At 42.7% G+C, this 121,644-nt stretch overlaps 9 protein-coding genes across 10 annotated transcripts; 5 read left to right on the forward strand and 4 right to left on the reverse strand.

The window, feature by feature from the left end:
• Window positions 1–7,122: 7,122 nt before the first annotated feature.
• On the reverse strand, window positions 7,123–12,043 carry tm4sf5 (transmembrane 4 L six family member 5). The gene is made up of 5 exons (XM_053860167.1): window positions 11,740–12,043; window positions 10,173–10,253; window positions 9,153–9,295; window positions 8,244–8,436; window positions 7,123–7,277 (listed from the first exon to the last, which is right to left on the reverse strand). The coding sequence occupies exons 1-5, from the start codon at window positions 11,911–11,913 to the stop codon at window positions 7,260–7,262; spliced, it is 609 nt and encodes a 202-aa protein (XP_053716142.1). The 5' UTR covers window positions 11,914–12,043; the 3' UTR covers window positions 7,123–7,259.
• A 2,140-nt stretch (window positions 12,044–14,183) lies between these two features.
• zgc:103586 lies at window positions 14,184–16,711 on the forward strand. The gene is made up of 5 exons (XM_053860269.1): window positions 14,184–14,307; window positions 15,590–15,706; window positions 15,955–16,066; window positions 16,149–16,206; window positions 16,281–16,711. The coding sequence occupies exons 1-5, from the start codon at window positions 14,220–14,222 to the stop codon at window positions 16,401–16,403; spliced, it is 498 nt and encodes a 165-aa protein (XP_053716244.1). The 5' UTR covers window positions 14,184–14,219; the 3' UTR covers window positions 16,404–16,711.
• A 669-nt stretch (window positions 16,712–17,380) lies between these two features.
• Window positions 17,381–20,782, forward strand: fis1 (fission, mitochondrial 1). The gene is made up of 5 exons (XM_053859611.1): window positions 17,381–17,535; window positions 18,044–18,176; window positions 18,255–18,331; window positions 20,055–20,160; window positions 20,228–20,782. Exons 1-5 carry the CDS (start codon window positions 17,434–17,436, stop codon window positions 20,329–20,331), a joined length of 522 nt encoding a protein of 173 aa, XP_053715586.1. The 5' UTR covers window positions 17,381–17,433; the 3' UTR covers window positions 20,332–20,782.
• Window positions 20,783–28,547: 7,765 nt separating this feature from the next.
• Window positions 28,548–31,444, forward strand: cldn15a (claudin 15a). The gene is made up of 5 exons (XM_053860002.1): window positions 28,548–29,433; window positions 29,558–29,722; window positions 30,473–30,554; window positions 30,621–30,728; window positions 31,085–31,444. Exons 1-5 carry the CDS (start codon window positions 29,217–29,219, stop codon window positions 31,179–31,181), a joined length of 669 nt encoding a protein of 222 aa, XP_053715977.1. The 5' UTR covers window positions 28,548–29,216; the 3' UTR covers window positions 31,182–31,444.
• Window positions 31,445–32,242: 798 nt separating this feature from the next.
• Window positions 32,243–39,812, forward strand: dnajc3b (DnaJ (Hsp40) homolog, subfamily C, member 3b). The gene is made up of 12 exons (XM_053859594.1): window positions 32,243–32,699; window positions 33,139–33,249; window positions 33,334–33,458; window positions 33,578–33,652; window positions 33,726–33,869; window positions 33,955–34,136; window positions 35,688–35,807; window positions 36,198–36,303; window positions 36,426–36,546; window positions 36,622–36,754; window positions 37,724–37,872; window positions 38,557–39,812. The coding sequence occupies exons 1-12, from the start codon at window positions 32,615–32,617 to the stop codon at window positions 38,694–38,696; spliced, it is 1,491 nt and encodes a 496-aa protein (XP_053715569.1). The 5' UTR covers window positions 32,243–32,614; the 3' UTR covers window positions 38,697–39,812.
• Window positions 39,813–40,232: 420 nt separating this feature from the next.
• naa38 (N-alpha-acetyltransferase 38, NatC auxiliary subunit) lies at window positions 40,233–41,751 on the reverse strand. The gene is made up of 3 exons (XM_053860274.1): window positions 41,590–41,751; window positions 40,604–40,775; window positions 40,233–40,537 (listed from the first exon to the last, which is right to left on the reverse strand). The coding sequence occupies exons 1-3, from the start codon at window positions 41,626–41,628 to the stop codon at window positions 40,413–40,415; spliced, it is 336 nt and encodes a 111-aa protein (XP_053716249.1). The 5' UTR covers window positions 41,629–41,751; the 3' UTR covers window positions 40,233–40,412.
• Window positions 41,752–45,315: 3,564 nt separating this feature from the next.
• Window positions 45,316–88,850, forward strand: chd3 (chromodomain helicase DNA binding protein 3). 2 transcript variants are annotated; one of them, XM_053858565.1, is made up of 39 exons: window positions 45,316–45,700; window positions 48,506–48,633; window positions 48,709–48,903; window positions 48,978–49,102; window positions 50,972–51,210; window positions 51,297–51,436; window positions 51,522–51,651; window positions 51,716–51,891; window positions 52,087–52,356; window positions 53,026–53,229; window positions 54,382–54,605; window positions 54,674–54,805; window positions 55,523–55,619; window positions 55,775–55,966; window positions 56,042–56,242; window positions 56,320–56,457; window positions 56,834–56,955; window positions 57,118–57,291; window positions 57,767–57,908; window positions 58,650–58,781; window positions 58,843–58,960; window positions 59,079–59,435; window positions 59,505–59,689; window positions 60,172–60,349; window positions 60,430–60,516; window positions 60,881–60,966; window positions 61,683–61,816; window positions 62,916–63,060; window positions 63,129–63,288; window positions 63,359–63,507; window positions 65,162–65,351; window positions 65,866–65,964; window positions 66,043–66,177; window positions 68,227–68,335; window positions 69,450–69,582; window positions 71,672–71,867; window positions 73,401–73,564; window positions 73,683–73,809; window positions 81,598–88,850. In XM_053858565.1, the coding sequence occupies exons 1-39, from the start codon at window positions 45,538–45,540 to the stop codon at window positions 81,852–81,854; spliced, it is 6,333 nt and encodes a 2,110-aa protein (XP_053714540.1). In that variant the 5' UTR covers window positions 45,316–45,537; the 3' UTR covers window positions 81,855–88,850. The 2 variants fall into 2 exon arrangements, with proteins under 2 accessions (XP_053714540.1, XP_053714539.1); XM_053858564.1 differs by having other exon boundaries at window positions 48,975–49,102; window positions 81,598–88,849.
• Window positions 88,851–96,124: 7,274 nt separating this feature from the next.
• tnfsf12 (TNF superfamily member 12) lies at window positions 96,125–104,774 on the reverse strand. The gene is made up of 6 exons (XM_053859670.1): window positions 104,160–104,774; window positions 103,058–103,139; window positions 100,864–100,920; window positions 100,695–100,718; window positions 100,451–100,578; window positions 96,125–97,899 (listed from the first exon to the last, which is right to left on the reverse strand). The coding sequence occupies exons 1-6, from the start codon at window positions 104,331–104,333 to the stop codon at window positions 97,624–97,626; spliced, it is 741 nt and encodes a 246-aa protein (XP_053715645.1). The 5' UTR covers window positions 104,334–104,774; the 3' UTR covers window positions 96,125–97,623.
• A 1,034-nt stretch (window positions 104,775–105,808) lies between these two features.
• Window positions 105,809–113,285, reverse strand: LOC128755680 (thialysine N-epsilon-acetyltransferase-like). Its single transcript, XM_053859587.1, has 6 exons — window positions 113,177–113,285; window positions 113,016–113,067; window positions 112,835–112,918; window positions 109,709–109,810; window positions 109,587–109,627; window positions 105,809–109,529 (listed from the first exon to the last, which is right to left on the reverse strand). Exons 1-6 carry the CDS (start codon window positions 113,237–113,239, stop codon window positions 109,362–109,364), a joined length of 510 nt encoding a protein of 169 aa, XP_053715562.1. The 5' UTR covers window positions 113,240–113,285; the 3' UTR covers window positions 105,809–109,361.
• Between the last annotated feature and the right edge of the window lie 8,359 nt (window positions 113,286–121,644).

Below are 121,644 nucleotides of genomic sequence, written 5' to 3' on the forward strand. Positions count from 1 at the left end.
AGGGTAGCTATTTTGAAACAGACAGCTTGGAGATCATCGAGATGCAGGACCTCACTTCTTCACACTCCACTGCAAGAAGATCAACTCAAAGCGTCTGGGTGAATTCAGTGACATGCAGTAGCGGAAGCCCCAGTAAGGCAATGCCATAAAAGAAATTAAAACCAATTGCAAAGTCCGTTAGAGGTCTCTGCATGGACTCATAGCACTGGGGTTACATCCAGCTAAGAACACTGTACGCTTTAATGAAGGCTAGTGATCTGATATGTTTTTCTGTTTTTGGACACATGTTTAGACCGAAACTCAGGTTACACTTTGATAAAGGTATAAGACACCCTCATAGAAGATGTTATGGATGGCTTTAACTATGAACGACACCTTATAACAAGGTGTCTAAAGCAATACGTGGTGCATTATTTGAGAGACCAGTGTTTTTGTAATGACACTATATTGTGTGGTTAGGTCCAGGGTTAGGATTGGGTCAGGGTTATGGACACGGATTCTTCAGCCTTTATAAAGGTTAAGGTGAGTCCAGAAGTTTACAAACCATATCAAGGGTTAGCATACATGAGTATGAACTGTCAAAATATGTTCTACATATAAAGTATTTAAAATCGATTATGATTTGATTTGATAGTAATGCATTATAGATGAGAAGTGGAATGCTATTGACCTCAAACCAATTACTAAAATGCAGTGGCAGTAGAAGGTTCTTTATCATCATTTCGAATAATTGAGCAACACTTACAAACCTCATGGGAACTTTTTTCATATACTGTATTCTCATATAGTTAAGGTGTGTTCCACGGAATGGCAAGATGATTTTTGGCAGGTTTATACTTGCATAGAGGCCTCTTTACAGAAGTTGTATAATGCCTTGGTTTCGTTTCTGCTCCATTCGAATCATGTAAAGTTTTTTCACAGCTACTATGTTTATGGGAGTGATCGCTGCAATTGTCTGGCAAGGAGATCAAACTGTCAATCATCCCAACTCGCAACTTTCCTTGAGATTTTGTCACAATTCATCCTCAGTTCACTTTGGGCCCAGAGTCAGAGCCTCATAACTAAACATGAGTCTATTTTCTTTCTGACATAGAAAATAAGACTCTGCTTCACGACGGCTCTCGCTAGTCGCGCTGTCTAGACTCAAAGTGAATTTTTTTCAGACTTCTAATTATGGTCTGTGGCCCATTTGTTTGAACGCTATTTAATCACAACCTGTCCCAGTTTATAAACCTGGCTCACTTGGTCTGAGGGATTTGTGCAGATGGGAATTTACAAGGATGAAAGATTCTGAAAGGCGCCCTGCGGTCCAGCAACTCCCAGGAAACAGTTTGGAAAGTGATCCCGTGCTCTGAACCAATGTACACACCACCAGCCAAACGGAACGGATCACTTTCAGTTGAGTGACAAGACTCTTCCTCCATTCACTGATGATTCAAAAACATTTGAATTATTCAAATTAAATGAAATTATTCTGCACTTGAAAATGATGAAACTAGAGCGAAAGCAAGGGGGTGACGGTCAGGTCAACTTATGAAAATACTTCTATGCCTCATGCAGCCTCTCAAACCTCTCAACCGAAATATCATAGATATAATAGGACAAACTGCCAACCAGTATGTGTGGATTGTGATAAACATCACAAGTATGTATTGGATATGCTCCTTAATATCCCACTGTGGTCTATAATTACTGCAACCCTAAATCACATGATAGGCTGTATTTCTCAACTGATTTTTCATGAGGAAAAATGCCTCAGATTTCCGACACACTGTTCTGTGTCTGCAATATTGTTGGTCCTCAATGGATAACATTACTCCTCTGTTTAATGCTTTAGATTCTGTGCAGCTTCTTGTCCAGGTTGTTTCTAAATGGCAAAATGGCTCATTGCCTCTTCTCTTGTTGACACAGATAATGAGGTTGCGCGACTGAGTAAAGATGAAATCAGGACAGAAGTTTGAGTCACTACCATGTGATTGTGCGGTCAACTGAGGTGGCTTCTTTCATTTCCGCTTTGGTACAGAAAGAATCCTTGACTAAGAGACAAGACTCCTGGCGGACAACAGTGTGTGTCACTTCCTGCACTCCTTCAGTGTGTGCATGTACACAGTCACGTAGAGATTTAGCTTCACAGAGGAATGTCAAGGACGTCTAGGTCCATAGAGCACAGCTGGTTGTTATCACATTCGTGCTGACATCAAAACTCTATTCACTTTAAACAGAAATCCCTTCAATTGTAGGAGTGAAACCGCCCAGCATCAATAACTTCACCTGCGCTGCAGTGGCACAGTCGTTGCAGTTACAGGAGCTTTTGAAAAGTATTTCTACAATGTTGACGCTCCGAGCTCCGAGCAATATCCTTGCAAGCACAGACCTGCCAATTAAAGCATAGCATCAAACTGGATCTGCTCCTCGTTGACTCCATGTGCCAGGTGAAACAGAGGCGTTTGCAGATTAAAATGAAGGTCATCATTACCCAGTGGAGGGGTTCCGATGGAACGGAAGGCTAGTTGGACACAAAGTGAGTGACGGTACCACACAGACCTGCTCAAGCGTTCATTACATGAGGGGGGCGGGGCACAGTACAGGCACATCTGAACGACTGTCAACAAGCCTTCTTTGATGTCAAAGTTTAACTTCACCCACAGCAAGCATTGTGGCAGAAATAAATAATCCACAGACAGCAGAACAGACATGGTAAAATTGAAGTGTGACTAGTGCAAAATATTTAACTGAGGAAGAGCAGTGAACACACCCCAGTTGGCCAGCGCTCCTGTGTAGAGGAGGCACTGCTGCTGTGATTCATTTAAACTTTCTCTCAAACCCATAAAAAAAAAACCTGTAACGCGGCAAGACATCTGTTCTGTGCCATGATAATAATCTTATCTGCTGAGCCATGATAGTGTCTTACAACCAAAATGACACTTTTCTTGTTCAATATGCTGTTTTGAAGTTATTATTCATGTAACTGAAACATGTTCTTTGCTCCAAAATTGTGTTTTTATAGTCAGTAAACTCATGAGGGGCTCCATGTATCATCCTCATCCTATTGGGGAACCCACCTGAGGGGTCACCCTGATTTCTTGGTCACAAATCCATCCATCCTGAGACAGGCTCATAAAACTGTCAGTAATTTTATCTGTTTATCTGCCCCTCAGGTCGAGACAAAAATAGCAGGAGGTCATGGATGTCGGCGGTGGCCTATTTAGGAGCTGAACTCAAAGTTCTATCTCAAAATATTGAACTGATCATCCACTCAGAAACGACAAGTTCCACATGAGTGTGTAAGAGGTTCAGACGAATGTTTGTTGCTTTCATAAATGGAGAATTAAGTTGGCCGGGTTCTGGCCTCTTGCTGTGGCCGGTGGAAGCAGTTCATAAACCAAGGCACCCTGATCTTCTTTATCTTATTCATGCCTTCACGGCAGCATGCACTTTGGTTATGGGTCTGTGACATTTGGTGATAATAATGGGCGAATGAACGGTCGACCTCCCTAATATCACCCTCCAGCATCGGTTGTTCCCATGAAACAATTAGCTGTGTTACTTTATCTGCTACTGTTTTCAGTACTTGCCACTGATGCTTCAGCATGAGGATCCTTGTCTCTCAGTTCGCTTCATTTTCTGACAGATTTGAAATGTTGAATGGCATATGAAGTTATTAAGAAGCAGTCCACAATAGCAGACCAATCTTATTTTCTCAGCAGTAATTCTGGGTAGCTGTCTAGTTATCTGAGGTGAAATGATCAACCGCCCGGTCCGGATATGGTGTCCTCGAGTGCAAACAAAAGGCGGTGTTTGCACAGCATGTTTGCTGTGTGTGTGTGGCTTGATCATTCATAAATGCAGCTATTGTGGGGTTGTAAGATATTCTTGATGGACTGGCTGCAACAGTGCCATTATTGAAGCTGACGTTTCGTCACTTCAGGCTCAGTGTGCATCAATATAGTTCTGAATGTAACTAGAATAAGGAATAAGGTAATGATGCCAAAGTGTTAAATAACTCTGTCTGTTGCACAATTTTCAATATAGTTCACATAAACTGGGATCAAGTTCTAGCAGGAGGGAACCAGTTTGGAACTTTTCAAGACCTGAGTCTGTGCCCCACATTCACCCCTCCTCTCTGAGCCCTGCAGGCGTATCCACTTGTTGTTGTTGGTGTTGCATACATGGAACCTTCTGGGAGTCTGTAAAAGCTGAGAGCAGCTTCCGCCACACCTCTCTCTCGCCTCATAAGTGTCCAGCGTCTTATCTCGTGCCCATAAACACATGGCTGTGGAATGTGACATTGTAAGAGTAGCAATTGAGTCGTGCCATCAGTCCTCAGGGAGCTGACACACCAAGAACTGACTCACATTTGGTGAAAATCATGTCAGGCATCCAATAGCCTGGGGCACAGATTCCACATGAGAACTTGATAATGAGACTGAAGCAGCTCGGAGCCAAATGAGAGTGCCCTGAGCATTCAGAACCGTTCAACCAGATTTGTCTTCATTGTGTTGTTTCCATTGTGCTTTCAGGCAACACTGCAATCACATTCGCACACTGACTGTTGGAACATTTGACAAGTCCAGTCCTACCTCTCGAAGAGTGACTGTGGCAAAAACATTTTCAGGTGTCACGGGGTTTTCTGGCAGGGCTGTCACCTTCCACTTTCCACCCAGCTGTGGTAAAGATACAGGTGCCATTTAGACACTGCCCATATAAGCAGGTTAAACGTCTCAGTCAACGAAAAACATCAAAAGAATCTTGTTAGGGCACTTGCCCATGTGACAAAAGAAAAGCCGTCATTTCATCTGAGGCACCAGTCATCCACATTTGAATCTTGGCTTTTCACTGAGAACTAACACAAGTGAGGTGAAATAAATGACTTGAAGAGACACCCAGGATGGAGTGGAATGCCAACAGGCTTGATGCAATGATGTGCTCATTGAGCTGTGATCACGGAGCACTGTTTTCAATTGTAAGCACGATCTACATTTTCACTCGACCTTTATGACCTGTGACTGATATGAAGCTGTGTTTTCATCAAAGACACAAGCCCCTCACCTAAACGCCATTCCTCTGGGACCTGAAACCAGGCTGTTCTTCCCCTCCAATATAAAGCAGAGCCACAAATAACTGGCTTCCCTCATATGGCTCCTCCATCAGCAAATAATGGTGCATGGAGTCCATTCTCACCTCTGTCATCACTGTCTGTAACTGGATGGCAGCAGTCCCATCCCGTCTATTCTCTCACCTCCTGGTCATCATCTCAGACAAACTTAGACTACCGTTTCAGATATGGAGACATTTCAGTTTTTCACAGCCAGAGTTTTCTGGAGTTGGAACTGAGCTACATATCGGAGATTTGTGAGCTGTAAATACATTTAGCTCATTTTCGTTTTAAGAGGATGGATGCACCTTGACCTCAGCAAGATGGCTTATGATGGGTTTGTTGAACATATAATCTTTCTCTGCACTTATTTTCTCCTTCGACAGAAGTGCTGAGTCAGCCCAACGGTGTTTGGAAGATAATTGCTGGGCGGTGAGCACCGTGCTGACAGATCACTTTGTTATGGATGAGTGGAGGTCGGTGTCTGACCGCTGGGTGGTGTCATGGCTCATCCTCTACATCACCGTGACGACCCAAGCAGATGAACCTTCAGATCGCACCTGCTCGAGAGACTGCACTGTCTCTGTAGGCCTGTGAGTTCAGTGTTGCAGAAGTAGTAACAATTCTAACCAATACTGTAGAGAACATTTTAACACCCTACCTAACTTCTCCATTTGGGTATGAGTCGCCTCACATACCTTGTGATATCAACCTGACAAGCTCTACATTTAGGTCATTATGTATGTACATGTTTAGACTTTCAGGCTTCATCATGATGCCTCTTGTTTCATCTGCTCACGCTATGTTCGCAGTTCTAAGAGAGTCCTACACCCAGATTCCCCACTCTGGTCTACGCCAGCTTGTTTTGCTTGGTCCTGCTCTCAGTCAGTCTTGAGGAGATGAGGAAAAGAAGGGCTTTGTTTTGGAGAAGGGTTGCGCGTCTGAACAAGCATGCTGACTTTCCTCCAGGGTCCATACTCCTCTGTGACTCTGGCAATCTGGCTTCATCCAGACTGGATTTACATGACAAGTGGCGGGGACCCTTCCCCATGTCCCCCTTTTTGTCCACTCTTCTTTTATTCTCAGCTCTTTTCTCACTTTGTTCCAGGAAGTGGACCACTCGGGTTGTTTCCCTCAGTCTTCACACGGACATTAGTTCCTCACCGTGAAACTTTTTTTTGTTGTGATGCAAAACTTGAATTCTGAAAAATCAACTTATTTTTGTTGAACTCTTTACTCTCCATACTTGAAAGAGTAGCGAAAGTGGCCATCCATCACGCCAAAGCTGTCTTACTGCATTCTTTCAGACTGACATTTAGCATTTGATTTTCTGCATTGACAGTGCAGATTCAGTCTTGAAAAATTCAAATTCAATTATGATGGTGCCGGGCAGAGTGGGTTTTAATCTGACTGGGTTCAGACTCTCGACTGGACTACTTGGTTCTTTTCCAGCTCAACTGCCTAAATTTAACAGATTGCAGGGCCGTAAAAGGTGTCTTACTTAAAAGTTAGGTAACAATTCCTGTGAATACTCTCGGTGGCAGCAGCAGATTAAGAGCTTAACCAACGACTGCCGGTCCAGGTTTGCTCTGTGTGCTGTTGAGGCAGCTGCAATGTTCTCAGACTCCACGGGGGGCGCTATGACCATCAGAATCATCAGATGTCATTGTTTCTATTCTTTTGCAGCTTCGATTGCCATCAGGTAAATGAAACACATACACACACAAAAATCACCATTGGGATATACAGTATAGGAAAAAAACACTGTCCAATCATTTTCATTGAGCCAGTCCTCGCTATAGTCGCTAGTCCACTATACCGTACCTACAAAATACTGGACGATGATAGTATCATTGTCCTGTATCAGTATATGTTACTACATGTTTTCTATATCTGTAATTGCCTCAAATTTAAGCAATGCTTTTGCTTGGTAGACATTATGACCTGCGGGGGCTTTGATAATGGACTCCAAGTTATATTAACAGCTCACCTAAAAAACACACCACTTATTGTTGTTATTATTATTATTATTTTATTGATAAGAAAACAACATGTTAATGTGCACACAGTATCAGTCAGACACATTTTTTTGCGATAGTCCAAAACCTCAAAGTGTGGAGGAAGGTTTCTTCCACAGGCTTCATGTGACAGCGAAGCTCCACTTTCACAGCCCACTGTCATCCTGTCAGAGGTCAGAGGACAGGAGTTATTTTGGTGTTTGAGCATGAGGTTCTGTTAATGCATTTGTGCCTCGTGTTAATGTGTGGAGACTTGTTTTCGGAACAGTGTGGGTGACCTGTGGACTCCCTCCTAAAAGGTCCAGCATCCAAAAAACTGAAGAAAGACAACACAATCACCTAGTTGTTTTTTCTGCTCGGTCTGGCTGACTCTTTGAAAGCAAAGATTTACATTCGCCACTTCCATGTCTGTTGTTTTACATGCCTAATATGTAGACTCCTGGATTACCCTCCCTTCATGATCCTGTACCATTTTGTTAGGGGGTTTGAGGGACAAAAAAGCGACATCAAATCAGAGCCATAAAGGATGGACACATTTCTTCCCTGACATGTAGGATGTCAGTGTGCTCAGGTAGCCACTGTTCAAAAATGCTGTGCTGTAGTTGTCTCTGGTGTCCTGCTGAGTCACTGTTGGCATCTGGTGCTACCAAACAATAATCACACTGAAACCCAGCAAAGAATTCTTCCTATGACACCACCTGACTAAGCCCATTATGGAATGAACAGCCGAAGTTTGGACCCTTCAGATCAGACCACTGCATCACCATGACCACACTTTGAACACAGTGTCTTCAGTAGTTCTGGGTGTTTCCATCCACAGTGACTGTCCCATCAGATTGTGCCTCTGGAAACTAAACACCAGACCACCACCAAGACATTTCAGTTGTAAATCAAATACCAACTAAGAAGACCAAGAGCTTGACGAACAGCACACAGAGTCAACAGCCACCCTGAGCAGCCGTCTAAATTCTCTGCATGTGACAGTCTTTGAGCGACCAAATCTTAGTGGTCCTCTGAGGCAGCTTCACCTATAGGAACTTGCCTGGGTGAGCCTCGACCGCACACCTTCTAGTTCAGTAGCTCGTTCTTAGATGTCATAATTCATATCGGGCATCTGTGAGTATTCTTACGTCCTTTCTCTCCCGGCAGTCTCCCAGGATGCAGCCCATACAGCCGTTGATGACCTGGATGGCACAGAGCAGGAACTGCAGCAACGCCATGATCAGCAGGATGAAGAAGAGGACCACATGCCACATGACTGCGTCATTGGGGAACTCACAAATGCCCCAGATAGTCTGGTTGAACAGGTAGCCATTTTCCCCTCTGGAGGGTGGGACACAAGCACAACACAGTGTTTAAATGGCGGTTTATGGAAATACTATTGTCCGTATTGATCTTTGATTCATCATTATGCTGACACAGCTTCATCGCTTGCTGGGACCGAGGCTCTTTGGAAGGGACTGACACCTGAACCTTGGTTTTTCCCTTTTGGAAGGAGTACACAATTTCTAAATGACATTTTATTAGCTTGCCTATAACAGCCAATACAAATTTGACTCAACTGTATTAGCACACACAATGGGAAGCCGTCATGTCAAGTGAAAGATAGTGATATAAACAATAAAATACAAAAAAGAAGATGAGAATCTCATCTGTTCTGGAACAGCAGAATCGAGCCAGAATATCAAAATAACAGAAAATCCAACACAACCTATTGCATGGAGTCATGTAGTTAAATTACATTACACGTTGGCGAGGGACTCTTGTATTTAGACCAAAAACTCATGGTGGCGACAGGTGAGGTCCGCAAACGTTTACGTTTATCACTCTCTTTTATCATTCCTCTGCTGCCCCCGTGTGGTCTTTCGATAACCCTACAGTGCCAGAGGCCATTTAAGCAATCGTCGCGCACATTCGTTCATTTTCTTGCTTTATGGGGTCACAATGGATGGAGCCTATCGCAGCCACCTCGCGGTAGAGGCGGCATCATTCATGGCAGGCCGTCCATAGAGCCATCCCAAGCTGGAAATGACACTTACTCGCCAAGATTTTCAAAAGGATATTCCCACTCGCCGCCTGCCACCCTGCACTTCGGCCCGATAGCCAGTCCAGCTGAGGCAACGCTCGTGCAGTAGATGGCTCCGATCAGACCGAAGGCAGAAGAAAATACTGAATTCAACATCTGGAACAGAAACAAGGACGCACATCAAACGTTTACAATTCAAACAAGCGTATGTTTCCGGGGTGAATTGTAAAAATTAATGACGAATGCTTCTGTGAATGCCGTCTGCTAATATCCTCTTCTATTTCATGTTAATGTTTTATGATATGGCTAATGAAATGTATGTTTTTGAGACCAATCAAAATGTACACTTCAATTATGAGGAATTTATTCTACTGAAACATATCGCGTATCAACATAGAAACAATAAACATAGGGCCGTTCTCTCACATGATGCCACACGTTGGCACCGCTTCATTAGAAAAAAAGGGCTAAGTACTGCTTAGATAGTGCATGAAAGTAACACAGAGAACAATAGGGTGACGGATGGTCACGGAATTGTGGCAAATACACAAACCTGCAAATACAGCTACATTATGGAGGCGATAGGCTCATACAAGTCAGAGTTACGGCTCTGTTCTGTGACTATTTTAGGGTTTTACAACCCGAAAAGAGAAATTGACTTTTGTTGTATTTCCTCTTCGGACGGTGGACAGTCAATAGATTCCAAATGTCCCAAGAGACAGATATTGTGATGTATCGTGAATAAGTGCACAGATAATCGCAGAACTGCTCAAAGATAATATTATTGTTATTGTGAGCAAAAAGATTGTGAGGGACCTGATGATAGCCAGCCCTAGAATTTGGAAATTGACATCATGTGTGTCTGACCCTGGAGTTCTGAACAGGAACTGGTGCGGATGACAAGTAAATGAACCAATCCTCTCCTCACCTGCAACGATGAGTCACCCCAGAAACACAGAGAATGAGGAAGTTACTGATAATAAGGCAAAATCTGAACCGCCCTGTTAACCTTTCCTCAGATGACTTCACTCACCCGGCAACGGTTCCCACAGCAACCCGCTCCACAGCAACCCTTGCCCCCAGCCCTGATAGCCGAGCAGCTCGGGCACAGCATCTGAAAAACAATCGCATGATTTCAAGAGATATTCCAACTTGTGTAACCCCAAGCATTTTTATTGAACCCCAGTGCTATGATTCGTTCATGACTTCTGTACAGCAACTGTATCAAGCAGCACCACTTGTGATGTTCTCAACGTCACATGGCTACAGACACTGTAAGTACTGGTACAGCGGCTATCACTTTGACTTCTTCATCAATTATAGATAGATAGATGGATAGATAATTTACTTCTGATACTAGTACTGCAGTGCTATGAATATACTAGCAACGAGTGGAGGAAAACCTCTAATACAATGACTTTACTTCACAGAAAAAGCTTTAACCTCATAGTGACAATCTACCTCCAATATTACTTATGACACAAATATTACCATACATATACGATTCTGACTGCTGCCATTTTTACGACAACTACTATTTGGACAACTATCAGTGCAAATATTTCCTTTTAGCAACATTTTCTAATACTCATGTTCCCCAAACATATGTATTTGATACTACTTATTATACTACTACTTTTACTATTACCACCCTTACTACCTGCTAACTACTACAAACTGGTGCTACTTTCTCGACAATGTTGGTAAGTTCTATAACTACTACTACGACCTCTGTTGAGAATAAAACAAGCATAGTGTGTCGATCATTGAGTAACACTTTTCACATTTGTCAAAGGTGCGGTGTGTCTACGTCAATAAGTGAGTCACTTTTTTTTCTTTTTATGACTTTTCATATTTATAATATACAGCTGTTTTTATAGCCTTTTAGCCACTTTTCTATACCTTTATAGCCTCATTGTTTATTTGACATTTATTTTAACATCTTATAGGCACTCAGTACGTGTGATCTTCTGCAGACTGATTTCATTTCCATTGATTTTGGTTGATTTAAATTAATATCTTAACATTAACAATCAATAGCATGTGATTTTCCCTATATTTTTTTATTTATATATTTCCCTATATACTGTGTATATAGTTTTTATCATGCTTATCATTTTTGTTCTTTAACCTGTCTCTTTTATGGCATTTCAAGACCAATAAAGGATCTGCTTATCTTATCGTCTCAACCACGTTGAATTCCACTTTTATCTTCATAGAAGTAATTCTAAATAGCAGTCATGAAAAACAAAGGCGGAGTGTACAAGCAGGCAAAGTTAAAACCAGTGATCAGTTTTAGTTAGTTTAGTTAGTTTTAAAAAGTTGACCGCTGTGAACACGTCGTGAATTCTGCTTCCGCCCTCAGGTTTAACGCCAGGTAACAATAACTGTCTATAGGCATTTCCAAGTTTCATCAAACCTCCCCCAGTTGGCCTGTCTTGCTATTCTCCCTGATAGATAATTAAAGGCAAAACAATTTACATTAGCTTCAGCTTTTATCCTCAGTCCTTCATCTGAGATGTGCCTTGCATCCTAGACAGTATATCAAATATCATATCCTATCAAGTCATGTGAACCTATTTCATGGATACGAAACTTACAAAAAGGCCTCCTCCAATAAGCCCTCCCATCAGCCAGACTTGCAATGAGATCTGGTCGGTTTCCAGTTGCTGACCATTGGGGAAGAAGAGCAGCAGGTTGGCGATTATGCAGATGAAGGCGGTGGGCAGCAGAATCAGGCCCACCAGCCGGGCACACTTTCCCGTACAGCACATGCTTCTTGCCTTGCTCTTAGGTCCTGAGTCTCCAGTCAGTCGGATCTGAGAGTTAATGAAACGTGAACACAAGGTGCTTGAAAGCAGGAACACACCTCTGCCTGCCCTTACGCACAGTGAAAGTCAAACACAACGACAGTTGGTCGACGGAGAGGGAAGGAGCAAAGGCCGACTATTGATCCAGCATGCAATCTCATTTCACGTGTGTGTTCTCTAATTGGTTCCAGGGACGAGGAACAAGGTGCTCCTGTTACGTGTGTGTCACCTTTTGATTTAATATGAGCTCATTGTTGACAGTGTGTTTTCTTGTTTCATGGATGTGTGGATGTGCATCAGCTGGCCACTATCTAATGTCTGTGTTTGAGCTCCACAGTTGAATGATCATGTCAGTGTTAAGAAAGAAGATGATGACTGAATGAATTTCTTTACTGCTGTCTTTGTGTGAGTTCCTTTGTTCCACCCCAAAATCAATACATGATTTGTATTTAAACTAAATAAAACTGACATGCGTCTTAAAGCGGCAACGTGTATTATTTGGACATAAATAGATTATTTTCAGATTTCCTGAGATGACAGGTTTCATTTTGAACAGTCCAAAGTCCCGGAGTCAGACCCTCCAGCTCTCTGTTAAACGCTCCTTTGGAGTATGTAACTTTCCCCTGGCGGGTTGCCTGAGACGTGTTCTGAGAGTGGCGTCACAGCCCCAACTCCACCCCCAACACAACACTTTATGGCAAAGAGGCAGGGCTACCTCGGGCAGCGAGGTGACTTCAATTTACACCGTGGCAGAAGTTCGTAGTGAGGAGTCCAAGAAGAGAAAGCGTGAAACCCACGGAGCAAGATCTCTGACAAGAGTCAACATAGATGCATTCAGAGCCTGGCCGCTAGCGGCTAACGTCCGCTAGCATTTATCAGACAGAGAAATAGTCGATTCACTGTCATTTGCAGTGTTTATTATCCATCCGGTTTGGACAAGTAACATGTTATATCTCATGTTCTATCTGTAGCTGCTGCCGTTGAGTCCTCTGATCTGCTGACTTGCTCGGAGGTGCTGAGAGATGCGACCAGCGCCACATTTCCTCATCCCTGACGGTTGTTCTGGAAGTGATTGAAGAAGAATATTTTCTAACTCTGACGTCTGTATCCACAGTCAACTCGAAATAAACGCGTGAATGAACGTTTTGATGCTCACGCTCAGATCGCTGTTTGTGTGCTGCTTGTTGAAACACTTGACAGTCACGATGTAATAAAGCCAGAGGAAAACCGCTGCTCCTTCGTCTTTATTATTCTACAGCGCTGTAAATAGATGAGAGCCGATAATGTTTTCAGCAGGTTATCACGGAAGAATCCCGTAAGAAACACATCACAACGATGGATGTCCTTCTCCACACCTCCGAGGCTGGAGCGCGCACTCCAGGGTTTGATGTCCTGTTGTCGGCTGGAGCTGGGACAGGGATGAGGCGAGTCTGGGACAGAGCGTTACCTGGTTTATTTGTCACAACCAAACTGCACAGAAGCGCACATTCAGAGCTGGACATGCACCGGGTGCTTCTTCCCTTCTTCTTCCGATAGAGACGTCTCACTCCCCCGGCAACCCCTCCCACATGCAGCGGCCACACACACACATGCACAAACAGCACGCCTGCAGCAGACACTCTACATTCATTCCTACAACACTCATAACTAAAAGATACCGGTCAGTAAATGTTCAAACTGCCCCCTTTGCTTCATTCTGAAACGTGCAGTCAAACTATAATTTTATAATCTGGGTCCGTCGGTCTTGCAGCTGTTTCCGCCTCTCGCTGGCTCCTGCCTCTCCTCACTCACATGACGGAGCTACAGCTCTGATTTTGAATGACAGATGCTTCTAGCATCAGGCCCTGAGTGGTTAAATGGCTTCCAATGGGGGACAAATGGAAGGTTATTAGTTTTACTTTGGATTTGGGTGGTCTTTCAGTCTGGCTGGTGATTCAGCACAGAATGAGCATCCTGGTTCTGATGGTCCTCAGTGTGTTTCTACACCACGGTGGCGGCCAATGTTGACACAGATGAGGAATTAGTGGACTAAAAATGACGTTTCCAATTGCATGTATTTCAAGGTGACGTGAAGCTTTCTCAACAATTCAACATGGTTAAACACCTCACAACAAGTGAAGTGGTAAAGGCGCTGACACACACACTATTGGTATTTATTCATGCTGCTGACCTTTGAGAGCAAACAGAGTACAAGCCTCCCAGTTGGTCAGTGATGCACCATTTGCAAAGAAACAGTGATCTACGGCAGCAGCAGCGGAAGAAGACAGAAAATGAATGACTCAAAGTCTGGTGCGGCTGCTTTCCCTAAGTGTCAAGAGCTTCAGCAAGGGTGTATTGCTGTCAGCAATGTCTGTCCAGGTATGTGAAATTTCCACCATCATTTTTTTGGGATGTGTGCTAAAATATCTGTCCAACTTTAGGTGCTAAAAATCCGAGACTGCTGCAGCATTCAACAATGATCAGTCCATGATCTGCTGGGGAAGACCAGTACATTGTCTTTTATGAGCAATTAACCAAAGGAAAGTACACCAAATTAAAGCTCATGGTCAGCAGTCCATCTGAAAAATGATGTTAATAACTGCTGGCATTTTCAAAGTGAGTATTAAGCAGGACAAATTAATACTTGGTTTGCTGGTGCTACCCAACCTACGACATTAGGTGGACATTTTTAGATCTGAGTCAATTGGATATCCCCCTACAAATGATAACAGCAGACCAACAATTGGACATCATAAATAAAGAAAAACTAAACAGGTAGACAGCATCAATTCTTAGTGTTTGGTTTGAGGAATGTCATAAGTTGCATTTACAGTGTGATATCCAAATAATGAGATGGGTAGCACATGATAGATATTTCATGTTCCAGTTCAAATCCATAGACACTGTACTGCCTCCAAAACTTAAAGTGCAGTATTCACTACAAGAATGTTTGCAGTTAACCTGAAGTTGGACCTCAAAAGATGCAGAGATATAAATTGAAATCAAGCTGAAAACGCATTTCCAGAATTGACTCCTGTCATCAGAGTCTGAAGGATAAATTCAAGTCCCACACTTTTGGTTACGCCGTTCAAAAATTTGTGACCATAAAGAGTATCACATTAAAAGTCTTACAATATCAACACTTTTCATTAAGGTCCGATGTCAGACAGAAGCACACACCATCAAATATAAATAGGACCAACATATCCCACAGGAAAATGACGAAAACTTGTTCTCGTTTTGACCACTGGAGGGCGTTTGCAAGCAAAAACCTAATACGACTCTTTATAACAGCCAAATTGAAGCGCCACAAGGCCAAACAGAAGAAACTGAGTGCAGGAAACTGTGGTGAACTATTAAAAACATGCTCTGAAAAAGGGAGGTATTTTAACTTTCTTCACAATTACTCAAGTAAAACAACATGAATTAACTCCAGATGTGCTAAACATTCAAAACAAAATCAAGATAAGCGTTGTTTGTCAAAGTATTCCATGTTTAATTGACTTCAGTATTCTGCAAACGCATCATTAGTTAAAATTCGATATATGACACGGATTTTTGCGACAATAGTGTACAGTGCAGTAAAGTAGCACAAAGGCCATCTTACCGAAATAATGACCCTCACAGTCTAGCTTAATGTTTTTTTGGTCCTACTTCGCAGAGAAGGTGCGGGAATTGGTTTCTCAGTGCCTGCAGGCACGAGACCGCGCATACTGCCCCTACAGCCACTTCCCCGTCGGTGCCGCTGTCCTGACAGAAGATGGTGCTATAATAACAGGTATGAAAATGGTGCAAATCCTGTGGTCCCAAATGAAAACAAGGGGGAAAATGTATTTACATAACTACCCAAGTAGTACAAAATGCAGTAGCAGCCCCTGATTTGAACGTTGAGGGACGGTACATCAAGCTTTTGTTCAACCTGACTTACTATCAATTATTACCAACATGGGAGACTGAGCATAATGAGAAGGGACATGTTTTGGGGGTTTTCTTTTCTCTCACCACGTGAGCATTGGTCATCTTCAGGCTGCAACGTGGAGAACGCTTCCTATGGACTGACGGTTTGTGCCGAGAGAACTGCGATTCAGAGAGCGGTGGCTGAGGGACACAGGAAGTTCAAAGCGATCGCCGTCACCTGGTTCGACTCTTCAGTGTAATTTCTCCTCAAACTTCATAGAATGTCGTTTTTTATTTTCTATCTACACTCACATTGTGTGCAGCGACATCAAAGACCGGTTTGTTGGGCCATGTGGAGCTTGTCGACAAGTGTTGATGGAGGTGAAGTACCTCAACCTTTGAATCCCTTGTTGTGTTCTACTGTTGAAACGTTCTCTGCCTGTTTCTCTTGCCAGTTTGGATCCAACTGGACTGTCTACTTGACCAAACCAGGGGGGTCCTTCAGAGAAACTAGCCTCACTGACCTTCTGCCTTTGGCCTTTTCTCCAGAACACCTCATTAAACATGACAAATGTTGACTGTGCCTGAAAGACAAAATTTATCTATTGCCTATTCGCCTTCAACCAGTATTAAGTGGAGAAGTTAGTTTGTCTGTACCACATTAAAATAAAGACATCACAGGGCATGATGCTAACTGGGAACAAGTGTTGGTCAGTAGTAATCTAACAATGATGTCATGTTTCCTCTAAAAATGTTTTTTTTTTTTTTTTAATTTTATGAGTATATTTCCAATGACTACACACGTCGACCAGCTGTTGACAATAATCACATCCACAAAAGACAAAACCTCAACCTTCTTTGACCTCAGTTATTTGCATTCAGTCTAGCAAGAGCTTTAGAACACAGATGAAGCTCTTGATTGTTGCTGGTCTCTCATTTATTTTGTTAAATAAAAGTTCCTAAAGACGATTGCCTATGTTGGTACACTATTTGCAGACAATAATTCATTTGTTTAAAAATGTTCCCAGACCAGGATTGTGAAATATTAAATTGCTTCCCGCGACACACTTTATTTTTTAGATATGTTTCTTTAATCTTTTTTTTTTTTGCCCCACTTCTCGAATATCTATCAACTCTGGGCCAGTTATCCTTGCCTTCTTGAAATGTCGACCACTAGGCCAAATATAATTCATCTAAAGCAGCCGGCAGTCCAAGTAAGGAGATGGTTCAACGTCTTTCAGAGCCATTAACTCAAATACTGAGACACAAAGTGGGAAAAAAAGCTGTTAAAATATATGAGAGCAGGGTTTATGTGAAAGATTATACTTTTTATGTGAATTTAAATGATTGAGTGCCGTTTCAGATGGACGTGGGTGTTAAAATACATGCATGATTTTATGCGGTCAAAAGACAATGTCGTGGGGAATCAATTTGAATGCAAACTTCGGATATAAAACAATTATCAGTAAACGCACGTTTATGAAATAAAGCCATCAAAGCCACAGGAGAGCATTAAGGGGGTTTATTTTCGCGATTTATTTGTGGTCTCCTGAAGACTTGTAAGAACCTTAAGAGAAAAATGATAATGACGTTCCCCTGGTGGCGCAAATGAGTAAAGTAAGAGAAGAAGAACAGTGGGCGTGTCCTAGAGTCGTGTCCGGAAACATGGAGGCTGTGTTGAGTGACATAGTTGCTCCCGAAGATCTTATGGTGAGTTGTGACATCTGTGGGCGCTATTGACACTAAACCAACATGTCAGCTCAGTGTTGACTATGACAAGTTTGCGTCTTTTCTGAAGAAAATATCAGAGTTTATGTCTTAGCCGTGCGTAGGCGTATGTTTGTGCCGTGTCACTCTGCGTGCTAATGCTAATGAGAGTGATGAAATGGTCAAGTACGCAACGTAACGTAGTAGCGTTTACACCACTAACTGCTCCTCTTAGGAACGATCCGGAACTAACATCATTCGGTTAATGATTGAATTGAAAAACAGCTTGTTGCTAGAAATCTAGTTCAGCATTGTTGTAGTGTATCATGTACAAATAAAAAAAGAAATTGAAATGAGTATATCAGTTATATAGTAGAAAAATATATTCTGCATTCAATTAAGAATTGTCAAAAATATATATCCGTATAAACATACATATATGTAGATATTTTTTCCTGACGCATTTCTTAATGATAATAATCATTATAATTTTTCTTTCTATCTTTGACAGAAATTTGAGAGGAAATACAACAGCGAGCTGGTGAAGGGGGCCGTGTCCAAGGAGACAAAGTTTGAATATGCCTGGTGTTTGATTCGCAGCAAATACTCTGATGATATCAAGAAAGGAATTGTGCTGCTGGAGGGTGCGTATGTTGAAGTAGATAAAAGGCAACAGCACTATCAGACCAAATTTCTAACTGAATCGCTTCATTTGTACACAGAACTAGCTCAGAAAGCATCCAAAGACGACTCGCGGGACTTTTTGTTCTACCTTGCTGTGGCTCACTACAGGCTAAAGGTCAGTTTCAGTCATTCTGTTGATTTTATTTCAATCTTGCCAGCTGTTTTAGGTATAAAGGGCATGTGGAGTGAAGTCTTAAACAATGTGTTCCCCGTAGGTCTGTCATGATAATGAGTAAATAAATTAATTATCTCTGTCCGCGATATCAGACAGCTCTCTGGTCACATTTGTGCCACAGAGGAATGAACCATGTGAACCCTCTTGTGAGTCCCTCATCCCATCTCATCTAGGAGTCAGTCATCTAGCGAGCACAAGTTCATTTTCGCAAGTTAGCAAGACCCATGAGGAGCATCAAAAGATGCTGTATCTGTATAGAACAAAAAAAGAACATGATCGCAAAGCCAAAAGCCACAGCCCCGTAGGAATGTTTTGGCTTCAAATCTGAGGTGAGCACAGCAACGTGGTAGAGCCAGTTTGTCAAATTTCATCTCTTGTGGTGCCGACAAAAAGTGCAACAGAGCAGACAGCCATGCTCACCAGAACCAGAACCTCCAGAGAGAGGATTTGTATTAAGTTTATGTTTTGTTAACTGAGACTATGAATATGAAAGTTGTTGAAAAGACATTTTGACTACAGTGGTAAAATACTGTTGAGAAATAATGTTCACTTTTATTATTTTTATTCATAATCATTACATCAATGGTTTCAAAACAATATTGGCAATAATATTGACCATTTATCGACCAGCAAAATGTCTTATCGCAACATACCTGATTTCCAGATTGACACAAACATTCCATAAGTAATTTCTTATCTGGTGTGAATATCGTCAGGTAACATTGAGCCGTCCTGTTTTAAATCCCAAGCTTTTATTAATTTAAAATCTATTTCACAAGTATAATCTGGAGTGTCATTGTGAACACATCCGTGTTGATTGAACTAAATAACCTCACCAATAGGGGGCAGTGTCTCTCCCAACATTTACACTTCACTCAAACTCATACGTTTAAAACCATACAACTGCAACAACGTAATTTCCAATTTTATGAATCCGTTCCAGTCCAGTGACAGCTTGATGTTTGTGTTTGTTATTATGGGGAGAGCAGATCCATAGCCCATATGCACTGTTGTGTTTCTTGGGTTACGGCTAACCATGTCATAATGCTCCTAAAAAAATGATTTTTTTTTGATATATGTGTGTGTGGATATCTGCCGATACTGATTTTTCTCCGATCCGATACCAGAGCTCAGTTTCAGATATCTGAAGTCCAGCATCACAATTTAAGGACACACTTGTTTGCGAATCGAAAACATCCAATGCGCCTTACTTAACTGTCTCGTGGTTTCGTTATGTTTTGTCAGCAAACACCACCGCTACACTTTATTTATGTTTTCTTTGGAATCCAACTCACTCATAAATGCCGCACATCCCAGGACTGAAGTAAGGGAGTTTTTGCTCCAGGTGCATCCTACTAAATGGGGTGGGTGCATATTTGGGTGCACTCTGTGGATCGGAAGTTGCGGTAAATAACTAAACCTCATCTCTTGTTTCTCCCAGTCGCCATCAATTGAGTTCTTAATAACATTCAAGAAAGGTTCCCTTTTCCTTTTGACCAAAGCCTTTTTCTGGGAAAAAAAGAGTTACTGGTTTGATAGCTGGTGTTTTTTTTATTATTGGTTGCTCTTTTCACACATAGCTCACCTGCAAACATCAGAGATAACTTGGATGTGAGAGGCATATCTAAAAGCAGAAAGAATTCTTACATCTTTTTTTGAGCAGGAATATGAGAAAGCCCTGAAATCCATCCGAACCCTTCTGAGAAACGAGCCGGGAAACAAGCAGGCTCTGGAGCTAGAGAAGCTCATCGACAAGGCTCTGAAGAAAGGTACTTATCTGCTTTTGAAAAGTGATGTAGCTTCGACCTCGATACCAATTGTTCTTTTGATGTCTAGATGGTCTGGTTGGCATGGCGATCGTTGGAGGCATTGGACTTGGCGTGGCAGGATTAGCTGGCCTCATTGGCTTGGCTGTGTCAAAGGGAGCTTCCAAATCCTAACATGCAGTTGTGTACTGAATACATGCTGGACTCACACACTAACATTTCCCTGCATCACCCAAGAAACGCTTTCTTGTGGGTCTTTCTGAAGTTTTTCAACATTACAGATGGTTTGAAAGTTATTCTGATCTAGTAACTGCCTCCTTGCGCTCTTTAGCATGGCACTTTGTTTTCACATGTGTACATACTGCACACCACCTCTTGTTCTGTAGATTGTCTGCACCTAAATGTTCTGTTTTGTAGCACAAAGTCTGTTTCGCTTGTGTACTCATCAGATGATCTGTGCAGGGTGATGTTTTTGTAGCCTCCAATGCAAGAGATGACGGCTAGTTATTGAAGGGAACACTGATTTGTACACATACAGTCATGTAAATTGGATTTTATCTGATAATAATCTGCATCCAATGCATTTTGTTTTTTGCATCAAGTAAATAAAATTATTTTGAATGGACTGACAAATGTTTTTATTTCCTCATTTTACCACCACTGTGATGCCACAGGAAGTCTTGCAATTTCTGGCCTTAAACTTTTTTCTTGTGTGATGCCTGTCTTGGCAATTGCATCTTTTCTGCTTATCAATGTTTACTGTCTTTCCTTATATATTTTTAAAATGCCTCTTATTGCATAGCTAGGCATTTCTACCTCCGGTGGTGCCCTAACACTGTATACTGTGACAGTTGTGAAGGGCTGGGAAATGACACTGCAAAAACTCAAGCCTTGTTGAGCCTTATTTTGAGTCAAAGTAGCTCATCCCACTAGATAAATTCACTTTATAAAACATTTCCGCAAGATAGGACTTTTTTAAGGCAATATTAAGTATGTTGATTTTTTTTCACTTGTTGGCAGATTTATCTCAAGGTTAACCCATGAAATAAGTGGAAAAAAAAGAACATTACATACAACACTACTTTTTAAAAAGAAAGAAATTTAAAAAGAAGTCCCTTTCCCAAGTTTTGTTTTAATAAAATACATTTTGTAATGTGTGATGGACCTCTGATTGTATACATGGAAAAATGAATGAAATTCAGATGAATGTCAGTTCACTGCCCAGACGATGATTTTGTAAGATTAAATACGTTGTCTGAATATAAATACATAAAAGATTAAGAAATCATAAAAGGCCAACATTTTGACAAAAAAAAAATTCTAAGCTTAGTTTCATATGAGCGTCTATTGGTTGAAATGGCTTTCGCTTTTAAATAGCGGAATAATCGGCTCAGCTGCGTGTGAGTTGGACCTCCACATGCTTGTCTGCTTGCTGGAATCATCTCTTCTACTTCTGTACTGTTGTGTTTGTTGTTAGTGTATTTTGTATCCTTGTTCTCGAGTGTGTGTTGACTGCCATGTGTAGCTGTACCGCTGTCATTTCTTACCTGTCCTGTTTTGATTCTGTACCTTGCCACGGTTTGTGTGTTCCACTCCCTCTGTGACGCCCTCAGTTCTCCTTACTGTCTGTCCATCGTCCATGTATTTCTGTTCATTTAGCTGTATAATTTCAAGTGTCTCTTTGTGCTCTATGTCACCACACACACTTGGGTTCCGCTCTGTATGGTTCCTCAGAATTGACTGTATGATAATTTGGAACTTTATTTTAACAATGAACAATTGTAACATTTAAGTATTAACCCTAAATAAATAAGATTTCTCTCAAAAAGCATGCAAACTCTTTATTCGAATGAGTAGTATTTTGAAAGCAAAGTTCTCTGAATCCCACTGACCAGACACGCTCAGGCGGACCTTGGCTTGAGAAAAACATCAGCTGCCAGCTGTAGTGCTGTGAGCAAGGCATGGTCAGCTGTGAACATAGCATCTACACCGTCACTGACTGATGCCTTTCTCTGCACCCACCCTGACATGAACTGCAACTGTCAGCAGTTACACCAGTGGTGGGGCCGGCGTGGTGCAGGTCTTTGTTCCAACCAGTGGAGCACAAGCAAGTTAACTAATCAGGTCTCAGCTGAAACAAGCAGCACCAGGAAACCTAATGACCATTTATTCTGTGACTGTTGAGAGGGACCTTGAAACCTAAATAAAGAGTCTTGATTTGAACTTTATTTTTGTGACTAATGTATTGCATACATTGATGCCAAAAACATCAAATGCTTATTTCATTTTATTTAAAGATTCTCAATAACACACAAAGTTGATTATTATGTCGATCACAATAATGATAGAGATCATTAGAGGTGTGAGTGCATGTCAGTGCACGTGATCTCATAGATGTCAGTATAAAACTCTATAAGTGAGCTTTGTATGTGATGAATATCTAGGTCACAGAATGATATAATTGTTCGTCATTACAAGGTATTTGCTCACTCTCTTTTATGTATTCATTTTCAGGACAAGAAATACCATAAAAATAACCATTGCTCAAAGAATCCAATTGAATGTAGTATTTCAATATGACTCTCAGCTATAACATGTGCTACTAATGCATTGACCAAGGTTGCACCTCATGCCACTGAAAGAACCTTCCGCAGCGCTGTAAGAACAGTGCCAATGCATCCACCAATGCTCTGTTGACTGTGCTCTATCTTGACTGACGCACGGGTGGCCTAGATCCCTTGCAGCCATCGGCACATTCTTCCACACGAGATGGCCTGCAGGTCTTTATGGCAGGATAGCTTAAGGCTGTGTTTATCAGCCTTGTGCTGTCATTCATTAACCCTCCTGTCGGCACCGAAACCGCATGAGGACAGATCAGCGGGCACGTTAATATTGTCCGGTGTGAATGAGGCGATCGAGTGAGTCTGCGATAAGAGAAGAGCAAACAAACGTCAGAGCGGTGGCTCCGAAAACTCCAAACCAAAAAAAACACCTGTCAGATCAGTGGTAGCAAGCGTTTCTCAGAGTTGTGCTTCAGGTACTTACAGTAATGAATAGTTGTCATTAAGACAGAAAAGTGTAAGCCTGTTGAGTTACAACCTAAGTTTCAGTCGTTACACAGTCATTATAAGTTATTCAATAATCCACAAAGCAGGACTCCTGACGCTTGAGGACGGACATATCCTTGAGATCCTTTTTCAAGTGCTAAAGCTAATGGCTAATTCGTTTTCTCTTGCTCCGTGGACAGTGGTTCCAGAACTGCTGTAATGGCCTTATGGACCTGGCTGACTGGTGACTTCACCATCCAAAAATGGTGTCAATCCCTGAAACAAATGAAAGCGCATTTGGATATTGAACTCAGGAGTGGAGAGTCTGAGCCAAATTAGAAATCAAACACGCGCAATATTTCTATTGACACTGCGAGCCATCTTGGATTGCCAACTGAGAGTGGTGAGAGTTCGCCCACTTTCCGACGGGGAAATCCGACGTGCGGTGACATCATCTGGGGGGACAGTTCCGAGGACAACTGGAACACAGCATTAGTCCTTATGGCATAGAATAAGACCTCAACTTTTGAGCCAGACAAAAGGTTGCATATCGTTTACATATCATTGAAATCAAACAAACAAAAACTTTCAATGTTTTTCCTCTATGGGAAGGAAAGCTTTATTGACAAAGACATTGGCAGGTTATGCTAACACTAGCCCAGCTAGACTGTCATCACAAAAAAAAAATAAAATATTGGCCCGATTTACAGCTGTTCTTACAGCGTTGTGCTCAGGTGTTGTCACTGCCAACTAAAATGTTACTATATAACTTCTTATATTACTTCATTACAACACTGAAATGAGTTGTCATCCTACGTAAATTCTCTGAACCTTGCAACTAGTGCTGGTTAATTCATTTTAGCTTGCCACGTTTCATGTTGCTATCATGCAACATGCTGTTGATGTTTAATCCCTTTGTTCACACTCGTGGAACAGCAGGCTCCCAAACTACTGTGCCGAGGCCTCCGCCAGTCACATGGCCTATAAGACAATGGAGCAACACTTGACAAAATGCGATGAAGACGGCTCAGAATAATACATAATACAACATCAGCAAAAACATCCAGTCATGTGCTCTGGAATTGTAGTATCCAGCGGCTACGCCACAAAGCATTAACAAGAGCAAGTTCTTAGGACATGACTGCTAGTAACATCTTGGAGGATAGGACAGCTAAGTCGAGGTAATGTTGATGGCTGATTGGTCCAAGCAAATGTATTTGAGTTATCAGATATGATACGCTTGCTGCTCTGTTGCTTTAATAATGGAACACATGCTTCTGTTGAAAGTAAAATATTTGACGTACGTATCGGCAGTTTTGATCCTCTCCAATTAGGTGAATAGAATCTTTACAACATTGGGACCTGCCCTCCTACAATGTGCTATTAAGACACATGGGACTATCAACTCTGTCGCTGATAGTTGAGCCCTTTATGATCTGACAGAGAATGGTTATCGTGCTTTTACTGTGGGCTGCAGATTAACTGGCTTCTTCTCACTGTAAACCGTGATTTGCAGAGCAGATTCCCATCCGCACTGACCCTCTGAAAGAGTTGACAAGGCAAATGTAATCTGTGTGTGATGTGTGGGATGGTAACAAACATGACAAGCGCACGTCAAGCTACAAAGAGAAGATGCAGATACATGTGTGTCATCCTGGTCTCATTTGAGTGATGCCTACTGCAAGGACACGTGTGTGGGTGTGTGTGCGTGTGTTTCAGGAGTGAGATTACTTTTGTTGCTGTAGAAGAATCCATGTGCTGCTACTGGAGCCTTATGAAAATGGCATCTGCTGCCATGAAGTTTACCTCTGTTTAATGGATGCAGTTTTCCTGCATCTTGTGACACAACAGTAGAGGATATGAAGACATTCTCACATCATTTTTGAGGAGGGCTTCATCTTAAAGACCCTTATATCTTCACCACATTGCAGGAGAATATTCTGAAAAAGAAAACATCTGCACCGCCATTCACCAATGTGATGCCAATGTTGGAAATACACACAGTTGGTCGTCGTACGTACAATACTTCAACTTACATAAGATAAAATGTGCGTCACTTAAAGAGTGGGATCACGTGCACTGACATGCACTAAAACCTCTCTCATTCTTGGAATCAAGATGATCTCTGTTGTTATCGTGATCAACACAACTAGAAAATCATATAAACTTTATGTGTACACGCTGAGAGTGACTTTAGTGGCCAAAGCTGCGAGAAAATGAGCAGTAAAATCAGCTCTGCAAACACTGTGGCTGTAAAGGGGAGAATTTTATGATGGGCTGGATCCTTTGTGCCAAGTGTCCAGGCCAAGATCAGGCTGATAACTTCTTTATACCACTTTGTGAACAATACTGAATTAGAGGCAGTTATTAATAATTGCTTACCACTTCACGTGACTCTAAGTCTTCCACCGTCATAAAAGCTGTTCACATGTCGACACTCAGTGTCCTTGTTCCATTTGAAAGGGATCATGTGTGATGTGGCAATGCTGTCCTTCATCGTGATGCAATTCAAAACTTGTTTTTCTTTTTTATTAATCTTTATGAGCAGAAAGTTCAGCTTGATGGAGTTGAAATCGTTCAGACACACCTGGTATGATTACTTAAATGACTCAGCTCAAACACAAACAGGGGCTATTTCAAGAAGATCCTTGTAATAAGATGCTTCATCATCCATCCTCCTCACTAAAGCATTTGTCACTGTGTCCATGCCAGGAACGCACAAGGAACATGAGACAGGCCAGGTGCTTCATTGCAGACGGATGCTACATTCCAAATCAAACTTATACAAGAAGCTCAATAAAAAACTGTTTATGGCACAAAACTTTGTCATCTGTTACCTGTGATGGCGGATGCTCACATTATACGGCAACGTGTGGCATTGTCATGAAAAATACTTTGGACTATTGAGGAAAAGCACACCTTTAAGTGATGTCTCTTCACGCCAGCACTGCAGCTATGTATGAAACACTACAAGTTGATATGATTAAGGCATGAATTCAATGCCCTCTCTAGCTTGAAAACTCAGAAATGGTGAACATATCTCCTGCCAGGAACAGCCCAAATTGCGTAACCACTCCGCCAACATTACTGTTTTACACCATTTGAAGACACACAACTATTGTATGATCGCTTACACACTAGTAGCCCAAAATGACTGCTCTCATCAACAGGATAAATACAAAGCAAAATCAAAAGACGGAAATGATAGTAATAACTGAAGCTAGCTCAAGCCATCTGTAGGTATAGAACCCAAGTGCCAGACACAAACTTCAGAGAAACTACACAATTCACAAGTCAATAAATAGCTTGAAAAGTCCACTTGCAAAACTGTCATTTGGACGAAAGTTGGTGGTGAAAACACACTCATGGAAAATACAATATAAATAAACTCATGAGGAAACAGCACACATGTTCCACAAGAACAAAAATCCAAGAGACACAGACCCAGACAGAGGACCTTGTCTGGAACAAAGACGTACAGTACATTGCTGGAGTACAGCGGATTTTAAAACCCCTGCTTCTTGATGGGGCTTGAATCAGTTCCAGCAGTGGGTTGCAATATTTAAACCACAATAAAAGCAGAGCTCAACATTGTTATCAAAAAGCGTAAGTCACTTTCCACCTGTAAACATTGATTACCCTGATGGCATCATTGTCGACTGACAGTTTGTACAGAATGTTTCGATATCCGCCCTGATAATGGCATCCAAGCAAATCTGGGAATTGCGGGCGGCCATGGTCCTGCTTTTTGTGATAGCTCATATTTGAAGACGCTTTTACAAGGCTTTATGGCAGTGGGGTGTGGCTGCCTCTGATTTACAGTCCACAACCTTCACCTCTCACAAGACTCGGCTCCTCCCTGAGTCTGGAGCGCAGCACGGCGCGGAGCCTGATTCTTGATGTTTACGGCCCACTGCTGTTGTCTTGCTCATGAGTTCCCGGGGCGCTGCACTGCAAAGGGCTCAGACACTAATGCAGGTTAGGAATTATCTCAGCGCTATCAGCCAGGTGAACTCCGTGTCCTGTGTTGAGCTTGGCCCGACAATCAGGACTGCCATTAATCAAGAAACACAAACACTGATGACACCATGAACCAGGTCACTCTCCCCGTTATCGGTCAGTGGAATAAGCCACTGAGGCCTGCGTTCATTTCCTAATATATAATACCTTATTCACAGAGACAGCCAAAAATAGAATTCACATATGTACAACACACAAAGAAGCTAAGCAAGGACATGACATGAAGTCTCACACGGCGACAGACGAGAGCATATACTGGCTACGTACACATTCAAGTGAACAGTAAGATTTAGTTTTCTTAAGTGGAGAAGTGCAGGATTTGTATCTCCTTCTGGCCGACTGTCTCTGTGCCCTGATGGAGAAGGCTCCGTCCTTAGAGTTAAGTCTTTCAAGCAAGAAGCAGGGGTGGGGTGAGGTGGGGGTAGAAAGTTTGATACCTCAGTTTTTGGAGTTTTGGAGCCGCTGGATGTGTGGCAGTCATTTCTTGTTCATGCCAACATTGAAAGTATTATTGTTGTCCAGAAAAGAGCAGATGAATACATGAAGATGGTTTTCTGACTGAGAGCATGGGCTTCTCTTTGGTGATAATTGTCAACTAGAGGCAACAGTTAGATATTTTTGTTAGAGTTTAAACTATTGAATTAACATACAAATAAATGCCTTAAATCTACTAATGATAATAATGATTATTATTCTTAACCTGCTTTTGGATTTTAAAAAAAGCATCTCTTAAATAAATGAACTTTTATGTGGCCGTGGTGACGATGTGTGGTGAGTGCATCGATTCATGGACCCATCCTACAAGTCATGGCAGTTTTGTTTCGCACTTGTCTTTTCTTTCAATGTACAGCTAAAAGCAAGCAACCAACCAATGTCATTTTCTGCATCCTGTGATATCATAATGATTTTGCTCTTTTAGAAAAAGAAGGTTTTCACCAAGCCCATAGTCGTACAGTATCATATCGATACAGAGGTATCTGGTATGAATATTGGGATATTTTGTACGCATTATTCAGCTGTAGATTAGAGCACAGTGCTTTGGCCCCCATTCACACAGTACCGAGCAAACGGAAGACACATGACATGATGGAGGTATGTACTGTCTCAGTACTTTTCTGTAATACTACTACTACTACTAATAATAATAATAATAATAATAATATTAATTGACTCACAGAGTGCTTTCAAGCTGAACATATATTTATTACTGTAGTTGTACCTCCCACTACTATTGCCTTATGTAGCATCTATTCTTTTACACAATTCACAAAAACATTCATCGTGACAATTCAGTTTTTATCTTTCTCATATTTGATCATTTTGCTGTTATCTGAAAGTGGATAGTCCATTTGGAATTGTGATGTAACACCTTTCTTCTTTAACACCTGAGGCCTCAGATGGTTATGGTCCCACCTCTGTTTTGGTTTACCACGTTTTCTAAAATCTTTCACAAGTGCTAATGTGCTGAGTTTCTTTACTGAGATAATTGGCTGATTAATTCGGAAAAACACACAGCCAAACATGGAGAGTGCCATTTCATTACAGGCGTCCGGTGACCATTGGACCCTGAGTGAGCCGATAAACACCTGTTCAGTTTCAAGGGTGTAAAAAAGTGTGTGAGGGAAAAGTAGGAGGAGAGAGCCGTGAACCATCCTCATATAAATCATTATACACATCTGAAGAGCGGCTCACTGTCACGAAGACCTGGGTGCTTTAAACAGACTTAGACACTGTAAAGACCCTGACTGTGCAAAGCCCCGGACACTGTTAAGGCCCAGACAGTGTAAAGACTTCAAGGCTGTTAAGACTTGGACACTGTAAAGACCCAGACAGTGTAAAGACCTGGACGTTGTAAAGACCTTCTAGGTCCGAAGACCTGGACACTACGCATTCGAACAGACCGGAAACCACCTCATCCGTCGTCAGGCGACATTCAGGTTCTTCACTCATCTGGACATTTGGATATTAAACAGCTGTTGAACTGAGGGTGCTATGGATCCCATCGTGGAGGTAGTGGCTTTGGTACTGGGCTTCGTTGGCTGGGTGATGGTGGGCATTGCCCTGCCCAACCGCTACTGGAGGACCTCCACTGTGGACGGGAATGTCATCACCACCTCCACCATCTATGAGAACCTGTGGATGTCATGCGCTACAGATTCTACAGGCGTCCACAACTGCAGAGAGTTCCCCTCACTCCTTGCTTTAAATGGTACGTTTCAACAGCCCTGATCATAAGAGTTTGTTCTCAGGCTTTTGTTTGCAACCACAATGCAGCACATGGCATTTCAGACTTTTTCCAAGACTTTCATTTTTTCCTCTCTTGTGAATTCAAGGTTACATCCAGGCGTCTCGTGCCTTGATGATTATATCGATAGTGTGTGGAACCTTTGGACTGGTGTCAGCCTTGATAGGAATCCAGTGCTCCAAAGCTGGTGGGGAAAACTACGTCCTCAAAGGCAGAATTGCTGGCACTGCTGGAGTCTTCTTCCTGCTTCAAGGTGAACTAACATTAACCCAAATGCTTTTCATTATCATCCAGCGACCTTTGTGTGTGTGTGTGTTTTTTTTTAAATACACTAAGAATACAGCTGTTTTGCGTGTATAGATGTATGGTAGCTAGACACTGACACGATTCAGGAGCCAAGTGTGACATGAGAGCAATTTAGTACAGATCAAAGGAATTTCAGCATCATGATAAAGGAAACAAAGGAAGTGGTCTTCGTTTATATTCCTTGATACGGGTGGGTCACATCAAGTGCTGTCACGTAGCAAAAGTTACCTTGCAGTCACATGACTTGACCAATTTCATGACTTCACAGCCGACTTTGAAAAAAATCAATTCCAGGAAGTTTGCCGCTGCAACTGGTCGACAAACACTGTCAGCATTGGTGTCTGACAGTAGCTGATGTGAAGATGGATTAAACATTTAGGCTTTAAGGGCTGCGTGTGGAAGGACAGTGCCACACGCCTTCAACCCTAATGTCATGACAACAACATGAAAACATTGTTGTCATTATATTGTAACAACGGTGTTGACTCATGCTCAATTAAATTTCAGGCAGTATCAATAAAAGCGATAAGAGGGGGATACAGCTTCATTGTATGAACATGAAAACCGATACTTACCATTTACATGGATTAATTATTAAAGATTTCTAGTTACTTCTTCCAAGACTTTGGACTTGGGTCATGTACCTCTGGCTTCTTAATGATTAAGAATATTTGCTTTCTTTTTTTCCCTTCTTAAGGATTGTGCACAATGATCGCAGTTTCTTGGTACGCCTTCAACATCACTCAGGATTTTTTCAACCCCCTCTACGCTGGGACACGGTAAGGAAAGGAGGCTATTGCCAGATGATGTTTGAGGTTTGTGTCTGACAGCGATGTATCCCTCAGGTACGAAATTGGTGAGGGTCTCTATATCGGCTGGTGTTCTGCTATTCTGGCCATCGCTGGGGGAGCCTGTCTCACCTGCTCCTGTAAGATGGCCACGCAGGAAAAATAGTAAGTTGTTCATATTCAGTCTGGAGAAAGCGACCGTTCCCAGGTGTACTCCACTTTTTATGGTCTTATGTGTGACCCTTGTTATTATGCTTTTGTAAGTCACTTCATTCCTATTGTTTGCATTTTTACTTCCACCAAGACAGTTGTGTCTCTGTCTTACTGTACCTTGCCTGTATAGTAGCGCAAACTTGACAGATTTGCAGTTGCTTGATAGGTTCCTACTTGGTTGCACAAGCAACTTCCAGAACACTACTGCCACCTGATGTCCCATATATATATATATATATATATATATATATACACGGAGAGTCCACATTTAGTTCAAAATGTTAATTTGTTTAATTTTTGTTTTGCAGCCCTTTGCCTTACCAGAGCCGAGGTACAGCTTATTCTGGACCTGCACCGACCAGGAGTGTGGCTGCAAGCACTTACGGACGCAATGCTTACGTCTGAGCCTAGAACAAATGAGAAACTGTCTTTTGTCCATTTGGGGCGCCAGTATTTTTACTGCATGTTCTTGAGACCAGTGATGACCATCATACGAACACAGAACACCGCAATATCACTAAAACATAATAATACTATGATTTAAAACATGTATATAGACACGATAATATATGCCGTATTGTATTTTCTGATGTTTTATATATTACATTAAATTGAAACGTGCAAGAAATACGGCTGCCCTAAGTACAATTTTCGACAATTTTCATGAAGGGACCAAAAAATGAAAGTGAGAATCCTGTTGTCTCAATGTGTTGTTTTGTATAGTTGTATAAAAAGTTTTTTCTTTTTTTTCTTCTTTTTTTTTACATTTGCATACAATAAATTTTATGTATTAATCCCGTTTCTTTGGTCAATTATCAACATGCATTAAAGCTTTATTAAGAACTTTGCATATATAGATATAACGACTATTGTTGGACAAGGTGGGACAAAAAAGTACTCGCATCAGGGATGATAGCACTGGTTTCAGTGGTTTGTTTCTGAACATTAAACGTCATTGACGGTTAGTGCTTTAACCCAAAGACTCTTACATAGTTCAGCAAATACAAGTAAAGGGAAACAGCAGAGCTGAGCCGGTGAGCCATGAGGACGCATTCACTAGTCACTACTCATTTCAATCTCAATTCGGTCAGTGACAGTGCTTGTAGCTTTAGTAAAAATACACGAATCTAAAAACAAACGAACAAAAAAATGTAAATATTTGTATATCAAATTCAAATACGCTCATGTATGCGCTAATGAACAGCCTTTCAGCCTCGTCGTAAATCCCACAGTGAACAGTGATGATATTTTCCCAGGCAGTCTAAAAAGAAAAAAACAAAACAACATCCATTTTTAATTATTAGCTGTCACCTATTTTTACAGGGAGCTCGGATCGAGGCTCGGACGAGCAGCGATCTTCAGTGAAAGTGCACGCTGCGCCATCAGACCATTCAGGGCTGTGTGTTAAAATAGTTGCTCCAATGAGAGAGACCCACGTTTGTGCATCAACACGGATGTGAGACGCGTCCACCAACCGCACAAATGTAGGACAGGGCGGGTGGAGTCCCAACACAGCCGGCTTGTACACTACACGCTCTGATACGATTTGTTGTTTGAGTGTTGGTAATGATAAAAGTTCAAACGAAATACGAATTTTAGCAGATCGGATTGGCAGGAGGAACCTTTCTCACCCGACCCCTATTTCCACCCGGATGTACTCACGAACGGGACCGTAAATAGACCATCGTAGCTCAGCTGTCTCAGCTCTTTCCCGTGGGTACTGTAAGAGCGGGTGACATTTAACCATTGAAACATTAGTTTAATTGATTACCAAAATAAATGGTTTAGTAGACGTGAACGCGGAGCCGGTTGCGGAATCGCGGCGTCTATTTCCCAGGATGGATTCGTGCCGGCTGACCGGGCTCAGCGGCGTCCTGTGGTCCGTGTCTTTGCTCTGTGTCCTTCTGGATCTGCAGCTGGACGGTAAGAACAGCAACACAACGCAGACGGGACTTTAATATACCGTAGTCAAGTGAGTCTTTAGTTTGGTTTGAAATGATGCTTTCATAGACTATCTCCGTAAATGCTCAGTATCTAATCAAGCCTCCGGTGTGGTCAGCATCTCGGTAGCTATTTTTTAGTTTTACCATGGAAACCATGTGTTGGTGAGAGACCTTCGTGCCAAAATATTAATATTGGTGTTTAATTATCTCTGTGTTGCCCCGGAATCATCTTAATAACTATGAAACGCAGTGTGTTGGAAATTGTTACAAAAATTAACAAGTCAAATTCCTGCAATTCAGTCCATTCTATTAAGCATTGTCAACTAAAGTCAATCATATAGTGTGGAGCTGCACTTGTCTTGTATCATCATTCAAATGACTTCCTTGAAGAGCCACGTGTTTGTTTTTTTCTGTTCCAGGTGTCTTGGGGGCGACCCAGGCTGAAATTGAGCAGCACTTAGAAATGGGACGCAAACTTCTGGCTGCTGGCCAGCTCGCCGAAGCTCTGTCCCACTACCACTCTGCTGTGGGTACGTTTACATGCAGCACACAGAGACGTGTCTGTTCCAGTCTGTGTGAAAAGGTTCAGTCTAACATTATCCTTGCGTTTCCAGAGGGTGACTCTAAGAATTACCTTACCTATTATAAGCGTGCTGCTGTATTCCTGGCCATGGGAAAGTCCAAATCAGCCCTACCTGACCTCACAAGAGCCATCCAGCTGAAGCCTGACTTCCTGGCTGTAAGTGTGCACATTCACAACCAACGGAAACATATGACAAGACATATAGCTAACACCAAACTGACTTGAAGACGTATACCAATGAATGGATGTGATCAAGCACTCTTCTCTGTGTTTAGGCTCGACTGCAGAGAGGAAACATCCTGCTAAAACAGGGCAATACCCAGGAGGCCAGGGAGGATTTTGAGGCTGTGGTCAGTTCTCTGACATTCTGTCGTCTTGTGTCAACATAGTTTTTGAAGTTGACTGTTTTTTTTTCTCCCTCAGCTTCACAGATCCCCTGACCACAAGGAGGCTCAGGAGCAGCTGATGAAAGCCAATGAGTTGGAGGAGATGCAGGAAGAGGCTCATCTGCTGAACCTTCAGGGAGAGTACAGCGCCACTGTCAGTGTGCTGGAACGAGTTATTGAGGTACCAGATCCCCTTTTGTTTTACTGCTGTAATGGAGCCATCTGTGTGAAAGAAATGTTTTTTTAATGTGGGCATTCAACATCAGATCTCACCCTGGGACCCAGAGTCACGTGAGCTTCGTGCAGAATGCTACATCAGAATGGGGGATCCGCAGAAAGCCATCCAGGACCTGACACCAACCACCCGCTTGCGCAACGACAACCGCGCTGCTTTTCTGAAGCTCAGCTTGCTGCATTACAGCCTGGGGGAACATCATGATTCTCTCAAGTAAGCTGGAACTTGTCTCCTACACTCTTTAGTCCAGTGGAGCACGACAAAACCCTTCAAGCCAAAGATCTTTTTTTCCACTGTATTTTGAGTTCTTCCATTACAATTCCACACACAAAACATTTTTTTCTTCACTTTTGGAAGGACCTGTGCATACAAACACACAAAGATTTGAAGTCAGAACTACAAAAACAGCAAGTATACACTGTAGCTGTGCGACTATTGTTAAGATGATATGAAAATTAAAGGAAGTGAAATCAAATCCCAGCTAACTTACATGTCATGGTGCCTCAATATACTATAAATTAAGTGAAAATCAGAAAAATGCACAAATGTACACAGTACCTTGTGTGTGTTGTGTCGCGAGTGTAACCCTTTTGTTCATTTCTGAATAAGTGAAATAATAGGAATCTGTAATAATTTATCATATGCAGAGATGAAGAAGGTGGGGGATTTTAAGTACTTAGGCTCAACTGTCCAGGGCAATGGAGAGTGTGAGAAAGAGGTAAAGAAGCGGGTGCAGGCAGGATGGAATAATTGGAGAAAAGTATCAGGTGTGAGGTGTGACCAAAGGGTGTCGGCAAGGATGAAAGGGAAAGTGTACAAAACGGTGGTGAGGCCAGCAATATTGTATGGTTTGGAAACAGTGGCACTGAGGAAAAGACAGGAGGCAGAGCTGGAGGTAGCAGAGATGAAGATAGCGAGAGAGATAGTGAGTACATTGGTAGGAAGATGTTGAGGTTGGAACTGCCAGGCAGAAGGTGGAGAGAAAGGCCAAAGAGGAGATTTATGGAGGTGGTGAAGGAGGACATGAGGTTTGTAGGTTTGAGAGAAGAGGAAGCAGAGGACAGGGTGAGATGGAGGAAGATGATCTGCTGTGTCCACCCCTGAAGGGAGAAGCCGAAAGAGATTTTCATACTGCTGGATGGTCATTGTTTTAAACGTGTTTTTACTTTCATTTTAACCAGCTACTACATTTATTTTGAAACTGATGTATGATTGACTGTGACAGGCGTGGAGATCTACCAGCCAGTTGTGATTGACTTGACCACCATTCTAGTCTTGTCTCATGTTAACACAGTTTATGGTTGAGATGTGTGAAAAATAATAGAAGCTTTATGAAGAGTGTGGTGTAAACCAAAGCAGTGGTGGTAGATATTCTGTTGACTTGCTAAGTTAAACAGTTGGATAGTGTGAAAAAATACTTTAAAGAAGTATTCAGTAGTAGCTCAATTACCATCAATATTGTAAACGGTCATCATTATGTTGATATGCACTCGGTTCCCATCATTTATAAAACTGTTAACTTAAGATACACTCCTGACTATGATCCAATCCAATCTGTAATATTGCTATGGTCCTCTGAAATTCGGATCAGTACACTGAAATGCAAAAAGCTGAATGAGAGGCCTTAAATGGGAGGTCGAGAAATCAAGCGAGAAGAAGAAAGAAAAGAAGAGCAACGACATACTACCACTTGGTTACACTCTACCATTGTCGCTCTGTTTTTCGATGCTGTCCATCACAAATCATTCCACTTGCTTTGTACAGTCACATCCGAGAGTGTCTGAAGTTGGACCAGGACGATAAAGACTGTTTCAGTCACTACAAGCAGGTGAAGAAGCTGAGCAAACAACTGGACGCGGCTGAAGAGCTCATCCAGCAAGAGCGGTGAGTGCTTCTCTGTCTTCTAACTACAACTACAACACTTTTTTACAACTTTTTTTTTGTTGTTTTTGTTAAATGTAGTCTCTCTAGTGGGCAGTCAAATGATAATAATTGTAATTGAATCGTGTAATTCAATGAGCTTGATGAGAACTTCATATTTCTCAACAATGTGGTGCATTGCTGTGGGGAAAGAAAGTTATGACCCAACTGGAGTTATTTTTAAATTGTTTAATTATCTCAGTTAATAAATGACCCAAAAACTCTTGTCTCTTGAACTGCATAGGTGAAACAGCTTTCCACTTCTGCTCTGTCTCTGAGTTCAGTGATGATCATTTGGAAGTGTCATTTGCAAGTAAAATCCCTGTGTTTTGCTGCTCTGTCTGGGTCACACAGGTACCAAGACGCCATCCTCAAGTATGAGTCTGTGATGAAGACCGAGCCCAAGGTCCAGTTCTACACTAACTTGGCAAAAGAGCGGATCTGCCACTGTCTGCTGAAGGTGATGGGAATAAATGTGTGACGTACTAGAGCTGTGGTTCCGTTAACATTCACCCCGGCCCAAAACTTCAGTGAGCTTTATGACTAATGTCCTTGGTGTTCACATTTATCTTTTATTTGTAGATGAGGTTGGCCGTGGATGCGATTGATGCCTGTTCAGAAGCCCATCAGAGAGACCCTCGAAACACCAACATACTGAGAGACCGGGCAGAAGCTTACATCCTTAACCAGGACTATGAAAAAGGTGTTTTTTCCTGTTTTACTCCCGCACGTTTTTGCTTTGTTTCTGTTGACACTAATCCTGCTCTCCTGTGTGCAGCGGTGGAGGACTACCAGGAGGCCCGGGAGTTCAACGGTGACAGCAACGATATACGAGAAGGACTGGAACGAGCTCAGAAGCTACTGAAGATCTCTCGCAAGAGGGACTACTACAAGATCCTGGGAGTCAGCAGGTAACCCTCAAATGTTTGAACTCACTGTATATCCTTTTGTAGACAGTGGATACAATTAAAAATTTTCTGTGAGATGTTGGAAGGCATAGAACATTTCTTTTCTAAGAAAAATCAAATATACATATTATATGGAATGATTTATGGCCATGTAAGCTGCAGTGGGAATTTGCAGAAGAGCTTGCAAACAAACAAGAAAATCCAGCTGAATTTCAAATAACAAAAATGAGTGCTGCTGTGCTGACCAAGGGGGAACGGGTGTGTTCGTCAGCTCCTGGTGCAGGAACTGAAATAAAGCAATGAGATTTTCATCAATAAAATGACTGGTTTTAAAGTGCATGCCTTTAAGGTTGTAGTATGTATCGCAGTGTAAATATACAGTCATACACATATGTGGCCCTCTTGAGATCAACAGAACAGAAGGTGAAATTAAATTTGAAATGTATTTTTGAAACATTAAGAATTGTTAAATGAAATTCTATTTTTTTTCAAGTGTCATTATAAAATTACACCTGACTGATGGGTAGGTAGGTATCAATTTTCAGAGGCCACAAAATAGCATCCTTAATTCTTTAGAAATTATGTGAGGAAAGAGTTCTTCAAAGCTGAACATTACATGGCTAAATAAATACATGTGCTTTACTATATCGCAACCTGTACATGTATAATTATTGCTTCTAAAGAAAAGGTGTTTCATCAGTTTTATCATCTATCTATTACTAATAATAATCTTACCGATGCTTTGTGTTTATCCATTTTCTTTTCCCATCACATCCAGGATTTTCTTTTTCTTCAGCGCTTCCGTCTTCTTGCTGATGATGATGTGGTCTTTTAAGTTGTTCCACCCCTGTCATGTACTGCATCCCTACACTCTATTGTTATTTAAGTTAAAGATTGTTCTATATGTGATGTCAGAGATTGCTAATATTTGCTTTAAATATATGATGCATCTTTGTGAAACGTTTCCTTCAGGAGCGCCAACAAGCAGGAGATCATCAAGGCGTACAGGAAGCTGGCGCAGCAGTGGCATCCAGACAACTTCCAGTCAGAGACAGAGAAGAAGGAGGCGGAGAAGAAGTTCATTGACATTGCGTCAGCTAAAGAGGTCCTCACAGATCCAGGTCAGGGGCTCTAATGTATTGATGCAGCCTTGAAAGATGTTTTCCAAAGCTAACTTTGAAAAAAGAAATACAGAATATTGCTGTGATTACCAACCTATTATTGGATTGTATTGGATGCTCTGAGATCCTGCCAAGGCTTAAAATATATATGTTTCATTTGCTTTGGTGGGCTTCGTCTGGCCACTCCGGTTTCCTCCCACCATCCAAAAACACACATAGATGAATTGCGCCTTCTGATGGTAACCTGCCGAGCAGATGTAGGTCCCCTACAAGCCTGTTGAGGGAATAAGTAAGATGGAAATGACTAGCAGTCCAGGTTTTGACTTCACAACTTGCTCTTAGTTTAGAAGGATACATTCAGGTTGATGTTGGTGATGATGTGCACCAAAAACAACAGTCATGACCCCAGAATGTGATGCAAATAATAACTGCTTACAACTTCACTCTTTCAGCTGTGGGGATATGCTATTGCAGACTTCTGTTTTAGTGATTTCATTGTGTTTATCACCAGTGGAGTGCTTAAAGTAGTGTACAAGAATTCTGCGTTGTACCACTGACAAAGATTTTTTTACTGTAATGGATCAATTGTAAAAAAAAAACAAAAAACTTCCACTTAAAGAAAGGGCAGATTGGAATGTTTGTAAGTCTACTGGTCTTGACCTTTTCATCATGTGTCTCCTTCAGAAATGCGGCAGAAGTTTGATGCCGGCGAGGATCCTTTGGACCCAGAGAACCAGCAGGGTGGAGGACAAGGAGGACATGGGTGGCCTTTTCCCTTCAACCCATTTGAATCTGGAGGGAGCTTTCACTTCAAATTTCAATGAGAACTGACAAGAGGACTGTTGACACTCTAATTGACATTGATGGAGTTTGAGGAACCTCTACAGAACTATGACATTGAACTAGCTTTGGCTGCGGCTCCACACATCCTTGTCAAATATTCCAATGACGGTTCGTGTGGGACGTCTCTCTGGAATGTTTTCTAGTTTTACTTTTTCTTTGTGCCATTTCTCTGCCAAGTAATCCTTTCACGTTGGAGCAAGGATTGTGACCTGGGTGTTCTTGGTCGTGTTCGGAGAACAGAAGTGGCATGTCAACTGATATTTGGGGAAATCTCAGCTGTCAAAAGTTTTATATTTATGGTGAAAACTACTGAAGATGTGGTTCTTCTTCAAGGATGTCAAATCAATCTGCATTTAAACTGTAAATCAACATTTCCAGTGACTCAGTCTGACTCAGCTTTATGGTTGGATTGTTACTTACTATTGAATTTACTTTGAAAACCACTCCGTCAGGCATCAACACATTCCCAGGCCTGAGTTAAAAATTCTACATTATTTTGTGTTGAAAATAATGCCAATTGATACAGTCAAAACCATCACATTTTTGTGGGCTGGAATGAGTTGCATTCAAATCTATTCATATTCAAAAACGTATTTATGGACCAGAAATGCAACCTAATTTAATCTGATCTCTGTGGTAAATGCTTTTCCTTCCTCTTACAGGCCCTTCCCGTCGACAAGCCTTTGTTATGTTATTCCATCAAGCCTTCACTCTGAACTATTCTGTCTTTTCAAAATAATCATTTGATGACTCATTAGATTCTCATTGTTCAGGGCAACAAACGTCAGAGGGTAAAAGTACAAGCTGTAATATCCTGGCACCACGGAGAGCGTCTGATTAAATTCAGATTGAAGCCAGATGAGTTGGCAGTCCGCTGTTGAAGGTACAAAGGTACAAACCAATAATCGGCCAGCAGCAGTAATGTACCCTAGAAATGTGGTGCAAATCCAGCTGTCTCGAAAGTCAACTGTGCCTGAACACTCCAGACATGTACAGTATGTAGTCAGGTGTTCTGATGACTGATGCTACTGTCCAAGTTTTGATGTAACCAAACTCAATGAAAGAACAGCTGTATTAAATACTGAGACTGAGGTAAAATGTGTTTCAATCATATATATATATATATATATATATATATATATATATATATATATGGAATAATGTATTCCTATGAAAGTCCTTCTCCACCCCTATATAAAACACCCTCTTCATTCTGCTTTTTTATTCAAAAAGTGTTCTATGTCAAGCATCACAAGAACAAATACATTTTCATGTCAGTCACGGCAAATTCAAATTGTCCGGTGAACTGGACTAGCTTAATTCACATGGAAACTTCAGCCGGTCTGCCGTCAATGTAGTATCACACTAGGCAACCTGGTGGGAGCTTGTGGATTGGGAACTTTTTTGAAGGGAAAGCTCCAGTTCCAGTTCAAATGAAACATCCGAGTAAAAGAACGACTTCAAAAAAACAACAACAAAACAATAGTTCCGTTGAACAGCATACAACAATCAACATGTTTATCACATTATAGTTCAAATTTTTATTTCACGTCATCTGCAAAATATGGGAGGATTTCCAAAAACATCTTGTATGTACACAAACACAGAAATGATGCAAAGGTTTGGGTTTAACGTCAATAGAAATATAGTTGATCCTCAGTCAAGTCTCTTTGAGACGGTTAGATATTTAACCGTCATCAATGGTTCACACCAAAACCTTGCGTGTCCTCTAAACTGTCTGCCTCCACCTCGATCGACACCACATGATGACCAGGGATCATTGCTAAGCCCAGCACTCGGGGTTCACCCTGAGAGAAGGTATCTACGGAGACAAAGATCATCTGTTAATGTCACATCATGTCAATCAGAAACCTTTTTTTTTCCTCACCTGTAGATTTGAGGAATTCCTGAGCAGAGCCGAGGATGACGTTGCAGTCCCGGTCTGTACAAAGGAAAAGTCCCACCAAGGTCCTTCCATCTGTCATGCGGATTCTCATGTTCTTGTTTAGAAGTCCCTCCAATTTATGTCTCACTTGCAATGATGAGATTGCAGACTGTTCCTAAGTGGGCACAAAAATAAAATCACTTTTTTTCTGCTGAAGACAAAGGGATACCACTTTCCAAATAGGATTTCACATTCAATTATCAACCATTATGTGTCGCTTTATCATAAATGTCCAATTTCTCATAGGCTCCTGATCATCAGACAGTAATACCTGTGACTGGTCTTGCAACCAGCATGCGATTGTCTTCCCTATATGAACATTCAGATTGTTTGTAGAAACATGCTGCTGTTCGTCTCGTGCTCATATGTATGTGTAGTGACACAATTAGTAGCAATTCACAAAATCATCAGGACAAATCGCCCAAAGGTTGCAACCACTTGAGAGAGTCCAATTTACAGAAACCTGTATATATTTTTTATACAAATTATACATTCACTTTATACATATTTTGAGTAAATGGCATATCAACACCGTACCATTTCTTCTTAGCTGAGCTCTTAGTCAACACGATTAGATCCTGGGCCATTTCCAGCAGTTGGTACATTTATACATTCAATAAAACCAATGCTTAACAGAGCACAGGTAATTAACCCAACCGCATTTACTGGTTAAAAGGCTCGTTTGGTCTCAGCTGGTTAACAACTGCATGTCCGCTTTATTTGATGAGACACGCGTTGAAAAATAGTATCATGACTGCGATCACAGTGTAAACAAGCTAAACTTGCACGTTAGCTTTTCCTTATGCTAAGCTACGAAACCGACCCCATCTAACCGCGCTAACCAAATTGAATCAGAATTCCACCTTCACAAAGCGAATCGACAAGAACAGGATTGCGTGGTGGCCTGTCATATACAAATAAATACATACACGAGTCGACGGGCCATTTTCCTCGATCATTGTTGCCATTAGCCTCTTTGTGCGGGAGGAAAGATTTCAGGACCGGACCAGAATAACCGGAACTACGTCTTCGAATGAGAAAAAGCACAACCCCCCCACAACATAAAATTCACAGATACGTTCCGCCTGATGTTAAACGTTTTGTTTTTACTAATATTATTCTGGTAAATTTACTTGGTTTTGCTCATCTCATTTCAACACATCTCAAATCGGTTAAGCTTAAAGTCATATCAGAGAACTGTAAATGACATTATGATAATCTAAACAGATGGAGCCTGTTGTTTACAGAGCGCCCGTGTTTCTGCAGTATATGAAGTACGTGTTTTTAATAATTATACAGACTCAACGTTTGCATCTGCATTTCTTCCACGAAGTGAATCTAAACCATTTCAAAGGAAGAAGAGCACACGTGCCAGGCTTGTCTCACTACCTGACGTCTTCTTTCATTCTTGGACCCTTGAATTCTGCTGCTTTTAGCCTGAAACCATATGCTTAGGGTGAATGAGAACTCGACCTGCCGGTCCAACTGGTGAGCCAACTGAACCTGGTTTGACCCTGCTGAAGGCAATCTTAGTATCCTGCAAAATAAACCACTAGACGGAAACACGACTGTCATCAAAACAAGGTCGCAGAATGTTCTGTGGAGTAATTTTAAGAATTAAGAATATTCTATACTAAGATTATAGAGTATCAGGAGGTTATGTTTTCAGCAGCAGTTGTTAATCTGTGAACAAAATAAACGGTTATGGGTGGATTTGAATGACATTTTCAGAAAACATGAAATGGGATGGGGAACAAATGACATAGTTTTTTTTATTTTGTTTGAAGGGTTCTTTAACATTGGGAGATACATTTTCAACATTAGTGCCAGACTGGCATTTGGATCCAGGGATTTCTTTTTTAAAAGGATGCTTTGGGAGATTGTGCTGGGGATGGACTGAAGCTGCTTACCAGGGGTTTGTGCTCTATGAGGGCTTTTCTATTTTTTTTTTACTGTACTTTGTTTCATCTTACTAAGGTCTGTAGCTATTTAATTTTAAATGGTAATAACATTCACTTTGTGCCATCACTTTTGTGTTTCTCCTCTATATTTAGTGGGCCGGTCACTGTGGTTTCACCCAGTGTGACCCTCTGTTGACTGCATGTTGACACCACTGCTGTAAGAGCTGTGAGGTGAGCGAGCCGACATGGACAGAGACACCTGAGTTAAGATGCCGGTATGTAATATTTCCCACGTGTGACTGTTGGGGCTTTGATTGGTGCTGCTCCGAAACCCACAGCTGGTTATCTGTTCTGCTCTCAGCACACTGGCTTTCAGCTCCTCTCCTCCCGCAGACAGCTCAGCGCAAGGGATCACAAGCTTTTTGCTCCTTGTGTGTCACACTGAATAAAATCTGGGTTAGCAGGAGCTCAGCACCCACGGGAGGCGCTTTCCCTCTCACCCTTCTCATGTCTCTGCCAAATGGACATGGGATGTGCATTGTCAGGAGGGGAGGGGAGGGGGCTACCCCTCATCACAGTCTTGGCCTCAGACGTGCGATCATGAGATCTATGGAGAGCGCTTATGATGGCACACATCACACTGACGCCGTCTCGCCTTGTCCAATCTGGCAACCGCCTCTCACACACGCACTTCCTGCTGTGTGACACGGCATTACGCTATGTCTCTCTTGGCAGATGTGACTGCTGGATCATCACAAACACATTCCTCTGTGCTGGCCAGTGGGCCTCTGTCGGGGTCTGCAGGTACCTGTTGCTGTAGAGCATGATGATAAATATGGACCAAAGTCATTGTGTATCAAGTCTCTCTGCGATTCCAACACACAGGTGGCAATGTGATTATTGGTTTTAGTTTATGAAAGAAGCCAACCACCCTGGCTTGCCAGTCCAGATACACCTTCCCAGATGTCCACACAATGTTGCTCAAGCATGTCCAGAAGCTAGCTGGTTCTGGTCAACCTTCAAGTCATTTTTGATCACACCAAGATCTTCTAACACCTGAGGTTTATCCCTGCTGAGCCTGAGCTGCACACAGCTACCTCAAGAGTCTTTCAATAGCACCTGATGGGCCTCCTTCTTCCATTTAGCTCTGTTGGAGAGCAGTTGTGAGGGGTCGAAGGGCTTGGGGCAGGGCCACATCACTTTGTTAACTCTTCCCTTGGGCCACAGCGGTGTGGAAGGGAGTCCAACTTCCATGGACGTCAGAGGGACCAGTGTGGTAGTGAGTCCTCTGTGAACTGTGTATCGCATAACATTATTGTTACGATCACTATGTTACTTACTTGGGGGTGGGTGGAATTATTTGCGCAACCATAATGATGATAGTGTAAAATGGAATTAATTTTATGTCAGGACTCATTTTATTGTATCATTATATTGTCAAACACATGGGCTGGATTTATTGTGAAGTTGATGCTGAGATTGGCCCCGCTGCCCCCGCGACCCACCTGTGGAGGACAAAGCGGAATAGAAGATGTATGTATACATGTAAATTATATGTTTTACATACCTTATGTCCACATTAAAATTGGAATTTTACTTGTTTTTAAATGCTGTTAACCACACTGATTTTAATGCCATTTATAATATGCAGCGACATAATATATTGTATTGTGATCATATTGCAAAAATGTTCTAATTTTGAGTGAATAATCGGTGAGTTGTTGAGAAACAATATTACAATAAAAGACAATATCGTATGTGAAATGCCGCTCTATTTTGAACAGAAATCACAGCATGTTGCATGTTCATATTCTAAGAATTATATATGTTTTTTAATTGCTATGAACAAAAGAATAATTTTACAGGTTTGTACCTTTGGACATTTGTATATTCACGAGGTGTGTAAAACTACCATGACTGATGGACTAGGAGAAAAATGATCACAAACACATCATCCATCATTAGACCTCATTTGACACCCTGCCCATGCGTTTTGACCCAGGTTGTATCCCTTTATCCCCCAGATAGTTCAGGTGTTACAACACAAAGCAGGTTGCTTTACAATTCTTTTTCATCCTCTTGAGGGTGAAAGCTGGAAGCAAAACAAAAGTGCCCCTGAGCAGCCGGTCACCAGGGGCTGACAGGCGTCTGGGGGATTCCCATGGCCTTACTGCCATCCAGTTGACAAGAGCGTCTGGTATCAGCGAGCGGCTAAACGCCTCCTGTCTGAGCTGCGAGACTGACTCAGGCATGGTTTTCTCTCTGTCTGCTGGTTGTTTGGCTCTTTTCTGAGGGGGAGATGTGTATTTAGCATATTGAGAACTGCTTCCATCCTCACCACAAGTAGTTAATTTTTAAGCAATACAATCTGATGTAAGTCTGGGCATGGCTGCGGCAGATTTTCCCAACCCCCCTCTTTCAATCCCTCCCCAGCACACACACCAAAATAATTTTTATAGAAGGGAGGGGGCTCCGGAGAACGTTAGGTGGCCATATTTGATGGATTTGTGTCTAGCTCTGCAATGCAGACAGGAGACTTGTGGAGGAATCGATATGGACTTGTGCAGAAAAAGCAGCGAAGTGAAGGGAGGGGGGCTGACAGCTCACAAACAAACAAGTCGCAATGTAACTTACATGCAGTCACACACACCCCTTTCTCTTTTAACAATGTGTACGTTTTAAGGAGGGAGGGGGCGCGCATAGCAGAGCTGGAGAGAGAAAGAGAACGGAGGAGGGGGGGCGCTCTGTAATAATATAGTCAGCCATTTTTTATGTAAGGGGATTTTTTTTCTTATTGGGGGGGTTGTTAAAAAATAAATATAAGAGGGCGGCCATCTTTGTTGCTCTGCCTGGTGTAAAATATTCCAAAACGCCCCCCACTTTTCCCCGTGCCGATTTGAATATTAAATAAATTTCATATATTCGGACAAGCGCAGCATTTTTGAATACAAGGACGGATCCGATGACGGGAATATAATGTCCTCTCCTCTTCGGTCTTTTGAGGAAGACGAGGGCATGGTGGTTAATTCCGAGGGAGGAGATTTTGATGAAGAAGACGACGACGGAGATCTAGACGAGAACGCAAGCGACATAAACTCGCCGGCGGCGCCTCGAGAAACTGCAACAGCAGCCGCGCCAGGTACAGTAAAGAAAGCTGTCCGGGGTGTCGGGAGCGCGCAAAATTACGCGTTTACTCTCGCTAAAATTATCCGTTAAAATCCAGAGCAATGGCTCGCAAAGAGGCAGACCGAACCGCCCGTGCCAAATACAAGAGCCCGTCCGGGTCCGATACTGTTACAGTAGAGGAGCCGTGGGCTCGGGGGCGCGCTCGAAATACACTCTCCTCTTTATAAAACAACACAAAAAATAAAACACTAGAACGGTGCATCCCTTTACCCACGTTTACACGCTCGAACGTGTGCTGTTCATCCTCATAAGAAAGTAAAAGTCCACCAAAAAGACCCCCTCCACATGTGTCAGGCGGTGTCCAGCGACGTTCGCTCCTATTTCTCAACTTTAAATACAAGTTCCAGTATTGTGTATGACTCCCAGATTGCCGCGACAGGGTCCAGACATGTTTGCGTGCATGCTTAATGTGACAAGTCTCCGTGGCAATCGGGGCTTTTCAGAGGGGAGTAGAGCCCCGAGTGGGGTCGGGGGGAGTCCGGCTGATAAACATGGTCTCCTCCGGCTGGTGGGTCCGTACCCGCGGGGAGACAGCAGGCACTTGTCACCCTTGATCCTGTGGTCACCAGGGCGGGTCACAGTGGGACGCTGGCGTGGTTCCTGCACACTGAGCAGATCATGCGTTTACAGCCTGGTCTCATTCCGCAAAGCGGATGTGTTTTCGACTGCACGATGCTCTCTTTTGTTGCCCTATTATTCGGCGTGTTTCTGGAGCTTTCCGCGAGGGTTGAGGTGCAGCGAGATGCAGGACAAAGTTTCGGAAATATCACATCAATTGTGTCCTTTTAGACGTACATTGCGTGGTTGTGAGTTACAGTATGAATCAGCGTTGCGTTCAATGTCAGACACCTTCGCCCCCGCCAGGACCTGGGCGACATGGCGGGAAATTGTTTTCCACGCAGACCCGCCAGCGGCCTGTCAGTCACCGAGCCCCGCGTGCGTGCCGCTGCCGCCCGCGGCGCGCCTCTCTCGGACGGACTCTGCTCTGTCGCGGGGCATCTCGCTGCTCGGTGGGAGAGCAGTAACAAAGAGAGTCAGACAATAATAAAGTGTAGCCTGTCAGGCGGACCGGTTTCATGGCGGAGAGCGCAGCCCATCATTTGGCTGTGCTTTAATGCTCCGCTGCATCTAGTCTAGAGGCTGCTGCCATTTCTCCCTGCATGTGGGTGTGTTAGCTTCTCCAAGCCAGGTCAGGTTGTAGGTTAAATTATGTCCCCTCTGGCTCTGGTGTCTTTGGGGAATACCGGTTTTTGCTTGTAAAACGGAGTTGGTCTGGGGTTGTGTGGCTAATCCAGTCAGAAAGGTGGATATAGATGTATGCTTAACAAAGAAAAACATCGTAACATACTGTATTTGTTGCCCATGGTGAATAATGTCATGGAATTTGTCTATGTATTTCAGTTTAGTAACCACTGCTGACTCCTGCTCCACTGTGGTGTGATTCAGACATGTCAGCCGCTCGCAGTGAACATCATTCCTATTCGGAGGGCAAGTTGTGCAAACATGTTTTAGTCCCTTTGTAGAATGGAAGTGTCTTTTTAGTGAGAAACAGAGTTTGTTCATACTCTGGCTAAAATGTCAGTATCACTGCTTATTTTCAAAGCAAGTAATGACTAAATCTCAAGCTCGTGAGAACAATCTTAAGGATGAAACGTCATGTGCGACTGGCAGGTAATCCAGCTGTTAACCTATTGCAGCTGATCATCCATCAAAATGACCTGAATAAAGAAGTGCACGATGCTTGATGTTGACATGAATAATAACTGCACAACAATAGTTCCTTTTTACCATCCATTCCCAGCGTCGAGTGAAATTTTGATTTTCCGTTTTCACTGGTGGTGATGAGAATTGGATTAGTGCTGGACAAGATCTGACATGTTTAGACATCCACCACGAATGTATTCTGGAACCTTCTAGTTAGTCGACTTGAAGTAACCTTTCAGAACTGCTCATCTGTGTGTCAGAGCATGCCAGCAGATCTGGCCCTCATGAGGTCAATGACAACTTGTGAAATTCAAAACCTCATTTTGCTTTATTACAAAGTTTCTTCTCAGCTTTCAGTCATTTCCCAGCATTTATTTCCTTTTACTTTTATTCCTAAATAATATTGTCCTGTATGTACTTCAATGCATTTTCTTGTATTTTCATACATTCCATCTATGTGACTGTTCTTCCTTATTTTTTGTTTACTTTGGTTGTTGCTGTTAATTTATTTTGATTCCAAATATGATTGACATTAAAACATGCAAACAAAAAACTACCCCTAAATTAAGAAATATAGTCAAACACATTTCTTGATTCTATAAATTTTTTTTCTTATAATTCCATTATATAATTCTGCTTTGTCCAAAGAAGACTACATGCTTTCTTTTTTTAAAAGACTGTGTGTAGACTCTGTGTAACATTTTACAAATGTATTCCAAAAGCAACCGGGATGCATGATAAAATGTCAAACTCCTTCCTTTGTCACAGGCTTCATAGGGGCTCGTTCCTTTTTGCATAAACCAATTGTCTCCACCATAGAAGCATCAGCTCTGGCTGTCAGTTCGACTTACAGCACACTAACAAACTGTAGCTAATTTAGCATGTGCCACAAATCTGCATCAGGTCAGGGGTCATCTAAGCCACCCATGAGTATCAGTCGACTATTGTTGAGCATAATTAGGCACAGCAGGGTCGGGTCTGATGGCGAGAAGATTATTGTTCACTGGATTCCCATCGCTGTGCATTTTTTCATGTCCGGTGCTGTCTGTCTCAGAAGTCGAGCCGGACGCCTCAGACCAGGAGGTCCCTGTCCGGAAGAAAGGAAGGCCGAAGAAAAACAAGGATGAAAAGAAGAAAATAAAAGAAGGGAAACCACCAAAAGCGAAAAAACGCAAGAAACTTGTACGTCATTTTGATTTTTTTAATTGACCTTAGCTTGTTTGTCTTGCACCTGCCACAACTCATGTTTTGTTTCAGGTGCAGGACAGTGATGTGGAGAGAGACTCAGACAGGGGACGAGACTATGGAGAAAATTCCGACAGCTTTGCCAGTGACTATGGATCTAGTGAGAAAAAGAAGAAGAAGAAACATAAAGAAAAGAAGGAGAAGAAAACCAAAAAGAAGAAAAAAGATGACGGAGACCGGGACAGCAGTCAGGAGGAAACGACAAAGGTAAGAAGAGCGCCGCTGAATGAGGTTTCGCTCTGTCTTGTCTTGAGTCTCTCGTGGTGCTGTGTCTGCAGCAGCCTGTAGAGCAGAAGACCTCAGCCCAGCTGGCTAAGGAGTGGGGTCTGGAGGATGTTGATCATACCTTCACAGAGGAAGACTACAGGGAGCTCACCAACTACAAAGCCTTCAGCCAGTTCATGAGGTAGGAGCTTGTCTTACATGGCAACAATCTGACCTGTTGTGTGCTACAGTCCAGCAGCATGTTCATACATTGGATCAAACTGGTTAGTGTCAGGCAAAGAAAAATGAATGACGTCAAAGACGCAGAGTTGATCTGAGCAACATTTGATTAAAAATAGATGGTGTTCATGATCAATAAAATGGCGACACTTTAGATCAGGGAACATAGATTACCATGAATAAACCTACTGTTTATTGATGAGTGTCTTGTTTAGTTAGTCCAGACTATGTTTGAGTGCGGAGTGGTCATCTTAACTGAACAGACCACAGACCGTCAGTCAGATACACATGGAGAGTTATTTCATTTCCTACCTGAAGTAAACAAACTGGTCTGATTTTCTGTAGGCTTCATAAAATCATGTGTATGCAACGTTAAGACGCAGCCATATTCATATTCACTCTTGTCGTCATCTCAGTGATTAGATTATATAACCTTCATTTTTCCATCTATGGGGAAACTCTGCTTGTTCGCAGCCTAATAACATTAGAGACATTAAAGACAAACATTAGAAATGTGCACCAAACAACAGCACAAACAATGCTGTAAAAACAAAAGCAACAGCAAAGAGCCATTTTAAAGTAACATTTTCAAAACCCAAAAGTAATTTTTCTTGCTTCTGATTTCCAGAAATGTTAAACCTTTTTTTTTACTGTTTTATCTGAAGAAAGGTGACAGAAGACAAGATGTAGCTTCTTGAATGTGCCAGGAGTTTATGAAATTGAAAGACAGAAAGCAGAGAGTTTGAAACCGTTCTGTAGCAAGAATGTTGTTGTCTAAACAGTGCATACATTGTAATACAATCTGGTCATGTTCAGAATAATGACTCTATGTGTATATAATGATTCATGTTGCTGTTGTTAGGGATGTAAGTGGTGTTTTGATACATCTGGTTGAAGAGGACAATATTCTTTGTTCTTTGGCTTTTCCCTTCAGGGGTTGCCACAACAAGTCAGCCTCCTCCGCCTTAACCTATCTTGATTATCCTCCCTAGTCACACTTATCCTGTCAAGACCTCCTTTATCACATCCATGAACCTCACTGGTTGTTTCTTCTTCTTTCAACCAGTATTTTTAGATCTACAGCTGTATTCTCATCATGTTCCCTGTCTCTCGTCTCCACTTGTCCACACAAGTTGGGCCTCCCCAACTTAGCCTCCAAACCTTTCTCCATGAGCCGTCCCTCTGATATACTGGTTTCTAAACTTGTCTTTCCTAGTCTCTCCCAATGAAACCTGTGCATCTCTCTCTATACTGTCTCTGTTTTTCTTAACCATGCATCTTGGCAGGTCTCTCTACTGTCCTATAGTGCCTCCCTTTCACTCTAGCTGCCACTCTTCTGTCATCTCTACCTGTTCCGCGCTGCTGGCACTCTCCTCTTCGCCTGTCTCAATCTCTATGAATCACTCTGTATGACTGATCCCAAATACTGGAACTTGTCAGTGTCTTAGCACTTCCTCCTTGATAAAACGTACCCTCTCTTGTTGTTATTATGCCGCTACACGGCGTGTGCCAACATTGTTTTGCTTTTGAATTGTGTTACACAACTGCCTGCCGCAATGGTTGCACCCTCTCTGTTCGACTGTGATACAGTGGTCACATAGTGAGGCAAGGTGTCTAGCTCAATGAACCTTAATGAAAAAGAGGATGCTGTTATGTACGGGTTGTTATTTGTTTCATTTAGTTTTCCAAAGCGCATTGACCAGTGTTGGCTGTAAGTCCAGCATGCCTGCGAGAGAAAGGCCCTCCATTTTGCTTGTGTAACTTCATGTGTAGACAGTATTTCACATTTAATGTAGTTTATTTGACAGTTTATTATACTAATATCCCCCAGGCCCATGATAGCCAAGAAGAACCCCAAGATCCCAATGTCCAAAATGATGACCATCCTGGGAGCCAAGTGGCGAGAGTTCAGCTCCAACAACCCTTTCAAAGGTAACTCAGCTGCTGTGGCTGCAGCCGCTGCTGCAGCTGCCATCGCTGTCGCGGAGCAGGTCTCTGCAGCTACCGCCTCCCCGGAACCTCCGCCTCAGCCTCCACCAATCAGGAAAGCCAAGACTAAAGAGGGCAAAGGTCAGATGATGAGTATGAGACGACAATTGAGATGTCAAACCAACCCAGCACTGTCTTACCAAAATAAGCCTTTGTGTGCGGTCCAGGTCCTGGTTACAAGAAGCGCAGTAAAAGTCCTCGAGTCTCTGATAAGAAGAAGTTCTTGGCTGCAGCTAAAGCTAAAAAGATGGCGCCAATACGCATAAAACTGTCACCTATGGGTGCTAAAAGAAAGAAGAGTTGCTCGGTGAGTTTGTCTTTGTTTTCTGACCTCTGTAAGGCTACTCTTGCGTCAGCCTCTTACTTCCCTTCATTGTTTGGTTCTGCACCAGAGTGAGGACATGGATGAGGATGAGTCTGAGCAGGAGGACTCCAGTGTTCACAGCTCATCGGTTCGCTCCGACAGCTCAGGCCGTGTGAAGAAGAACAAGCGAGGAAGGCCTGCCAAGAAGAAGAAGAAGAGTGAGTGAATGATGTTTTCTGTTGGCTTTAAGAGGACCTGTTCTACCCCTTGTTTTTCTTTTAGTCGCAGGTGATGAGGAGGGAGACGGCTATGAGACAGATCACCAGGATTACTGTGAGGTGTGTCAGCAGGGAGGGGAGATAATTCTATGTGACACTTGTCCACGAGCCTACCACCTTGTCTGCCTGGAGCCTGAGTTGGACAAGGCTCCCGAGGGCAAGTGGAGCTGTCCACACTGTGTGAGTATACCTGCAGTCAACATTCTGGTTCACATTGTCAAGAGTCTTTTTTCCCCTTCATTGCAGTATTATTTCCAAATATTTTATGAAAAGTAATGTTTTTCACACCAAAAAAAATTATAAAAAAATCATGTCCAAATCCATTGTGTCCTTATGTTTTGCTGATAGTTGATCTCATTTGTCCCTCACCCACAGGAGAAAGAAGGTATCCAGTGGGAGGCTAAAGACGAGGACTTTGAAGACTTTGAGGAGGACAGTGAGGACAGGGTGATCTCTGAGGTTAGCCTGGGGCTGCCCACCGGGGCAGAGGAGGAGGATGACGACCACATGGAGTTCTGCCGGGTGTGTAAAGACGGAGGTGAACTGTTGTGCTGTGACACCTGCACATCCTCCTACCACATCCACTGTCTGAACCCTCCACTGCCAGAGATCCCGAATGGAGAGTGGTTGTGTCCGCGCTGCACGGTCAGTTACTGCCCCCTTCTCTGCCTCTGCTCACTCATCCCTGTCTCATGCTGCATCCACATTATCAGGCCTTCACTCTAGAAGCATATGCTGTGGCCATCAGTCACCGTGTGATGATGTGATTTCTTTTCTAAAAACACGTGTGGTTGGAAAATGTAATGGAAACATATTATACGGCCAATTATGGTCAGTGTGTTTATTTCATTAGTATGTGCTTGACTTTGTGACTGCTGCATGACCTGCTGCATGACCACCTGCTTGTTCATGTCACAGCCTGCTCGTGTAGTGTATTTTTTCCTCAATCCTTTCAGTGACAGGACATTTTGAAACTTATCAGGGAACTATTAAGTATTGGATATCAAATGAAAATGCACTATAATTTAGGTCCTTGTCAATTTTAGTCATGCTATACATTTAGGATCACCGTTAGCAACATGGAAAGGTCTACAAACTACAACTTACGGGGTTGGTGAATGACAACGAGAAGGATGGACAGCAGTAGCTCCAGGAGCATTTAAAATCTGTCCCCCCGCTTTGGGGGACATTCCACATCTCAGAATTTTGTCTCTCGTGTTCAGCGTTTTTTCTGAGGCATTAATGAATGCAGAATTTGTTGTCTTTTAAAGGTTGACTGTCTTATGAGTCTGATCATTGGTGTTGCTCCTCTAGTGTCCACCGATCAAGGGCCGTGTTCAGAAGATCCTTCACTGGCGGTGGGGTGAACCTCCACCTCCTATTCCTGTTCCTCCCCCTCCTGATGCCCCCCCAGATGCTCCTCCACCTCCTCCCATGAAGGGCAGAGCTGAGAGAGAGTTCTTTGTCAAGTTCGTGGGGCAGTCTTACTGGCACTGCTCATGGATCACTGAGCTGCAGGTGAGGCGACAGATCATGTGATTAAAGTCTTTTTATATGTTGAAATATTCTCGCTCTTTTTCCATGAATATAGGAAAGCAGATAAAAAGAATTTCATTTTCATTTTATCCCTCCCACTATCAATTTTCTTTCACTTTGCTGAGGTTGGGTTGTGGTAGGCAAACGTTGAAATAGAGGTCCGTACATTGTGAATAAGACCCTAAGAAGTACAGAATGCGATCAAGATCCAGAGCTCATCCTCATCTTGGCCGCCTCATAGTCAGCCTCTCACTCTACTTGAGTACCTGGCAGGCGCACTCCCACAAGCCTCCAAAGATCCTCTGGAGTACAAAGAGGTCAGCTATGCTTCCTCTCAGCCGTTCAACAGTGTCTGTTGTAAAAAAAAAAATCAACAGATCCGTGGTCTCTCCTGGATACTGTACTTCTCCTCCTGACACACAGCAGGTCTGGCTCAAAAGATATGATCTTTCATATCCCCAGAGCCAGTTAAGGAACTCGTGTTATGGGCTGCCCAGGTCTCCCCACCTGATTCTAACAATCCCTCTGGCAGGTTTTGAGTCCATGATCCGACATATAGTGATGCACTTAATCCATCAGACGCAATTAATTTCGGTTAATTAATTTCAAGTTAATAGCTGTGATCCCTTTTGTGACATTTTTTATACAAGGGTGAATTTACTTTGCATTACTTGGCCAAAGAGATGTTGATTTTGTCGTCTGACTACAAGGACCTGTGTGTGTCTGCACAGTCTCCTGAGTAAATCTCTCTCACATCCAGTTATCACTCGACACCAGGACTCACCAAACTGTTCCAGAAAGACCTGCAGTGTTTGCACAAAGTTTCACCAATCAGATGCCAACTGAACCTAGCAACTGATCACCTGGTTGGTGACGCTGTGTTTCCTTGATAGGTTGGAACAAAAATCTGCATCTCTATCTGGAACAGTTCGGAGATCCCTAAATATTTCGGCACTTTTCCAGTGTTAAATCACTATAGCCCTTAAAATTGTGATGGACACCTGAGTGCACTTTGGGGATGTTGCTGTATATACAGTTCGGGACTAAGAGAAGTGGGAAAATGTATTCCACATGTTTGCACACCAAACCCGTGGATGGTTGACGTACTCCTTTGCCTTTGTCTGGTTGAAACAGCTCGAGATCTTCCACTCAGTGATGTACAGGAATTACCAGAGGAAGACTGACATGGATGAGCCGCCCAGCCTAGACTATGGGTCAGGAGCTGAAGACGAGAATAGTGTAGGAAAGAGTGAGAAGAGGAGGGCCAAAGACCCGCAGTATGCCATCATGGATGACAAGTACTACAAGTATGGCATAAAACCTGAGTGGATGATCATCCATCGCATCATCAACCACAGGTAAACACGACCGCTCTACTGCACTCAAGCTGCTGACGTGACGTCTAACTCTGCATCATAACTTTCAGTGTGGACAAGAAGGGGAACTACCACTACCTGGTTAAGTGGAGGGACTTGACCTACGACCAGTGCACGTGGGAGAGAGATGAAATGAACATCCCCGATTTTGTCATTTACAAGAACAACTACTGGAGGCACAGGTTGGTTCCTTAGTAAACACTAACGTCCAACAATCCAGAGTGATCCATTAGTCACCTGTCTGTGCATAACATCTGCTCATTTTGCAGCTGAAATCTCATTTACACTCTCACAAAATCATTCGATTTTAAAATATATAGTTGCTCCTTGCTATTGTGTTTTATTAAGTCACTAATTGTATTCAACAATTTTGAAAACCAAAGTGAATCGTTTTTACTTTGCTGTGTATATAGTTTTACATGAAACCGTCGCTGACAACGGATGATTCCTTCTCTTTGTCTGTAGCCCCATCTACAGTGATTTTTCCCTTTCATAAAGTCCACACTCAGACCTAATGGTTAGCACTGCTGCCTCTCAGCAAGAAGGTTCAGGGTTGTATGTTCTCCCTGTTCCTCCTCCTCCTCCTTTCCTCTGCCCAAAGACATGCTCACTAGGTTAATTGGACATTCGAAAAAAAAATTAATAAAATTCCTAGGTGTGTGTGTGAGTGGTGTGTGTGCCCTGTGATGAACTGCCGACCTGTCCAGGGTGTATTCCCGCATCTCACCCTGTGACTGCTGGGGTAGGCTCCACCACCCCCCGCAAACCTGATCAGGACTAAGCAGTGGTTACATGACAATGTATGAAGTCCACACTCTGATGAAGTCACCCTTCAAATACTCACTGTATTTTTTCTTGCTCCCTCACTGTACCTCACACTAAATATGCTGTTTTTCCAGAGACACCATCATGAAGGAGGACCCAGATAAACCCAAGAGGATGAGGAGCAAGGACCCAGATGGTGAAGAAGATTCTCCTGCCTCTCCTGTTACTGATGTGAGTTCAATGTAATTCATTGGTGAGGTGAGACTGCAGTAAAGTTCATAGAAACCAGAGGATGACAGAAGAGAGTTTAGTTATTGTGGTTGAATAATTGAGGTTTGCTCTGATCCAATAAGCTGAAACCTTATCGGGCCTCTTTGTTGTTCCAGCCCACCATCAAATACGAGGAGCAGCCAGACTTTGTGACATCGACAGGTGGCACGCTGCATTTGTACCAGATGGAGGGTCTGAACTGGCTGCGGTTCTCCTGGGCTCAGGGCACCGACACCATCCTGGCAGATGAGATGGGCCTGGGCAAAACCATCCAGACTATCGTCTTCCTGTACTCTCTGTTCAAAGAGGTATCTGAGCTGATGCGGTCTCGCCTGTTGCCTTCTTATTGTTGTCAGGCTAACAGGTTCCTCTATGCTCATTAGGGTCACACTAAGGGACCATTCCTGGTCAGCGCCCCACTTTCCACCATCATCAACTGGGAGAGAGAGTTTGAGATGTGGGCGCCTGACTTCTACGTGGTGACGTACACAGGGGACAAGGACAGTCGTGCCATCATCAGGGAGAATGAGTTCTCCTTTGACGACTCGGCTGTGAAAGGAGGGAAGAAGGCTTTTAAACTGAGGGTGAGCCGGGAGCACACACAGACACACACTAACTGAAATTCACACTAGTAATGAATGACCCTGCACATCTTCTGTAGAGAGAAACTCCTATCAAATTCCATGTGCTGTTGACTTCCTACGAGCTGGTGACCATTGACCAGACCGCACTGAAGTCCATTGACTGGGCCTGTCTGGTGGTAGATGAGGCTCATCGCCTGAAAAATAACCAGTCCAAGGTACGGCAGCTGTCATGTGTTCTTTAATTTTGTGAGTGTGATGGACATGTGAGATGTGAAGGGTTAAATATAGATATCAGGTTAAACACAAGCATTATGGACATGGAATAAGCAAGAAAAGGCAAAATAAATAAGATGTATGGACTCTTTAGAAAATATAATGCGGATTGTGCTACGAAAATAATCATAGCGTCAGTTTAGGATTTCAGACCAAGAAAAAATGTTTTACAAGTTCACAAATGTAAATTTTGCTAAATGTTTTTTAATTCACTTTCAACAGATGAAGAGAATATATATTTCACTGACACTGTCTGTGTATTATAGATGCATTTTGAAAAAGTATTTACATATGTGCTCTTTTGTGTGTGACAAAAAGTTTTTCAGGCGATTAAATGACTACAAGATTGACCACAAGCTGTTACTGACTGGAACCCCACTACAGAACAACCTCGAGGAGCTTTTTCATCTGCTCAACTTCCTCACACCCAATCGATTCAAGTAAGATGGTCCTCACTGTAAAACACACGCTGTGTTGGGATGAGGACAGATGGAAGATTTCACTATAACCACCTGACCTTATTCAGCCGAATCACAGCTCAGACAGCATGGACCCACTTATCTGATGTAAGGGAGATGTTCATGCCGCTTCTCTCCCCGCAGCAACCTCGAGGGCTTCCTGGAAGAGTTCGCCGACATTTCCAAAGAAGACCAGATCAAAAAGCTGCATGACCTGCTGGGACCTCACATGCTGAGGAGGCTGAAGGCCGACGTCTTTAAGAACATGCCTGCTAAGACGGAGCTGATTGTCCGAGTGGAGCTGAGCCCCATGCAGAAGTATGACACAGAAATATTGGTTTTAATTGAAAGAGATAGGTCTAACTTTAGGACACAAATGGTAATACGGAGCTCCCATAGTCTGTTTGCCATTAAAAATACATTATATTGTTCATAGACCTTTCATCAACATGCACATGTGTAATCGATTTGATCAGTCACTCAGTCTGGGTTTCATATGCCTTTGTAATAAACGTGTTAAATGGTATATATATATGTATGTCCTCATTTTTCATAAAAGTGGAACAGATCTAATTAGCCTATGCAAATGTTCTCCTCTGTTCTATTTACCATTCCCGTCTATCTGTTGTTTGGAAAAGATTTAACCACTCTTCTGTCAGGTTGGTGCCGGATGGCGTAGGCATGGGCTCCCGTTTGAGGGCAGAATGAAAGCATTGATTCTGCATTGTAGAAGAAAAAAAATGCCCAGTAAAAGCATGTGGCTGATTTTGACAATTTTTATGCTTCTCCCCAGGAAATACTACAAGCTGATTCTCACCAAGAACTTTGAAGCCCTGAACTCTAAAGGGGGAGGAAACCAAGTCTCACTGCTCAACATCATGATGGATCTGAAGAAGTGCTGCAACCACCCCTACCTCTTCCCCGTTGCATCCATGGTGACACATTTTATTCACTTTGTCAGGGGCCTTATGAATATTCTAATTAAGATAACTGGATCAGCATGGATGGCTGTTTACAAGGAGGATGATAACAGCCTCAATAATTCATTCATTCATTTTTGCTTTCCTAATGGGGTGAGGGAGGACTAGAGACTATCCCAGCTACTTGGGGTGAAAGGTGGGCAGCACCCTGAACAGGTCATCGGGCAACTGCAGTGCATTCATAATAACTTGTCCCAAATAAACACGAGCTTTGCAGTCCCAGCGTAAAGGCAGGAAACATCACCGTACTTATTAAGTCATTCAGAGTTCCACTGCACCCACAACATGAACATTTTTGTAAAGGCATTATCTACACTGTCAGTCCTGAATGTTGATGAAAATAGAATATAAGAAATGATTAAGGAATCTGTACCACTATAATACCATGTAAAACCAAAAGTTCACATGTTGTGTCTGAGATGGCTCAATGTTATAAGTGATCAATTATTTCGTGAAAACGTGAAATGATAGTTATAATTAATGGAAATTATTCAGTACTGCAAATCAGGACGAAGCTGTGGTGTTGAACTCTGCGTGAACCCAAAGCACAGAGTTGCACATTGACGACACCTTGTGGGTGTTAAGCGCTATTGCGATGAACACTCAGAAGTCATTTTAGGACATGTTCAAGAAGTCAACAAGTCAGTTATTGAGTAAAACGTGAGTGTTGGTTTGTGTGTGCCTGCCGTTTTGCAGGAAGCTCAGAAATCCCCCAGCGGTGCTTACGAAGGGTCCGCACTCACCAAAGCCTCTGGGAAGCTGATGCTGCTGCAGAAGATGCTGAGGAAACTGAAAGAGCAGGGTCACAGAGTGTTGGTCTTCTCACAGGTAGGAAGTATGTGTTGAAGCACTCCATGAAAAAAGTGCTTTAAATGGTTTCTTTTTCTAGATGACCAAAATGCTTGACCTGCTGGAAGACTTTCTTGACTACGAAGGTTATAAGTACGAGAGAATTGATGGAGGCATCACCGGAGCTTTGAGACAGGAAGCCATCGACCGCTTTAATGGTGAGATATACAACAGTGCTTAATGTTCATTAGAGAACTATGTGACAATAGTGAACTACATGTATATTAGCAACATTATTTATCATTTTGCTGTCTTTATTTTTTTTTCTTTTTGCAGCTCCTGGTGCGTGTCAGTTCTGCTTCCTGCTCTCCACCAGAGCTGGGGGTTTGGGTATCAACTTGGCCACAGCAGACACTGTTGTCATCTTCGACTCGGACTGGAATCCCCACAATGATATTCAGGCATTCAGTCGAGCTCACCGTATCGGTCAGGCCAACAAGGTGATGATATATCGCTTTGTCACGAGAGCCAGCGTGGAGGAGCGCATCACTCAGGTGGCCAAGAGGAAGATGATGCTCACACATCTGGTGGTACGGCCCGGCCTGGGGTCCAAGGCTGGATCTATGACCAAGCAGGAGCTGGATGACATCCTCAAGTTTGGAACAGAGGAGCTCTTCAAAGACGAAGGGGAAGGTGAGATGAAGCTCAGATCAATATAGTGTCAGACTGATGTTTATGATTTATACTTGTGTCCTGTTGCAGGCATGAAGAATTCCTCGGGGGACAAAGTGGAGGATGAGGGCAACGTGATCCACTATGACAGCGTTGCTATCGAGAGGCTACTGGACCGCAGTCAAGATGACACGGATGACTCGGACGTCCAGAACATGAACGAATACCTCAGCTCCTTCAAAGTGGCCCAGTACATGGTCCGTGAGGAGGACAAGGTGAGGGGTGGAAGTACATGATCTAAAATCTAGATGCAGATAGTTGATGATCAACAACTTGGTGCCCAGTTTTTGGACGATTAAAGAACAAACCATGGCTTTTGTTTTCAAGTCTCTCACTCAGTTAACATAATTTCTGTGAAATAGTTAATATGAATGTATAATGGTGAAAATACTGTTTTTAAAGTACATTTCAAAGAGGTTTTGTACATAATTTACAAAGAAATTGCAATAAATAGCTTCAGCGTGCTACCTAACTACAGATGTTTTAACTGCTTTCCTTGAAAAACTTTCAAAGTTGGAGCAACAGAGTTAAAATTTAGTTCAATGGCTGTGTGGTTTGCTGATGACTCTTGATGAGATAATTCCAAAAATTTGCCATGAGAACTGAGAAAAGCTGCGATGCCAGCATTACTGAATGACTGTTTACTCTTCAAGAGGTTCATATCCCTTGGCACTAACTAATGTGTTTCATGCTTGAGATCGAGGAGATAGAGCGGGAGATCATCAAACAGGAGGAGAATGTGGATCCAGATTATTGGGAGAAATTGCTGCGTCATCACTATGAGCAGCAACAAGAAGATCTGGCCAGCAAACTTGGGAAAGGCAAGAGGAACCGCAAGCCAGTGAATTACAACGATGCTGCGCAGGAGGATCAAGGTAGACTCGGCCCTGGTGTGTGGCGGTCGCTCATGTGAAAGGGACGAGGACTGATGAACAACCCCAATGTGCCGTTTCAGAGTGGCACGCTGACATTTCCGATAACCAGTCTGAGTACTCAGTAGGCTCGGAGGAGGAGGACGAGGACTTTGATGACCGGCCAGAAGGTAAGCAGACGCCAAGGTGAGACCTGAAACACTGCAGCTCTTGAACGTAACACACATGCACACGTCTGTGTCAGATTACTGGCCGGAGTTGATCGATTACTGCCTGGAACATGAGAGTACATCCAAGCCTCCGTCCACTGCTCATGTCAGATGTCATTTGCAAAGTATTTAATTCCTGCTTGATGTAGGTCCAACGGCAAAATACAGGAAGATCTTCTCTGTCAGGACCGAGTGCTTCATGTTCCTCTCCTGACTTTAGAAAATCTGGAACGTGCAGTCAAATCAAAACAAGGAATAGATTAATCTTGCTCCCGAAACACATTTTTACTGCTGGTTTTGTTGTGTTGCCTGGTTTTAACTACAGGACGAAGGCAGTCACGCCGCCAGCTGAGGAATGAGAAGGATAAGCCTCTGCCTCCTCTACTGGCCAGGGTGGGAGGGAACCTGGAGGTAAGACAGCTTCCAATAGGACTTCACAGCAGCCTTGAACTATTTTCCTACAGAATGCCAACATTCCATTAATTATTGTAATGATGGTGAATTTTATTCAATTAGTGAGTTCTGGGTTTATTGTTCAGCAGAGAATGGAAAATGATTTCCATCATGAAAAAGAGCGTAGTCTTGAAAGGGCGAGCCACACAGTGACATACAAGCCAGGGGCAGCTGCAGAATGGCCCTGACAAAAACCTATCAGTGTTAGTTCCACTACCACGGTTCACAGAGGATTGAGAAAGCACTGTGAGCAATTGGCTTCTCAAACTGACAAGCAATAATGTTGTTGAGTGACGCACACAATAAGAAAAAAACAACCCAATCTCTGAGACAAAGAGGAAGTTTGCAGCGACAGAAATTCACATTTATTAAATATAGTCATAATTACACAACATTTATCATGTCGTCTTGTGAGATAAAGATTGAATATTCACATTAATACTCAGACAAAAATTAAATAAAAAGTTCAAGTTTCCATGATCCCTTTAGGCATTGTATTTAGATTAGAAGATAATGACCACAATAAATATATTAAGAAAACAAATAACTGGATAATAGTTAAGTATATAGTCACTATTATTCTCTGAAGATTAACCAGAGGAGTCAGAATCTCCATTTTCACTCAGACCACTGCAATGTTTCGTTGATGTTTGTATCAATACATCCACCAACAGGTGCTGGGTTTCAACACACGCCAGAGAAAGGCGTTCCTCAACGCGGTGATGCGCTGGGGTATGCCGTCCCAGGATGCCTTCGCCTCCCAGTGGCTGGTGCGAGACCTCAGGGGCAAGTCTGAGAAAGAATTCAAGTAAGTATTGAGTGAGCATTCAAATTTTCCCCAGGGCTGGTTTCTACAATATATTTTTCAATTGTTTCAGAAGGAACAAAATACAGTGATTTTTTTAAATACCATTAGAGTAGTCTTCATTTCTCCCCATTCCACATTTTTGGGGGAACTAGATGGACAAGGACAATGGATTTGTGGTCATGCGATGGGACTGAAGATTAGGATGCATTTTGGTGTTTTTTTTTTCAATTTGGGTGAAAGCAATGCTGTAGATTGAGATTGAGTCAAGACCAAGCCCAAGACTGAAACAAAACCTGAACATATAATACAGAACACAGGTTCACCTGACTCCACTCTTTGAAAAACAAAAATATTCTCATATATAATGTGGTAAAAGGTTCAATGATGAACACACACAGTGAAATTAAAGAATTTTTTTGGCATGCATCAATGTTTAGAGCGAGCTTGTTACTCACTGTTGGAGCTCTCCTTTTCCATGCATCTCATTGTAACAGTCCGCATATGGTATTAACTGTCACGTGTGTGGCAACCGGATGACAGTTTTGCAAAACAAAAGACTAAATTGGTTGCATTTTTGCTGTGGAATTTCAAGCATTTCTGATTTAAAATATTCACAGCCGCTGTGGTCTCAGCTGTTCCGAACAAAACCTCTTGAGACTGGACCAAGACCAAGTCCTTGAAAATGTGGTCTTGAGTCTGGACTGTGGTGCCAGAGGGAAGCAGACATTTGGTGATTCTTTCAACTTAGTCTGGCAAATTGTTGAAGCAGATCAAATGAAGACAACTTTAATCATTCTGAATACATACAAAAAATAATAATCAGTATGATACTATAAACATTGGATGGAATAAAAATAAAAGTGCTCCAACTGACGTGTGGATTACTTTGTCCCAATTAAACATCCTCCATCTCAAACTGTTTCACACTCACATCAAATCAGACAGTTCCGAATCTTCATTTGTGTTGTTGAACTTCAGTGGGGTCATAGGTCAATAAAGTCCCCACATTGTCATTGTCATCTTTTTCAGGGACAATCAATCATCCAGAAAAGTTTAATACCGAAAAGCAATGATCAAGCCTCATTGCCTCTGTCCTCAGGGCGTACGTGTCTCTCTTCATGCGGCACTTGTGTGAACCGGTTGCTGATGGTGCTGAAACATTCGCGGATGGTGTCCCCAGGGAGGGTTTGTGCCGCCAGCCGGTCCTCACTCGCATTGGGGTGATGTCTCTTGTCAAGAAAAAGGTCAGCCAGTGTTGAGTTGCCAGATGGGTCCTTTCCTGGACAGTTAGTAATCTGAAATGTGCCTCTAGATCCAGGAGTTTGAGCACATAAACGGACGGTGGAGTCTTCCAGAGCTGAAGCCAGAGGTCATCGTAGAGAAACCCAGCTCCAGGGCCTCCTCACCCCTAAAGACAGCGACCCCGACTCCTGACGCCAGCTACAACAACACACCGTGCACCTCCACTCCTGGTAGCAAACCGTTCTGCATTGCCTTTGATCTACTGCAGCACGTATAATAATGGGTCTTTGTTCACTGCAGCGACTCCTGCTCCTGCCGACAAGCCTGAGAAGAATGGCAAGGAAGGCGAGAAAGAAGAGAAGGACGAGGGCGAGGGGGAAAAAGAAAAGGACAAGGGTAGAGATGAGCGGAAGGAAGAGGAAGCCAGCAAAGCTATTGACCCTGAGCAGGTCAGTCTGAGGGTATCATTTAATTTCATTGAAAAAGATGATTTTTATTTATCTATTTTATTTGTTCAAAAAATGATTTCTGTGAAATACTTTTCAAATTCTGCCAGGACCAAAACGGACTTGTTTGTTGCAACTTGACTGAGTTATGGTAGAAAAGAAAGTTTAGAAGTTCATGTGCTGTTGGAATGCTTGAGTACTGCACCAGACAGTTTGAGGTTTATCTGTAGTTGCAGTAACTACAAACTAAATGAACAGGATGTGTTGTGGATGGAACGTGAGTTAAGCACCCAACTCTCAGCTCAACGATGAAGTCAACAAATGCAAATGCAATAAAAGGTCTGCAGGTGAGCGTTCGAGGTGTTTCAATTGATTAAGTCAAAAAGAGTGTGGAATAAGATTCCAGATTGCGTCCCAGTGGAAGTGAAAAAAAACAGGGAAACAATAATAAAGGACTCTTTATAATGGCAAGATAAAAAGTACCTAAAACCCCAAATATATATTATGTAATTAAGTAAAAAATATTCTTAATAAATCCATGATAATATTTAATGTGGTAAAGTGACTGGAATCAATCCAACCGTGACCAGGTGGATTGAGGGCCATGTAGTTCACTGTGTTCTGTGCCAAGACCTTCTAGTTATCTGAGCAAAGGATGATCATGAGATGACCATGATCATGAGCCAGGACAGCTATCGGCCACTGAGTTTTTAAACATCTAAATGTCAAACAGTGGCACCAAGTGCGTTTCTATCCTGATAATATATAGTGGTACCTCGGTTCTCGACCACAATCCGTTCCAGACGGCCGTTTGAGAATCGATTTTTCCCATTACAATTAATGGAAAAAGAAATAATGCGTTCCAAGCTTTAAAATAGGCTTTTGTTGAGTGAATGTAGAGAGTCTGCTGCAGGTGGGAGGGGTTGCCGAGTGAGTGATGTCCCTCGAGAAATTAAGAGGTGCCCAGTGCGTGTCCAGCTCTGAATGTGCGCTTCTGTGCAGTTTGGCTGTGACAAAGTAATAAACCAAGTAACGCTCTGTCTGAGACTCACCTCATCCCTGTCCCAGCTCCAGCCCACAACAGGACATCAAACAGTCAGCAAATATAGCTATTGGGACACATCGGGTTTTAGGTCACCTCTTCACTTCTGGAGAGACGTCACTCACTCTGCAACCCCTCCCACATGCAGCGGCCACACACATAGAGGAACAGCGCACCTGCAGCAGACACTCTACATTCACTCCTACAAAAGCCTATTTTAAGGCTTGGAACGCATTATTTCTTTTTCCATTCATTGTAATGGGAAAAATTGAATCTGATTTCAAACAAATCGCTTCTCGAATGGCCTTCTGGAACGGATTGTGGTCGAGAACCGAGGCCACTGTATATATGTGTTATCTGTTTATTTCTGTTATTACTGTGATGCACTCCTTGGAGATACGGATCCCTCGAAACCTAGGATATTCAAATCCGGAGTTTAAACTTTGTATTGAAACTTCACAAAACGTCATAAATTCTCAAATCATATTTATAGATGAATTCCAGTTCAGCCTTAGTGTAGTAAATGTTGTTTTTTTGTGTATTTGCGTAGTGACATTTTCTCTCATCTGAGTGGGCTTGCTGTTTGTTGTCCTAACGCAGGTCTCTTCTCCACAGCACTCATCATCAAAGGAAGCATCTCCTAGTCAGAAAATGGAGAAAAAAGAAGATGGTAACTTGAAGGAAGAAGAGAAGAAAGACGTGGCATCCTCAGCATCCCCACATGAGGAGAAGAAAGTGGAGGAGGAGAAAACCGAGGACTCACCTTCCACAAAGGGAGACTCAGAGGTCAAAGGAGTGAAGTCAGGTAACTACTGCAGCCAGCAGCTACATTCTCACTGAAACCTGATGGCCATGAGACATGTGCACACAGTAGGCTGGCTTCACATCTACTCTGATTGAAGTCAATTCTTTCACCTGCTTTGTATGGGTTTATTAATGATGTTGCTTTGGCTTGTTAATTGTTGATTCATTCAAATATCTTTGTGTCTTTAGTCTCATTCAACCATATGAGTAAATGCCAGGTTTCTTCACTCAATCCATGGCCACGATAACGTAGTGTCTGATCAAGCTACAGATCAGTCTTGAACTTTTGAATTTCATCTTCATAGTTTCTTTTGTTTTTTTGTTGAATTTCAGTTCCAACTTGTCAATCTCATGATCATGATCCCGGAGAGCCAGAAGTTATAGATCAGCAACTGTCGGGTTGAATTTGTGACCTCTGTAATTGTCCTTTGACGTGTCAGAATTCAGTCCAGGATAACTTATCCAAATTATCTGCAGCTTTTTTGTCATATTTTTTTGTTGACGTTTCTCCGTAGAAGAAGAAAAAGCAACTGATGAGGACAAGGAAACCGACAAGAAAGAGGAGGTGTCCACTGAAACATCTGACATAAAGGAGACCGCTGAAACCAAAAAAGGTTCGTCTTAGCGTCTGGTGAAGCTGGCAAACAGTGTGACATAATAACAGCTAAGATCAGCGTGTTTCTTACTTTCAGGGCCAGAGGTCAAAGGTGAAAAAGATGTGGGGAAAGAAGTCAAACTAGCAAAGGAGGAGACACCAAGGGGCAACGGGAAGCCCCCGCCAGAGCGGCAACGCTTCATGTTCAACATCGCTGATGGCGGCTTCACTGGTTAGTGCTGACTCTTGTTTGTTTTGACACTGGTGGTTTGCAAGGATTTGTTCACTCACAAGGTCACATGTTAAGGACAGCTTGGAGTAAAAGTGCTACAGTGGTCAGTGCTTTGTGGCTGTTTATAGCTATGAGGGGAAAGTTATGAGATAAGTTGATAAGTTGGGAAATGACATCCATAGCACAGGATTTGGTTGCATGTAACTTCCATTGTCCTGTCTGTCCTGCCCATCCGCCCAAACTCCTACCTGCCGTCTGAATTATTATTATTATTATTATTATTATTGTTGTTAAAAATGTGAACAGTGGGTGAATGAGACTGACAAAAATATTGTCTTGATCAGTAGCAGTGTGGAGAGATTTATTGTGCCACAGTGTCACTGAGACTGCTACTACAGATGTGAATTCATCCCAAGAGACGTTTTCTGTCAAAGCCATCATAACAGTTCTTCTTCTTCCTGGGGAAAGGTCATTATTTAATTCAGAAATATTCTAGAATGAGCTCCAGGAAGTCGACGACCTCTCATTAGGGACTCGTTTTCTATTTGACATTTTTTAGCTAAATCTGGAAAAGCCACTGTAGAAATGTTGGAGAGGTTTATAGAGCCGTTCAACATGATTTGTCTCTAACGCAGACATGCCGACCCACGTCTCCCACATGAAAAAACTCTTCCAGTTTCCAGCCAACCAGGAAGAAAGCCGAGCAGGCCAAACACCAGTGAAGCTGACATATCACAGATTTTTGTATTCTCAACAGGGCATGCCAATTCTGCACTTTTAATCATGTTTTTTTAAACAATAATATGTTGGTGTTTTTGCACACCATGAAGGCTTTCAACTTTGAACGTTGATGATGAAGTGATAAATGAGCCATTTCCTGTGGTTCAGCAAGTCACTTCAGAAGCAGCTCATGCTCATCTAAGGCAGTTAAAGAGTCGTGTGGACAGACACGCAATTAACCCCAAATTGAGCATTAAGATCTTCTGCCTGATGGCTGCCAAGGTGCAGATGTGTTTCTCTTGTTGCCTTAGTTCCCTGGGACACAGTGCAGAGCTGCATTTGTTCATGCTGGGATTATTTACGTCCATGGCCTGGTTCAACTTCTTTCCTCTCACCTTTTCCCTCAGATCTTCACTCGCTTCTTCAGCGTTGCAATTAGCTGAAGCTGCGGATAAATTGAGCCAAACTTGTAAATCAATCACTCCAGAGAGCTTTTAGCTTGAATAATGCACGATAATTCTGATCTTGCTTTTATCTTTGAGATGTGTTATATCTTTAAAGAATGGCTTTGTTGAACCAGTTGTGTGTTTTCCAGCATCTGAAGGCGTCCTTGTGCAGCTGTTCTAGATAGTCATGATTCATTGCTGTGAGCAAATATTAAGAGCAGTTTTTTTTTCCTCTCTACCATATTACTAATGCCATCTCCATCATGGAACAGATGGTCACCATGGCAACAGCAAATTATTAATAGAAACATTAGGCAATGTCGAAGATTATTGTTCCTGAATGTTAACGTTTTTTTTCTGATTTGAGCAACATTGTGGAAACTCTCAGGACTGACAGATGGATAAGAAAGTCAACCAGCTCAGGCCAAGAATGCAGAAGGAACGGAGGGAAGATATCGGAGGGTGAAGCGTAACGTCTTAGACCAGAGCTTAAGAATTTTCTAGACACAGATGGTGAAAAAAGGAGTCACATTTGAAACTTGAACTGGTTCAAAGAAACAACATTCAGCTTCCATCTTCCACCACAGTTAGTTCAGTCAACCCTGCTCGCTGAAGAGGTAGCCTAGCCAAGGTAAACTGATAAAGTTTGAAAAGTTTAAACTGCCTGAATTAGCCGGACCAAGCAAGCAGGACACACACTAAACCCAAAACCTGCAGCTAGAGTAAACACACTGAACAAAACCCCTCTCTGGGCTCTTGTATAAAGTCGGAAGTGATTCAAAATAATCTTAACCTCGATCTCGAACCCTGTGTGGAAACACCTGCAGCCTGGTCCGAGCCAGCGACCTGCTTCACTCACTCTCCATTGCTTCCCTCCCCGCAGAGCTGCACACACTCTGGCAGAACGAGGAGCGGGCTGCCATCACCTCAGGAAAGATGAGTGAGATCTGGCACCGCCGACACGACTTCTGGCTGCTGGCGGGAATCGTGATGTATCCTTGACAGCAGTTGCCCCGGCAATGACCTCCCCGTGTTTATTTTGCTTTTGGCCAGAAGAAACTTGTGTAATAGGAAGAAAGCTGCCAGCCCAGTAAACAGCAGCGAGCTGATAGATCACTTAGTTTACTTTGCACCCACTATTAGGACAATTACGGCCGCAGAGCAGCACATACTACTGCTGAGACCTTGATGCTTTTCTATTTGTCAGTGAGTTCCACAAAGTTTGTTGATTTGAATTTGTTTTTGACTTTTTCCAAAATGCATTTTACAGTGGTCAGTGATGCAGCTGCGCCACAGGTTCAAATCCACTTGGCGTAACTTTTGAATATGAAGCGAACCTGCCTTCAATTTGTGTGGAGTTTCAATGTTCTTCCGGGTTTTTCCTCACTCTAGTGTCCTCCTGTGGCTCTGAGTCAGGTGTCAGTGTGTGTGTGTGTTCTTTGTGTAGCTATACTTGTGGGAACCAATTCTTGGAAACACTCGTACTTGTGGGGCCCTTTCTGCTGGTCCCCACAAGGTTAAGCCTCCATTTGAGGATTAAAACTTCAAAAAAAGGGGCATTCTAATAAGGTTTCCTGGTTAAGGCTAGCCATTTGTTTTGGATGGATAAGGATGAGAGGCTGGGGAAAGCATTATGGCGATGAAGTGTCCCCACAAAATAGGAATACAACCATGTGCGTTTGAGAGTAGTTGATATCTACCTTCTCCCTCAGCTTTTATTTTTATTTTTATATATCATTGGGCTAAAGAAAATGCATGTTAAATGAACTCAAAAGAAATAGCTCAAGGATGCTTCACTGTTATTTATCATATTTTAGTTTTTACTTAGATTTTGTGTGTGAAAATGGTCATGTATTCACATTCATAGCAACAACTCTGACAACCCTCTTGACATTTGCCTTATAAAAATGTGTAAAGTTATTGAATATTTGTTGAAAATTCATGTTAAATGAACAGTTACACACTTTGTCTTTCTCCTTGTTTTGCAATCCTTCTCTGAAGACTGATGAAGAAACAAGTGGGAATCCTATCTTCTTTTGTGGGGGTATTTTAGCAGATTTGCTAACATGTCTGAGGATTTCGTTTTTTTCCTGACTGGCCGTGCAGTCATGGCTATGCTCGCTGGCAGGACATCCAGAACGATCCCCAGTTCGCCATCATAAACGAGCCTTTCAAGTCGCAGGCCAACAAAGGGAACTTTCTGGAGATGAAGAACAAGTTCCTGGCTCGACGATTCAAGGTAATACTGTCAGAATTGCCGGTCAATGGTAACACATGATCGCTGACATGACTCCCCACTTCCAGCTTTTTAATTCCACAATGACAAGTGTTTTGCTTCACGGTGACTTTCAGTGACTGTGTTCTGTTATTTGAGTGCTTTGCAGGCCTGTTTCACATCCTGGATTCAACATCCTCATTTGCTGAAGCCTTCACTCCTCCTTATTTTGACAATAACTCATTGAGTAATGCGGTCAATTCACAGAACATAACAGTTCCACACCAATCCAGGAACAATGAACGTTACATTTCACAGAAAACATTTTTGAAAGTAGAACTTTGTTGAAGCATATATTCCAAGATTTTGTCATGGGAGATGTGTTTCAGCACCGGCGTGTATTGGCGCTGATTTGTACTCGTATAAATCTCTGAAACAGCCCTTCACCCTTGTACCTGTATATCATTGAACTCCCCCCACATCTGTCCAGATGTGCAGTGACTTATTGTCTTTACAAATGAGACAAGATGCTGGTTAGCAAGCTTTTTGGATGACTGTCCTGTTTCATTCACTTCTCCTCGATGACTTCGAAATGTGGTGGATCAAAAATACGCAGGATAACAATGAAACAAAGACAGTTGAGACGAAGGCCATTATTGTTTATCAGCCTATGTGCAGCGGTACTTGACAGACTGAGCTGGTTTTTGTCAGCAAAAACAAAATTAACCGATCAGAAGGCTTTTTTGTCAGTAGCAGTAGTTGCCAACAGGCGGTGCTGTTTTCACCAAACTCTATGACCCCGAAAGAGGTGCTGAAACATTTATCTTAGTTTTTGTATTTTTAAATCGTATTTTTAGCATCCTATAATCCACAAAACATACAGCAAACAGCATTTGTATAACGGGTTAAGCTTTTATGTGGATATGTCATAATAGCAGAAAGTACCATCATGAATATTTGTACTGCTCAACATGGTTTTCCCAATGAATATAAACAAATAGACCTTATATCACTGTATTGTTGTTCAACAATGACGACAACAATGATGTCCTCACTCAATACTCAATACTCAATAGTCATGGTATTTTTTGGGTTTATCCATTTTCATTATCCATTTTCACATTAGCCAAATTCCCTGTCTTCCCACTCCAATAAACAGGATTTCAAACGAGTATTGTCGTAAAGAAATGAGCAAATATAATTGGGAAAATAGATAATCCTTGTTTTCCCCCAGAATGATGCCTACTTTGCATATTCTGCCATTTGTGCACATTCCAGGAACTGCTATTCCAGGGTTACAATTACCTCTTGGACATGATGATTGGCTGCAGTGGTCTGACAGAACAACCTATTTTTAACTATGAGGCAAAGCACATTTGAGGGGAGGCCTGAAATTTATATCAACACGTATGGACTATGAAAAGATTTGCTGTGCCGGCGGAGAAAAGTTGCCTAGTGCAAGAAATATATACTAATATATTAGTATATAATCATATATTCTTTCAAAGTAGCATATCAGGCAATTGTTGATAAAAATATGAATGAACTATATTTAATAAAGTGAAAAAGAATTTCATGACAAGTTTATGGGAAGAATTGCAGTCAGTAAAGGTTCGTTGGATATGATATGGAAACAGTGTTCGAATAGTTTTTTTTAAACAAAACCCTTGATTCCTGTTTTGTGTGCACTAATGTAACATATGTCGTGTTGCTCACTTGGTTTACATGAGCTGCAGTATGTAAAGTGAGCGTACTTAGAAGATAATCATTTACACAATATTGTTTTCCTGAGTCACGTGGTGCACATAGCAACGGTGCAATGATCCTGATCAACTCTTTTCCTTCTACTTCCTTTTTGGACTTCTTCTGTACAACCATCAATGTGAAGTGTAAGGAAAACACGACTGATATCTGTTTAACGATTCAAGCCGAGAGCTCAAGAGGGCAGATCCGGCTTGAAACCTTGTTGTAAAAACATGTGGTAGGAACATTGGAGGCTTCGATGTTATTAAATTTGATTAGTCGTGCAAAATGATTTCACCGGATTGTTGCATTAATGAGAAGAAAATGAAGCTTCTAAAATACTGTCTCTGGTTCTCTCACTGCCCTCCAGCTGCTGGAGCAGGCACTAGTCATCGAGGAGCAGCTGAGGCGAGCAGCGTATCTCAACATGACTCAAGACCCCAGCCACCCCGCCATGGCACTAAACGCACGCTTTGCAGAAGTGGAGTGTCTGGCTGAGTCGCACCAACACCTCAGCAAAGAATCGCTGGCAGGCAACAAGCCAGCGAACGCCGTGCTGCATAAAGGTCAGTGAGCTGGAGGCCAACATTTTTATCTCTTTCGTACCAATAGGATACTGCCAGTGAAAGATCTAGACAATATTGTTAATGGGGGAAATAAGGAAGCAAGAATGATAGAGGGAGAAAGTTGTGCAATCACATTTCTTCCTCCCACAGGAGCAGCTTCGTAGCTGACTTTCGTGAAGTTGAGCAGATGAGTTCAGTGATATCTGCAGTCGCTTCCTCACTGTCTCTCCACCGAGTCTGTGTTTATGTTCCACTTGACTGCTCCAGTACTGTTGGTGTGCTACTGAAAGTGAATACCCAGAATCAAAGAAAAACATAGTTATACTGCTGGGTGTGATGGCAATAACTGAAGGCAAATGCATGAAAGAAAACTTTATTTATCAAGCACTGACATAAGCAATTTATCGAAGCCACGGGTGGAGATCTTGGTGAGCAAGAGGTTAAAAGACTCTGTCTCCAGCGCAGCTCTGAACTTGTCGACCTCTTTATTAGATCGGGCCGTGTCTGCATTGGAGCAGATCACAGATGTAATGAGTGATTCAAGTTCAAGTTCAGTGTTTCTCATTGTTATGATCTGAATGAAATGTTGTGCGTGCTCATGAACGACGTACACTCCTGTAGGTGACATGATCTCTGATTTATCCCGGAGCAATTTGGCTTCCATCACAGATAGAATGAGAGAGAGACACACAGACAGAACTGAGCCATGTCTTTGTCTTTTTGTCAGTATAAAACACAGACATTTTCTTTATCGTTTTTGGAGACAGATTTCAGTACCAACGAGAGCATCAACACTGCTGCCTCCTCACTCACGGTTATAAGTTTGTTTTCTCACTGTTCCGGAGACGCTCCGCTGACGTCTTTACCCTCCTTCTCGTGTCCACCTGAGCAGGAGCTCTGCCTTTGTGCATACGCAAATAAAAGGTGTATAAAGCGTCTGTGGCTGCGTTTCACTGTAAGCAGATGCTTACGACTTGGGCCGAGAGACGAGGGGCCCCTGAACAGGTTGTTGTCGGGCTTGTGTGGACAAACATTTGCACACACTCACACGTGCAAACTCCACACAGAAAGATGGAGGTTCTCTCCAAGAATTGCCTTGAGCAGGAGTTCAACCTACAGCTGTCTTTCCATGGCGTTCAACTCTGCCACGAGACCATTGTGCTTCTCTTATAGGAACACTAGTGAAGTAAATTGATCATCATCCATCATCTGTTTCTCAATGCACTTTTGTTTTAGGATGACTGTTTTCTTGTTGTAAGGTCCTCAATAATTGAAATACTCAACCACAGTTTGAAATTGTAGAAGGAACACGTGCAATGTTGTTTCCTTTTTGTTCAGACATTAAATGCTACGATACTTTTTCGGTATATAAGGGGTTGTGATGGTAGAATTTAGCCGTGGAGTGAGGTGTCAGTTCGGCGCTCCAAACCCCACAACTACAGTTGAAATATGAGTGACCAAATACGTTGATGAAAAGCTAAATTTCAAATATGTGGATCAAGATTAGTGCTTCAGTGTTTGTTTTCGTTGCAGTTCTGAACCAGTTGGAGGAATTGTTGAGTGACATGAAGGCGGACGTAACCAGACTACCAGCCACGCTGTCCAGAGTCCCGCCCATCGCTGCGCGTCTGCAGATGTCCGAGCGCAGTATCCTCAGCCGACTTGCAAGCAAAGGAACGGAGACGCACGCACCCCTGGTCAGTTGTACACGTGTTGTGGGTCTGGAAACTCTGGTTGGGCAGAGGTTGAATGCAAAAGACTCATTCATAGTATCTCTGTAAGAATAAAGTTCTTATATGTACTTGACCTTCACAGCCCATTCCCACTGGACCGTACGCCACTCCGCAGAACTACGGTGCCCCCTTCACTCCAGCTCCACCGAGCGCCCTCCACTTGGGCGGAGCTAACTACAGTCAGATGCCGCCCGGATCCTTCATATCAGGTCAGTGAACAGTACTGCATCTCTCTCACATGTGGGCCGCATATGCACTCTGCTGCAGGTCCATCTGACAAACTGCAGCTGCTGAACTGACTGGCGCTGAAACACCAGTTATTCTTAGGTTTCATTGTAGATTTCACTGTTCACAAGTAAGAGTCTTTCTTTCAGATCTAGTGGTCATTTAAAAGCAAGCATGAACCTATACACACTCATTAAATGTTTTAGCTTCGTATGAGACAGCTGCATGTGTCTGACATATGACTGTGTGGCAGTCAGTACCAGTTAAAGATGGTCAGATTACAGCCGACATCACAATTTGTCAGGTCACAGGCGGCACAGTTTTCAGCGAGCCCCTGTGGGTTGTTGCCGGTGCATTTTTTGACTGGTACTGACCGCTGCAGTTTTCAGTATGACTGAAAATGTCACAATATTAGTCAGGATATTGTTTGTGGTGTTCAGTGTACATGTCCAAATCCAATCTATTCTAAGATTTTAAGACAGCAATGGGACTCATTTCTGGATCTTAAAGGTCAAACAGCATGTACAGTGTGAGGTCATGGGAAAAAAAACATTCGGATCTTGACCTTACTCCAGTTGTCGTATGTAGTTCCTCAAAGCTCAATAAACTTGATGAATGAGAAGCTTGATCAAAGTGTGCTGTCAGTGGGTATGTGGTCATATCAGTCGTTTGATGTTGTTGTTCATGGATAATCTGAAGCAAAAGCTGGCTCATTTGGGGGAACCATGCACCAAATAAGGGTAAAGTAAACAGTGGCCAAAAGTGTAAGCTGGCACTTTAGTCACCCCTTACTTTGTCTATGGTCTTTCTTTTTCACTCTTGACCCTGCAATGTTGTAATTCCCCCCATGTAAGGCAACGAAATGTTCATCAAATATTACATTTCTCCTCTATAGTTTGAGATTATTCAAGTATTTAGGAACTACTGCTTTGTGCCTTTGTGCCTAATGTTGTTAAATAGCTGGGGAAGTAATGCTTACTTGGTTATCTTTAATTTACTGAGGTGGAGCAGCTCTTTCATTTGGTGAAAACATTTGGTGAAAACATTGAAAATACAACAGGCCGTGCGGGAGCGATTGATGATTGTGATCAAACCCAAAATTCAACACACATTTGACCTCTGATGAGACGAGTTATAATTATAATGACAAATGACATGAATAAAACAGCAAAAATTGATTTCTCATACAACAACATTTTCTATATGTCTGAAGTGTCCACATTTTTCATAAAAGTGTGTTTGACATTAAATGGCTTAGGAGTGATGGTGGTTTTCATATATTTCTTTTATTATTTATCTGGCTCTTTCATCATAGTTTGGGGTTATGATGAAAGATCTTCATTTAGGATCTGTGTCTCCTGGCTTTGAGCAGGTGGCTTCATTTCAATACGTGTGTGAAGATTTGTCTGCATGCTAAATTCACAGTCATGGATGTCATGTCATGTCCATCTTCACAGTCTTGCTTCAGCGAACTTTCAAGATGACTTTCTTTGTTGATCTTTATTGATTTGTAAATACAATTTTTCTTTGTGTGTGTTGTGTCAACCCAGACACAGGGGTCAGCCGAACAAGTCCTTTGATGGAATCATCTCAAAATATTGTGCCTTGTTTGACTGTGTTGTATTTTCATGTATTTATCCGTCATGTATTTGCCCTAGGAAGATTATTAGTTTTTCCATTGGTCACTGGAATGTCACCACAGATATCTGCAATATTTGAGCAGCATTATGTCACTTGCAGGCTGCAGCTGAGCATCACAATGGGAAAATAGACAGATGGTTGAAACACAAAGATTGTTCTAATCAATAATCCTCTGCCACCAAAATAGTCATTCGGATCGTTTCACGTCATTTAAATTTTGTTTTCTGAATTTTCACAGAGCACACTGTGTCTGCACCCCACCCCCATACTATTTTAAGATCCATCATTCCATTGACTCATTGATCCATCTTTATACAAGGTTGCGGTGGCAGCAGCAGTAGCAGAGCAGCTCATTCTTTCTTCTCCCCCAATTCCCATGACAATAGAGGCGACATATTCATTCTTATGTTGTCTTGGGCCTGCCCCAGGATTGCCTCCAAGTTGGACTTAGCTGTAGGACATACCGTTATACCTTAGTTATACCTCATACCTTAGATCTTATCCAAGCAAGAGTCCTGCTACTCTGAGGAGAAAACTCATTTCGGCAGCATGTATCCATGAACCAGAGGTTCATGACTATAGATTAGAGTATGACTCTAAATTGACCAGTGAGGTGAGAGTTTGCCTTTTGGCTCCACTCTTACTTCACCACCACTTACCAATACAGTGCACCATTCTGTCTGTTGATCTCATGCTCTATGTTTTTAAACTCATGAACAATACCTAAGATGCATAAACTTCTCCATCTTGGGACAATCCTCACCTCCATCCTGGACATTTCACCTATTGGTAGTTTCTCTAGAACATATGATGCGACTTTGTTTTACTCTGTTGGAAACTGTGTTGTGTTTATGTAAGCTGTGAATTCTGGCATGAACAATATCAGCCATGTTTTGAGACCAAAACTCTTCAGACTTTTCAGTGACGTCACAAGCAGCCAGCATTTTTACAAGCCTCATAATAGTGAAGCAAATTCCCTCTCCCGGTGTGGACTCGGCCTCCACATGCATGGAGGGCCTGTCTGAAAAAGCACCAGCTCAGCAGTCTGCCCCTTGTTTTTTTTGGACAAACCTTCACAACACTGACGCAGAAATCAGACTTTCTAGATCTGGACTTGATTACTTGGCAGACTCCTGTGATGATGGGCAGACCCGGTCCAAGATGCTGCGCCTATTTAGAGATTTCATCTGAGGAATTCAACCTTTATATGGCCATGTTGTTGTTGGGAAAGTATTCAGCAAGAAAGTCCAAACTTAGATCTGTTGTGTTTTTGGTATTGCATAGATATACTGAGACTCTAAACAGTGTGAGAAGAGTTGGCATCAGATGCAGAATACACATCGACGATTGCATAGTTTTAAGGAAGTCTTCCATCACGTCATCCTCAGGTGTGTTTTGGCAGTTTTAGTACTTTATTCTAACACAAGAAGCAATAGCTAAATAGAAAAAGCCCGCTTTTTGAGTGCATCAGTTAAGAGCCTCCACTATTATTCCTGATCAAAATGGAAGCTAAATCTTAAAATTTGTCAACTACTGCATTGCAGAGGGGAGAGAGAGGAAGTCGAAGTAGTTGACTGGGGTTGGTTTTCTTTAGTGTTTGAAGGCCATGACAAATATGGAACAATAATAAGTGACTTGTTTGAGCTGTGGCGCTTGCATGTGCTACTTGTGCTTGCGTGGGCTGTGTGGCTGGATGTTTGGAATCTGTGTCATCGTTTCAAGTGTTTTGTCTTCAGCATTTTTTTTTTCTGGCCTTTGTGGCCAAGTGGAAACACTTCTGCTGTAGTAAACACTTGAAGACTGCTTGTTATTGAAGACCGGTTTTGTGTTGGTTTTCTCCATTTACTTGCGTCTTAGTTGATTCTACCACTACATGGCTTCATTATTCTCTTCTGGTCTTAATTTACTGTTTCCCTTTTACACATTTGGCTTTGACACATTTGCTTCTGGTTTCCCCGCTGACACTCGAGTGTGTCTTGTGTTTTTTCCTTCATACTTCTGCTTACTATTACCAGCTTGGATGTCTAATTTATCGAGATCATCTACCCAGTAGTTTCATCACACATATATTTTTAGAAAAATATCTTGGTCCCTTGATCTGAAGCAAACCATGTTACATCAATAAAATGTCAACCTGCATTCAAAGACATTAACAGTAAGTGCTACTCCATTTACATTTACAGCACGTTATGCCGTTTTTAAATGGAGAGCACAATGAGAACATTCCTCTTTGGTGTTTTACATTAACTCTAGGTGACAGTTTTCACATTTGGGTGTTGAAAACAAAATTATCAAACATGAGAAAATGTGACAACTGTTTGTTTTATTATTTTTAATTTAGTTTACAGAGGAAAACAACTTGTTTTCAAATCAAATACTTTTTTGTTCGGTTTTTCGCACATATTTTTTATAATATTTTATAATAATTGATTATATAGTGTCGGGAACAAACAAAGGATGATTGCCTCTCCTTGAATCCACTCCTGAATCAGACATTGATGTGTGTCATGGGTTTTAATGTTAAAAAGACTGAAGTGATGGTGTTTAGACCCTGTAATGTCCTCTGTCTTTTAACTTGGGTCCTCTGTCTGACTATGTTAAACCCACCAGTAGAAACTTTGGTTTTAAGTTGGACAGTGATTTCAAATTTGATTCTGAGATCAGCGCAGCCGACAAGTCGTGTTTCTTTGATCTCTGTCGCCTGAGAAAGGTGAGGACCATTTTATCCAGGCAGCATTTGGCAGCAGTGGTCCATGCTTTTATCAGGTTCTGTTTGGACTACTGCAACTGTCTCCTTGTAGGAGTTAGCCATGTCCGGTCTGCAGCTGGTTCAGAATGCTGCATCCAGGTTTTTAAGTGGTTCTCGCAAAAGTGAGCACATCACTTCCATTTCGCTTCTCTCCACTGGCTGGTTATGACTTTTAGAATTGATGTTAAAGTTCTTCGGTTTGTTTTTAAAGCTTTAAATGGTCTTGCCCCGCTGTATCTAGTAGAGCTTTTAACCCTCTATGGTCCTCTGTAGTCCTTAAGGTCAGCTGACCAGCTGCTCCTGGAGGTGCTAAACACTAAGAGGAAGATGATGAGAGGAGACCGGGCTTTCTCAGTCTGTGGTCCCCGGCTATGGAATGTCCTCCCTCCTTGTGATAGACAGGCACCATCACTGTCCAACACTTCTTAAAACGCACTTTTACTCTGTGGCTTTTATACAACCATGCAGCAGTAATTTCATCTGTGCAGTTTCAAGTCTTAATTCTATGCATTTATTATTTTCAATGTTTGCTTTATTTTGATTTTACGCTCTGTACAGCACTTCGTGACGCTTTTGTGTTGTTGTTTTTCAAGTGCTTTATAAATAAATATGGTATGGTACCATTCAGTATTATATTTGAGAATCAAATGGACACAAAGAGTGACATTAATACCAGGCATGTTTTACCTGTTGCAACACACATTTAGAAGAATGCTTCAAAAACTGCAGTGCAAAGCTTTGCTTTCTCACCTATTGGACGGCATTGCGGTTTACATACATCAGTGAGCAAGCTGAAGCTACTGAAGAACCCATATGACACAGACAACAGCAACACAACTTAGGGTGAAAATCAGCCCACTGTAGTGTTGGTTACTGAGAGTCTTTACATCTGATTTTTTGGTCTGTAAATATATATTTTTTTCATCCATGCACACTTGAATGATCCAAGGAGAACAGCCTTGAGCCTCCAGTGATTTTATGTTTTTTTTCCCTTCAAGGATGGCAGGCCGTAACATGCTCAGTTTAATGGCTTTTTCTGATGAATGCTAAAAAGAAGCTCTCGGTAACACTTGGTTATTGATTGTTGTTGCTTACTTCTGGCCTCATCAATGCTGCTTATTTCACTGAAAGGTCTCTAATGCTTGTTATTTTTACTGCTCTTGTAAATTATAGGCAAAGATTCGATGTGGAAAATACCAGACAAATTCCCAGTGAGAAATGTAATGGCCCTTTAGTAGTCGTGATTTTTCACGTTGGTGTGTTTGGATGGTATTCACAGATCCAGTGGCGCGGGTCAAATCAGCTCCTGTGGAGTATAAAAACCTTGGCAGACATGGGGCGCTTCATCAGCGCTCCCACTTGAAGGCAGTCGGACGCACATATAGCGTCTGTACGTTGGTGTGTGGAAGGCATTAGTTGTGAGATTTGTGAATGACCAAGCCAGTGCTGTTTTTGATGTGGCTGCCAAATGGACACCTGAAATAGACATTACCTAAATCCAACACAAACACGCTGCCCTGCTGCACTCGGACAGTTTCCTCACCTCAAACCCTGATACTAATAACATGTCCCGCAAGAAGAAAGGCTGCAGTGCTATCAGTGCCTCATATTCCTCATCTGATGTTTCGATCTAGCAAATTAGAGTTCAAATGGTTTTGTTTTGGCTTCCTGTGTGACTGTCCCCCCCTTTGCAGTCCGTCAGAGGGTACTCTGTGAATTTAAAGTCTCTGAATGAAACTGGTAATGGCATGTGTTCCCCAGGCGTGCTCCCGGCTCTCTGTGCATTCACATCAGAAGATGTTTAGATAGGAGAGATGTGGTGGAGATAACTGCTAAAACCTGATATTTCCCAATAGCTTTGCCCTAAAAACCACAACAGCCAGCTCTGGCACTTTCAGACAGCGTATCTTGATTTATGTAATTGTAGACTGAAACATCTGTCAAAGACATTGCGTTTTGGAGCGCCAGGGCCTATCTCTGAAAATGTCATTATGCTCAACCGGTCCTGAAGCTGGCCGTGCCAAGAAAACATTCAGGCTTCGTACCAAGGTATTTTGAGAAGGACTGAAACCGCAGCAGCAGTTTGGTTGTGTAAACGTCGTGTTGTGACTCGTGAGTCGGCACAAGGGCTGGACCGATGGGTTTGCTGTTCAGAAATAGTCGTGCGTGCACGCTGCTCTCTGGGTTTGCTCGCGGGGGCCCCATGGTGAGCAGTTAAGCCTGGCCGAGGTGGAGACCGAACATCCTGAAGGTCTAATAGCACGCTGCGATCGAGCCAGCGTCTCTCTGCTCTTGATTGGGGTCACAGTGGTATCTGACCCTTTTGGACGCAACCAAAGTGGAAAGTCTGCAGGACAAACAGACAGAGTTGAAACAACAACTGGTTTGATGACTTTAATAGCTCTCTCTCGAGACAAGACCCCGTCTCACCCTTCCTCTGCGTCCACAAAACAAAACCAAAAGTATGTTCGCCAAGCCAGTCGGATCAGAGGAAGCCCTGTGGAATAAAGGTGAAATGTTTTCAAGTTCTAATCCAGTCCAGTTGTCTTATGTAAATCCTCTACGTATGTTGACCTGGACGAATGAACACCATGCTCTCTGGGTTGCTGCTTATAGAACCCTCCCCCTTTTCTTCTGCGGGCGACTGTCTTCGTCAATTCGGATGTGGCTGTTGCAGAATTCTAGAACTGACATCTCTTTCAACAGTAACTACTTGGGTTTCTCTGTGATCCGCCGATCTACACTGTTCATATTTATGATAAGTAGAATTTTTTTGTGACTTTGTTTCAGTCGTTGGGTGGCTCTACCCTTCTCATGACAACAGTAGGATTATTTTAAAAGACGGTTCTTCATTTTCTGGTGTTCAAAGCTCTGCGGTCCTGAACCCATCTGCAACACCAGGGTTCTTTGTAGCCAGCGCACGACTCATCTCCTCCATTCCTGATGCCTTTAACAAATGTCCTGCAGCTTTTAAAAATGCTTTATAGCAGTAGGAGGTGAACATCAAAACATGGCTGTTGAATGGTTTTGGGCTGCCCTGCGCTGCAGGTCAGAACACCATGATTTCACACCTTCGATAACTTTGGGAAAGCCACGCCATCCATCATTACAGTCCCGAGAAGCTCCACATCTGCGCGTAGAGATGCTCTCTTTCCGCGACATGCTATTTAGGGAGTTGCCTGTCATAAGGACTCTTGTCTGCAACGTCCCGCCATGCTGATGTGTCCTTGAGCCAGGCATTGGGCAGTCATCACCTGTGATAGATGCTGCTGCTGAGGACAGAGGCAGACTAAAAGAAATAACCCAGCAGGGACCAGTAAAGTGTCTCATTATCCTGCTCCCAACGCCTCCACTACAGTCTGCCGCTTGTCTGCCCCCACAGAAGCCGCCGTCGCTGCTGGGGCTGCAGGGGGAGCCTTCGGAGGGCCCAACACTGGGGGTGTGTGCCAGAAGACCAAGGAGCATGATGTGGTTCAACGGCAGCGGGTGGTGGACCTGTGGAAAGATGGCAAGTCAGAGGGTGCTATTGGCCTGGAGCTCCGAATGCCCAAGTCCACAGTGCACAGCATCATCGTCAAATACAGACTCAGCAACACTGTGGAGAACCTGCCGCGCAACGGCCGACCAAAGAAACCCTGAAAGGATTTGGGGGAGTTAAAACAATCCTGGAATGTAGCGACAATGAGCAAGAAGGAGCACTTTAGCATGGGGAGATGTGGAATATCGCAGACGACTAAACACGCTGGAGGAGTACCAAACCAAGTCAAGAAGCTGCCGTTAATAACAGCACTGAGAGGGGAGAGGATTTGTCCACAGCGAGAGAAAGTGATGAAACGCTGGCCCCTGAGAAAAATGAGCCACTGAAAAAGTGCCCACAAATCTGAGCACGAGGTGAAAGATGGCTGGACGAAAAAGGGAGCCTGGAAAAAAAAACCTGTGCTAATGCAATCGCTGCTTGCCAGCGGATCACATCGGAACCAGGATAAAAATGCTACACAGAAACCTCTTTTCTTTATTTCTCAGATTTCAACGGACTCCTTTTTCTGTCTCCCCTCGTGTGCCAGAAGATTTCCCCCTGGATCACTTCTTCATCCGCAGCCTGACTGAACATGTCTGTCCCCTCGTCCTGACCCTCTACTCCCTCATTCCTCGCAGCCTTCCGTCTCACACACACACACTCACATGTATAAATATATAAATTCTGGACCTCACACAGAACCTGAAAACTTGCAAAGACCTTAATATATCTGCCGAGCACAAGCAGCTGAAACTCAAAATAGACCTGGTTTGGATTGTTTTATGAAAAAAAAAATGAAAGGAGAGGTTGAAGTGAATATTTTTCTCTGTTGAAAGTTGACTTCCCATGGACTGTGCGCTCTTGCATTCCTTGCTCTGACCAAGCGTAACATCAAGAACCGTGAATATAAATAAAGGTTTGACTTCTTCCAAAAAAATTTCAATCAGTAGCCACCGCGCTCCGAGTGAGTTCCACTGGCTGGTGTTAAGATACCGGCTGTATTGTAAAACATGAATCACTGCGGCGGAGGTGGCCTCGCAGGAGCTCTCACTCCATTGATGATCCCGTTTCCGCGTCTAAACTCCCATCAGAGCCAAAAGCAGCTCCCCCAACTCTAACCGGCCTCTGGAGGGAGAAAAAGAGATCCACTTGTTTTCTCCTTTAGTGTGACACTGAGACGGATTCCACGCTGGAAAATGGCCCTTGTTCCCTCTGCAAGTAAAACACTAGGGGCCCGTCGTAATTTTTTCCAGCTCGGTGTGTGACATCCTCAAGTGGGGAGCAGGGTGAACTCTAAAAAGTGGACAATTGGATTAGCAGTCTGCGTGTTTTCCTTTTAAAGTAATAAAAGCGTACATGGAGTGGTATTTCTCATTAGACCTCCACTGCGCAGTGCTGTGCAGCCAGCGTGCGCCTGTCACGCTTGGATTTATCATTTGTACTCTTGACTGTGGCATTAACTTTTGAAGCGTCAAGGCAGAATTTAACGGTTTCAATGTAATGCAACTTTGTGTTTGAGCTGCGGCAACGTTGCGCTCAGCAATGAAACGAAGGCGGAATTCCTGACGCAGCTCCACCACGCCGCATCACCGTGAAGATAGATGCGCTATTAAACTAGCAGCTAAACCTCCGATTGACTACAATGTCTGAGGTATTTGTTCTACTACTGACACTCTTCTCACACATTGCAGGTTGGAGTGATTGAAAAAGTAACAGCCTTCTTGACTGTCGTTCTCACAAACTTGAGCTGACTCTGCGATTTTTCTATCGCAGTGAAATGTTAAGCAAACGTGACAGAATACGAAAAAACACTCGAGCTCTATCTTGGCGTCTGTCTTAAATCCTCCTCCAGGATTTTGCCAACCTGTAAAATTCCTTGACTTTCTTCACTTCTAGCCATTTCATCCCCTAATTTCTGCTGACAATGGCCTTGTTCATTTCTCCAGCATCCCTTCAGTATGTAGAAAACGTGTGAAAACATGCTGACTCGGGAGTTGCTGGTGCACGTCCAGAAGCACAGTCTTCATTGTTATATGAGTCAATGGACCCAGTACCTGTTGATTTTAGGTACACCTAGTGACTTTTTGAACTGGACCTCGAACACCTGTGGTAAAGGCAGGCCATCACTGCGCCAGTCAAAATAATACACCCTCATCTTGTCAATAAAGTGAAGGCCCAATTGCCTTAGCAGATCCACAGCTTTAAATATCTTGCCTAATTTAGTCAGAAATCACAACAGACTGAATATCAGTCTCGGCTCCCTGAATGGTTATTCCGTGTGTCGGCTTGATGTGTAAAAGTGCAGCAGCCTGCCAACATGCAAAAAAGGAAAATGGTTGATCAAAGAGCCACGCTGAGAATCCAACCAGGTTTTCTCATTCTCTTTTTCACTAGCACCTAGGTTTTGATATGAGGTGCTATCAGTGCATTTTGAACCGGCTCCAACGGGGAAATGAGGTGTGACACAGACCTCCGAAACGTGTGCAAATCACTTAAAGCCTCCTGCCTGAAAGATTTCCTGCCGTCCAGATCGATTGAGGTACTCCTGCAACAGTGGATTTATGAAACTCTTTCAAGTCCCACTTGGCCTGACTGTTAATTCTGAAGCAGAAGCCTGCGCTTTCAAGTTCCTGAGCAGTTGATAGTGGAGAGACGCGAGGCGCTCCTGAGGAGCAGCGTGTGGCTTTCATGCACTCACGCGAAGCTCAGACTCTCAGTTGCCATGCCAAGATGGCAGCTCTCGCTACCATCAGATAGTCCTCAGCCATGACTAGATGGAGGCTCGTTGGCCAGGAATGTTTTTATTGCATTTTTTCGTCCGTTATCTGATTTAGTTTAGAGAAAGTTCAAGAGCAAATACCTAACCACCGTCCCAATATTAGATCAAATATTTGTCTCGCAAGCTTGATGTACTGAAGGGTGAGGAAAGGTGGGGAGATGCAGTAGACAAAATGATCTAGTGATGATCAAGTAGATGGAAACACAAACCCAGGCTGGCGGTTCGTCTTCCCTGTTTTTGTTTCTCTTATCAGAGTTTGGTCCCACAGAACTGTTTACAGTGTTCGTCTGTGGACCATTTTCTCCTTGCGTTCTTTCAAATATATTACAGAAACATCATTTAATATTTGTTCAGGATTTTCCTACGTTTGGCATTAGTTTAGACAGACTTTACACCCTCACTTCTCTCAGTTTTTGGGTCAGTTTGGCGAAGTCTTCTTCTTAATATTTTTTGTTTTTTCAAATAAATGTTTATTCTTCAGTCTGTTGATAAGGTTTCACTTTTTTCAGTTTTGCAACTCCACATGTTTAGTGTCTGATTAGTGGTTTAGACTTCAGTGTCCTCGGGTCATCCTGTTCTTTCATACAGCAGGTATTCCCCACACTTCAGAACACTTCATTCTGAAAATGAACTCTGGTTAGTGTTTAATCTTCTTTCTGATTGCGGACATGTCGTCTGAGGTTAATAAACCTTGTGCTGCAGAACAGAGTCCAGTTCTCTGCTGCTGGATGTGCACTTTGCTATCATGTAATAATGCATGTTTTTGGAGGTTGAACAAAGCGGTGGCTTTACCTGTTTTATCTTCCAGGAGGTATTTTCTTTTTCAGTAGTGTATTGTGTCAGAACGAAAAGTATGTTGTGTTGTCATGACAGATTGTAAGGGGCATTCACTTGGATTTGTCGCTGTTGAGTTTCTGTTAAAGCTGTTTATCTCTCAGTCCAATATGTCCTGAAGGTTTTTCTTTTTTATTTGAAAACTTCTCGTTTCACACTAGAAGGTGTTTGTTGTTGTACAGGCTGTTGAAGATAACAAATGGAAGCAAGCGGACGCAGCAGGACTGTGCTCCAAAGTTATAATAAAAGTTGATAATGAAAGCTGTTGTGTCATTTTCAGAGTAGGGAGACGCCATTTGCTCCCTTCGGCGGCAGCAGCGCTGACACTTGTCTTTTAAAAGTAGCAAAACTCCACTTCACGAAAGTTTGTCATTGCTGGGACTGGCAGACAGATTTGACTGGAGAATGAACAAGTGACTGAATGCAATGAAAGCTTTCATGGGAAGATCTGAAATGACCCTGCAAAGGAACAGTGTGATAGTTTACCTCTGCACAGTTGTGTCTCCTTGAGTAGGGTGCACTGCTTTGTGTCCAATCCACACTTTCACCTCATAATGTTGAATAACCAAAGTGACTCTTGACGCAACCTGCTTGTTGAAAGGATCTCGGATATCAGTATTACTACTGTGAGCACGCGTGTTAATACTGGAGTGCCTTTGTCTGGGTTCTGTGTCAGGAGGACAACCTGTCTGAGCCGCACACTGGCTGGTGTGTAGCCTGCTGTGTGGAGCAATGTAGCTTTTACTACAACACACTTCACACGACGCATTCATATTTCATATGACGCATGATTATGGGAAATAACCATGTTTGTAATGTGTATGGAACCGAAAACCCTCAGTCTGAATGTGCCAGTGTTGTTTTGTCCACTGCTGTTAGCTAGAATCTGTTTCTTTGTTAGCTCCCTGGTTATGCCATGTTTCTAACAACTGGAGCCTCCCTCACCGCATCAGAACAGATGTGTTGGTGTGGGTTGGCTCAAAATTGTCATATTGAAGCCCACGCAACTGCTGGTGATGCATATATGAAATATACCATTTACATTGTTGGTTGCCCTCTGGTGGACGAACTTGGTGAGGTGGCGTGGCCCTGCAGGCAGACGCGCGAGTCTGGCTCTTACTGTCTCACCTCGCCTTCACCTCACACACCAACAGCTTTCCTACTTCTGTCTCCCCTTCCCTGCTGCCGGCCTCTGCTGGCACGCTGCCATGTGTTTTCTCCAAACACCCAGCGTCTCATCAGAGAGCCTCACACACACTGAGCTGAAGCCCCCTCCATCCATGAGCCTTATCTGCACTATGATCTTCAGTGGGGTGGTGTTATGACAGTTTACTTTTACCCTCTGCGTGAGCCAGAGCTACGCATGTTTGCTTTTTTCCTGGCTTTATTTTGAAAGCAGAACCAAACTCGCCGCCGCGCTCCCTGAGCAGACTCATGATAGCTTTGCCAGTCTCGTGCCCCGGCGGCTGCAAGCACAGTCTGCTTTCATGCAGACGTCTGACTCCTGTCAGTGAGTGAGTAAGTGTGCGTGTGTGTGTGTGTGTGCAGGACTCACTTCCACAATATGCATCTGAACTCAAAATTGTGAACATGCCTGTGTACATGTATTTATACTGGTGCTATGTAGCTATTCTGGTTGATCATTAAAGTATACATGATAAAACCTGTTTTTTTGGTCACTTTGTCCATCAACCACAAATTCAATCTTAGTCCAATGAAAATGAAAGAAGGGACAATTTCAATTCCATTTTAATTTCAAAGTTGGGATTCTGGTTGACAATGGATGAGGCAATAACATTGTTGATCGATGAGGAACCTGTTGGTCTCTAACTCTGGCTTTTATGAGATAAACCTTCAGTGGCCCGGCGCCAGACTGCTCTCTCTGGTGCGACAGTACATGACCTCCAAGGCTTGGAGCTTGTTTCCGATCCTAAGTTTCAACTCATGGAAATGTGATGCAATGTAAAAACCAAGACAAGGATGGATTCCCCTTCACTATTGCCTGCCCCCCATGCAATACTCACAGACAGATATGCTTCCATGTCAGGCACAGTTGTGATTTGTCCAGAGACTCAGTTCACTCCTCCTCTGGAGCCCCATGGAGCCATGGACCAAGAGACTGAGTGATGCGATGCCTTGTTTATAACCTCTGCCCACGTCACGATCGCTCCAGGTTTTGTCTCACATTTAACGCACATATTAACACAAATTGTTGGACATGTTGTCCTTAGCAGTGTTTTTTTCTTTTTGCCGGATGTTTTGCTGTGCTTATTTTGATTTCCCAAGTTTCTTTTTGTCACACTGCCCAGTACATGAATAGAATAGTCTTTATTGTACCACGGGGTCCCACAGTATTGAGGATGCTCTCACAGAGCACAGAAAAGATAAAGCCAACCACTGTAGCAGGGAGCCGCTGCGTCCGTGCACGCCTTGATTCAGACCTGCTTCATCATTGTGTTTATAAATAAAGAACTTGTCACAATGATTAATGCGAATACATCACCATGAATACTGAAAAGGGTGAATGATAATGATGAGCCCACCCTTCTTACCCTGCCGTTATGACCACAGTGACAGTTGAAGACCAGATTGTAGGGAAGCTGTGGTTTTTCTTGAGCACAGCGTCACTATTACTGAAGAAAATAACAAAGTTTTACTTCTTCTTTTAGGTGTCTGTGTCACTGTTAAATCCGAAGAGTCCACTGGAAGGGACGCTGTGGCCTCTGACTGTAGCATTTTACATAGGTCAAGTTATGTGACATGGAAATCCGGATGTATCTTTTATGCAATCAGTGTGGATGTCATGAACGAATGAATGAATGAATGAAGCAGAAGTCACTGAAAGGCATCACACTTGTGCGTGGCACAGTTTCCGTGCCTTATGCAGCAGGTCTCAGTTGCAATCTTAGTGATTGTTAATCGCCTGTTTCCACGCTGGCTTTTCAGCTTGTGAATGTTATTTCTGACCCGTTGTGTTGAATGAGTGTCTGCTGCTGTGTGGTTTACCTGTTGAGCGTCGATTGTATCCGTCACAGCGACTGGCTTGGATGTGTGAATTCATATTTGCACTCGATAGCCGGCGTCAGGGACTCACTCTGTGTGGGCTACTCAGGGATCATTCTTCCTTTTAGAAGCACTTCTGGTCAGCTTGCCACCTACGAATCCTGGACTAGAGAGCGTTGAGCCTGTTAGTGGTGCCAAACATTGGTAACAAAGCTGCATCGGTTGAGACTAAATGGCAAACCTGATTTCACCTGCAAATGTAATCGCAGTGTGTTTAGTGTATCTCGCCGCTAGACCAGAGTTCGGTACCATTTCTATTCAACGCGATTTAAGCCAATTTATTCCAAATTTGATCTTTCAAATACGATAAATCTGCATTCTAGGTTTATTCAGGGCCAAAACTAAATGCTTGAGTGTTTCCTATAGTCAGAAGCATTTATCACAGACATGTTTCTGCTTTGTGTTGAGAGAAAACAGAACGGTTGGATGTTTGACCCGCCTGAACTGAACCCAAAATCTGTTTCCCCCGCAGTTCTGAATGGGCCTCCCATGTCTGTGAAGAAGGAGCGGGAAGCAGAACTCCTGCTCGGCCGGCGGGAGCAGCGGAGCGGAGAGGTCATCTGCATCGACGACTAGACACAAAACACACACGCACACACACACACACATATATGTATACACACACACTCTCTCTGAAACCATCTCTCCAGGAAGAGGTCAGCACCATCACTGACGGTGAAGTGATTGTGATTATTGATGACACACTCCGACAGTATTACTGAACTGTCCTCAAACATTCGACACACACTCCTGCACGCCTTGCACTTACGGTCCACAGACACACACATACACATACTTGTCTCTTCTCTTGTCTGCCTCAAACCATTATACTCCTCATGAGTGGCCTCATCACGCAGGCCTCTCCTGCTCCTGGGATACTTCGTACCTACTGTCTCTCTCTCTCTCTCTTTCTCTCTCTCTCGCTCTCTCTGTCTGTCTGTCTCTCTAACACTTACACACACACACACACACACACACACACACACACACACACACACGCACGCACACGCAACCCTTCAGTCTCCCGGTAGACCGTGTAATCTTTGCCCTGCGCCAGGAAGCTGCATGTGGGATTAGAACTTCATTCTCTCTGAAACATGTTTGTGATCCGGCAGCAGCTTCCAGCACTTTGTGTGATTCCGACGGTACTGACACACACGGGATTAACTTCAGGACTAGTCCCAGTCCTCTCCTGGTGACAAAGTGTACAGAGCTCTTAGGTATACGGGGGTTTGTTTCCGAAAAAAAAAAGAAGAAAAAAAAGTCTCTCTACAGCTATTTTCAAAAACCTCCTTTGAATGTTTATAACCTTTCATAAGCAAGTCAGTGTTACTCCAACTATCGACCCTCTTCTTAACCTCTTTTAGTTTTCACTTATTTAAGCAGCTCATTGGTGTTCTCCTGTGTTTTATTGTCGATGTTGCTGATGCTGTTTGAGCTTTTACCAAACCCTTTTTTTAAGCGAGCATAAAGAAAAGACCCCACCTTCCTATAGGTTCTGAGGCCGAAGATTAAAGGTCTCATTTAGATTTGGAGCTTGCATATGACATATCTAGACCCTAGGCCATGTGTTACCCGAAACGCTTCCATTAAGAAAATGTACTCTCTTCTGAATCTGTGGTCCCAGCTGGAGGAGTCTCATTTTATACGCTGCATCCTGAAGATAAACGCCTTAATAATCGCTGAGCAAATGTAAGAGCGTCAGACGGATTTTAGCTCCTATTATCAAAATAGCCGTAGTCGGAAAAGAATCTTGGACATCCAGTCGACCCAGGACTTCAAGTTTTACAATCCCCCGAATTGAAATGTTGCGTCAACAACAAGCACTTAATCATTTATTGTTTTCACTTTGTCCAAATGTATTCGGATTTTCTTTCTGGGTTTCTTGTGTCACTGTGTATGTGGTGGTGCCGATCAAACAAAGAGTGGCAGTGATGATGCATCTTCATTTTGTTCTTTTATTGTTTTTATTTTGTTTTTGTTTGTAATAAAACTGAACGGAATGATTCACGAATTGTCAGTGTCTTTTTTTTTCTGTAGATTTGTCAACAGGTCTTAGTCGCAGTAGATCAGTGCACATGGTCTGCGCCAAATGGCGTCAGAAGTTGGCTGGCCACGATGAGGCCCCAGTAAAAGTCTGTGGAGCTAAGATGTACGTAACGTGCATATATGCTGTGAGCAACACACTTTCCATCCTGCTACTGTTGCTGTGTTCTTGCCTCCTCACCAGCCATTCGTTACTATGGTAAGGTAACGCAGATGTAATTCGCTAATGAACTCTTTGGATGTCCACCAGCAGAACCCTATTTCTCCACGGGCCGATCAGTGGGTATCAACTGTCCCTCATGCTCTTCTTTCCATCATCTTCTTTTCTGAGTCTGTTATTGAGAGTTTCTCTTGCGTCCTTGCATCATTCACTTGTCATCAGCAATATTTTGTTTTTATTGATGTCATTGTATCCTCCCCTATTGTGTCATCATGAGTCTTTCTCCAACTGTTTTGGTTGAACTTTGTAAGTATCATGCAGAGTAATACTTCTTCAGTGGAAGTCTAGTTGTCAGAAAGTCTCTGCTGTCATGCGTGTGGCTAATTTGGGACGACGTCTGTGTGGGATGGTGTGAACAAGACAGGGTGATTCAGGTTTTCACACTCATTGTGGTTGCTTCTGCTGAGAATCGATGGGTGTTTTTATCTAGTTGATGAAACGTGATTCATAAGTGACTGCCACCATCTTCACCACTGCTGGAAGCATCACTTCCCATCCTCTGTCGTGTCTTCATGGAATCCTGTTTTTAGGCCTAACTGTGCTCACTGCAATACTTCACCAGGATAATATACACTCACTCGCTGCTTTGTTAACTTCATCTGTTCTGTGCTGGACCTCTGATGTATCTGAGGAGCCAGTCACGCCAGCATCAGGCCTGTAGAGCTGCCCAAGATCAAGCCAATCTCTCAGGCTCCAATCAAATGGTCAGAAGAGCCCAAGATCCATCCTCTCATTGATTTGAAGCCAGAAGTTTCTGCCTAGCCTGAGTAGTAGCCCAGAGGATTGATCGGCAACTGTAACTCGAGTGACTCATTTTTACATGAATGATTGGACCTGTCAAGTTGACGTGGTCTGAGGCGGTGGCACACTGCAATTCATGCTTAACCAAAATTGGACAGTACGAGACGGTAAAGCAAAATGAAGATGGCTGAAACCCTGAGATCTACAAATTGTTTCTGTCCCGATGTGCTTCCCTTTACGACCACAGCAGACTCTGGTTCAATGGCTACATGATGCATGTGGAGCAATGAGAAGCTGCACAATCCCAAAGCTAGAATCACGTTAATAATGAAGCCTCCAAGGTCAGTCAAACTCAAGAGATTTCAGACCACGAGAGCCTGGTTCACATTAAAATCTAACAACTATCACTATAATAAGTCACCACAGCTGATGGCTTTGTGTGCGTCTTGCCTATGTAAACATATGAATTCGAAACTCTTAACATGTTGTAGTAAAAATAAAATACGATATATATGTAGAGACAGTGACATAGATTTGTTCGGTGTTGGAGACAGAACTAATGAGGACTCAAAAGGAGGTTGTGTAGGAGTAAGGGAGCGGAAAGATGTTCACTCAGTATCCACAAAAAACGTGTCCAAATAGGCAACATAATGGTGAGAGGAATACATGTGACCAATAACAATGAGTATTAACTCAGCTATATTTAATCTGCCATTGCCACAGATATGTGTGAGTGTACTGCCACAGGAAATCCAAGTGACATGATCAACAAACGGCGAGGGGAGAGAGGGCCCGACTTGTGTTTGAGTGCCCACTTTGTCCAGATTTTCAGCGATACCTTTTATTCACTCTCCAACAGGCTTCTGTGGGATAAAATTTCTGTGAACAACACACTTCCCATCTTGCTACTGTCGCACTGTCAGTGTTTTGGTGCAGTGCGAGAAGCACTTTGTTCAAGTGTCCATCTGTGAGTGAAAAAGATGTCGTTCAACTTTGACATTTGGAAAGCAGAAATCGAGGGAGGGAAGTAAGCTTGTGTGTGTGTGCGCGCCCTTGCGTCATGTGTGTTCAGGCGGTGACATGCTTTTCTTTTTGGGAAGATGTGTTTCCGGTCTAGATTCAGGAACTGAAAATTTAGATGAGTGCGGCCTGTGTGAGTGTGAGCATGTGCCTCACAAAGACACAGAGTCTGTTTCAGAAGCATAGTACATTTATTGAAGCCAAACCAGAGCGTACACTTTGCTCATGAGGTCAAAGGTCAGCAGTGATTTACATGCATCATGTGTGAGTCTCAGACCTTAGTTTCTTCCTGCAGGTCTGACTCTGGAGGCTGCGACATCTTCAGCTCCTCCACAGGCGCAGGGAGCTGCTCTGTCTTCCTCCACTCCATCACCCCCACCACCACAACGACACACAGCATCACCACCATTGCAACACTGAGCAGCTCAGACCTCACCAGATGGTGATCAAGCTCTGGCTCGCTGGACATCACCAGTGTCTTCGATATGAACGCACAGCGATGATCCGTCTTCACCACACACCAGAACTCTCCACTGTCCTGTGGAGAGACGTCAGTGATCACCAGGCTCATGTTGCATGTTTGCAAACACTCGTGAGACTCATCCATTGGTTCCGTTGGCCTTCATGAACCAGTCAACCCCATCCGTCTGATTCCAGTCACCACAGTGGAGAGTGAGGTTCTCCCCCCAATGATCGCACCACAGCAGGAGGCTCAGACTGAGGGCACACGTACACATTGACCACACATTGACCTGTGTGGTCCAACGTCGGTGATGTTAATGTCAGTGTGGATTTCTGAACCCACCTGTAAGCCATCTATAATTATCCATCCTCCATCACGGTGTCTGGTCTCCACTGCTGTCAGAACAGTTCAGCTGCCGACTGTCTCCCCCAGAGTGGAGGGTAGACTCCGGTGCTGCATCAACAGAGAAACGACAGTACAGGTCACACCTGTGCTGGTTCTTCTCCAGACAGTGGTAGGGGATGTCAAAAGAGCGTTTGCCAAATGTAAGCAGAAGAGAAGGTTTGATCTTCACTAGCTGGAGTTGGTGCACTATGTTTTAATGTCAAAATTGTTTTATTGTATTGTTAAAACTAATTGATCACTCAAACTTCTTTGAACACTCTAGTTTGGTCCCACGCCGTCACAAGTCAGCTCCACTCTCTGTCCATCATCCATGTACAAAGTCTCAACTCTCATCTTCTGGTCGCCACAGACGATAAGAGGTGAGTTCCTCTTGAGCGTCACCCTGCCCCGAGACCAGCACTGCTCCTGGCACTGACCTGAGTGGCAAAGATCCAGAAAAAAAAGAACCCGAAGAGTTCCACAGAAGCTCCTTCCCTTCACCAGTCCATCTTGACGCAGAGCAGAAGTCAGCTCTGTTGTCCAGGCTGAAGAGATGACACGTCCCTGCTCTCTGGGTGACCTCAGCATGGATGTTGGAGATGAGCGCCAGCAGTCTCTGTGCAGCCATGTTGTCGTTGGTGAGTGACTGAACTCTGACCTCTGCTTCATCATCTCATTCTCAACACCATCAGCAGGAACTGACCACTGGTTCAGGAGGAGGCTGCATGTTGCTCTCTGTTAGCTTTAACAGGTGTGAAGCATGGAGGAGCGGAAATGAACATCAGTTGAGAAAAGTCCTTCAACAAGTATACTGTATCAATCCTAGTGAGGTCCAATTTTGGGAAAACAACCCCTTGTGTGGCTCTTGGGCGTTTGTGGGCCCCTTTTGCTGGACCCAACAAGGTTAAGCCTCAAAGACGATAAGACAAATCTGTGCGTGTGTAAGTCGGTAAATGAGTTTGTCCTAGTGTAGCTATAATTATAGGTAGTAATTCTTGGAAACACACCTCCTTGTGGGGACCTTCTTGCAGTCCCCATGAGGTTACATGTGAATTTGAGCATTAAAACTGCAAACTAACTGGGTCATTACAATTGTATTTCAGTTTGGTTTAGACCCTGGTTACAGTTGGCCATTTGAGTTAAATGGTAAGGTTTAGGCTGAGAACCTGGGGAATGCATGACGGCAATAAAATGTCCCATAAAACATAAAAACATGACCGTGTCTGTGTATGTGTTGGACACTGACAGCATTTGGTGTGTTAGCAGTCTCATCAGCGCTGAAAGTGGGGCCTCAATTTGAGATGGAAGACTTGAAAACAACTTATCCATTATTACGTACAGTTCAGAGTCCTGGATAAGGTTTGCCATTTGTATTGGACGGTTGGGTTTAGGGTGAGAGGATGTGGAAAGCATGGCGATGAGCGGTCGCCCCAAAGATGGTGCAACAAACCTGTGTGTGTGTGTGTGTGTGTGTGTGTGTGCATTGTGGAAGGAGGGTTGTCAGTGAATGAGATAGAGTGTGAGTAGAAAAGGGAGACCAATTATATCCTCTACACTTCCATATTTTCATTTGAAACCTGAATGTGGGGCCCCAATTAAAATCTGCGGGTTCGCTACTGTAAAGTTCTGAGGGTAAACCAGTGCGGTCTGTCCACAAAAACTACTTATAAACAAGAGTGGGAGTTCTGCTGAAAGCCACTGCTGGAAATACACTCTGTTTGTATCTTAGAATGCAGCACATAGCAGCAACAGCAGTTGGAAAACAGCTCTGGTTTCATTTGAGCACATGACAACATCAGGTAGAAAGTCTTGTTCAACATGTCAGTAGTGATATTTTTGGCTTTACTTTAAGCTGTCACCTATAATTCACCATTGATAAGGCTTCCATAAGGCTTCATAGAACCTGGTCTGACTGTTCATAATCACTCATATAAATAAAACTTTCATTAGAACCGTTACCCAACCCTTGCACCTTCTAAATACTTTAGAAACCATGTTGCTATACATGACTGTAAACATTCATCACACCTTCTATAGCACTTTCAAATGCATTACGGTACTGTCATAAGGCATTACAGGTGACACCTTTGTTAAAATTGTTACCCATTTTGTTTCTTGAGCTAAATTCACACTGTGAAAAAGTGCATCAGGTTTCAATCTATTTACGACTCAGTTGTCAAGGGGCAGCAGACTTTGAATGCTCTCTGATGTGTTCGTGGACAATTGCATGAGACTACTGGTGATTCATTTTTTTTCTTCACATCCCTTTCAAATAGCAGCTGCTTTCTGAGTTTAACAAGCGGCCAAGTGCTGGTTCTGCTCCAATCTGGACACTCTAAACATGAAGAAAACAGGAAATCAAGTGTGGCCAGGATGCCGACCTGGTGCAATCCCCTGCAAACTCCAGGGTGTCGCATGTCTGTATCGCCAGGCTGTCAGGAGCCTTGTGTTCATACTGATCATTCAGAGGGGTAGCAAGTGTCCAAGGGTTCTTGTAGAAAGAAGAAGCAATGCTTCAGACTGAGACTGAGGCAGCGAACTATCAGACATTCTTTTCATTTTCACACAATGGAACTGCCATAAAAGCATAGCGCTTGAAGACACGCTTGCAGAATCTCTTCCTTTGAACTTGATCAACCTAATGCTTTATCTCAACCCAAACACACTTAATAGCAAGATAAAGTAATATTCTGTTTAAGTACAGAATGTGTGCGCAACTATTTTGAACACTGAATAAATAAGCTATCGCAACAGTGAGAAAAAAAGGATCTTATGTCACCAACAAGTTTTCACAGAGTTTCAGTGAGGAAGAATTACACACAAACATCCTGTAGTCAGACTGCAGTGTGAAAGGGCCTTTATTAACGTGGGCAATATTGCACTGCCTTGGTCACATCTCAAATTCTGCGTCAGGCTAGTTAATATTTTGTTGGTGACACCAAACACCAACAGACCACCAAGGCACTAATATTTAGACTTTAGGTGAATTTAGGTGGCCATTTGTGTTGGTCTGCTTCAGCAATGGTAGAAAAAAAAAAAAAAAGAAAACTCAAAACCCAACTATATGTACTGTTTCAGCGAAGCAGAATTAGCTCCAAAAGATTCAGTTAGCATTGTGGTGCTGCTAGTGCTTAGAACAGTGTGTTCTTCCTCTGTCCAACTTGAGTTGACAGCCACCAGCTAGCTAACACAACTCACTGGCAGTTCACGGCGCTAATCCAATACAGCCGAATACTGTAGTAAAATGGAGTATTGTGGGTGTTTAAAAGTATTCGACACATTTGCTTCATATGCCATGTTGACAAGTTGACAATTGTTTACGTTAATTCACATGCATGCATTAGGTTTCAGCTCAGCTTGCGACATTCGTGTGTTATTGAAGTGTAATAACTGTAGTGGTTGGTTGGCACGTAGCTTTGAGAACACTCTTTCAAACTTGTGTTATGCCCCTCTCCAGCACCACTGAAGGTATGAGACCAGCAGATGCTATTCATCATGATTCTTTTGCATTTATCTGTTAGCGCTTGCCAATTAGCACTAAACACAATGCAGAGGTTCAGCTGATAAAACAAAGTTTTTCACGTCAAGTTTCCACTGAAAGTCATGTGAGGGGCGCAGAGGTAACCGTGTCTCCAGGTTCTCCATTTCTTGATTGAAAATGACACGAGTAACCTCTGCCACGTGTATAAAAAGACAGAAGAGGTTAAATGGAAAATTCCACACTTTACTATGACACTGACTTCTTTTGGTAAAAACAATAAAAATCCATAAAAAATATTTATCTGATCTTATAAAAAGAGTAAAAATTCACATCCATTCAAACACCACATGCCAACGGTTACTACACGGCACACACGTGGAGTAGAAACACATGTTCGATCACACAGATAGATGGCAGGAGAATGAAAATATCCATGGCAACAACATGTGAGCAGTTTATAATGAGGACATGTGACGAAGCGCCTGGCTTCTGGAGGCACCACTGACACAAAAGTGGGACGTGCATGCACAGCTTGACGGTTTATAGAGGAGAGTATGTTTCAATTCATTATACAAAGCTCTTTATCTACAGCACAGTTGTCCATCTGTTCTCTCAGCAGACATTCTCAGAAGCCTTTTGGTCCACTCAGGTCTCGGTTTTAATCCAAAGTCTGTTTTGCGTTCCAAAATTCCACAACAAATTCCACAAATGTCAGGTTTGTTATTCAAATTAACATCTTTGGTGCGAGGCTGCAGCATGATGTCACACCCCAACTGTGAAACCGCGCGAGAGAAAAAAGAACTCTGCCCTTGCAAAACAAGTGTGTTTTGTTGGGAGTTATTTTTATCAAAGTTTCCGGATCAGTTGACTTTAAAGATGCTGAAGACGTGAGGCGAGGCCGACCGGTTGCCCACGCTCTGGAGTTTGAAGGACGCGCCCGTGATGGCGTGCAGCTCTGTGCCCTTGTCCAGCCGCAGCAGGCCGGATACTTGGCACGGCTTCAGGAAGTGGAAGCTGTGATCTTTAGCAGAGGGAGTTGTTCCATAGCCCTCCATGCACTGGAGCTTCTGAGGCCTCTGACCGTTGGTCACCACGTCCAGCTTCACATACTGAGACTGGTGCTCATTGAACAACACCTGAGGAGGCACGAAAGAGATCCTTTAGAAATATATTCAGGAGAAAAATCAAGAGCGAATATTATATTGACCTCAAGGCCAACCTCGACACCCCTCGTACTATTTGAACACATGAAAAATGAAATAATAATCCAATATTGACCAATGGTAGTGGCTCATCAAGAGCATTATTTGCAACAACCACCAAACTACAGTTGCGTAGAAAAGATTTTAGTGACAAAGGTATGGCATGTAAAACAAGAATGACAAGTCTCTAGAAGAAATGCTTCTATTTCAATATTGACTTTTTTTTTTCCTCCAAATAAATGACAGCCTTCACTAGGGCTGCGACTAGTGACTATTGTCTCAGTCAACTAGTCAGTCTAAAAAAAAAGAATAACAAAATTGTAAAAAAAAAAAAAATTATAAACACTCTTTTGGTTGAATTTTAATGGCTTAAGACGCGGTTTGAAAGGGAAGTTTGGCACATGCTGCACCACTCTCTTGTCTCTGTTGTGTAAGAAATGCAGCACAGTGACGATTCGTTTCAGCCGTAGTCCTCATCTCGCCATCGACTCAGTTGAATAAAAGATGGAAATGGTTGACATGAAGAGGCCAAATCCTGCGTATTGTGCATTTCTGACTTTAGTACATGTTGTACATGTAATTCTGACTTTTTTCTTTTTTTAATTTGTCACTGTTTCTCTCTTCTCTCTGCCTCTTTCACTCGAGAATGTGATGACAAGATCAACTTCTTCAAGTAATAATATTAATATTCAATCAAAATGTCTTTTTTGGTTGCAACTGACTCACTATCGCAGTAGTTAGGTTCAGATTCATGTTTGTGTAGCTATTATTTTCTTAGTGTGAGACCATTCGCTGGACACACGTTGGCCTAGTGCTCAGCACTCTCAGCCTGTAGCAAGAAGGGGTTTATGGGGCTATATTCCTGTGTTGGACCGGTGGCCTTTCTGCATGGAGGTTGCTTTTTCTCTGGGTTCTCCAGTTGCCTCCCAAGGTCCAAAGTCATGCTCAGTAGATTCACTTCCCCTAGGTGAGCGCGTGTGTGAATGGCGTGTGTGCCTAGTGATGGACTGGTGACCTGTCCAGGGTGTATTCCAACCTGTCGCCAATGACCGCTGGGTTGGCTCCAGCACTCCTCTCAAACCTGAACAGGACTAAGTGTATGTATGTTCTGTATGTGACTATTTGCAATGTAATAGCCATGACCAAGGACAAGACATGAAAGTTCAGCGGCCGGCTACATACAGAGATTGGACAAAATAATGGAAACACCTTAAAGCTAAAAAAAAAAACCTTTAAGTTGTTTCCATTACTTTGTATCTAGCATCTATATGATGTCCATTTTACAATTACATGACCTTAAATTCTTGTTCCTCAGTGCAGCAGAAAATATGAGTGAAGTTTTTCTCAGCCGTTTGATGACGGCTTGTTTGTGTTTACAGTGGCTTTGTTTTTAAAACACCAACCAGAACGTTCTTTCTACTCAGCCAATTTTACCTCAGTATCATATTCTGTAACACATCTGTTACGTAGAGATTGGAAATTGCCCAAATCATTTTTATTTCTCCCCGTCTATGCTCATCATTGCTAAATAGCTCAAAAGCCAGGGACACACTGGATAGCTTGGCAGTCAGTTGCCGTTCTCACATAAACTCTGTGGCTGTATTCTGTTGTCGTTGTTAGGTTTTGTGTCGTTTCTGTATCCTACTTAATGGTGTTTTATTGCCTAAAAACGCTGCGGCTGCGTAAAGCTTACCCCTTATCTCTTCAAGTCTCTCAAATAAAAGTCATGGGTGTCCACCTCAATCACGATCGGGGGGGCTGTGGAGTGTATCTTTTCGGCGAACAGGATATACATCACATACATTATAACGTGGGTGGTGTCAAAATATGTGTATAATTTCAGCAAATGAAAGCACTTGCGGGCCAAAAAAAACATTTGGCCCCCAGGCCTTGAGTTTGACACACTAAAAAGTGATTATTTTACTGGTGGTGAGACACTTTTTGACGTCCACATAATGGAATTGAGTTAAGCAGTCGGTACCTAAAATACACTTGAACGGCCTAAATCTTTTGTCACTCCGGTATTTTTGAAAGAAGAAAGGAAGAGAAACCAGACGATTGCTTCTTGGTGCATTCAAAAATCTGCTTCTAACTAAAAAAAAAAACAAAAACAAATGTAATCTTTTACATGCATCTCTATGCATTTATTTTTCCTTAAATATTGTCTCCCAGACAACAGAGTTGCTGTCTTGCCATCATTACAATAGATAACTAGTTTGCTAACAGCATTGAGACGTGCTCAATGTTTGTCGTCCTTCATCTCTGCCCAGGGTTGAGAACAGAAAATCCTGACACGCGTTGTTGTCCACTTGGAGTTTCCACTCAAAAGTCAGGAAATAATTTTGGAATTCCAGTTTGCTCTAAAGTTCAATTGTATTGATTGTCATAATAATGGCAGCCTCCAACTCCTGAGGGAGCCCTTCAGTATGAAATGTGGCAGCGTGTGTTTAAAAAGAAACACGATAGCCAGCAGTTGCAGACGTACCTGACAGAACAGGAAGTAGACGCCGGCTCTCTCCACAGTAAAGGTGCCCTGCTCCTTGTTGTACCTCACTGCTTTACTCATATTGAGAGTTCTCTCCTCCCAGCCTTTTATCACACCCCCCTCTCCCACTGACACACACACACACACACACACACACACACACACAGACAAGGCAAGGTTATTCATCTCCTAGACTGACGACTTGCAGAATACTGTTCCTTCTCTCTGGTTCTGTGAGTCCTACCTTGCTGCGAGGAGTCTTTGGTTACTGATGGAAAAGGAAAAAAAACATTAAGGAAAAGGGGAAAGTCAATTAAGGTTTTTATGAGTGCAATGCTAGAGGGCTATATGATTGAAACCACTTCAGCAGATGCTACACGAGACAGCTATCAGAGATCTGCCAAGCCACTTACTCTCGAAATGAGACGCTGCTTTTTTTCCACTTCCATTCCTCCCTCGCAGTGTCCCCCCTTCACAGAAACAAAGAAGAGCCGTTACCAAAATGTTTTTTTTTTTTCAAACATGCAACAATCATCTGTGTCCGTCTCATCTTACTTTGGGGTCTGGGGCATTTAAGCTAGTGAGCAGACGAGCACGAGATTGTCCTCCAATATTTTTCCTTAAACTGTTATTTTCAGTGCAAAGTGTGTGTGTGTGCTTCTTTTTTTTTCCCTGTGGGGGCTAATCTCAGTGCCAGCTGGTCGCAGTCACGGAGAAAATAAAGAGGACAGAAAAAGCGGAGGAGGAATATCGCTGAAGACAAAACACAAAACTCTAGAAAAGAGAAATGAAGTGCCGGAAAGACGAGTCAAAAAGGTCTGTGGCTGCTCTGTGACCCAAAAAGATTTGATTAAGAGCAGAGTGAAGCAACAGCTCAGGTCCGTGCTCGGATACAGATACAATAAATAAAACACAACAGTAAAAAGGCTGAGCGGCAGAACGCCTGCTCTTATTACTCACTAAAGCTTTACTTATGCTTTCCAGTCTGGCCTGCAGGGAGCGATTTCAAACACAGATACAACTCCGTATTGTACAGTCAAACTTTATGTATGTGGATGGGGCGCCCCAATGGCCAGAATACAAAGTCCCTCCCGCTGAAATAACTCACAGGTGGGTGACCCCGTAGACGTTTGCTACGGGTGAGTTTAAACCCTGAGGCGGGCCAGCTTTTCTTGTGTGGAGCTGTCAGTCATCTTCAGAGAACATAACAACTGAGTCCCGTTGAAAGCTTGAACTTTGCCACTCAACTTTCCACAAACTGGAAAAAGCTGCTCGTCTTTTTCCTTTGTTGATAGCCGTGAATTTGGGAATGCTGTTTAAATGCTTCTTGGAAGACAGAAGCAGCTATCAGTTACAAAGGTGGTGGGGGAGACAACCTGCAGGACATCAACATAAATTTGTCAAAATTGGATGTTTGTCTGGTGGACCAGGGTTATTCTCGGACGTGAAGTAGAACAATCGAGCAGTCCCGTGACGCTGACGCAAGCCCGCTCTATAAATGCAGCAATGATGGCTCATCACATCTCGCCGCTTTCACAACAAATCATCGCTGTGTCAGTCGTGTGCTCATGGTCGGGGGGGTGGCGGCGGAGGACTGGACTTCATTGCCCGAAAGCGTGCAACACTCCTCACTCTTGCGCCAGCTGGTTTTCTGGGCTCTGGGAGCGTTCAAGTGGGACCTGTAATTTCTGAAACAGTCATCCAGCTGCCTACTTTTTCCTGTGTCAACTTTTAGCAGCGGTAGTGGCTGTGGCCCGCGAAGCCCGACCAAAGTGGCCTGTGGGCCGAGGCTGCCCGCCGTTTGTGTTAAATGTTCGTCCCAGAAAAACAACACGACTGCACTTGGTAAGTATATTGTGTCTGATTCTGAGCAGCCACGGAAGAAGCATCCACATCATTTACGTACTTCCAACAAAGACGGACAGACTCTTACTGTTGACCTACTAGTCAATGCTCCATAAGCAGACACACTTAAGCTCAGAGGGTAAGGAAGAACTGGAAGGTTGCTGGTTCAATCCAATGTGATGTTGTGTTACTGAGCAAGACACTTGAGGGTGGATTGTCTGAGGATTCCATTTCATTTCAATGTAGTGTACTTTTAATAGTCAGTCCAGTAAGGAGTGAAGTGCTGTGAACGCTGTGAATGTCACTTAAACTTGTTTCCGGAGCTTATTTAATTATATTTGCCCTAAAAGCAACTCCAAGTCTGTAGTTCACAGTTCACTAGAGTAGCAGACCTCTCTATTTAGCCATGACAAAAAGTACATAAACTACAACGTACATCACTCCACACCTGTCACTGGCTTCCGACATACGTCTGTGTTTGAGACAGAGCTGAGCCAGGAGGCCAAATGTTGACACTGCGAGCAACGATCATGGATGCAGATTGAACATCAGAATGAAGCTTCCAAAAGTTTGTTAGCAAACAATTCTGTACTTAAGCATGCAATTTAACTGCATGACTTAAGTCAAAATTGCTGCTGTAAAGAAAGTGCCTGCTTATGGGAGCAAGTGCGAGTGTATTTTTTAGAGGAATCGTGAATGACGCGACGATGGCAGCTACGTCTGCAGGCGTCCAGACACTAGCCAATGACAAGTGAGTGGTACCGTCTCGCTTGACTCTCTGGCCCACCAGCAGCTCCCTCTTCTCCAGTATGAGCTGAACGATGGCCTTCCGCTGAGTGTTGACCTGGTGAAAGAGCGAAAACACAGCATTAATGAGTGCTGGACGAGTTTATTATGACTGGCCTGGCACTGGTCCCGCACAGCCGCCGCAGACGCCAGCAGCCAGCCTCCGGCTGCCATGCTACAGGAGCTAGCTGCCACTCGCTAAGTCTACTGCATTTTGAAAGTGCTTCGCATTCCTCGTGTCTTTCCTCCCCTTTCGGAGAAAGGGGCGATTTTTGTCCAGCCAGCAGAATAGCAGACTATTGGCAACAGGCCCGCTGACCTGGGACGGTAAGAAGAGACGCGGCACAGGAAGAGTGTGCTTAAATCTACTGCTACTGTGGAAATGAGGGGCACTGAGTTGCTCCGCAAACTTGCTGCCTCTCATCAGCCGTTGGCGGTCAAATGGACAGAAGGGGGCCCCTTGGGAACTGCTCCAGCATCAACACTCCACGTGTCCAATTTTGGGGGTGTTAGTGTGTGAGAGGGAAGTGTGTGAGTGGGTCTGTCTGTGGGACACACAGCCAAACCTGTCTGCTAATCTCCAATCCTGGTTCAGTCAATAACCCAGAGGACTTTTCCATCAGCTCTTTTAGCTGCCGGTGCCAAAATATTTTGCTTCATGATGCAACATCTGTTTTCACTGCAGACGTTCTGATCAGTAACCCCTGACCTCTGCACGCTGCTAATGGTTTTCACTTCGTGTCACCGCTGGAGCTGCGACTGTAGCCCTGCAGTCCAAAACCACACGGCCACCAGAGGAGTTCCAGTAAATTGAGATAAAGTGGAGCAAGAACTGGCACCAGCGTAATTAAACATGGCGGGGGTAAGGAGAGGGAGGGGGGGGGGGGGGGGCACAAAAATGCAGCAACTTGACTTTTGGTGAGCTATAAAAGTGCCAAGAGGAAAATCGCGGCCGAAAAAGGGGGGCACACACTCGCCCCCCCAAACATATTCAAACAAATACTCCCCAAAACTTGGATGCGTTTAAGTGCGTCTGGGCTATGTTGGAAAGACTGCAGGTACGAAGTTGGAGACAAACCTGCTCTAGTCGCTCCTGGAGAATCTTGAAGGACTGAGACAGGTCGCGCGTCTGTCTCCAGGTCCACGCCGTGAAGAGCGCACTGCAGGCGGCCAGAGACAGAGCCAGCAGCGCCAGAGAAGCCCACACCACCCGCAGCTGGCGCACTCGCCTCCTCTGCAGAATACGATGCATGTTGCTGCAGACCGCACTGCTCCTCACCGCCGCGCACACTCCGAGTCCAGCTGCGCCTCCAGATTCTGGTGGGTCCGCATGTCCATGTTCCTTTTCTTTTCACCTATGTCAAGACGAGGACGTCTCTGGCGCGGACAGATTCTCAGAAGAACGAGCGTCCGTCCACCGAGATCAGTGCCACCATCCTCCGGCGGCTCGGAGACGCACACTGAACGGTGAGGACGCGCACATCAACTGTTGCATCCTTCTCCTTGGGATTCTTTGACTCAGCTCTCTTGTGTTCCCTTTAAACCGCGTGCTGGGGGGTCACTCTATTAGCCAGACACACACCGAGACACTCGCACACATGGACACACACTGGGGCTTGAACTTTCCATGCGCTCTCTGTGCGCTCAGATGTCGCGATATTAACGTGCATCCGCCGTGAAAATCGCCAATGTGAGCAGAAGAAAACACACGCACGCACCGGTCCTCCTCCTCCTCCTCCTTCTCCTCCTCCTTCTCTTTCTCCTCCGAGCACTTTTGATCAACTTGCCAATACAGCAGCGACCGTTCCTACTTTCACCGCGTGGTGTCGACAGAGTCCGGATAAAGCTGCGCTTCTCTTCGAGTGCGTTACAGTATTACGGTCTAATATTTCCCAAATTTTAAATGTAAATGTTATCAGGAGTACATAAATATAGATGCTTGTTTCTGTGGTGTTGGCGTATTATAGAGGCAAAAACGTATTTGACCTCCTTCCACTGACAAAAAAAAATGCTGCTTTATTTATTTATTTATTTTGAACATTTTTTTCCCCAAATTGACCCTAATGGACTTAGATATTTCTGCATTTACTGAAGACCATAGGAGACAAGAAATAATAGCAAAACTATCCGTTTCATATGTGTATTTCGAGGACTGGAGAGTGAAACTCCAAATAAAACTATTGTCATTGTTATATGTCTCTTAAAAAAAGATCAATATATCTGTGTTCATGTACATTTAGGATGTTTCTGCTACTCACTAATGTTAATATCTCTTCTTCGCCAAAAACCTCCTTCAATTTTATACTTCCATTTTATCGCGCAAAACCATAGGCAATATGTGTCTAATATGTGTCTAATACGCCTTAATGTGTGGCCCGCACCTATTACTAGAAGACCAACTCTCAAATTGGAAGCTGAGTGTTCTTAACACACTGAGTCAACCACTTCAGGATGCACCGAAATATGCTGAGTCATCATTGTTTATAGAATTAGTACATTGTGTATTTATGTGTCAATGTCAAATGTGCAACAACTGTGAAGTTAGTGACAATGTCCCCTGCCACCATCAGGTTATTGCCACACAAAGTATGGCTTTATCTTCCAAATGGTCGGCTCAGTCCTGCTGTAGTACAGACCAATGGGAACACATGAAGCATCCCATGTCAATACCACCCAATGTCAAGTTGTGCACCGGGCGACACAACGTCACCCGGACACACAAAGAAAACAGACATGAAACAATCGTTTGTCAAACGCTTCAGTTTTATTGCAAACATGTCTGCGTCTCGGAAATCTCAGATCCGTGTTGAGATGACGGCGGTGCATTGTGTAATTTATAGCTTGGGGTCTGGAGCAGTGCTGGAACGTTGCAGACAAAGACAGATATAAATACCTCTAACCAATAACTTGGACGTCGTGTTGACATTTCAATCTAACCATGCATGTGAACGTTGGACATTTCACACACATCACATGCACAGGTCAAAAAAATGTAAAAAAAAAAATGTAAATAAGAAACCATAAAAATGTAGGAGAGGAATAAACAGAAACTGCAAATCAGTTAGTTGTTCTTTCTTGTTTATAGTGAAGCAAAACAAACTAAATATAACCCACAACTCAGACGGTTTTCATTAAATTGCTGGAGAGAATTCAATAGGTCGTCTTTTTTTTCAGAGAATTGAGGGGATATAAAACAGGAGTGCAGAGCTGAGTAAGGCCACTCACATTCGAGCAGGTTCAAAGACACGACCTGAGCCCCATCCAAGATTTTTCTTCTTTAAATTCCAGCACGTGGAGCGTTCTTCTCCGACTCCAGACTTCCCTCTTTAGTTCCAGACCTGAGAGCTGCTGTTTGGCGGCTGAGGTTTGTTGTTAGATTCTTCCAGCAAACTATTTACTCATGAAAACCTTCAGAGTTGAAATGAAAACAGTGAGGGTGCCAACTTTGTGCGACACTGCAGGAAGAGCAGGATCACTCTTTGGTTATTGTCATACATTTTTAACAGCGGAATATTGTGATATATATAGTGACTTGACTGTACCATTCGAGGTAAGGCCAGGTAGTAATCGACATCGAGTGGCTGATACATCAAATCTTGGGTTCCCTGGTCTGAAGAGCAACTTATCAAAAGTTGACCAGTGTTGACCAGCAGAGGGGTTGTGGGCTCAGCAGTGGCTGCACGGGTGGTCTGGTCCGCAGCGGAAAGCCAACAATAGACATGTGATGTAACTTAAAACTTGCTCTGTGGTCCAGCTCTGATTCTTCCGTGCGCTTTGCTGTCTCTTTAAGGAGAGATGGAAACATGTATCCCAAGTATGAATGAGGGAAAGTCATAGGTTTACCAGAAGGAGAAACATTTTGACTTTCAATTTGCTTGAAGCCAACATTAAACCTTCTCCACTCAGTTTTCACTCAAAATGTTGGAAGCTGTAAACTATGTTCATTAGGGTCTTGCTGGTGACATCTGGTGGTTGGTCAGGAATGGTTTGTTATACGACCACACAGACACACAAGCGCATGTTTGTTTTGCAATTTTTGTGAGGACTTCTCATTGACTTAACCCTTTCCCCAGCATCTCACCCAAAACCAAACTATCTAAAACAAATGGTTAATGTTAACCATGACTCTGAATCCAACTTGTTCCCAGTTATAATAGACTACTTTGACCAACGTGCTAACCCTCTAAACCTTGTGAAGACAGGCCAAAATGTCCTCATATAGCAAAATGTCCTCACAAGAAGGTGGTTTGTCAAGAGGTAGTCACGAGTGTGGCAATACATACCAACACACACACATTTATTTCATTAGGTCTATAGGCCTTGGACTGATTGTTGAATATTTTGAATATATTGTTGAAATTTTATTAGTTTATATATCTATATAGTACATCATAACCATAACATGGAATTGTGCAGATCATTTCTTTTACAGCATGTAAATGCAGCTTCACACAGTGATGTGTTACTGAAGCTTCATGAAGCCGCGTCCAGATTTTCAGATCGCACTCCTCTGTAAACTTCAGCTTTGAACAATTATTTAAACATAACTAGCACCTCCTCAGAAGCGTCAGCACCACATCAACACTGAATGGCAGTGATGGGTAGAAAAGGTTCCACGAACCAGTGTGCTAACCTTCAGAGGCCACTAGATGGAATGGTCTGCTGTACAATGTTTGACTCAATGAAACTTTGCTTCCTTTGTCGACCAAGAGCACCGTCTAGTGGCCTCTGAAACTTAGGCCATACCTCATCGACCCATCACCTTTATTAGTCCGATAAACATCTGATTTTATTGACAGACAGATTCACTTAATGTTGAATAATGTTGGGAATCAACTGTTGCTGCGCTGTTGCAACTGCTTTTATCTCACAGCTGCGCAGCTGACTGCATGAGGAGAACAGCGAGGAAGAAAGACAGTGATTTTTACTATTCATTGATAATTTTTGATGTCTGGATCTGAACTTCGCTGATTAAAATTGTCTGTAATTTCTCTCACTGTGTTCACCATGTTGTGAGAGCAGCGTGGAAAAATCAGGACAGTCCGTATAACGTAGCTTGTTTCTGCTATTTCCTGGTAAAATAAACATGACAACACTCTTTCATGTTTAGTTTTGGCTGTGAAACTGGAGGCCACATTGCTACAGCCGTGGCAGAGGTCCGTCTTCCGTTAATATATGAGGTGAGGATGACTTGTTTTGTTAAGAAGTGACAGAGAAAAAAGGCGGTCAAGCTGATGGTCATAAATATGCCCAGTCTGGTGTCACCCGGCTGATGATGACTTCCTTGAGACGTCGTGGGTCACAAACCAGCTATTTTGCACAGAGCCCCGAGGAGAATAAAAGGACAACGCCAGGGGCGCAGAGGTGCGAGGCTGCACAGCAGGGGGCGAATCGGACTCAGGCCACCCGAGACAGAACCCGCGTTGTCAAAGGCCCCTAACTTGAATAAAGCGATCCGTGTGTTAGTGGTTTGTCTTCATATACAGTGTGCAGTCAAGACTTGCAAACATTGAAAGATCCTGAACAAACTCCTCTACTGTGGTAAGAAACACACCACGGGACACAAATATACCTCACTACCATTTAGCACCTTAACAATGTACATCAACTATCTTGGTGACTAGCAGCATGTGACAGACCTTTACACATGAGGTTCACATTTAACATCAAAAAGTAGTGCAATTACAACGCTTGAGTGTGAACCTGCAAACTGAGCCCCGCCACCCTAGCATGATTCTTGTGAAATATATATATGGCAACATGCCTGTGATGAGCAGGAAATGAAGTAACTGTCTGACTAACTGGACCCCTATGGAGTTCCTTTTGCTTTTGTTCAGGTCAGGAGCTGGATGTTGCTCATCAAGCATTGAGCAGAAGCTTGGTTTTCTTCCAACATGGCTAATGAAGTGATTTTGGAGACAGTGACATCATCCAGATATGAGAGTCTCCAGTGCTGCCTTCATTGGCAGATACTGATATTTTCGCCCCTCTGGTTCACTTGCAACTCTAAAACTGAAGCCTATACTGCACCAAGGTGATGGTAATGCACAGCACATTATTTTGATGATTAAAAATGATGTTTGTGTCGGGGGTTCAGTTGCCAATGCATAGTGAATAACAGTTTGAAGCCCATAATTCATGTGAGAGGCTTTTCTACCCCCACAGGCATTTTAAAGAAAGTGGGCGGGGCTTCACAAACTGAGCTTGATTGTCAACACCAACAGCCGCCGGGTCCCCGCAGCACCTGGGACCATGCGCCTGGCACTCGCGGCCCTCCAAGTCAGGGCTGTGCCAGGTGCTCCAGAGCCTCCCCATTGCAGGACATGTAGTGGTAGCCCAGCTCAGAGGTCACGTCCGTGCAGCCCTGGCTGAGGTAGAAGTCCACCGATGATTTGTTCCAGTCCAGGACGGTGAAGTTGAGCTGATTGCAGCCGGCTGCCATGCCCAGCTGCAAGACAGTCGGTTTTGAATTCCAAGTTCAGCGCCAGGATAGTTCTTAACTCACCTGAGCTACTTTGCTCATCAGCGCTTTACCAATCCCCTTCCCTGAAAGACACGTCACTTCTCTTCATACCCCAGTTTGATTATGACCAACACCAAACGCGTCCCTCTGTCAGGAGACGTTACCTCTGAAGTCCGGCATCACATACAAATCCTCCATGAACACAGCCCTGCCTTTCCAGGAGCTGTAGGAGAAGAAGTAGAGAGCGTAGCCGATCTTTGTGTGACCTGAGAGAAAGAGAAAGGAAAACTCCCTCAGAAAGTGTAAAATTATAACTCATCGGTTATGGTCAGTGTTGGACTCTAAGAACAACAGGGTAGTGAAATGTAAGATGGGTACGCAGGCGTCCCTCGGCTGACAATGGAGGGTTCATTTCTGACTAGCTTGCTTGTCCTGTTGAGCTCCCCAGAACTAATGGCTAATCTCTACGGACCACATGTTAAACCCAAAAGTGCTCCGGGGGAACTGACTGTGGAGATGTAGAGCGCGGCAGTGAACCATGATGTTGTCATGACGACTCATGGAGGATAAAGCTGTTCATTACATAAGTGTCTTTAAGGAGAGAGGCCACTCGGGGAGCGTGACACGTACAGCAGCACTCTGTAGATTCACTCTAGGGATTGGATGTCAGTTAACAAGGCTGCACAGTGAGGTAATCTGCAAAGTTAAAAAACATATACAACTGCCTCTGATTTGGGGTTCTGGAGCGTGGTGCTACCATCATAACCGACCCACACAGTCATTGGGGAGTGAGAGCTCATCCATCAGAATCACAGGGATGTACCATCAAACAGCAGAGCCGAGCACAAGCACTGGCACACGCAAAGAATTCAGGATTCACCTACAACTAGCAGGACAAACAAGCTGTTTAAGAGTGAATTTGCAAAGTGCAATGTAATAGAAACAACAATTGATGGAAAAAATACAGTGCATGACCATTTAGCTTGAGAATTTCTGAGTGTGAACGTGGAGCGGCAACCGTACAGGAGGGTTTGGGACACACGTGAGGCAGGATTTACACTAACTTCCTCCCAGCCACCACGCAGTATAATGTCAGTCATACACAGAGGTCGCGTCACACCTCAGTGATTGTCAGAACTCTCTTGGCACAGCTCTGTTAGCGTTTGTGAACTTGTTATCGCCTCGGGTCATTGGTAACTCCAACACCATCAGAGAGTGCCAGGGAGACATTCCACCCTGCACCTCTGCAACTCCAGAGATGCCAGTAAAGAGACAGGTCTCACTTGTTTGACAATAGCAGCTCCTGCATAAATAAATAAACCAATAATCAATTAAGACACAGAATATGTTTAGTTGTTGTTCCATCTGCTGTGGAAGATTGATGCATTTCAAATTGCAAATACATTTACTTAATGATATAATATGTTCTAAAGTGTTTAATTACCATTTAAAAGTACACCATTTCATTTATACAAAAGTAGTCATCATGTAATTTATTGAAAATTAACTAATAAGTACCTTAATAAAAGGTACTTGATTTAATATATTTATACACAAAAAATGCTGCAGTTTTTTTCTGTACCAGAAATGAAACTGAAGTTTAGACTATTTATCTCAAAAACCTTAGACGCAGGGTGGAGGGAGGATGCAATATAACAAAGTGACACAGAAGAAAAGCAAAATACGTGACAAGAAGTCACCGTCTTCTGTCATAAGTGATCAATATACCAAGGACATTCTGAGGCTTTGAAATGATACTAAAACTTACACATGTTTACTGCACTGGGACGACACATTAACAAACAAATAGTAATAATATTATTATGTGAATAGTAGGGATGGATGATATGGACAAAAAAAATATGATGACAAATGTCATTTCGGTGACAACGATAATTATCACGATAAATACATTTTCATTCTATTCCATGTGTTGGACACTACAGTCTCTCTTGTCTCACTGAAACTTACTAGTGGATTTTGTCTCCAACATCATCATTTGTTTATGTCTAAAAATAATAGTTAACCAAGTGTAGAGATGAAGAATTCAATGTTTCACATCTCTGGTAGATGCCGCTTATGTCTGACAGACTGGTCGGCCAGTTTTATTTAGGGGTTAAATCGAGCCGTCTGTCTGCTGTCCCCAATGTATGTCATGTCTCTGTACAGTTTGCTGTCTGAACACATTTCCTCGATGCTACTGAAGAAATATTATATATAATGTGAATAGTTGACCATTTAATCATATTGTATTCTGGAAATCATTATACAAACTGTCAGTCCTTTGTCCTGTGTGATGAAAAAACTTTTTCACAATTCTCTCTCCTAATTTTTCTTTTTCATTGCCATGTGAAAAATTGACTCAAAACAACGCCAAAGCGGATGTCCGTCGATTATCAAACAATTTTCACCACGCACAGCGGGAGACCTGCATGAGTTGATATGAACCAAGGCAGACGACCGCGTCAGAAAACCTATTAGGACCATTGCATCTAATAAAACAAAGACCGATCCAGAGACTCAGAGTTGACCAATGTTATTATCAAAAGTTCACTGTATTAGATGTATGTTTAAAACTACGGTCGTGAACCACAGTCCACCACACTCTGAATTACTGTCACATGCCGGTGTCGACACGGCAATGGTTTCATACACGTGAATGCAAGTCCAATGCAGCGAGTGTGGCTGTTTTTCATTTCAATTTATCATGAGATGCAAAATTCTCATCGCGTGTGGTATTATTACAGGCCTGATATACAAATCACAGTGTATCAAGTGATGCCAGTGGGGCTACGACTAGTCTGACTCGTCAAGTTGAAACAGGCCAAACAAAAAAAGTGAAAGGTAAACGTAATGTGGCACTCCACCGAGCAGGTACTTTTCCAGAGAGTCCAAACCACAGTAAATACTAACAAATAATGTCACTCGATCAGCCACCCACCGTGATAAAACCAATCGCTGCGCTTCATTATTAGTTCACAGAATATGTGTCGGATTTAAGTATGCATGTATTATAAATGCCTGACTGTAATTACTACTTGAACAGCCACATCCCGCAGACATGACAGTCAGAAGCCAGGAACAGATTAAAAAAACAGATTGTAGTAATTGAAACGGGGCACCACATTGTTTCCCAAGAATGGGAAGCGTTCTGTCCAACGGTTCAGTTGAAGTCCTCGCTTAAACAACCCTCAAGAAGAAGTGCAGTCCGTGGCGCCTCAGTTCCTTGTCACTGTTGCCAAACTAATGGGACTAAAAGGACATCATACCATGGCCATCCGTCTGCTCACCTTCCTTCGACTTGAGCTGCTCAGGAACTTCAGCGATGATTCCATGGAAGAATGGATTCTTGGAGAAGCCGTCCTGCTCCAAATCTGTTTCACCCCAAGAACATTTCATTAGCAACCACAATCACATGAAGCCATTCATTCGTGTTGAGGCACGTGGCCGACCACCAACGTCCCACATTACCTCTCTGCGTGACTTTCACTTTGTCCACCACTTTCTCGTATTCGGCCAATTCCTGGAGACAGAAGTACAAGGTCACGGCCCATCATGTGCATCAGTCAAGCTCCGGCCGACGTCACGCCCCGCTGTCATAGAAGCTCTGACGTCACGATCAGCATCCTCACCATGATCATTCGAGATATCTCCTTGCAGTCCTCCACGTTTGCGGCACGGATCGAAAACTCCATTGTGGGGTGTCGCTGCCTGATCTGGTCCGCCTGCCCAATGTGGAACTTCCGCTAACTAGCGCATGCGCTGCTCAACTTACACTAAACGGACCTGAGGATAACTACACGCATGCGCCAGTGTTCACTGTGACGTCGTCTTGTGTGCGTGGTTTTCTATTACAATTTGACATACTCAAGAAAAAAGCCAATAAAAAAAATAATGCAATAAGTAGTGGAAGTTTATAATACAGTATGCAAACACCAACATATTCACATACACCCCACATTAATTGAGAAAAAATTAGGAGCTTGTGAGAACATAAGAAACTAATACAACCAATTAGCAATATTTTCTAAATAATTTTCTGTTTTCTTACTAGCATCTTGGGTCAATTTGAGCGACTTGAAGTAGGTGATAAACTGATGGATAAAGACGATGAATGAGTATTTTTATTCCATTTACAACAGTGGATGTGGTATTTACACAATATAAGTGTCAGATATATCCCCATGAAGATTAGTCATGCACTAAATGACATCAAAGTATGTGAAGTATAGAATGATGTACATTTTTAATGATATCTGGTCATGTATGTTCTGCCAGAAAGATGTGTGAGGACAACTGAAGAATAGACGTTCAACTGTTTCTAATGGAAAGAACAAAAATAAAAAAAAAAATTAGGGAAAAATGTATCTGCAGGATAGATAGCTGAAATTATTTTGTAATGTGTTTCTCTAGTCCTGGGAGAAATGTGGCAACACAAATAGAAGGAAAATGCTTTTTTTCTAAACTTGGGTTTAATTGGTTCAGTTGAAGAGAAAGAATCTCCAAAATGCCTATTTTTGATAGTATCATTAATAATTTTGTTGTTAGAAATAGAAAAAAAATTATTTTGCCAGTTGTGAAGGTGGGCAAAGAAGGAGTGACCTTTGTATATTGTGTTTCTCATTAACAGAATTAAAGCTTTGGGACTTGCTTTACATATTTGTTTGAATTCATTATTTGAAGATTCAATTTTATATTTCTTTTTTAATTATTCATGCCCCCCTCCAAATTGAGTATATTTGAGACAAACAGAACAGCTTTATCCAACCAGATTCCTTTAAAGATAGATTTTCGATTGATGCTGATGATTCTGTTATTCCAAATGACTGCGTTGTGAAGAGTGAAAAACTTGTTAATGATATTCAGACAATTTGATTGGAGGTTTTGAGATGACCTCCCCCTATCTGACTGAATAAACTTTTGGCGATATGATACCAGATTGAGTGAAGCTTTTTCAATATGCCCCTTTAGCCATTTCATTTAAAGAGAAGCAAGGATAGATTCAAGGGCTTCCAGACCTCCATTGTCGTGATCTCGTATTAAAATAGACTTGTGCAAATAACGGGTTTTGTTTTTTTTCAGGTAAACCTAAAGTTACCCTCTTTTACTGTATTGACAACCTTCGATGAAGTGAATAGTGAAAAAAGTGGATTTATGAGTACGGACAAACCTCCCGTTTTGGTCAACAGAATGCGCTCTAAAATTGAAAGATCACGAGTGAGCCAGCGAATCAAAGATTCCTAAACACACCTCATATGGGAAGCAATATTCAGCTCCTCTCTTGTTTGCATGTTGTCAGTGATGACCAAACCAAGATATTTTATTCCTTCTTTGGTATACTTGCAGTACATTCTTCAACACCACTGTGAATGGCTAGAAGTTCCTATTTTTTAATATTGAGCCAAAGTCCTGATGCTTTAGAAAACAGACTAATTCGCTCAGTCACTTTACTGACCATGTGTTTGCTATTTTAAAAGCTGCTGTGTCATCAAACTGACTGGTGATGGTCTCCAGTTAGATATAGTTTGACCTGGACAATTTCCATCTGCCATCTGTGAGATAGTCAAATCAGCATCTGTTATCACTTTAAAATCATCATCTAGTGTTCGATCCGTTTAACTTTTGAGCGACGACCGAATTTGAACTGGAGCCGTTGCACTTCTGTACTTTGATCAAGAGATGGGCTACTGACATTACTGAGATCATTTATCTGAGACATTAAATCGATTTGTTGCCGTTTTCTACAATAAGCCATTTTTCTTGCCTTTTTCAATGCTGACTTTTCTGATATTAAATTTAAGCCACTCCCACTTATTTAATGGGTTAAAGTTCTTCATTTGATCAATTTCATGCATCGGTGATTTTAATTTTTTACAAAGTATCTCATTCTTTAACTAATTTGCAATCAATTTCCAGTGGATAGTTCTGAGTTCGGCTGAATTCCTACTTGGTAAAAGTGAAAGGGTAATAGCACCAGGGTCAGTGAGAGGTGACAATGACACTTTTTACTTTGTTCCATCAGATTGCATGTCATGAGCCAAAAATCTAGTCTAGAGCTCCGTTCTCTGTGAGGGTTATTTTGCCATGTATATTGCCTGTTTGTTGTACCAACTAGCAACAGGACTTCAGTTCGCTAAGTAACCCAAAATACAGATGAATACTTTTGCAACTGAAAGCAAAACCCCTTTAACATTTTTTTACGAGAAAACAAACAGGCCTAAACTAAACTTTAGGCAAACTTGTCGGTGTACTATGTCCACAGTATTCTTCACACGCTCCAACGTCAAGAGCACAAAATGTTGCCAACTTCTTCTCTCACATCTACCTATTCATTTTCTATATATATATATATATATATATATATATATATATATATATATATATATATATATATATATATATATATATATATATATATATATATATATATATATATATATATATATATATATATATATATATATATATACTGTATACTGCATATATATGAAAGTATTTCCATTCCATTTGCAGCAGTGGAGGTGGTATTTACACAAGATGACAAGAAGATTTACAGTGACAAAGATATATCCCCATGAACACTGGTCATGTAATAGATGACATCAAAGTATGTCAGACCAGGCAGTGACATGGATCAAGCTGCTACGACACTATCCAGCGGAAGATGAACGTTTGCTCTTCTGACGTAGATGCCAAAAATAGAGCCAAGGCGGTGGCGCCGAGAGCGGCCCCCACGTGGACGGGGGAGGACGCGGGGCCACCTGTGGACCGCTGCAGGACAAAAACACCGAACATCATCGTCTAACACCAACATGAGATGAAGATTCATCAAGGTCTCGAAAACGATTCGTCTGGAATAATTTAACCAATGCAGTGCTCATATTTAACCACTAGGGGGCTCTGTGGCTCCTTTCCAGGACTCAGATGAAGACGAGCGTGTGGAGGAGGTCACTGTCGCACTAGGGGGTGTTTGCGGTCGGCAGTGGTGAGTGCGAACACAGTAAACGGCACGTGGTCATGAGATTTAATAGCTGAATGGTTAGCATGTGACTAAAAAACACAGCAAGATCTAAAAAAAAAAATAATAAAAGTTGGACCATGTCTTGTCATCGCAGTAAAAACGATGACCCCATCACAGCCATATTTGCAGTTCTGCTATTAGCAAAGCTTTACATTTCTTTTCCACTGTTTACCCGCACAAACTGTATCTGTTCCATATAAACAATGTTAACACGCTAACTGGGTTGAATCCACGCACGTGCCTGTGAGCATTAAATGTTTAAGTACCGCAATTCATGTTTGCATACAGTATGTTGCTTTACAATGTAGCCTGTAGCAAGTTAATGGCATGTATGTCGTGTTTGAACCGTTTCCGTCATTTGTGTCACGAGTGTGTTATTCTAGCATTTGCATTATTTTAGGTTGTTTTTTTTCAATAAAAATATGTTCATAGAGTATTACAATAGCCTTTTTTTATTTTGCATCAAGACATTAAATATAAAGATTCACTCACTTCTGTATTTTAGCCATAAATCACAATTGATTGACATTATTTATTTAAACACATTGAGTTGTATGTCAGTGGTTGTTGTGTGCAGGGTTTATCTTCTTTCAATAATAAAGGCCGTGTTATCTAATAAGCCATTCAGTATTCTGCGAAAGTTTCTCAAAACAACTGTTTGTATTAAAAACCCTCATTCTCCAATTTAACACTATTTTAATACATGTTACCACCAGCAAAACTGCCTAACAGGGTAAAAAGATGAAGCTTTCTTTCTCCGGCGTTTACTATTGAGCCAACGTCACATTCAACACGTCTGTTATGTTCCGTTGCAGGTTTGCTCAAGAACTTTGTTTTATGTTTAAACTCTGTTGTTAAATGATTTCTGAGTGGTTACATAACCAATACTGTTGACCTACGACTTGTGTGGAATTATGGATAAACTAGCAGCAATCTAAACAAATACAATGAAATACTATCATTGTTAACAGCTCGGTGAGTCACAGTAAACAGTACGCTTCTTCCTTTTCAGATGCGACATTCGGTCCACAGTCTCATGACAGTGGGACCACATCAAAGTATCAATCACATCTGCACTGTGACTCAGGAACAGACCAGAGGAAGGTGTTTCGCCTGTGGCTTGGCAACAGTTGTCCAACTGAAGATTAGTGGATATATATATGAGTAAAACTAAGCTTTCTTAAACCATCTAAAATGTTTTTAAAAAATCAGCGTCAACCTATAGGAAACAAAACTGCTGAAGTCAGGTTAATGTTGGTATGCTGTGTAGACATTCCTTCCTACATGTGCCTCATCATCACGGTCACGTTCCACAGACAGGTGTCAGAGCAAGAAGTGAAGGTACAGGAGCGTGAGCGAAGTGAACTCCTCCTTCTAGACAAGCCGGTCCTACAAGTGTGTGGAAGCCTAAACCAGATTATTAATGGGAATTCAGAAGTGTGATGATTATATAAGATTGGCAGGTCGCCTGACCTGACTGTGACCAGAATTCAGTCGCACGATTAGGGTTGTGACACATTTTGGAGCGCCAGCGAGAAAGACACTCCATCATCCACCTGTCAGTTGTCAGCCAACGAGCTGCCATGGAACTTTACTCCAGACAGAAAAGCAGTGGAGTGTTTGGTCCTGTAGGTTTGGACTCACAGCTGATGGATAAATGCAAATCATAAATATCTTAACTCAATCCTCAATACTCTTTTCACTTACTAACTTGGATTGACGGCTTGACAATTCAATAAGCCATGTCCATGATTCCAGTTGTGGACATGTGGCAGCTGTAATGGTTAGTTGCATGAACTTAACCGTACATTTCCAACACTCAATATTTGTCCGTGTGCCCCATGCCGATGGTGACCTGGATCACTCAGAAAATGGAATGGTCCTAGTCCCATTTCACACGTTTCCTGAAGATGTCATCCAAATCCATCCATCATGTTTCAAGTTCTGTTGAACGTAGCCAGACAAACAGAGCGTACGCAGTAGAAAACCTAACCTACTTGGCAGAGGTAATAATCTGAATAAGAACTTGGATAACTTAGTGTGTCACCATCCACATTTCATAACGTCTTTATAAAGACTTTGCCCTCGATAGCAAAACATGAGGCACCTGACAGGCACGTTCAGCTCTTGAATGACTGGTTGTAACTACTTAATGACAGAGGTTTGAATTTACATTCAAGTCTGGTCTAATTGCACTGCACTCGACTCTTTGAGCTAATTGGGACAACTTTGCGGAGCAAATGAGTCACTGTTGCATTTGGTTATGAAACAAACAAACTGGGACTAAAACACTTTTGCCCTCAAGTCACATTCGTGTCATTGTTGTGTTCGCATTCTGTTTGACGCAGGAGGCGACACGTTTAGTTTACTGATTCACAAATGTCAAGAGATAACTCGTGTGTCATCTTGGGCTGATGCTTCACTCTTCTGGCGGACAGTTTTGTTTATGTTTGTACACATCACACCTTTGTACAGCAGAGGAATCCCTCTCCTCCAAGTCATCTTCTGGCTTGAATACTGAAAACAGTTGATGTTATTCATGTGACACAAACACATCGATATCTGAAAGTGAAGTTTGGATAGGAGTAAAGTGGAGATCTTTATGGCCGCTGACAGTGGGAGACAGTTTCTCAGAGGGATGACAGTGGAGATGATGTTGAAGAAAGCTCACACTGGCGCTGTTGACCAGGCGACTGGCTCTGATGATGTATTATAAACACTACACTCTTGGGGGCCAAAATTCCTCAAAGCTTGTGAGTTTCTTGAGACAATGACAAAAATGCTTCTGACCTCTAGGATCTGACTTCATGTCACAACAATAATCAATAAAAAGAAAGAATCACATTGCGCACCTGTTGAATTGAATCAGCAATTTCCTTCAAGCACGCAGCACTGTATACGTTTGTCTTTGTACCAGCATGCATGGAAGGATTAGCTCACTGACTCATGGCACTGGCACAAACATAACAGCTCAGCCCATAAAAGTTTTTATGGGGATATAAAATGGCTTCTGATTGCTTCAAATAAAGACCTCCGACAGGCTGATGTCATTATGACTACGAAATCAAAGAGATGAAAGTGACACATCCTGACGTCTTTTATCTCTCGTAGATCCACGACGTTGATGCTCAAAAGACTCACAAAAGGCACGTTCACCAGTCCCGTAGTTTCCCCCAGTCTCCAGCGCTGCATGAGCTCTTTTCTCTTATCAAAATATTTTTTTTCTTATCTATAAATCCAAAACAAACAAAAGTTTGTCCTTTTATGTGAATATATTGTATATTACCGAGTTCAGAATTTGATAGCAGCACAAAAGAGGAGTGAGATGAGTGACACAAGCCAGTCTTGATCTTGGTCTCGATCTTCGACGTGTTGTCGGATTGGTAGTGAAAAACAACACACTGTCAAACTAAATCAGACTGAGCACAGACAACAAGTGAAGTATTTTACAGGCATTTTCATGTTGATTTATTCATGATGAAAACCCAAACCGATATGGTTAGACATATTTTCCAACTTATTAAGTGTCTGTTATTGCTAGACCCACTTCAAACGTCATAAACACCATAACCTCAGAGTTTTGTCAGCCAGGCACCTCATGAAGAAAAGGTTGTTAATACACTCAGGTTCTGTCGGAAAGAACCGACACGACAGCTTGTGACGCATATTGGGAGTCGTAAAAGCAAGAGCCTCCACTCCTACAGAGGAATACTGAAAACATATATGTTATAGCATGTTCTCTTGGACACATGCAGCTATGACGTATTTATTTATTTCAAAACCTCCTCTATCAATTTCAAAATTGAATTGAAATGATAAATTTGACCTGATTTTAAGTCATTTTTTTCATTCTACCATACGTAGAATGTCTTTAGACAACAATATCTGGCTATTTTCTACAAACGTCATTTTCTGTATTTCCATACCATACGAGAAGTGCCGAAACAATCGGCATAATTAGAAGAAAATGAGAATATACATTGAATACAATGTTTCCTTATACTTTCATATGCACAGTATACCACTCGAAATGTTCTCGTTTATACAGCAATTCATTTATGACTTCAATTCCATATTATTTTTTTAAAATACAAATCTACTTTATTTACGCTCTGAGTTTCAATATTTGGCCTGTTATGCAGGCAATGGTCAAGCGGAGAAGAGAGTGCGGCAGGATGGAGCTTTTCAACCTCTCTCAAGCCACGTTTTTTGGTTCCTTGAATAAACTCCAGAGGCATGGCAGAAAAAGGGGTGGGAAATATGGCTGAGTATGATTTCTTAATTTATTTTAAATAACTGTTTCGATTTTATCACACTCTCACATAGTCAATACAGTCGATACAGTTTTGAAGTGAGACGTCACATAAGCCCTCAGACTTCGGCATCACAGGTCCAAGAAACACTCCACTATTCTGTCGTGAAGATGGGTGGTCAAGTTAGAGGCACATCAGGTTTACAAAAACTGGATGTCACGCATTTGACTGGCTTCTTCAAATCCATGTAACGTACTCATGCACTTAGATTGTCAACACATTCTATTTGTTCATGATATATAATGTCATCATATCGCCCATCTCTATCTCTGGGCAAATGAGGTGAAACTGGTTTGTTTCCCACAACACATCAGAGCACACTAGGGCGCTGCAGCACAGCAATTGAAAAACATTACTCAATAGCCCGGGTCACTTTCCTTCTATTTTCATAAACGGACATCCCACACGCTCTGTTTTCAAAAATAAATCCATGCATATGTATCTATTTAAAGAAAACATCGTGTTCATACCAGCCCATCTATGGCGCCAGGGCATTCCAAAACCATCGGTGGCAGTTAAACAAGAAGGTGAAATGCACGCGAGCCAATCAGAATCCTGAAAACATCAGCAACAGCAGTGCATCACTTCCCTTATGTTTACAGAAAAATGTCTGCTTTCACATGCAAACATCCGGCCGGCGTTTATAAAGATCTCCGGTCTGGCTGCGTTTTTTGTTTAAAGAGGTGAATTCTCTGTTTGTATATAGACGAAGCAATCTTTCCACCTGATGTAAACAAGCGTGGCGCATCACCACGGCTTAGATGGG

This window comes from Synchiropus splendidus, chromosome 3 (genome assembly GCF_027744825.2).
Source record: "Synchiropus splendidus isolate RoL2022-P1 chromosome 3, RoL_Sspl_1.0, whole genome shotgun sequence".
Taxonomy (NCBI): domain Eukaryota; kingdom Metazoa; phylum Chordata; class Actinopteri; order Syngnathiformes; family Callionymidae; genus Synchiropus; species Synchiropus splendidus.

Coding starts and splice junctions, on each gene's coding strand:
- tm4sf5 (XM_053860167.1), bottom strand. CDS start 11,913: ATGTGCTGTACGGGAAAGTGTGCCCGGCTGGTGGGCCTGATTCTGCTG. Junction 10,254..11,739: donor TTATTGGAGGAGGCCTTTTT/GTAAGTTTCGTA, acceptor ATTGTTTTTCAG/ATGCTGTGCCCGAGCTGCTC. Junction 8,437..9,152: donor CCTTTTGAAAATCTTGGCGA/GTAAGTGTCATT, acceptor CCCACCCTCCAG/AGGGGAAAATGGCTACCTGT.
- naa38 (XM_053860274.1), bottom strand. CDS start 41,628: ATGGCAACAATGATCGAGGAAAATGGCCCGTCGACTCGT. Junction 40,776..41,589: donor AAAATGGCCCGTCGACTCGT/GTATGTATTTAT, acceptor GTGCCCACTTAG/GAACAGTCTGCAATCTCATC. Junction 40,538..40,603: donor GGAATTCCTCAAATCTACAG/GTGAGGAAAAAA, acceptor TTGTCTCCGTAG/ATACCTTCTCTCAGGGTGAA.
- chd3 (XM_053858564.1), top strand. CDS start 45,538: ATGTCCTCTCCTCTTCGGTCTTTTGAGGAAGACGAGGGCATGGTGGTT. Junction 58,782..58,842: donor GAGTGTTGGTCTTCTCACAG/GTAGGAAGTATG, acceptor TTCTTTTTCTAG/ATGACCAAAATGCTTGACCT. Junction 73,565..73,682: donor CGGAGACGCACGCACCCCTG/GTCAGTTGTACA, acceptor TGACCTTCACAG/CCCATTCCCACTGGACCGTA.
- dnajc3b (XM_053859594.1), top strand. CDS start 32,615: ATGGATTCGTGCCGGCTGACCGGGCTCAGCGGCGTCCTGTGGTCCGTG. Junction 33,653..33,725: donor GGGAGGATTTTGAGGCTGTG/GTCAGTTCTCTG, acceptor TTTCTCCCTCAG/CTTCACAGATCCCCTGACCA. Junction 36,304..36,425: donor TCTGCCACTGTCTGCTGAAG/GTGATGGGAATA, acceptor TTTTATTTGTAG/ATGAGGTTGGCCGTGGATGC.
- cldn15a (XM_053860002.1), top strand. CDS start 29,217: ATGGATCCCATCGTGGAGGTAGTGGCTTTGGTACTGGGCTTCGTTGGC. Junction 29,434..29,557: donor CTCACTCCTTGCTTTAAATG/GTACGTTTCAAC, acceptor TGTGAATTCAAG/GTTACATCCAGGCGTCTCGT. Junction 29,723..30,472: donor AGTCTTCTTCCTGCTTCAAG/GTGAACTAACAT, acceptor TCCCTTCTTAAG/GATTGTGCACAATGATCGCA.
- LOC128755680 (XM_053859587.1), bottom strand. CDS start 113,239: ATGGAGTTTTCGATCCGTGCCGCAAACGTGGAGGACTGCAAGGAGATA. Junction 112,919..113,015: donor AGTGAAAGTCACGCAGAGAG/GTAATGTGGGAC, acceptor GGGGTGAAACAG/ATTTGGAGCAGGACGGCTTC. Junction 109,530..109,586: donor TGATGAGCAAAGTAGCTCAG/GTGAGTTAAGAA, acceptor ACTGTCTTGCAG/CTGGGCATGGCAGCCGGCTG.
- fis1 (XM_053859611.1), top strand. CDS start 17,434: ATGAGTAAAGTAAGAGAAGAAGAACAGTGGGCGTGTCCTAGAGTCGTG. Junction 17,536..18,043: donor TTGCTCCCGAAGATCTTATG/GTGAGTTGTGAC, acceptor TATCTTTGACAG/AAATTTGAGAGGAAATACAA. Junction 20,161..20,227: donor CGACAAGGCTCTGAAGAAAG/GTACTTATCTGC, acceptor TTTGATGTCTAG/ATGGTCTGGTTGGCATGGCG.
- zgc:103586 (XM_053860269.1), top strand. CDS start 14,220: ATGAATGACTCAAAGTCTGGTGCGGCTGCTTTCCCTAAGTGTCAAGAG. Junction 16,067..16,148: donor AAAGCGATCGCCGTCACCTG/GTTCGACTCTTC, acceptor CATTGTGTGCAG/CGACATCAAAGACCGGTTTG. Junction 16,207..16,280: donor GTCGACAAGTGTTGATGGAG/GTGAAGTACCTC, acceptor TTCTCTTGCCAG/TTTGGATCCAACTGGACTGT.
- tnfsf12 (XM_053859670.1), bottom strand. CDS start 104,333: ATGCATCGTATTCTGCAGAGGAGGCGAGTGCGCCAGCTGCGGGTGGTG. Junction 100,921..103,057: donor CCAGAGAGTCAAGCGAGACG/GTACCACTCACT, acceptor GTTTCTGTGAAG/GGGGGACACTGCGAGGGAGG. Junction 100,719..100,863: donor AGCAGCGTCTCATTTCGAGA/GTAAGTGGCTTG, acceptor CTTTTCCATCAG/TAACCAAAGACTCCTCGCAG.